The 144,179-nt window shown below is 39.1% G+C and overlaps 1 protein-coding gene across 1 annotated transcript; it reads right to left on the reverse strand.

Moving 5' to 3' along the window:
* Positions 1–543: 543 nt before the first annotated feature.
* ARHGAP28 (Rho GTPase activating protein 28) lies at positions 544–73,740 on the reverse strand. Its single transcript, XM_066329297.1, has 15 exons — positions 73,567–73,740; positions 32,269–32,468; positions 27,524–27,741; positions 21,938–22,025; positions 19,895–20,052; positions 15,800–15,965; positions 15,596–15,687; positions 14,154–14,231; positions 10,784–10,946; positions 9,553–9,635; positions 6,444–6,641; positions 5,594–5,737; positions 3,307–3,461; positions 2,560–2,624; positions 544–728 (listed from the first exon to the last, which is right to left on the reverse strand). Exons 1-15 carry the CDS (start codon positions 73,689–73,691, stop codon positions 637–639), a joined length of 2,025 nt encoding a protein of 674 aa, XP_066185394.1. The 5' UTR covers positions 73,692–73,740; the 3' UTR covers positions 544–636.
* Positions 73,741–144,179: the final 70,439 nt, after the last annotated feature.

A 144,179-nucleotide genomic window follows, 5' to 3' on the forward strand; every position in this document is an offset into this window, starting at 1 on the left:
GGGATCCAGACAGCGGAAGACTAGTGGTGAGATATACAGTGGAACATACACTGAGCAGTACAGCTGTCTGTAGTTCCTCCTCCTGCCTCCCTCCCCCAGTATTGGGTACTCATGAGCAGTGACTGAGAGACACAAGTATTGCAGTAACACACTGTATGGGTTTACTTTCAGGAGAAAGGTTTGGTTTTCACACAGCTGTCTTGGCACTGCTGCATGCTGAGCTCCCACCTTCCATGCCTGACAGACACCTTCCCTTCTCCAACGTCTCTGTCATGCTTCTGTGTTACGCTGTGGTCAGTAGTGTTTCGTTCATCTGATGCCACGGCATTATTTCCAAAAATTGTTCTATCACCAGGTCAGGAAATGAGCACCGTACCTTGGTCTGCCCTCCTCACCTCCTGGGCCAACTGGCACAAGTGTAATCCTTATAAAAGCATAACTGATGTGGTATTTTTCCAATGCTTTGGAAGCTGGAATACCAAAAGTACTATGTGCTGACCATCAGCTGGACAGTACAGTAGGAAAGAATGATGTCCTGTAGCTACCATTTCGTTTTGTCTCTGCAAGAGGTGCTTAAAATGACAGGCATCACTCTCATCCATTTAGGTTTTGTCCAGTATACTGCTGCCTTCTGCTTCAGCTGGCTTTTGGTTTTATCACCCATTCTGCCTGAGGATTTGCACGGTAGACGTCTAGCATGAATGCATCTGGATCCAAACAGTGCTGACCTGAAAGAAAATTGTCAGCCATGAATCATAGGATGTTCTGAGCACACAGAGACAGAACTGTGTTAAAATGTCCTTGAACATTCATCTGACTTGCAGACAGCAAGCCTAGTTTGGTGTCTCCATCCAGCTAACAACATCCCTGGATGCAGAGAGGGTCTTTGGTAAATCTGCCAGTGATTTTACTCTGTGACAGTCATGAATGCACTGTCACTTCCAGGCAGGAAGTCCTGCATTACACTGAGTGATGGACAAGACATTTAGTCAAGTGGTGAGTAAAATCTGTTTAGAAGCATCAACAACTGTTAGTGTAAAATGGTACAGTACGGGGGGGTGGGGGGGGGGGAGAGGTTTATTTCTTTGGATTTACGGAGCTGGGATTACAACTCTCTGACTTCTACACTATTTTTAAATGCTGAAAAGGTAGCTCTGTAAACATTGTGTTACCACACGGTAGGATCTTGTGAAGAAATGCAGGGACTCTAACAAGTTTTTTGGGAGTTGCCAATTTGCTGGTTAAAAAAAAATTCTCTGCACTCCGGCTTTTTCATTAGCCGGTGATTAGGAATTTGTGGCTGCCTTTGCCAGAATGAGGATTTCGTGCCTTTTAGTTGAGTAATAAGGCAATAAATTCTAGAGTTAAGTTGATTTGTTGGACTATGTTGCATTTACATGGGGTAATGAAGTCATTTCACTGGTGAGGTTACTTTGCTGTGACACAAGATTATGGTAAAATTTTTGTACTGTTACTTATAAGGTCACAGGGGTCCTAATGATTTTATTTAAGTGAAAGCAATATAAATGAATTAATGCATAATCAGTGGACTAAGGTACCCTGAAGGATCTAGGACTATAAAAATGATTTTAAATGAAGGTGCAAATTAAATGTTCCAATTTTTTGGAAGACCATGGTAGGAATACTTGGGATTGTTTCACAAGGCCTTTAGGATTTTTTTTTTTTTTCTGTTTTGGCATCAGCTGGTCATCCAGTTTGGACAGGCAAAACAAATCACTTACGTAATTTAGTTTTGTGTTATCATCAGTAATAAAGACTGATTCCTGATTGCTGCTGAAGTATGTGTGTGATGTTTTGTAATAACTTTAGAAAATCTAGAAGAAATAAGTAATAATCTAATCAGATAATTCACAACTGACTCCAAACAGCATCCAGAATTTTGGTATGAACAGACAAAGGAGAGAGCTGGGATTGTGTAATATTCAATTAAAATATGTTTTTTGACCTTAGGCCAGAAACTTGTAGGGCAAGCTACTGTTGCTGTTATTGTAAGAAATGTCACTGCATGAAACAGAAGAAGACAAAAGCCCTATTGCAAGGAATTTGCAATCTAAATAAAGCACACAGATGTGAGTATAGAACACCCATACATGCAGGGGCTGAATTCAGAGTTCTGTGGGTTTTTAGTGGTGGGAGGTTAACACTCACATACAGTAAGAAAGAAAGAGGTCTTGGAAAAAGGCTTGATAGCAAGGTAGAATGTGCTTGCAAGAGGAAGGCTAAGGATCCTAGCCAAGGAAAAATGCTCAGTTACAAGAGCGAGAGAGGTAATCAAAAGGTCAGATGAATTTGGCAAAACTGTAAGAAGTGCTGCTGAGATCCAGCCGCTGGCTTCATTCTCTCCTGTGGGGTGCCCCTCCTGACACTCTGGAGTCGGAATAAATAATGACATTGATTCTAACAGATTTTGGGTCAGGCTCCTTTCCTCCAAATGGACTGAAGGGTAGGAGAGACCCAGCTGTGTCAAAACAGTGTGTGCCCTGAGGTGTTTTAGGAGGTTAAGGACATTCAGAATTAATTTTTAAAATTGAGACCTACCTATATTTCCTCCAATTTCATGTAAACTTTGGATTTGGCCTCTCACGTTCTGTGATGATCCACGGCTACGATGGAAAAAAACCTTTCAGTTTGACTTTCTCTTATAAACACTGCCTTATCACCCATCATCTGTGGTAAGCTAAAATTTGATATCTTTTCCCTTGTGAACGGACTTATGGAAACCAACAACTTCTACCAAATGGACCAATGCAGAATAATGAATCTGCTACAGAGACAGGTTACTGCATCAGTCAACCTTCTATTATTAAATATTTAAATTTAAATATTTAAAACCCATTTATTTTATATTATTTTTTTCAAAGAACAGAATTATATGGTAACATGGGAAGACTTTGCAGAAAAGATTTTCAGACACAATTTACCATTTCCCATAACTGTTAATAATTATTATCTTACAGAAATAGAAACATTCTAGACTTATGGATAGACATAAAACAATCCCTTTGTTCTCTATGTGGCAAGTCTATAAAAACATGTTTAATGTACATCTTTAGTAGTGGTGTAAGGGAGGGCAGATTGATTCTGTATAAGAGCCAATTATTAAGTAAAATAAAAAGAGTAAGATAAGTGGTTAAAATTTCGTGGACCAACATAACCATACATTAGCAATTTTAGATTAGAAAAAGAATTCTTGTAACACAATGAATTTTCGAAGAGGGAACAATCTATTCATTTATAGTTCTGACATTGTTGTTCAGGAAAAACAAAGTGTTCTGCTTTACCCACCTGTTTTCACAGTGGAATCGAGCCAGGATGTCTTTGGCTTTTGTTTGGCTGTTGAGCTGAATTGCCATAGAGACTTTTGAATGCAGTGGAGCATAAACTCTTATCACCCCTTCGGGTATGTCAGACTGCAAGTATGGAGGAAAAGTGACAGCTCCCTAAAATCAATATTCAATAGAGTAAGTCTAAGGCAAATGTTGCTCTAGCTCAACTTGGAAGCAGTTCTGCAACCTCATTTGAGGTTGCTTGCACAACTCACTGTCCTGTACTCACTTGGCTATTCAAAAGACATTTACACTCATACAAATGCAAATTTGTAGACACAAATCAGATAGAATACAAAGACACAAACTCTTTGGTAAGTAGCACATAAATGCACACAGGGTAAAGCCCTTGGATTCTAACTTTAACTTATTTCTGTTAACATTGGTCAGTAAACCAACTGCTTATTTAAAAACATAAAAATTATTAAGAATATCTGTTCTTCCTTCTAAAGATGAAATTCTCCTGAGGCATAAAGATCTAGTTCTCTGTTTCTGCTTCCTGTATCTTCAACTAGACTGAAGTGTGTGTACAGTAAAACATCAAGTACCATATGGTTTCTGTTAATTTGAAATTTGACCTTGTGTAGAGTTCAAATGATCATCTATGAAGTTTATGCACTCTTCCATGATTAATGGTGGATAAATCAATTAGCAAGGTTTGCATTCCAGTTCTAATCCAGTTAATACCATGCTGACCAGAACACAATAGTCTCTCCAGTCTCTGTCTCTGTGTAATTTAGAACATCTGAGACCTGGGGATTGTGTTAAGTGCTCTCAACATTAAACTCAGTTATCCAAACAGAGTTTGCCTCCAATTTACCCTTCATATTTCAGCTCCTTGCCATGGCTACCCTCATTTTTATTGGATGTAAAGCAATTACTCCGATCAATGGACTTGTCTTCCCAAAGGTGCAATGACTTCAATAATTGACTCTCCTCAGAGAAGAGTCTGTCTGTGTTCATTCCAGGCTGATTTTAACTTTGCAGAACAGTAGTCTGCACTGCCATCTCTGTCTCCATCTGCAGCACCAATGTACGGCCTACCCCACCTAAAATCCTTCAGTCACTGCTGGCAAATTCTTGAGAAAGGTGAATTAGAATGGATTCACCATTCATACATAACATTTATCTTTCTACCTTTTTCCCTATACATTACCTTCTGTATGTCTTCTCCTGTCTGTACTAGGTGGCTCATTCTCTATTTCTCATAACCTTGTGACATCATTCCTTCCTAATTTGTCTTGTCTTTTGTTCTTCAAGACTATTCTTCAACAACTATAGAGTCCTTTATTGTTTCCTTGATTGCTTCCCTTACACTTCACCAGTTTTTATTCTTTTACACATTAATGGAAGACTTAAATACTTCCTCTCCAGGTTATTAAAGGTAGTTACTACATGGAAGTATATATAAGTTGACATAGGGACTGTGTATGTTGTGCATAGAGACATGACATGTCTTGCTGCCCAAACTGTATGTTGTACCTGAAACATAAGATAATTTTAGTTGCCTGTCAAAGCAGCATAACCCCAAGTAAATTCCTAATCTCTGTTTCTAGGCAGTAGATAAAAGTTTGTGGCTTTAAGACCTTCCAAAACCAGGTTTTTCTATCAGATTTTCTTAAGTCCAAACTGCTTCTGGAGCCCTGAAATCCTCAAAAGTATCCACCTCTCTCCTCCAACTATGCAGGGAATAATAACACTACCTACTTCATAGGACGCTAAACATTTAGACTCAGTTTAGTTGTCTATGTGTCCTGGTCCTCGTCCAGAGACCTACCCTAGGGACACTCTGGTAGGCAAACTGAATTTTCTCTCTGCTAACAAAGTTAGTGCAAAGCTCTAAGACTAAAGATTGCAAGGAGAATATCAAATGGCCTGTACCATGACATGGATAAATGCAATTAATCCTAATGAGCACCATCTTACTACTCAGCCACGGATCCATGGATTCATTGAGTATCTACAAATCACTGCTGTCTGGGACAGTCCACATACAACCATTTCTTATGAAACAGCTTGGCAGCTTTGGCTGCTGGAAATCATTCTGCCTTCCTTACCTTTTCTCAATCAATTCCCAAAACTTTGTCTTATCAGAGTATTGGACTGGGAAGCACACCTTTCAAGATAACTCTCAGATCAGCTTATTTTGTATGGCAAAATTTCCTCCCCACACTCAGAATATTTCATGAGATAAAGGAGGGAGGGTGTTTAAAGCTGCCCTTGAAACCTGTATCTTTTTATCACACCTCTGGTCTTTCAGGTCTCTCCCGTTCCATGGTCTTTCTCCTCAGAAGTTTTCTCACTCCTTTGTCAAACATCAGCTGTCTCTTGCTGTTGTTCATTGCTGCCTCATTCATTTTTCTCACTTGGGAAATCAGGAAGGATGGGACCTAGAGGAAGGAAACCAGATCTGAGAATATACAGTAATTTTTCCCCAAGGTGTTGGGTTTTCAGAAGGGCACCACATTTTAGGCAGCAGAAACTCTGTTTATTCCTAGAAGATATATGTAATCAGTAGCTCCCTCTAACAACCTACAGTTATTCCTTTGGTGAAAGCATAGATCATCCTTCGCGCCATATGAAACTTTAAAGTTATGTTTGCATTTGCAGGAACTTTATCAAGAGATAAGTCTTTGCAATCCCCATTATACCCTCCCTCTGTTATAAGCAAACAAGCTGAGACTATCAATATCTTTAGGCTAACCTTCAGAAGACCAAAAAGGGACATGCTTTTGTCCAATTTTATAGTGAGCTAGACGTCAAACAGACATCTAATCACATTCAAGTTTAGATGTATCACCTACACATCCAGAGTAAATCATACTTCTATGCATCACTCCGTACAAACATGGTTTGGGAGATGTACTTCCAGAAGGCAATTGATGCTAAAATAGAAGTCTTAGATAAGTAAGGTAGCTCTCAATCCAGAAATATATATCAGGGTGCCTCATTCTAGATATGGAAGACTCCAGTCAGTTTCCAAAGAAACTGTTTCTCCTTGGAAGGTCAGTTTATCGTGATTTCTGCACATCTCCTGGGTGCAGCAAAACACTGCACTGTAAAGGAACCATAAAGGGGGGAACCAGCAGTACTCACTGTCCACAGGATGTCCTGGTACCGGATTAAAAGCCTCACAATGTGCGCGGTGGTGGCGGCTGCTTGCATCTCTTGTTGGTTCGCACGTTTCCCTTTGTAGATGAAGAGGTTTGGTGCAACAATCATGGACACGTTCCACAAATTCATCTTGTTTTTCCCTTCATTAGCAACCACCTTCTTCAGGAACTGAAGAAAGGCCTGGGAAAAAGCAAAATTTGTTTAATCTCAGGAAATAATTTACTTCTGAAATGCAGCAGTTTCAAACGCACATGCCCAGCTTCCATATTTGCACTTGGAGGTGAAATATAGTGGGTTTTTCATTGTATTTGGATTACTCTGATATTTGTTGTTACAACAACCTGTGTCAACCACAGAGGAATAGTTAATGTTATCAAAAATACACATTAATAAATTATCTATCACTTAGAGCATAATCCCAAATTTATAAGGCAAATACAGTTGACACTAAGGCTCTGAATCCTATAGCAGAAGTAAGATGTATTGCAAAGGAATAGTTACTTTCTTCATAGATTACCAAGGGTCCATTTTGATGTTTCTGGCCAATGCTTTTTATATCCCAGTCACTTGGGGTGATTAGTCTCTCTTCAAATCTGCACCAGCCCCACATGTAATACAACCCAAAATTTCTGCCAGCAACACCCAAACTTTTATTCTGGGATAACAAAAGCATGAAGAGCTAAGTGGATGTTCAATGATGTAACTTCTGCATATGCTTGGCAGAGTCAAAGGAAAATAATTTTCCCTTTTGAGAAGAATTTTGCTTGAATGATTAAAAAGCATAGACTGCAGCTATGGTTACAATTGGGGTCTACCAATGAATCCTTCTGCAACATTGCTCTGGTTTCAGCTGGGATAGAGTTAATTTTATTTCTTGTATCTGGTACAGGGCTGTGTTTTGGGTTTAGGATAAGAATAATGTTGATAACATACTGATGTTTTAGTTGTTGCTAAGCACTGTTTACACTTGGTCAAGTGTAATCTTTAGCTTCTCATGATGCCCTGCCAGCAAGGGGGCTGGGGCTGCACAAGGACTTGGGAGGGGACATGACCTAGAGTGCTGACTCCCAAGGGATAGTCCACACTGAGCATTGTGCTCAGTATCTAAACTGTGGGGAAAACTGGTGTTGGCCCACTGCTCAACAACTGGCTGGGCATCAGTCAGTGAGTGGTGAAAAACTGCATTGTGCATCACTTGTTTCGTGTGTTCTAATTAATTAATAATTATTATTTTCGCATTCATTTCTGTTCTATTAAACTGTTATTGTCTCAACCCATTAATTTTACTTTTCGTTTCAAATTTTCTTCCCCATCCTACTGGGAGAGAGAAGGAGTAAAGGAATGGCTGTATGGTGGTGTGCTGGCTTTAGATGGGACAGAGTTAATTTTCTTCACGCTGACTGCTATGGGATTATGTCTGGGACTTGTGCTGAACACAGTGTTTATAATACAGATTTTGTTTTGTTATGGCTGAGCAGGACTTGCTTAGAGCCAGGGCTTTTTCTGCTTTTCATACTGCCACACTGCTGAGGTGCATGAGAAATCGGGAGAAAACAGTCAGGACAGGTGGCCAAAGGGATATTCCAGACAATGTTACATCATGCTCAGTGTAAAAAGGTGGAAGGAAGATGAAGGAAGGGGGTGGCTTTTTGAGTGATGGCATTTGTCTTCCCAATTAGCTGTTACATGTGATGAAGTCCTACTCCCCTGGTGATGGCTGAACATCTGCCTGCCCACGAGAAGTTCTTTTTTTTGCTCTGCTTTCATGAACACCTTTTATTTTTCCTATTAAATTACATTTATCTCAACTCATGAATTTTCCAGCTTTTACCCTTCTTATTCTCTCCCTGATCCCACTGACTGGGGGAACAAGTGAGAAGCTGCACGGGCTTGTTTGCTGGCTAGGGTTAGACCATGACAGGTATTAGCTGCCTCTTGGTTAAACCACAAAAACCACACCATTAAAACCACTGTCTTTGTACTCTGACATAGCAATTAAAACATTTTTAGAAATGCAAGAATTAAAAAGTAGAAACTGTATTAGAGAAGTTTCTAAAATCTCATTATAGACAAGAGAGTGGAGCTGTGGATAGAGTTTTGTCATTATTTCTATTTTTGTAGACAAGCCTAAGTAATATTATTAATAATATTAATATATTATTATTAATAAAGTAATAATTAAGACGTGTTTTACATATGTAGCTCTATACCCAAATGACCTTTGGTAACAGAAACAACCCCCATTCTTTACAGAGCACTAGTAAACCTCCAGGTGCTATGAAGACAGTTGTCATTCTTGTCCCTTGTTACTGTATACATAAACAGAGGTAGAGAAGGCACCTGAACTCCTAACATTGTATCTAAACTGTCCAGTGAAAGGCTTTCAGAGGTGGGAGACCTACATGGTCTGATGAGCAGGGGACCTGAGGAAATGTCTGGAAGCTCCCAGGAAGCTTGTTTGCTCCGGTTCCCTTGATGCAGAAACAGGCCCAAAGATGCACCAGTGTCTCTTAGAGTCAGGATACAGCTACAGTCAGATCTGGGAGCTCCCAAGCATCTAAAATGCTTGTAGCCACTGTGCTTGTATCAGGAAATAGTACATGGGGGTGGGCATGGGTTTGTAAGGCAAGTCAGCTGAGGGTGAGCTCCTGACATCTGTTCTACAGATGCGTGTTTTCACTTTGGTCTACATCCTACAATCTGGTCCAGTGCCCTGGAAGCCCTTCCAGTACCAGGAGTGCACTAGGCAATCTCCTAGAGGGCAGCTTCTCTTTTAAATTCATCCTGGAGAATTTCAGTTACACAGAAAAATCCAGAAACTGGACCTCCTTTGTCCAGACTGAGGAATATGCCTCTTTGAAACAAGTGCTCCACAATAATGACGCCTGAGATCTGCAGCTGGATAACCCCAGAAACTATTTCTTAATTGCCTGTAAAAGAAATGACAGCCAGGAAATTTGAACATCTTTTCAAGGAAATAATCAAAACCACACAAGAATACTTTCCTGGTGTAGCATCTGAAAAAAATGAGTTTCTCATTTAAAAGTCAAAAGCACTACAGATGGCAGGTGATAGCAAATGAAGAACTTACCTTGGCTGTGTCTCTGTTGGCTTCAGGCATCAGCATGATCAACAGATGCAAAGCTTGTAGTTGTAGCTTGATCTTGGAGATTTCTAAGGACATGAATAATTAATGCTTTTGAAATCCCAACTGCAATTGGTTTGTTCTAAAAACCTTGTGTGTCAGCAGTTCTAGAAATACCAACTTGTGCCCGGTTGAGACTAGATGCTTAGGTGATGATTAACCATACACTTTCCCCCAAATATAAAATCACCTTAAAGAGTGGGATTTTCTCTCATCACCTAGGATCTCTGTCACATGGGGACACAAGGCACTATAAAAATTCTATCTACGCAGTAACAATCCAGTATTCTTTAGTATTAGCTAGCTTCTCATAGATATTTGTGTTTGTTGTAGGGAATAAAGTCACTTTATTCTGCACAGACATCTCCTGTTCAGCCTTCTCCAAACTCCTGAGCCGTTGTAACTGGATGCAGCCTGAGACCCACAAGGAGCACACTCAGGTATGTGAAGTTATGGGAAGATGTCACCTCCTTCTGCCCTTTAAGCTACTCATGGAGACACTGAAAGCATGACTGCAACCTTATGTAAAGACCCTCAGTTTTCTGCACCAATTTGCTCATAAATTCACCATTCTGAGACTTACAGTCTGTCCTAGCTCAAGTGACTTTATAATGAAGTCAAGTATGGCAAGGTACAACTGCATTCTTCCTGGAAGAGAAATGTACAAAATGTACTAAGATTGAGAGTATGTACACTCAAAACAAAGCCCAGCTGCCTGAACCTTCTTGTGCTCACACATATCTCTGTACCAATGGTCTGACCTCAACATAAATAAAATAGGTCAAGTAAGTCCAGTAGATAAAGGACAGTGATTTGAGTTTACCTTGCAGAAATTTTCATTTGTGAAACCTACAGTTAATGTGAATCAGAGTCTATATATGAAAGTCATTATTCAGTCATCGTTTACTCATAGGTTTCAAATTTTACATTGAACAGTTGCTTTGTTCACACAACAAGCCTGAGCTATTAGCTGAATGCAGACACTTTTCTCATTTGAAAACAGAATCTTGAAGAAAATTCAAATATTTAGGCAAAGCACTGAGTCTGTTTTTCTCTCTACTTCAGAGGCAGAAAAAAATCACATGACTTTTCTCTATATACTTCAGAGAGAGAAAAAATATGTCTACTCTTGCATTTTCTCATATTATCAGTCCATACAAACTCCATTTCTACATACTTTCTACTAGCGTGATGAATGCAGGCAGATATTCTACTGTGAAGAGTGGGCTCGGGAGCTCTCTAATAAACATTTTCAGCAGTCCCGCTGCATCGTTATTTCGTACTTGGTCCCAGTCAAAAGCATCTTCATAAAATTTTGCCTCAAGTTCTTGACGGAGATTCTGAAAGGTAAAAGAAACATTTGGCCTTCAGTCATTGCTGCTGATCCAGCAGTTTATGATCACTTCAGAAATTATAAGCATCAGGTGGGATTGTACAGCATTTGAGCTAAAGCAGCCCTAAACCAGTGACAGCCAAGTGGAGTTCAGAGCAGGTTAACAAGAAAAGTTCCTGCAGATGTTTGGCAACTCAGGCTAAATTAGTTTGCTATAGCTAGATTTCTGCCAGTGAAGAATCTGAACCATCTTAAAAAGCTAGGCAATTTTGTGCAATGTCTTAAAACTAGAAGCAGAAAGCTCTGTTAGCACAGCTGTTCTTTTTGTTTAAAACACTCTCCAGAGTAAGCCACAAAGGAGTGGTGTTTCCTCCTCACTGCCAGTGAACTTGCTAAATAGACTGAATCCATGGGCCTTGAGCAAATGGCTTAAAATTCAGGTCCTCCCATTTTTGAAACGAAGTTTTATGTTAGGATAATTATAGCTTGATTTGATCAAATTGTAGAAAAATAAAGATACAAAACCATTACTGTTAGAAAAACTTTAATGCATAAAGCCCTCTCCAAACCTCTAAAAACACAGGAGAGGTCTAAGACAGAATTGATGATATCATTTTGGGCTCCCCATTTAATCCCCTTGTTCTCCAATGGCAGCATCCTACTCCATAACAGAGGTTAGTTTAGTTCTGGAGGGTCATTAGCCAGTGTTCAAAACACGTATGTGAAAGGAAAATACTCAGCAAGGTTCCTAGTAGGAACAGGATTTGGCTTCAAACCCAGATCACTGTTTAAAAAATGCAAGCTCCTCAAAAAATTGTTGAGTTAAAAATATTGAAGGACAGTATTTTAATATAAGGATATCTATAAATAATGCAGATTTCACAATTATTACTGGCAAAACACTGTCCTATCCATAGGAAGTCTGTTGCTGCTTTTTATGAGACCATTTATGACAAAATACATCTGCAGAAAATATTCGGTTTCAGATCATGATTTTTTCAGATGTACTTTAATATTATGCAAGAAGTTCAGTCCATTCAGGCAAAGCTTTTAAAAATGAATTCTGTTTGCCATGTCTCACATGAATGGAAGGAAATTACATATCAAGTACAGTCACACATAATGAAGTAGAATGGCTGCACAGACGGAAGTAGAAAGTCGTTCAGGATTTGGCATAAAATGTTACAGTCTCATTTTTACTAGCACATTTCACTGCTTTTAATCTGGGCTATCTCAGCTTCCTCTGTATTCATATCCTTTGCACATAATCAATACAAACACCTAGATTGAATTCTCTCCTGTAACTGACTGGAAATGTGGAACAGAAATCCTCACCTCGTCAAAAGTACAAGAGGACAGAATTCTACTCCATATTTTTTTGCTGAGAACTGGGGAAAAGCCACAAAAATAGAAAGAAAGGTTTTGGAAACACAAATACTTTTTATATATACACATATATATATACACTTATATATCTATATATCTATATTTAGATATATATATTTATCTCCACACAGGTAAGCATTTTATACACTCAATTCCCTCTCTCCCCTGCCTCATATACATGTATCTATGTATGCATCTAATACTTTTAAAATATGTGTTGCATTTTTTTTTAACATGATTGATCCTTCACTAGACTACCATGCAGTTTTGGTTCACTGGAGCTTTTGTTACAGAGGAAAACTTGTATTGATTTTTTTTATTCTTTGTTTTATAGAAGAGTAACCTTTAATCACTTCCATATGCCTTTTCTTTCTCCAAACAAGACTGAAATAAAGTTTGAATGCCCTCAAGTCTCAATGTCATAATAATGCATGAAGGCTTTTGAAGGATGAAATCTGGATCTGCTTTGAAAAAATCTCTCTCTTTCTCATTGGTTTGTTGGCCAGACTCAAATGAAACCAAAACTCAAATAATTTAAAATTTTCATATGGGCAGTTTAACTTAACATCTAGTATAGAGGAGCTGCATATGAAGTTGTATCTCACAGCAGCTCCCAGAATACAGCTGGGAAAAAGAAGTGGGCAAGACACAGTACAGTGTTTCCAAAGAATATGAAAATAATTGAATTAAAGCACAGCCCTGCTGTGTAATATCCACGGGAAGGCTGGAAAAAATTGAGATTGAGTGAAATAACATTCAAACATTTGTACGAAAAAATGAGGAAGCTGAAAAGTACAGTAGTACAAGTTAGGAGCTCCCTTTTGCAAGATGTAGCACTTTACAAGACTGGGTACTTTCATCAATGCACAGAGTCAAAGGAGCTGGGATGCTGCTGCCTGTCTTTGATGTGTTTCATGTAATGCTGCCTTTTCTTCTTCAGCCATTTTCTGTGATCCTCAGCCCACCCAATTGTTTAGCAATTCCCAACATTTGTGTGGCTGCCGCAATGCTGAGACTTCCTGCTTCAGAGTACAAAACTAGCTTCCTTGAGGATGAAAAAGTGGGAGTGGAATGCACTGTAAGGTGTTGGTTAAACCAGATCAAAAAAAGTCTAAGAAAAAGAAAAGAAAAATATGGGAAAGAGATGGACCCTACTAAGCCCAGGAAAAAAACCCAACCAACCAAAAAACTGCCTTGTTTTTCTAATTTGCCTCCTCCAGCTCCTGGAATGAAGTTGGTCTGGAGAAACAATTGCCAATATTACTGGCCCACAGTGCTAGGTTATTGGGTGCCAACTATACTGTGTTCATAGCCCACAAATAGCCTGTGAAAATCCAGTACTTCAGGCTGCCAGCAGTGAACAGAGGCCAAATTTCTCTCCCTTGGAACATGAAATTACAAGATCACAGATGAAAAATGAAAAATAAAATGACACAGAGGTTAAAATTACATAGAATAAGATCTTTATCTGATGTTCACTCAGCTTAGGAACTCTGCATTTCTGAAATAAGTTAAAACAGAGATAAGATCATAGCAATTTTGGATGACAGAGACATTCATTGAAAGGATGTCTCAAAGTTTTGTGGAGAAAAATCACATTGAACATCAAAACTGTGCTTTATATAGAATGCTAACTAATGCAAAGTAATAGACCAAATGGTCTGTGATTTATTGGTTCCCAGGAACTAATCTGACCTTTCACTGGCAAGGGTAGGAGTGCGGAGCTACACAGATCAGTATTCACATGCAGTTTGAATTTGTGTGCATGCTGCATTATTTTATATAGAGTCTGTGGTACAGAAGACGGAAAACTGGCTTGGGTGTATACCTTCACTCTGGAGGCAGATCCAGGAACCCGTAGAATTCCTTCCGTTTCCAAACCTGTTTCCTCAAGCTTGAGCAGCAGCTGACAGGAGGGACGGGGAAAAAATAATTAAAAAAAAAAATCCATGAAAATATTCAGAAGTGCTTAAAAATAATCCTGACTTTCTTTTCAAATTAGGTTGAATCCTTTAAACTAATCTGAAGGACATACACATACATTTCTATGGAATCAGCTAATGAAATCCAACCAGATCATATCTGCCTAATTTGTCTCCACAGTTCTGATCCTGAAGTAAGAAGTATGCAGAGTATAGGAAATTGCTAATGCAACAGGCCCCTCTGTCCTTGAGAGTTGGCACTGCTATAGGACAATTAACACATAAATGTATTAATGAAAAACTTAAACACAATGCTGTTTTGAAGGAAAAATAACCTCTGAGAATGTTTAAGTGTGCCCCAAGGAGCACAATGGAAAGGTCTGTAGATAACATAGATTTTTTGGAACTGAGAACTCAGATTAGAAAATGATCCCAGGATATTTTATTTTGAAATTTCTGTGAATACAGGACTAAACTTTCCACTCCAACTGGTCATTAAAAAGAAAAAAAAAAAAAGAAAAAAGAAAAAAGAAAAAAGAAAAAAGCCAAGGTTTGATTTTACATAATTTTGAATACTGAGGAAAAAAAAAATTCCCAGCATTTAATCATATAGCTCTGGATTTTCACCATCAGATCTGCTTCCTGCTCTAACCCTGATTCTTCTAATTTCCAATGTTATCTTGACAGGGCAGCAGTGGAGCTAATTGCAAAGTCATGTAAATACTCAAGTTGTGTCAGTCTTTCCTCTGACATGCCCAAACACTTCTCCTTTTGTCACTATTTACAGGAAAACCTGCTTCCATTTCAGGCCTATGTAACTCTGTGCAATTGCACACGTATTTGTGCCTCTGTACCTGCCTCCAAGACATCCACAGGGCATCCCTCCATGGCCAAATGTCTCATTTAAATACACTTGTCTTGTCATACAAACCTCAATGAAATGATATCACTTCCATTCTGGAAACAGTAGCTAATAACTATAGTTTGAATTAATGTGAAATTACAACTCCTGAGACAACTCATCTCTGCCACTTCTGCACACACATAATTTTGCTTGTTTCTCTATTTAATGAAAAAGGAGAAACAGAAAGACATTTTTTCCCCAAAGTTTCCTGCGTGGTATTGCATAATTACAAAAATCAAAATGCGTTCCATCTGCAGATAAAAAACCAAAAAAGGAGATTTTCTCTCCTTGGCACAAAGTTTTCAAACCACAGAATTCAGTCTGTAGACACCTGCCAGTCTCTAATGCCTGTCAGAAACTTCTCTTATCTGATGACTCTTAGAGTGTCAATGTAAATGGTGGAAAAGCAAATCCTAGTGACCAAGCAGGTCAAGAGATACTCACTTTTTGGAAAATAAGAGGTACTTTTATTCCAGGAACCTTCTTCTGATCATTCTCCAGCAATACAGTGAGAGGGACTCCGAAAAGACCATTCTCTTAAAAACAATAACAATAAATGTGAAAAGGAGGAAACACGGCCCCGTAACCATCTCCTTTCAAAGCTGATGGACATGGAGGTGACTGCAAAGGGGATGCCACACACGGTACCTCGTCCCCGCACCCTCTCCATGCGGTTCCTCTTCAGCTCCACGCCCAGCGCATCGTAGAAGGCCGTGAGCTCGATCAGGGAGAGGTAGCGGATCTTCTTCATGTCTTCGGGAGAGAGGTCCCCCACCTCCGTCAGTCCAAAGCGGCTCTTCCGGACAATGAACTTCTGCAGCAGAGATGGAGGGTCACATCCTTATTTGCTCAAAAGTTACAGGGAGTGAATTTTTGTTTTAAACGAGATGCGTGTATGTGATTGGAGGTCGTGTTCAGGTAGATGGATAACAATAAAGAGATGAACTGTTGTGGGCTTGATATTTCTGAGTCTGAGAGATTTTAGCCTGCTAGCAGCTGCTAACTTTTTCGCAAGGAAAATTTTTGCTATAAAGTTTCTTCTCAAAACAATCTTGGCAAACAACTATCCTTTCTCAAAACAGTCTTTCTCCAGGTGGTGTTCTGCTGTTTCTCTAGTCAACCAATGGGATCAGAGAGGTGTCATTCTTATTCACCAATCATGTTAAGTTTGTACTGGAACACCTTATAAAAGGTAGTGAGAATTAGAAAATAAAGCCTTCTTTTTCTATGCTCTTTGCCTTCTAAAATATTTGGAGTCTTTCTTTCATGTCCTACAGCAACAAACTGTAGCCCTATAGATTGGTCTGGTATGGTGACATAGCTTGCATCACCTGAACACAAAACTGAGCTTCTTGCTCACCATGCTCGCTTGCAGTTTGACTGGGAAATGGTGCTGGAGCACCTCAGTGCCTGTACTCCACCTGGGACAAATAAGTTACATGCTTCTTTAAAAGTTTTGCCCAGTTTCAGCAGGATGTAGTATTTTGCTCTGCTTCTGCCTTCCCCAAAACATCTCTGAGTGCTGTTGAAGTGGCTGACACAGTTCATAATGGGTGTGGTTCTGTAGCAATTGTGTGTGTGTGTGTGTGTGTAATGAATCCATGCCTGCTTTGCATAATGCTATTAATTTATGAGGTTTTACAGGGGAGTTCAAACTAAAGATCTGAGGAAAAGCCCAGAAGCAAAATTACTTAGTCCAGAAACCAACCTGCCAACTTAGTGCTGTTTTTCATTACTCAAGAAAGCTTAGAAACAGGACTCCCAGCAACTAACAGATAGTTAATTCAAGTAGACTTGAACTAAACAATACTGAATAATTCGGGGGCATGTGAAGATGGATACATATTTCAGAAACTTCAGTGTCGTGGACCAGAGCCAGGAATGTTGCATCATGACAGATGAATTTGTACAAATGTCAAAAAGAACAAACACCCATCAGTTTCTGACATAATTGTTAGCCATAATAACAAAGTAACAGTAAAAAACATGCTTTTCAAAGAACTGAGGATCTTTGGTATTGTATGTTTTTTTAAATTTATTGTAATTTAAACCAGAAATTGTTATTCAGAGGCATAAGTAAATACTATTACAAATCATCTCCTTCCTTTAGGGAACTGAGTGGAAACCCAGCCTCTGGAAATGTTTTGCTTCTGGAGATTTCAGCTCAGTCCTTCATTTTTTTAAAAAATTTGGACTCAAAAGGTTTAACCCATCTTTAAATTAAGCCAGTAAGAAAACTGAGTAAGAAAAAGATAAACAAACAAAAGGTAAACAAACAAAAAAAACCCTAAATCAAATCAAAACAAAAATTAAGCTTACATCAGATTTCAAAAGCAAGAGGATACAAAGGACACCTAGATCATGTAGTTGAGGACTTCATAAACTAGATTGCATATGGTCTTTCAATAGGGGTTAAAAATAATTAAGGGAGAAAAATGTAGGGAATGGAACAACTTTTTTACATGCTGTTTGTGGCATTTTTAGCTCAGAATATTCCCTCCTTAGAATGCAGCAATTCCACTATTATCCTTGTTCCGAGACTTAATGTAACAAAAGCCATATGGAGATAGCCTTCTGAAGATATAAAAGACTAAAGAATATCTACACTTTTTGGTTCCAGTGATGCAAAAAGTGCAAAAGTAGTCAGAATGCAATAAACCACCTTGGAAAAAAGGAAAAAAAAACCCAGACTGTATGCATATATTTTCTGTGAGGAAAGTGAAAAAAAATTCTAAGCACTGCAAAACTGGTTAAAAAGGGTACTAAGAAGATTTTCCACAGTGGCTATTTGACTCCTATGGTCACTATGATGTGATGCTGTGGTTAATACAAATTTCGGGGCTGGCTGTTTTTCTCTGTCTTCTGTCACAATTTTCCAGTGGTTTTTCTTAGAGTGGCGTAATATGTTGGTTTGAAGGAGTCTGTGCTATCCTGAAATTAGATTACTAATGTTTTGGCTAAGGATCTTGTCTGATATTTTGTGATGTTGTTTCTACATGGAACTGTGCAGTGTACTCAGACTAGTAGTTCTGTAATATCTTCAACTAAGTCACATGGACCATGGTTCCACACTGGAGAAATCACATGTACTTTGGGGAAATCCCTATGCTCCTGGGGATGTCAAGTTGACTCTTGTAGGAGTCAGGGGACTCCCTGCAGCAGGAGACATGCTATTTTATGATATATAATATCTCTCTGTGCAGCTCTGTACACACCATCAGTGAAGTTGGTTATGTTGCCAGACTTGCCCTGGAAAAGTGTGATGTTGCACTGCCTTCAGTGTAGCCCCATTGTCCCACCATGGGGAGGAGGGACTGTCCTGAATGTAGGTGATTGATTGCTCAGTGTAACAGAGCGAGAGATGATTTTTCTGCTGAGGCCCATTCCAGTCTGAGTCATTATGGGAAAAACCCAAATATGATGAGTGGAGGCAGATGAAGAAAGGGAAAAGCCAACATCAACAGCTATGATTGCTGACTTTATTCAGAAACACTCTGCAATGACTTGGCATGTTTCTTGTGTGGTCTTCTGAGCTCACAGAATTATGTCCTGCATGCAGAGCAGTTCAACTCCAGCACAATACTGGCATTTTCTAAAGCTAATCAATAATGAATGCACAGGTCCATGATACTGAATACAGCATCTTCTCTTCCCTCTTTGTCATCAGTTTCCCTGCTCTGTCAACTGGGAATTGTCTGTGCTGTTCTACAGAACAATTTGTGAGTGAATGTTTTGTAGTACAGGCCAAAATCACGATGAGTGCTTTACTCTCCACAGGACACCAAGTTATCCCCAGAAAACAAACCCTCAAACAACCAAAGACACAAAAAAAGCACAGTGATTTCACACAAGATATGTTATCTACTTGATATCTTATCATTCAACATAAAAATCTTACTTCTGCATCTCAGCTTCTTCTTCCTTGGTGGAATCTGAGATTAATAACTCACTAATTCTCAGATAATTCAATGTCTGTGTGGATTGTAACAATTTCAGATTAGTCTCGGACCCCAGGACATCGTGACACTCAGGCATTTTTTCCAAACACTTTACAACTATTTCATACATGTCACTAAAGAGGTGGTATTGGAAGCGCTAAATTAATGCTCCATTTTTCAGTGATGGAAGTTGTGAGGGCTGATGTAATTAGAAAATTGACTTCCATGACTTCATGAAATAATTCCAAATAATGGCACAACTGCTCAGTGCATGTCTGGTTGGATGATATGACAAATTTTCTTGAACAATTCATGTAGTATCTCCTTTAGTGTGAATACACCCAGTACTGACTGGACACAGCCAGTACTGCTGCAGGACTAAGGTTTGCTTTCCTCCTTTCAGCTGCAGAGCAATTTTAAATCCATATGTTAACAAAGGCAGATAATCTGTGGAGGAAAAAGTAGGAAAGCAGACCAGTAATGAAAATGATTGTTATTTTTAATGCCAATATGCAGTTTTTATTTCTGTGTGAAAAAACTGAGGATGATGTAATATTTTTGGAGTGAGTTACACATACTCGTCTGGGTGCACATGTAATTTAATGGGTACAAGCAAAAACCTGGCTTGGATATCCATATTAACTTTTGGAAACAATCACAGGCAGTAGGCAGGCACACTGAGAAGCCTCCACAAAGCACAGACTACAAAGGCCAGATCATGTAACTCCAGTGTGCTGGGGATTTAAAGCAGGAAATCTCTCTGTTAAGGAAAACAATCAAGGAAATATATGGAGAAGAAACTTACTGGCAAAGCCGAGTCTTCCTTTTTGAACCTCTGGTTTTTCGGCCACTCTTGGGTTTTTGGAAGGACTGTAATGGATTCTGAGAAAGAGACATCATAGGAGAGCTCTTCTGTTATGGATGGGCTGCCTTTATCTATTCCACAGTCTAGACAGCTCTTAGCTGAAAATAAGGGAAATTATATATGAATGATGAATTGCATTTAGTACAGAGACATTAAAAAATCAAATAAAAAAGACAAAATTCTTGAGAAAGTAATAAAGGAAGTGCTTCAAAGAGGAATTTCAGTGCAAACCACAGCATGTTCCTGTTTTGTCTTGAGGAAATAACCCCTTAGAAATAAAATCCCTATTTTCATTTTAGATGATTTAATTTGCTGTTTTCTGTGAGAAAGACAGTCAAGCTGGAACTTCCTGTTTATCAGGAATTACCAAGATTTTTACTCCATCCTTGTCTTCCCAGGCCGGCAAACTGTGGTGGCACTTGTGCAATGAACAATTAAAAATAAAAGATCTTGACAGAAAAATGCTTTTGACACAGTTTCTCAGGTTACTGATGAGTTATTTACAATCACAAGACATGTACATATATTTTATGTGGTCACATACATGTATTTCTCATTGTTGACAGTTTAGGTGTATAGCACGTAACAAGGCAAAATGTGCAGTATTCCAATTTGAAAAACACTGTATCTACTAGAACTTCTAGTAGATACTGTGAAATTACTTATTGCTTTTCTCTAAAATTATTTCACCTCCTTAAATTACTGGATGTCAGAGGAAAATTTTTATAATCAGTACAGTCAAGTCCAGAAATTTGCTATTGTCATGGAGGCCAAAGTGTGATAACATAAATGAGTTTCAGGGTTGCCAGCTTTCCTGATGGATCTCTAGTATCTTAGGTCAATTTTTAGTTTTCCTGTAAGGTTCAGCTCCAAAACCCAGTTGGGATGGAATCATAAATTTAATAGAAAGTGAAGCAAAATTTCAGCCCTCAGGACTGCAGAGAAGAATTTACTAACATGACAAAGTGTATTCAAAAGCCATGGCAATCAGAAAGTTAATTTAAAAACAGTACACATCTTACAAACTTGTGCATGACACGTTCTCCAAATCATTGCGTTTACAGTCACAGGGACTTTTTTGCCACACCACTTATTTTACAAGTCTGATATGAAAAAAGTTAAGTGGCTTCTGGTTTCTGAACTGTGACTTTGGTTGTTGCCTAGTGTCCAAGCCATTTAAGATGTTTTTCGCCTCTTTCCACCCTTGGACCTGGGATCACAGACTGCCCACGGTACCTCTGGGCATTTGCTCCCCATCTGTTTCAGCAAAACTTGCAGAGCAGAAGTATCAGCAGAGCAGGTTTTGTCATCAAGGAAAATGTCTCTTGCACTGTATCCAGAGGTTAAACATCCAAGGGACTCATTTAGAAATTTGGGTATTAATATCCCTTTAGTTAAGCCCTGAACAGTGGTGATGGGAAGAGCTTTCAAACTAAGAGGTTGACATTGGCATGGAAAGTTGCTGACAATTATCCAGACACTGAGTAGAGGAGAGCTATTACTTTCATTAGCACTGCCAATCACTGTCAGGGCAAAGCATTTAAGGGATAACACCATTCATAGATCAGAATAACAGGGCAGAACTAGGAAAATTAGAAATTTCTAACACTACAATTTCTGCAGTACTGGAGAAGAAATGTGGAGGAAATATGCCTCTTTGATTTGCAATGAGAGAATACACTCATTTTGGAGAAATTCTGCCTAATATTGCTTACAGATAATTTTTACATTCCCAGCCTTGCAATGATCAGCATTTTTCAGATGCTGGTGCCTCAAAGGCAGCAGTCTGTGTTTGTACAATGTTGGTCTTTAATGGGAAACTTTGGTTCCAGCATGACAATAAGCTGTCAATGGTTTTTAAGAAATATATGCAGCACTGCCCCAACAAGAAAGAGGGGACTAACCCCTGAACCACAGAAGGGTCTTTCTGTCTGTCATTTTACTAAGAGGAAGTGAACACTGGTTACATATTGTCATACTCACAGCTAACTGATTTCCAAACAGGCTTCTGCCCAGGAAGCTGGATGCCATTAGAAGATACTGGTGACACTGGAACTGTCTCAAATGTGGGCTGATAGGCAAGGAAAAATGATCAGACTGCAGTGAAGGCAAAAGTCTACGGACAGAAACTGCTACAGGTAAAGCAAAGATGTACCATTCTCAGCTTACATAACTCTCCTGACAAGATTAAACAACCTGTTGTGATTCTTCAGAGTATATTTTTCATAGCCAAGCCTGAGAATCAATCTTCCCCAAACTGCACAGATTTAGACCATGTGGAGGTCAGTAATATTGCAGCTTGCTGTACTTAATGAGTCCTGTCCGATAAAATGACTGAAATTAGCTAAGTAAATTGCTGTACAGAATTAGACTAACCAAAAGGTCCTCTGCAAATTGTAATTCATCCTGGCTTTAATAATTTTGACCACAAATCTTTCTAAAGACTCTCTGGCACGTGTTGAGTACCTTCGATTCCCAGAGACCTGTCAGAAATCAGTCTGCCTGCTACCTCTTGTGATTTGGGCACCAGAAAGTTATTAAAAGATGGATGTCCTCCCATAGGTTATACAATAATATTTTTTTCCATAATCAAATTTATTTATTTCCACTCCAGAAGTCTTTCTGCACTTTCACAGAAGTGGCAGACCAAGGGGTGACTTTCAAGCAGTGTCCCCTCTTAGCAGTGGAGTTTTGGCCTTGTCCTTAGCAATTCTGTGACTCATAAAGCCAAATCTTAGTGTGTTCCACCAGCACTAGCAGCTCAACTATTTGCTCTTGAGTAAAAAAAAAAAAAAACAAAACAAAGGAAAACAAGGTCAGGAATTTAAAATGTGCTCTGAAGGTTACTCAGTGAACATAACTACAATGTTCCAAACTTGTTTTGTATCTTTTCTGCTGTCATTTGCACCCTTGTGGGAGCCCCTGAAGCCCCCAACCTTTCTCAAACTTGCTGTCTCACACGCCCTGAGCCTGATGGAACAGACCCAGTTTTCCAGCTGAACCTGCAGCTGCAGGCCCCCATGAGCCCTTAATACCACCTCTTTTAATTGCTCTTTAAATTGCTAAGTTGGCTGTTCATCAACAAGTAGCAATGCCTCAGGGCAGAAATTCTGTTTTCCCCAGTCAATGTATGGGAGAAGCTCTCAGGCTGTTAAAAAATGCCAGATATTTAAAAGACAGGCAGCTCTTCCAATTGGAAACCTGAAATAACACTGCAGTTGTTTTATTCAATCTTACCCCCTGAGCTATTCGGGTAACAAAGTCAAATGTAACATGAACAAAATCTCTCCTGAGAGAGTCCATTCGATGGCTTGTGAACTTGATAGCAAACAGGATCTGAGTCACATGGACTTCCTTTGCCAGAAGACCGTAAGGACCATTGAGTTTTTAAAAAACAGAACTGGATACTTCCATGATAAAATCCCACAACATTTACACAAAAAGCTTCAGGACATAAAAAAGCACTATAAATTTCAGGTGAGAGTATAGAAGTGGAGAGGATGGAGAAACTTGCCTTAGCAATTTGGGAAAATTAACCATAAAAGTAGTTATGCCTCTGCTTAACATCCAGATGGAGAAAATAATGGTAAATATTAGGAACTGGCTCATCTACTTTCAGTGCTCAAAATGTCTAACCCTGTGAACAATATTCAGAATAGATTTACAGTCAGTCAAGTTTATTAAGAAAAAAAACCCTTTCCAGCCTTGTTACATGGGTGAAATGAGTCGTGAAGCACCTGCAGCAACCTGGTTCTGATAAGCAGGGCAGAGCTGGCAGACACAAATATGGAAGATGGAGTGGACTGCACATCTCTGCCTGGCACCCAGCAGGGCTGGCAGCAGGTGGCCCTAGCCTGGGGAATTGAATAATATGAACTGTGCCCAATAACTGGGGTACCTGAAAATGTCATATTCTCGTCATATTCTCAGTCCCATTTCCCTGTCTCCACAGTGAGAGTACATAATGAAACCAAATCTATGTCTCTTTTGTGAAAATGCCTTCCTTCCCCTCCCCACCCTCTTTACTATTTCAATGTTAGGAAGACTGGGAATAAAACCTTTTTAAATGCACGAATTTAAAGATTCAAATTATTTCTGTAGTGTAAAAAAAAATTAAAGAACTTCGGAAGACCTTTTCTCACTGAATGTGAAAGACCGAGAGTCAAATTGTGTCCTTAAATAAACTGGGACAGCTTTATTCATTTGCCTGGGGCTCCAGCAAAGGTGAGGCTTCCCATATCCTGATTTCTGACTGAAAGCGAGTCATTAGACACACTAAAAATGAGCCCATTGTTTACTGCAACAACATACACAGGAATTTCCAATGGGAAGATGAAATCAGAAGAGCATGGAGAGGATGGAGATGAGGTAGATAGACAGTTCTTTAGTAGCTTCCCTCATTGTAGAAGATGTAAAACCAAATCACTGGAGTGCCAAAGAGACCAAATTTTATTTTTAGCCCTGCAGCTAAAGGAAATAAAGGCAAAGGAGGAGGACAACCTTATTGCTCTGGCCAGGATACAATTGCCCATAGTTTGAATATAATCACATTTCGAAGCACTGCCATTACCTTTTCATGCAAATAGCTCTGGGTTAGTAAGTGATTCTTCTTTAACTAGGATATGATTTTGTCACGCATTGCCAAAGTAAAATGCTTGCAAAAACTCTTCAAGAGTTTTAGTTAATTGCAATGTACTGAGTTGGGCTGTTAATGAGCACAGTGCTTCATTTCCTCACTCCAATAACAGAATCAATGTATGTGTGTCCCCCATTTGTATTCTGCTGTTGATTTTTCTAAGCTCTGAGCACTAGCAGAGCCAATAGCTTCTGATAGAAGCAGCAGGGTACCAGCAATAAGGAATATAAGGCCACTGTGATTAATAAACCATCCGATTTCAAACTCAGTAGTGTGGCTGTCAGTCGAGTCTGCTGGCTGTAGACTTGTCTGAAGCAGAGCAAAAGCGAAAGCACCTCAGCTGGGACAGGCTGCTCTACTGCTAAGGCATGGCTCTTGTAAGGGTGATGTAACCACAGGGACAGCATTTTTCCCCTGGGGATCACAGCACCTTTCCAGGACAGGCAACAGAAAAAAACCACAAAAAAACCCAAAGCTGCCAAACAAGAAGAGGAATAGCTGCACAGTCCATTTATGTCTGTTGAGGGGACACTCTTGCCATGAGGGCAGGATGGCTGGAAAAGCACCCTTTGTTCTGTGCTGACCCATGCAGAGCCAGGCTGCTGGCAGTAGTAGCAAAACATCTAGCAGGCAGGTTTTTGTCACAACAGAGAGAAAAAAACTAGGGCAAATCTATCTCTTTCTTCCCCCACTCCAGATGACAAGTAATTTATGCCTCTTTAGAGGTCCCTTAAATCTCATCTCAGGTGACTCTAGTGAGCTAATCACCTTTTCCCTCATCATTAGCCAAGGAAGAGAGTAATCCATCCTGTGACCCATCCCTCTAGGCTCTTGTGATCCTTAGGTTGTTTGGAACACGGTGTAAATTCATTCTCCTAATGGGGAGGATTATAGAGTTATGTGAAACAATTAGAGCTGGTTTGCTATTTGCAGCATGTTTCGTTTACTTCTTCCCTTCCCAACTAACAGGCAGGGTGGGAAAGCAAAGCTGTATGTAATTTAAGTCTCCTCACCAGCCTCTCTCCCCTAGCTGTGCTGAAAAGATTTGCCTCTCCCCATCTCCCACCAGTCTTTTCTTTTGGCTGTGTTGTTTTTAATGTGCTTCTCTTCCCTAAACTGATTAATCCCATAGATTCACTGGCAGCTGTAGGGCCATGCCCAAAGAGGTAACAAAGCTCCAGGGACTGCTGAGACCCCCTTAAAAAGACTACTTGGGAAACCCTTAGGTCAGGGACACAAGCCCTCCTGAAGTGTGTTTATCCCGAAGGGCTGATAATTAGGACATGGTTTCTAAATCCCGTAACAAGCAGAAGAGACAGGAGCACTGGCGAATAGCAAAATTAGAGCGCCGGGATCTCGCAGGCTTTTAGAAATACAATGTTTCAGTCAGTTGGAGGGAGGTGATGGTGTGCTCGCTCCACCCTTGTGTTTGGGCATCTGGGTTTAACATCTAGGTCAGCACCTGCAGAACTGCATATTTTTGTGGGAAAAAGAATTAGAAGACTTAATTACTTATTTGATCTTATCTTTTAGACTTTCACAATGCAGGACGAGTAAGCAAACTGAATTTTGGAGGAGGTAAAACACTGATTTAAAGGGCAATTGCTCTGAATAACCAAATTCCTTTTTCAAGTGAGAAACCTTATCAAGTAAGAAGGGGAAAATAAGCAGGTCAGAAATCAATCAATAATATGCCCATCTGAGAGGAAATGTACAACACATATTTGGCTGACTGAAATATATTAGGAAACTTAAGCTTTTGTAAAAAAAAAATTAAACACCTTATGGTTTACAGATACTTGAATCAGGAGAAGTGAGCTAATCTAATTAGAAGTACCACCAGCTTTTTAATGTTCATGCAAATGTGCCTGCTATCTCTCATGAAAGAAAATCTGTGCACAGGAAGCTACTGGGGGCTCCTGGATGTATTTGCTGGGTATGTGAAAGAGGTGCAAAAGAATCCAGATGTTTAATTTGGAAACAAATAGGTTAACTAGCTGGACATTATATCTTTGTAATTTAAATATAACTATGGAGCTGCTATTTTGCTCCCAATTTTTTTTTTTAAATAATCCAAGATATCAAGCCTTGAGGAGATGGTAGAACAAACAGGACAGGACAAAGCAATGCCATAATGAAAAATAGTTTCTTGGAGTTACATAATGGCAGCAATTTTAATATTAATTTTAAAGTTGAGCTTGTGATCTTATTGGTGACTCCCATTTAAGATATCATGAGTGATAAACATAAAATCATGCGTGTTGCTTTGAGCAGTGGACTAAACTCACATAGCTGACTGCTCTCACCAGAATCAAAACGTGTACTGACAGCAACTGGTGCATTCAGAGCTCTCCTCCGGGAAAAGTGGATGAAACCTCCAGAGGTACTGCTGATTTCTGAAGCCATGAAGCAAATGAACAGTTAATAGGTTTTCATTTGCAATGTAAGTGAAATGTAACTGCCAGTGTACAAGTTACAATCACGCTGGCAGGTGTTTAATTGCTCATGTGTATTTGAACCCCAGTTGCTTCATTAGAGAAGTTTTACTTCACCACTGAGACTGTCGAGTAAATAACAAGTGTCCCCAGAAGCCATCAGAAATTTGAATAGCTGCCAAGAGTAACTCACCAATTTCCAAAAAATAAAGGAGTAAATAAGTGTTAGTGTTGACATGAGGCTGCAGGAGGAAGGCAGGCAACAGATACAACTTTACAGGTTAGGTACAAAACTATGTACCATTGTATTTTGTTTTGTCCTTTCCTCTCAAATGTACTGTATTCGGCATTGAAAAGCCTGGCCTTAAGGTCAGAAACTGCTAACGGCTGTCTGTTGTGCATTGTCAGCAAGAAAAAGTTCCTGTTTGGCAGAAACTTGGTGAGCTACTTGCAAATTGCATAAAAATTAACATGAAAGGCATGCACGAGGATACTTACAGAAGAGTCACTGGTGCCAAAGATATCTCGCACATCCCGGACTGTGTGCTTGTTCTTCTTCCTCAGGGTCTGAGTGTAGGTGTTGTACCTCTTCTGTACAGCAGCAGCTTGAGTTCTGGTCAGAGTGGACAGCAGGGCTTGGCCATCCTCCTCTTCGGCTCCTGAGATCAATGTGGACAAACCTACGTCTTGCAGCCATTCAGCCTCCAGTTCCCCTTCTGCGGAGGAAGAGAGAGTGTCAATAAGCCTGGCAAGGAAGGGAGAGGGGGTGAAGGAAAGGAGTTGGCATGATGGATTGCTACCACAGCCTTTGCCTTGAGAATATTATAATTCCAGCCTTTCTTAGGCCATAAGTGCAAGTTAAGTTAGTTGTGTAAACATATTGTCCATTTTCAGTTTGTCAGTGTCTGCACAAGAGAGGCTTATGAGAACAGATGAGGCAGTTCATCAGCATAAGCATGTGAAGAAGGCAGCAGAGTAACCAGCCTGACAAAGCAAGGTCCCTAAAAATTAACCCCTAACTCAAAAGCATACATCCCCTCAGTTACCATTTATACCATGCTCACCATTTGCAGCATGGTGTACTGGAGAAAGCCATATGGAAATAAAATCTATATTCCAATTCAAATAAACAGAAATACTGGAGGTGTGTATACAACAGAATCATGTATTTGCACACTAATGATACGATTTCAGATTCCAGAGGGTTGGCTGGCAGTCATGTAGTGAAGAAGCCACGCTGTGAGAAGGGTGATGTCCACCTTGTCCAATTGCTTGTTTTGAACAAGATGATTAAGAACCAGAGCTGCTCACTAAAGAGCAAAGGTCAGGAAGGGGCAGGTGTCGAAGAGGTCACATAGGGAAGGAAGATGATGAAATAGCCATCCTTGCATGCTTTAAGTATCACCCTAACTTCTAATTATTAAAGACTCACTAGCACTGTACACCCCAGCATTTCTTGGTATCTCAATTAGAGACTGATACTTTCTTTAATCTGTTCAATACCTGCTTCCCAACTGGTTCAATACTGCAATTGATTCCATAGTGAGGTTATGCATTGTGGGAAGAATTGTTTTCTATCCTGGCTTTATTGGACATGGTGGAAGCTTCTGGCATCTTTTCACAGAGCCACACGTACAGTCCCCTCACTACCAAAATCTGTCCATGTGAAGACAATACAGGTTTTCAGCTTGCTACCTGTTACCTGAAATTAATATGCCCTGTCATTATCTGACTGTGAGAAGGTCCCAATCTACCTTCTCTGAATCATTCAGTAATTTTAAATTTTGCCTCACTGCTTTTTGATTTGTCCTCTTTTAAAAAGAAACAGTCATGTTTTTCAAAATCTCTCTTCACATAGGAGATTTTGAGGTCCCTCATTTCAGTTTTGTGAGCAATCCTAGCTCAGCAGTAAGCTGCTTGACACAAGACAGTAATTTCATTCCAGCCCTGACTGAAGAAGAGGTACTACAAATAAACATGTCAAACAGGAAATGGATTAATTTGCAGCATGTTCTATAAAACAACTCGTCAATGCACTTATTGTTCTTGTCCCAGCGCCAATCTTAATGGCAGGTTGGTATTTCCACTCTCCCTTTATTGCCTCTTCTTGACATCAGAATGCAGGCTGATTGATGGACACCAGTTTGCTGCACTTTGGCAGTTAAGACACACAAAAGAGAAAATTACAGGACTGGGCTGCAGGGACAAGCAAAAGCATCTTATGCATGTGCCATCACTGACTTCACTGTTAGCTGCCCTGCCTCTTTACAAAGCACTACAAAAATAGCTGCTTCTGAACCCCCTGCTCTGTGTTAGCCAGCGGTGTGGCCAGCACTGTATCCCATGAAATAGCTTGTATCTGTTCTTATCGTTTCTGTATCCAGAGACAGGATGACAGACTGTTCCTTTTCCTTCTCTGTAAGCTTTGAACCAGTGGTTCTTCTGCCATTTTCACTCTTCTTTCTAAGAAGGTGTCTCCTCTTTCTCGTGTGCTGTTGTTGGAGCCACATCTCTCCATGTTTCAGCTTTTAAGTTATATTACCTCTGGCTTTTGTCCTGACATATTCTTTCCAAGAACTGACCTTGTAATCAAACTTGCCATGAAAAACAGCAGGGCTGACGTGAAATTCTGCCTGCTTACTAGTCACCCTGTGACTTGTTTTCTCTGGCTTTTCCCTCTTCCTGTTCCAACCACACACAAACAACAGAGTAAGACATAACAGCAATCAGAGGAGTAAAACTATTAAAGAGAAGAAATTTATGCATTAAAAAATGCTCAAAATTTTATGACACATTGGCATTAAATTAAGGTTAACCTGCCATTCCCCTATTGTTTCAGAAAGCATTATTTTTATAGTGTTAGCTACTTATACAGCAGGGTCATGATACTGTGTTTGATTCTGCTCCACCTGAAGAGAGATAATTGAACAGGTAATTCTCTTTTTCTCATAGAGTTTGCTAGGAAAGAGATATGCCTTGCTTTGAATTTCAGATATAACCTGAAATAGCCCACAGATACAGCCTTAAATAACTCACAGCATTCAAACCTTGTAACAAAAGTTGTAAAGCAATTCTGCACAGCATGGACATCTTAAATATACCACGACTTTCTCCTCCCCTACATTTCCATCCCTTGTGTCACTTGTCATGATCTTCTGTTCTTTTTTGACTATATTTGCTAACATCAACAGAATAAGTGTGCTGTTGTCTGCCCTTTGCACATGATGTCTGGCAAATCACACTGAGGTTTTGACAGTCATGGCTGCCTGGCTTCTATCACCCTTTGGCCTCCTTCTTAAGGATCTTCATCTCCTCCTCTCAAAGACATTTCAAAAGGGTCACGAATATTTGCTTTTATTTTGCCCTGAGGGTTTCCACATTGATTTTCAGTGTTTTGATCGTTGGCAAGGAGTATTATCCTATTAGGACCTTAATAGAACTCACTATTATTTCCAAGATTTATAATCCCAGACTGAATATATTCCTGATGTTAATAACTAGGACAGACACTGCCTGATTATGTGTGGGTGCATGCAATACATATATATGTTTAAGACAACAGTGAGAAGGTAAATGAAGTGTGGAGATGTATTGCATTTTGACTTGCAGTCTCATTTTTAATTCAGGGCAGAGGGGAAAAAATCAATGTGATGTAATGAGGTGTACTCAAACAAAGGGTAACACGGGACTGTGGCAGAGTCTGGGCTGTTGAGATTCACTTCAGCAGTGATGAAACTGATGGAAAAGTTTTTGGAAAATAAGCTCCTGTATTGCCTTCTCCTGCTAAGTTATCCAGCTTGGAAGCTCACAGATTTGTGTCATTTGCCCAACTGTGCAGACAAGTCAGGGACATCTGTTAGTCCATGCTGATAATTGCATGGAGGAGGCACTGAGAGGCTCACAATCTATTTATGGAGTCTCCAAGCTAAAGAGTATGATCAGACAGGAATTTTCCCAATCAGGAACAGAGGAATGCAGGTTGGATATAAGCTGACTGACCTTAGTCCTCAGCAGACCGAAATCTATGGTGAAATGGTATTCTACCTTTGCTTCCAGGAAAGCTCAGCTGGAAACTAGTGAATGGGAGGTGTTTCCCATGGAAACAGTACATGGCTGGAGCTAGATACCTCTGCATGGGTTACTTACCATGACTAGTTGTGCATTTGATTGCTTAATAAAGTAACAATTTCCACCATTCTTCCTGGTAGGAGAATTAATGACATCTCATTGCACGTCAAGGTAGGAAAAATACATCATCACTCATGTTAATAATTGTATGGCAAGAACACACCATCATTTCAAAATCTATCCCTACATCAGTAGTTACCAGGCCAGTGGCCAGGAGCCACAGAAGGGTTGCAGCAGTTATCAGCAGGTCACAACCTCAGAAGAAGTTCGTTTTCATTGTATAGTAACACCTGGCATTTTGTGTTACACAATACAATGCATTTGTGACTGGGGTCCTAACTGGAAAAAAAAAAAAAAGAGAGAACCACTGTTCTAGATGTTATCAAATCATCTAACACAAAGCTGCATTGCAGTAAGCTAGCACATACTGCATGTTTTTCCAAATACAATACCTAATAAGACATGGGGAAACATTAAGGTAACAGAATGAGTCAGTACTACCTTCAGGATACGTTGTATAAGTGATGAATGAATTTGTTCAAGCGGGAAGTCTGAATGATGTAGGCATCCCTACATTAAGTCTTACCTCCAAACTCTCCTTGAATGATATCTTAATTGGGCAACCTCGGAGAAACAGGCAGATATCAAATTCCTGATAGCAGAAAATGACTTTTAACCAGAAACTGCTTCAAGACTTTAATAATTTCTGAATCATATCCTACAAAAAGCCATAAAGTTTAAAATTACAACATACTAAAATAAAATTTTGCTACTTTAAATATTTTGGTTTAGTCTATTTAATGCTGGAAATTTAGTTTTCATTGAGTGCCTTTCTTTTCTGAATTACACTGTATCTGTCCTCTCAAAGCACAAACAAAATCAATGCAACGAAACTTACTTCAGAAGTTAATTACTGGCTCCAGTGCATAAACCAGACAATTATTGTTTCTTGCTAGTGATTGACTGTGATGTTCAGAAGAGGAGCTACAATGATCACAGACCCAGACTAGTATTTCTGTTCAGACTGAGTGACACGAGGAAGGAGAGCAGGGCATGATTCTTGGGACAGGAGGCAAAGCCAGGGTATGAGGAATAAGTGGAGTTCATGTGCTCACCATCAGCAGGTTTGAACTCCAAGAGCATTGCTTCTTCAGATCCATCTTCTCTGCTCTCCTTGATGCTCTCTACTTCACACCAGAAGTCCTCCATGGAAGTGCTGTCCACGGAGGCCTGCGAGTTGGAGCGACTGAAGGCAGGAGGTACTGACTCGTTGGAAAGCATCCTGCTAATTCTCCGACAACGAGAGAGAGACTTTCTGAAAAGACAAAGTGATACAAATACAATCATTTTCCTATCATGCTGACTTGTGCCATGCAAATGGAGCAAACGGTGTTTGTCCTGTGACTGTACCAGGAAGTAAGGAACAGGATTTCAGAAGCCAAGTACACAGTTCTGGTAATTGTCATGGTCACTGTTGCTCACAAAAATTATGGCTGGACATGTATTTTGCATCTAATAATTTATCTCTTTAATGTCCTTCAGTATTTCCCATTCTAGAGGGAGCTCAGGAAATGCAATCTCTATTTCTGATACTGGTATCCATCCGAAGAGACACTGGAAAATTATTTTCACTTCTTTTTTCTTCAGAAGAAGGCAAAAAGAAGTGAAAATAGTTTCTCTTTCTATCTCTTCCTGTTTTGCTTATTGGCTGAAATACTGCAGTGAAAACTTCTCTGGGGAAAAATAATGAGACTTGGGAACCCTGAAATATTTTACAAACTCATCTTCACTCTGAAAAATAGTTAAAAATTTGAAAAAATTTTAATTTGGAAGAATAATTTTTTTTATTTGAGAACCCTTTTAAAAAGATTTGGGGTTTTGTCTTAAGTTAAAATGATTTTTAAACAAAATTTGAGTTTGAATTAAAATAGTATATTCTAGGTTAAACAGAGGTTTGGTCATGGGTTCAAAAAATTATGATTCACCAAAAATCAAGTTTCAAGTTCAAATTCAATACAGGGCTTGAATTTAAACAAAGTTTGTTCCTTACTCTTTTGTTCTTGTCTTTTCCTCACTGTAAGTACTTGCAGCTGAAGAAGAGTTACACAAATTCATTCAGAATATCACATAACACCCATCATGAAAATTGTCTGACTTTTCTCTTTTGCATTATTATGGCTGCAATACTGTAAACAGTTTTTGTATGTATAATTGCTGTAGGTACAATAATCAGTATTAACAACCATAACAATATTTGTACAAAGGAGTTGGGAGGTAACACAATTTTGGCACAGAGCTAGACCATGGGAATTAATGGAAAATTCTGACATAAGGTCTTCTGACCTTCACTTATCTGAATTAATTCAAATGCAGTTTCCCTTTCTCTTCCTTTTCTGTATGGCATGATCCTGCCAACACGCCTTTGTTTAAAACCACAGGCATCACTTTTACTCCACTAAAAAAAAGGTATTTCCTTTTCAGTGTTTCCCTCCTTATCAAAGTTTTCCGAATGGATGTATAAACAATGTATTATTTCATAAAGCTGACTGAGCATGCTTCTCCCTCACTGCACTGCTGCTTCTGCTTCATCCTTCCCTGCCAGTGAAGGGTTGGATGCTTCCCTGGGGCTTGCAGAGCCTCCTCACGTTATCTGGGCAGGTCCTTCTGGGCTAGGTCTGAGCCCCAGGCTGGGCAGCTGTGATGGAAACAACAGAGCACAACAAATCCAGCTTTGGACACGATCACGCTTTATAAAAGGCAAAGCTCAGGCCTTTGCCTCTTTTTGAAAACTCATAGGTGTAATATGGATGATTCATCTGCCAAATCAGCCCCTGTGCTCTTGGAAGCAATGCTGGGCAGCAAAGCTTTCTGATGGGTGACAACATTGCAGCAGGAGAGAACACGCTGTAGGGTGGTGGAGACACGTTCTCTGGGAAGAGAAGTGCTGTCTTCAGACTTTCTCTCCATTTCTCCCCTCATAAACAGTTTGTTTGCTTTAAAACACAGCTGAAACTGCTACAGTTTTAATTAGAACAAGCCACAGTCACCAAATGTGAGAGGAATTTGTGACACAAGTGTGGATAAAATGCTTTTGTTGTGGCTCTCTCTGGGGAGATGTGCGTTTCAGTTGGCTTTTGTTCCCAAAGCCTCAAATGACTGGGATACCTGATAAATTATAATCACAGGAATTATGCATCTGGCCATGTTGGCCACTGGGGTTTTTGTATGGATTTCCCTTTCTTTTATGGATTCACCTATGTCTCTTCCTCTCATTAGCAAGTAAGAAAAATGCAAGGATCACTGGACTTGAGTATGATTAGTTAATACTCTACCAAGCATCCTCAAGCAGAGGTTTTAACCAGCAGAAGCAGAACCCCTGAGAAGAAGCCAGAAAACCCTATCTCCTCAGCTGGGAGCTAGGTGGGATGGGGCAAACAGCACCCAACAACTGCTTGTTGCTGTGAAAACCTGAGCTCTGTGGATTAAAAAGTGATAGTGAACACAAATGAGGAAAAAGGAAAAACTACCTGGTACTCTAATGGTGTTTGGGGCCCCCGTCCACTGGACATTGTCCAAGCAGAGATGCTAAGGGCTGGTGTCTGTCCTCCTGCCACAACTTGTCCCTCACCAGCCTTCTCTTCAGCTTGGGCCTGAGACCCTGACACTGCTGCTGAGAAATTCATGTCCCTGCTTAATATAAACCTTCATGGAAAGCAAGTCCTTACACATGTTACATGGCACAGCCCAGGGCTTCAGAGGCAGCAATTGCAGGAAGGAATGCTCTCACCATTCTGAAATCAAACATGAACTGGGACAAGAAGAGGGCATCCCTGTTAACATCACTGGCTCCCATCATTTAGTCATGGTCAGGGAATTTAAACATTTCCTGCCCTCTCAGTGTGAATCTTGACCATGACCTTTGTGCTTTTTAGGCGCCCAACCACACTGATCCTTGGGCTTCGACTCCATCAGCACTTCAGCTGGCTCAGATCAAGGCTTTTTATTTCACCATATTAGGAAAAAAGAGCCTTGGTGGGTTGCTGCTTTTCTCCCCACAGTGAGTGTGCTTATTTTGTAATATTAGCATACCAAAAAGATAAATGCAAAATAGACCACGTAGAACAGCAACAACTGCTGTGGCAACCAGCTTTGCCAAATACGTCTGCGTAATTAATGTGCATTTACAACAATATTACAAGTACAGAGCTTATTTGGAAAATCAGCTGAACAAAGTCTCCTGAGAAATTCATATTTGAGGCTTCTTATCTCAACATGGATTAAATCAAGCTGTGAAAAATTCCTGTAACAAGAAAGGTTAGGCAGAGGTGCCTTACCCTTATTGGTAAACATCTGAAGCTTGCTTCCATGTGGTCTGGTACAAACCTTCTCCAATTATTTTGAGTCTGCCTATTAAAAGCTCATGTGTTTGAAAGACTTCCAGCTCCTGTTTTGACCCATATACCTGTGACTTATGTCCTGGAGGAAGTGGTCTTGCCTTTATGTGATAATGGCAGTTGGCTCCCATTTCCTCCAGCCAAAGCTGCTCAAAACAGTTTCAGGGGAAAAAAATCCTACTGAGGAAGCAAAGCATATTCTTCACTGCTTTTAATTAATTCTTGAAGGACATTGTAAGAGCACTGACTCAGCAATCTGCCTGCCTGTCTCAGAAAGAGCTAAAGAAGCCCAGGTTGCTTGTTACCTAGGAACTCTTGCAACAGAAAACCTCTGTTCCTGACATCTTTTTCACCTTTAAGCGGTCTCTGTTTTTGGCCTTTTTTTCTCAGTGTCTGAAGAGAAGTTTAGAACAATAAAAAGTTTTCACTAAGCTGATTCTGTTGTTCCTAGAGAAAAGTGGTAAACTAGTCCTGTTAAGTAAGCAGTGATCACAAAGTTCATGCTAAGTTTCTTTTGTTCCCTCACACACATGGGTAGTAGTTCCCTCACACACATGGGTATTAGTTCCCTCACACACTAATCTGAAATGCTGATTAAATTAAACACAGGAGGGATCTCAGATCCTGGCTTCCTCAATGGAAAAAGTTGGGACAGGAGTATGAACCTAAAAGCATTGAGCAAAAATTATAGCAACTCCACTGGATGAGCTGAAATATTTTTCAGGATGGAATAAAACAAAAAAAGAAAAGCTACATAAAATACTGAGAAAGGAAAGAAAAAGAAAAGGAAAGTATGTAAGAACTAATGTTATCAAAGAACTTGTCTGTTACTGAATATTTACAGAAAAAAGAGTTAAAGAGTGCCAGGAAGGAGAAATATGATATCATTTAGAAAGCTTTCTGCAGAAAGATTATTGCAGGGAAGGAGGGTATTTCCACGGGGCACTGGAAAGCTGATTCAACTGTGTGGGACTCTGGTTTTGGCCTGGTGTTTGTTGATAATGCTGATTAAATGCAGCAGCTAAACATGCCTCCTGACCCTGTATTTTACCTTCCACATGTACTGCAATAGTGTGCTGTTCAGGATCTGATACCACCTATCAATTTCAGGATAGCAGAGCCAGATCCAATAAGCTATTCTTACCCTAACCTCAAAGTAAAGATTTGTAAAACCACACAAAGAGCTGGCTCAGTGACACTTAATGATTGCTTGCAGGTTCAGTAATGATAAAGCTGGGCTTGTATTTTGAGTTTAATTAAGTAAATGGTGGTAAAGAATCCATAAAACAAACGGGAGCAATAAAACCATTGTGTAGTTAAAAACAGCATTTGATTGTTGTTTACACAGAGGGAAAGGTAATCTTATTTTTGTGGGCTGTTATCCTTCATGTAATTTGGTGGGTCCTGAACCTGCTTCACCACAATTAGTCACATTTATGAGAATGGGAAAGGTGATGGAAGCAAATTGTCCTGGTCATTGTAGGATGAAGATCCACCTTTTCACACTGCAATCATTCTACCAGTATAACCACTTGTTCAGCTTTTCCCCAATGTAAAAAAGTGGATGGTAGCTTGCATTGACAGGGAAACATTTATTCCTCTTTATTTAGAATTGTTCTGAATTGTTAGTAGTCATGTACCACTATATCTCTTTCTTCTAAATAACATGTATACAAATTCCAGGCAAAGGAAGAGACCAGTAATGGGAAATCATACTTTTGTGCACAGTTCACTCTTGACCCAAATCCCTCGTCTTCTGGTTCCTTCCTGGTGACCTTGTTCCCGCACTGTTTGTGGCATGCTTATTTCCTTGTCCCCATGCTTCATGGCTTCTGATCACAGAGAAGGGTATATATCAGACAATATCCCACCAACTCCATCTACACACTTCTGTTTCTGATTATCTTGCAGATGTTAGGAAAGTTGTAGGCAGTGGTAAGCTAAAGCTTCCTTGTGCTCTCTCTAGCATCTGGTATAGCAAATATTTAAACTATCATGCTCACTCTTGCTGTCATGCTGCCTCACTTTGTAAAAGATTATTTGAGTGAGAGGCAGAGGAGGGTTTTATTTCATTATTAATTTTCTCATCCTGTGGCCCAGCAGAACTGCAAAAACATGTGGATCTCATTGCTCTTTGTTAACAAAGATGGGTTTGAAAATAAGCTATCACCTTACTTGTATTGGTTAGATTTCAAAGCACAAGAATTCTCTGTTTTGCCTGTCTTTGTATTCTACAAAAGATTCTTTAAAATATACTTCTGTCAACTTTAATTTTACTCCAGATTCTGCACCTGGAGTGGGCCAACTCTGGATATATGCACAGACTGAGGAACAAAATACTGGAGAGTAGCACCAAAAAAAGGGTCCTGGGGATCCTAATTATGGCAAGTTGAATCTGAGTCAGCATTGCTCTGTCAGCCAGGAGGGGCAGCTGTGTCCTGGGGGCACCAGGCACAGACATCACCAGCTGGGCAAGGGAGAGGATTGTCCCACTCTGCTCTGCATTGGAGCAGCCTCACCTCCACTGCTGGAGGCAGTTTTGGGACCCACAATATGAGAAAGATATAAAGGTTATCAGGGATCATAGATGGTGAACAGTCTACTGGGAAAGCTGTAGGAGAAGTGACCGAGATCATTTGGCTCTTTCAGCCTGGAAAAGAGGAGACTGAAGGGAGACTCCACAGCAGTCCACAGCTTCATCATGAGGGGAAGAGGAGGGATGGGCACCGATCTCTTCTTTCTGGTGACCAGCAATGGAACATGAGGGAAGCTGTGTTAAGTAAAGTTTGAGTTATATACTAGGTAAAGATTTCTTCACCCAGAGGGTTGTTGGGCACTGGAACAGGCTCCCCAGGGAAGCGGTCCCAGCACGAGCCCAATAGAGTTCAGGAAGAGTTTGGACAATGTTCTCAGGCACATGGTGTGACCCTTGGGGCTGTCATGCCCTCATGTAGGGCCAGGAGCTGGACTTTGATGATCCTTGTGGTCTCTTCCAACTCAGGATGTTCTATGCTTCCATGATTTTTTGGACAAGAGGGGTTGTCTAATGAATCTTAAGATTTAAAAGACTTAAAAGAGAAAAGATTTGTAATATTTACAGGAATTAAAAGTTTTGTTTATTTAATTATATATTGTGTGCAATTCATCAAGGCAGTAAGAGAAGTTAGAATAATTGAGTCGTGGAATTTGCATGCCAGTGTTACCTGCCAACATTTAAAAATGCGTTTCACCTTGGGTTCCTCAGCTGTCTCTTGCGTAATATCTCTGTAAGTGGCAGGAAGTTCCCTGCTGTAACAAAGGCCACATTGTGGCCACTCTTCAGCCAAGCATGGAGATTGCAGAAGAATCTCCCTCTGTTTGTGGGTTTCAGTGCGAGGGCCCTCACAATCAAACCCTTTGAGCTAGGGGAGTTCAGGGAATATACTCTCTAGGTATTGCCTGCTGGCAACAGCGACCTTTGGGGACATAACCCAGACCTCTCCTCCACACTGGCAATCACATCACTTCAGCACTGGCACTATGCAACAGAGACAGTGCACTACATGGCTGCAGTGTGTCTGCCAAAATCTGAAAGGGACTCTATTTCATCTTCTTTCTCCTAACAAAGCTATTGCTGAAGGGCAGAAGGGGTTCCCAAATGATTAACACTAACAAGAACATGTTCTGTTAACCATTTTTTTCAAATTAATTGGAAGGAATTCTTTTCATATACATTAAGAGGAAGCAGTATAAGCCAGTTATCAATGCTGATGACTTAAGAACATGAACAGATCATGCCAGAATATGTTACATATAATTTTCAGTGGGTATGGACAAGATAAAAAACACCTGGACATGACCTACAGGAGGCAAAAGCTGGTTCAAACATCTTAAACATTTCCAACACTTATTTATTGTTAGAGGTGACAAATTCTTTTGTTGTGTTGATGCTCGCCTAAAACCTATTTCTTTTACAAGAAAAACAAATCCACATATCCAGAAGGTAGGAAAAAACGTTTTTCAGGAGGAAACGCAGGCCTGTGGGCCATGTACTGTGGGCTTAGAAAATCCTGTGCTTCCAGAAAACGTTTGCTCTATTGTGCCATTACAGTACAAATGACTTGTGTCTGAACCCACTGGATGTCACACTTTATCAGTTATAGCTGATGAAAGGCTCCAGGAGCACCAGGCTCACTGCACATGCATTTATCCCCTTCTGTTGAGTAGATGCCTCCATAAATTCCCTCCGGCACTCACCCAGAGAGATCTCAGTTAGCTGAACACCCCGAAATCCAAGGCAAACCCTTCAGATTCCACCTGGACTGAACCTGAAAGTACATTGTGTGGCAGCTCTGGTTTTACTACTGTAACATTACCAGTCCCTGGCATTAATTGCTCAGTGAAAGCACACAAATAGCATGAGGCACAAGTGTTTTGTTCTGCAGTTTAGGGCAAGCAGCGTCTTAACTAAAGTGGCAAGCAAAGATGGTGAAGAGTCACATGAAAGAAAAGGAGAGAAGGAGGCACAGATATACTAGATTCTGTCTAAACACTGGCACTGCACAAAATGTGATGCTGTTCACTGCTGTTCACTCAATCCCTCCTTCAGAGAGCTATCTGTAGCAGTGAGGAAGACCTAACAAAAGGCAGTGGAAAAGCTGTCATGCTCTTTTGCTTCCTACTGCTCTGGTAGTGTCACTTCTAAGGTAACCAACAGCCCTGTAAACATTCCCTGGGCACAGCATGGTCTCACGTCAGTTAGAGTACATCAGTACTGTGCATCCTTGTGCATGCAACTACAAATACCAAGGAGTTAGAAGGAGGAGGAAAGTAATGTGAAGGCTGATCCAGAGTATTTTCTCACAATAAAATAAGCCTCTGCCAGAAACTCACATTTAGCCAGATTCATAATTTATAACACAGTAGGATACAGTTAAAACTGCAGGAAATGCAGAGGTTCAAGAACTCCAATAGGGCTCAAATCATTCACCAGGCAAAGAAGCAAACTGAGTAAAATCCATGTGAGATGTAAACTTGATAATGTTACAAGAGTTTTGGCTCTAGAACCACAAATTAAGAGTTTTTAAAGAAAAATAAATAGTAAAATACTCAGCAGACACAATGAAGCATGGAAACATAAGGAGTCAAATTTTATACAGTTTTCAATACATCTTATAACATTGCTTGCATTTATGATGAAAATGTGAAAGAACATACATTTTTTATTTCTATATCATTTTGGAGGAGCTATCCTTTCAAGCAGCATGATTATTATCATTAAGAAACTATCAGCATTTATATGGCTTTCTGAATCCCTTCAAAAGACAAAGTCAATTATTTTGGTTAAGGTAACACCATAAGGAACTGGATTGTACTGTCTACTGGAAGGTATCTAATGAGACTGCATACATTGCAAATGTAAGCACTTTAAGTCCTGATATAAGCAATGAAGGGAGGGAGATACATCTAGAGAGTGAACATGTAAACTAAACAGGAGCTTATAAGTCATGCAATGCGTGTTTGAAGTTTTCTTTGTGCTTAGTTTTAAGTGAAGTCCAGCTGTTACTTTCTTCCTTCCTATAATTAATGAACGCTTTTAAGTAAATGTCACCACTCCACCCATTACACTTTTTTCAAAGGCTTCAGGACCTAAGCAAACAAGCATTACTTGAGTTCTTGGTTTTTCCTTTCAATGTTTTTAAAATATATTGAAGGCCATGGCTGAGGTACAAAATACGAATAAGTAAACTCCAATGTACACATTTACATTTTTGTCATGTATGGTATTTATGACAAAATGTTTTGAATGTTGGACTTAATAGTATTAGGGACTGGACCGAAGTAATGTAAAGCAACACACTGAACTTTTAAAGCAAAGCAAAACACTGCCTTTGAAGTTATTTTATTGAAAAAATGCATATTCACTGAAGATACTCTTGAATCTTTTGACAGAGTGATGAACAACTTCACATTGTCATGAAAATCTTGGATCAGATTCTCAAAATTGCAATAAACTGTTACAATCCCACTGGCTTAATTTATCAATTATGTTTAAATTCAGAACATCCTTCTTTATGGTACTGCTAATGTTGACGTTATTACAAATCGCAAAATCTTCATGAGCAAATGTACACAATTTAAATTTTTCTCGGCAGTTCTGAGTTGGCTGTCTGGCAATTCTGGACTCTCAGCTTGTTTTTTCTGTATTGTACTTTGTGCTATACTGAATCAGTCAGAAGGAATGAAAAATTTGCTGGAAATTTCTACAGCCAAATAAAAAGCAAGATGTGAGCTTATTCCTATTTTTTGCCACTCAAGTACATTGGTAAAGAGTATTTGAGTTACTTTGGAAAGTGTTCCACACTTGCTGAATAGTCTGATTTTTTGTAGATTAGGAATGGGCAATGAATAAAGTAATGTAGATAGATCTTGGGGGAACATCTCAGAGCACTGGATTTCTATTTTTACCTGAAGAAAAATGGTTATACATCAGCTGGAAACTGATGGAAATTATATCAGCATAGAAACTCTTGCCAATGTCTTGAACAGTCTGCGACTTTATTGTTGATGACCTGAGGCAACGTGAGGCCTCATCTCTAATTCTCTTCCCCTTGCTGTCCTTCTGTCTGCAGATGTCCGTGAACCCTACTTTTTTCCGTTTCCTTTCCATTTTCCAAGTGCTGCTGGGCTGGGTGAGAGGCTCTGTAGGCCTCCAGCAAGCAGGGAAGTTGAGAAGGGCACTCTGTGCAGGGGGAAGGTGACACCAAAGCCAAAACACACAGGGCATGGGATGGGCATCTGCAGCTGGTGGATGTACTCCTATGTTTCTCCAACAGCATTTGACTGTCATATTTCCCTATCAGCAGAAGTCACACACCAGCCTCTCCTTCCAATCAGTTCCAAATATTTGTAAAAAGTTCAGTCAAAGCAACAAGGTCACTTTACATTCTACAAAAATTAATGACTAAAAAATCCCAAACAGCCAGGCAATATTAACAGAAGTAAATCCTCTTGGCTCTGTTGAACCAATAGATTTTTTTCTAATGTGGTGCACATTTCACCTTCAAGCTTTAAGAAGAAAACTGTATCAGAATAGGCTTTTGACTTACATTTTTTGGGTAACACTGAAGGCTGTATTTCTTGCTAATTCACTAATCTTCTTTTGCTTAAAATTTTAGGCTGTTTAAAATTAAATTTAGGCACTTTAAAATTAAAATTAAATTTCGGTATATTATTTGATAATCTCTCCTATTCAGGACATCAGTAATTATACATACATAACTATGTAAACATAAAGCTGATTTTTATTCAAAAGCTGGTAGAAGACTCCTATTGGAGATTGGTCTAGAGAGTTTTCATTTAAAATGTAGGTACGAAACTGTGCTGGCAAGAACCTCTGGAGTTGCCAGATGCATCTTGTAGCATTGCCAGTACTATGAAAGGTCATGGTGAGGTGATGGCAAATGACATCATAAGAAATGGCAGAAAAAAGCTGAAAATGAGCAGAGGCTAAAATTGCATGGAGACAAACACAACAGATAGGGAACACCAAATAGGTCCTCACAGGCCTCTAAAGAGCAGAAATTCCCAATTTAAGAGGAAACAACGGACCACAAAACCAAATTTAGTTTGTTATATTCTCAGGTCTTCAACAGAGGAATGAAAATCAACAGGAAAAAACCCAATGCATTTTCCTATACTCTGGCTATACAGTTCCAATCAGTGTAGTATAAAAGGTTTTCTGTGATCTTAAAGTGATTTGTAGGCTTATGGTAAAGAAATAGAAAGAACATCTTAGAGCTGTCAAGGAAACACCCTAGTTCTAAAGTGGCAGTTTTCTAATCGTCCAAACATTTGTTCTACATGCCTGTGAAAAACATGACCTTTCTGCGTAAGCAGTCAAATGAATCAGTGGTGCTTCCAAACCACTAGGACTCCAGTGAGAGCGGGAAATGTTAGGCTAAGACACACTTCTTTACAATACCTATAAAAAAGGCAAATACCAGAAAAAGAAAAATCACCTTTTAAATGGGAAAACTAATACATGATGCACAGCAGCCTTCTAGTTTCCTTCAACTACCATTTTGTTCTCCTGTTTATACGATTTTTGAGGTTTGTCTCAAATATTTCAGCCATGAGGACTCTAAGGAAAGCTATAGCATGCCAGGTATTTCAAAGCTAGGTTTTCAAATATACTGCAGCTCCTGAAGCTCTTAGAGCTACAGAGGCTATTAATATTTACAAAATATGGTGCCTCTGTCTTTAGTACCTCAGTGGTGCGAGTAATTCTGAATCCAACAAGCAGCCCTGTTGAAGTCAGCCAAATGACTCCTCTGTGTAGGGTTTGACTTTCTTAACTTTTTTTAGTACTGGTGCTGAAGGTGTAAGATGTAGCTCTTGGAAATCTCTCAGGAAAAAAAGGTTTTGTTCAGAGGAAGACGTCAAGACATAGAAGCAGGCTTGAAGCATCTTAACATAGGCACAAAATGCCCATTCACATTCTGCTGGGAAGCAGAAACCTTAGATGGCCTAGAACTGCACTAGAAATTTCCTCAGCACCTTTTGTAGACATCACATATTTCAAGAAGGGATTACTCTTGGTTATTTTGACATTTTCTGTTTTGTACTGGCTTTTTGTAAGCTCTTTGGGGTTTGCTCAAGCTTGTGCTGGGACAATGGAAAGAGGACTTTAGAGAATTGCCTCTTCATGCTGTGCTGAGTTCTCCCCTGCCAGTCACAGCCCAGAGTCTGTACCCAGATAACAATCATCGTGCAGTAGATAACAGCAGAATTTGCTAATTATCAAAACACCTCAACCACTCCCTGTAACACTTCATTAATTATATAGGCAAGAGCTAATTCATCATATCACAACTCCAAAGACATCAATTAAAAATTATGGAGGCAGGTGAAATGAGATCTCCAAAATAACACAGATGTTTTGTTACAGAAGAGGGTTAAAAATACACGCACTAGTTCATGACTTCAAGCTCTGGTATACTGTGAGCAAAAGGGACTGCCTCTCTAAGTCCTACAGAGCTTGGCTGAAGCTTCTATCTGAGCTTTGCAATCCTGTACATATTCTTGGCTAGATAACCACTAAAAAAATAATTAATATTGCTATGCAAACACAGTAAATCATGTCTGGAAGATCACATACTCATGTCAAAGGAGTACGACTAAGTTGTTGCTGTGCCCTCTGTCCTTGTGGGTTCATGCTCCTCTTCCCACACCTGCCTAGATAAGAGAGCCATGATCCATGATAGGAGGTGAAGATTCATCGGGCATTTATCCATCTTTTAATGACTGTGTTAGATCTTTCACTGTGCAGGCACTTTATGAATGTTGTGAAACTGTAATGCTATCCTTCCCATAAGGAACCAAATTACTTATCCATGCTTTTGATATAATGCATCTTGGCTGAACCACTGCAGCTCCTTCTCTCTCTGGATCATTTCCAGTCACGGGCTATATTTACATCAGTTACAATTGATTCAAAATGCTTCCACAGGATCTTGAACAGGCTAACACATCTTTGCGAGTTTAATCCAAACCAGATGACATATGGCTTTCCATTAAAACAGGGAATAATTGTGCTTGTAGTACCTCTAGTTCTTTAGTTTGAGTCAGTAGCCCAGGTTGATATTCAGCCTCTCTTTGGACCAGAACATTTTTTGGACTTTCAGGTGACTACAAATTATGCTTCCAAAAAGAGACTAAGGCAGGCAGTAACCTAACTCCTATTTTCAGGAAAGACTGAAGGATTCCAGAGCACAAACCCTATGGACTTACAGGAAAATAAATGCTCCTGCTCTCAAAGTCAGTTTTGACTTAGACCTTTTAAGTCACAGAACAACTTTTGAAAATTTGCCTTCAACTCAACTGTATATTATTAAGCTCTTTGTCTTTGGAGTTTTTTTTTTTTTTCTGTGGGCATTAATGTTGCCCAGTTTTCTGGGACTTTGAGCACCTAAATTCAAGCCTTATCTTTTCAATTTAGTTTTGATTAACATAGCTTTTATTTATTCTTTTACTTGGCAGGCGTTTCTGCAAGACTGCCATAAAGTCAGCTGGTTTGTATTGTATTCTACTGTTAATCTCCTTTTCCTTTATAACATACATTCACGGTATCCTAAGGGGAAGATTACTATACATTTATATGAATTTGTACTCACATATGAATAAATGTATGAATAAACAATAAAAATGGCAACAAAGGGAGGGAACATTTTAGTAATCTCCTAAAAGCAATTCTGAAAAAGTGTAGATAACACATAAAATGGAATGTTTTATACAACACAAAGCAGGGCATTAACATTAATCAGTTGCTTAATGAAAGCATAATTCAAAATAAGAAATGGAACAGATTTTCTTCAAAGAAGAAAATCATTTGGGTGGGAGAAAGATCTGTCAAATTAGGAGACTGCTGTGTCATTACGATAACTTACACACTGCTCACCACCTAAGGGTTTCCAAAATAATGCATTTGAAGAGACTTTCTAGTAAGAAGTAATTAAAAGAGTTGAAAGAAAATGCAGTATTGCTTAGAGTTGCTAGGTTAAGTTTCATCAGAATTTGATCATGATCTTAAAACCTCAACAGTGGAGAATTTGTAGCTATCTAGAAACATCTAGATTTCAGTGCTTCACAACGACTTTCTGAATTAGGAATCACTTTACAATTTTCCTGTAAACCCCTGCCTTAAACAATCCTAACATCTAAGAATGAGCTGCCTTTCTGTGGCATATACACGATCATCTTCCCTGGGAACAAACAGTAGAAAACCCAGTGATGGCAAATCCTTCAGATTTCTTCCACTCATATGAAAAATGGGTCACAAAATCAGAAAAAGAAGCTTGGACAATCATTTATATTAGTAAACTTTATCTCCCGTCCTGACAGAACACTGCTGGGACTTGTAATAACACTCTATTTACTGCAGAAACTCTATTGGTGCTAGAAGTATAATTCTTCAGTAGAAATTTATCAATAATCCTGCTGATTTGACTAACTTTTCCAAAAAAATCAATCAAGAATATAGGGAGCAAAAGTCAAATCTCCAGAGATATTAGCTGCCTGGATTCCTTTTCAGTGAGACTTCATATTTGACAAGGGAAGAAGAAAATAGTTGCTCTTTCATCCTGATCAAAGTCAATTAAGATCAATTATGTACTCATCATCTTGACCATGGTCATCATTTTGTGCTGCTGTACAGCATCTGATGCCATTTTAGACTTCCCTTTGACCTCCAGTATAGGCTTCATGCAGCCCCTATGGAGGGAATAACAAAGTAAGAAATTTTTTGCAAAAATTTCCCCAAGGCAAGGAGTACTATTTCTGCTGATGGTCATGACCCCAGCTCATGACATTTTGCCTCAGGGGGACTTGGGAACCAGAAAGGTTGCGCTGGCCATTTCAGTATGCGAGAGAACTGCCACAGAGCAAGAACAGCTAAAAGAAACTCCTCAGGCACTCCTGATGTTTACTCTGGAGGTGCAGAGCTGTAAGCAACATGCTGGCCAGCCAGTAGGAGAGAAATCTCCTGGAATCCTTGTGCAACAGGAGTGAGTGTTTTGTGAGTGTTGGGCAGGCAGTCTATTGTTTCCATTTATTTAGACTACATAAACAAGCTTCCAGCTTCCTTAAAACTACGTGGACAAGTCCTAGTTGCCAAGTCCCCTGAATTTCTCCATTTTTCATTATTAGGTAAACAGTTGTAGCTGCTCTTCCCCACCAGTCTCCTGCCACGCTGGATTTTTACCTGGTTCTCAGTCAGAAGCACTTTCAAGCTGAAAGTAGCCATTAGAAAGAGACTGCACTATCTGCAAATCCTCATCTGCCAAGTGTAGAGGACCAAGCCCGATTCGAGCACAATTTGGAAAATGAGGATTAGGATAACGTATTTGTGAATGTAGAAGCCCTTTAGCTCCTTTACCAGTGTAATCTCTATGAATGCATCACTTAGACTGTCAGACCTGGATTTCCTCCCACGGAACAAGCAAGTTTCTTATTTCCTTACAGGTAGGTTTGCACAGAACTCTTCGTATACAAGTCTGGCCATGACACTGAGCCGAAACCCACGCAATTGCCATTAACTTCTATATGACATCAGAAGGCAAAAGCTGAAAAAGGCAAATTTCTGACCTCAAATCAAATGAGAGAAAAACCAGGAAAAATTGTGAACAATCCAATTGGAAGTGAAGGTTCTTCTCTCTCTGGCATATTATTATTTATTACAGAAAAAAATAAAATATTATAACAGAGTATAACTTTCTGGATGCACACCCCTTATTCATAAAACCTTGAAAGGGCTAATATTAATAGATTTTTGAGGCATATTTTCATACAACTTGAGTCAATCAAACCATGCTCATGCCCCTTCTGAAGTTGCTTACACTTGCACTGTGTCCAGTTGTTTTTCTACAGTGGAGCATTTTTTTTTTTTGTTCCCCCCTTTCCTGCCTGGTAAAGCTGGAAAATTCCACTAGTGATAATTCTGACAGCTCACTCCCCCTCCTGTTGCTCCTTGTTTAAGAAGGCAAGAGGGAGGGAACATGGTCTGAAAGGCTGAGAAATTACTGATTTAGTAAATTCTACAAAGTCTTACCTCAGAGCAGAATAGAGCCTTGGTGTTATCCTTAAAGGAGCAGAGCAGAGTCTTTCTTAAACCCAACTTCTTCATGCTCCTAGTGACAGTGAGTCTCTCCTCAGCCTATAATCACCAAGCTGCATATTCTGGGAGCTCTCTGACAGCCTGTGACAGGATATTATTGCCTCTAGTCACACAAGGGCTGCGAGAACAAAGAGTGGTGGAGCTTCTGGCCCTTCTGGGAAACGGACTGACACTGCTCCATCACTATTTAAAGAGCAGATGCCTTCAGGATAAATCCTCTTAGTATGTTTTCCTGTTTGTGTCAGAACTTAAACCTTTTATCCGTTTCCTAAGAGGAGAAATAAAAAAGTAATCAGCACTAAGCTGCTCTGTAATTCAGGAGAGTCCCTGTGGGGTGGCTCAGAAAAAGACAGAGCCAGCCTATGTGTTTTCTTCTAAAGGGAAATGAGACACTGTCATTAGCATAATGCAGAAGCTCATAAATGGCCAGATGCAAATTAATAAGGAGCTCTTTCTGCATGGAGATGGCTGCTCCAACCAGAGGAGAAGCATAGTGTGCAAAAAGCCAGAGAGGAAGAAGAAGGGAGCCAGAATACAGCTGTTAAGAAATCAAATATTTATGGGGAAGCCTTTCTTGCCTTTCTTAGAGTGGATGATCAGTGGGGGGCCTAGATGAATACTGAAAAATGCATTCACCAGGCTTACATGAATAGTGGCCCAGAAATGGCTTGTGGCCACAAGATCCATAAAGGCTTGAGATTCAGGGATGGTTTTAAGCTACAGCTGGGAGAAGAGCACTCTGCAAAATGCTCTCTGCCACAGGGAGTTAATGCTGCCAAAGGAGCCCTAAGAAATAACTCTTGAGCATGGAAAATATATGAGTCGGTCAAACTTTACTCCCTCCACCAAACCTTTGTTTATGCACTGAAATGCTTTAATGGGTCTGTCAAATTTACAGCATTCCTGTCATCATTCCTCCAGCTTGAAATACAGGAAGAAAAGTTAACTTTCTGGTTATAAGTTTTTTTATATCCTGACTTCCTCCAAAAACATGGCTAAAACCCTACAGCAGAATAAAGGAAAAAGAAAGCCTGTTATTTAATCAGAGAAAGAAAAAAAAAAAAAAAAAGACTGAAACAAAGGAGAGAGAGAAGGGAAAGGACTTCCTGAATCAGACACAGATTTCCTAAGGGGCAGAAAAGAGCAAAACCAGAAGTGATTTGGTTCTACAGATCATCTTGAAGTTAAATCTGCCTTGTGTTTTAAACTGGACTTAACGTCACCTTTCTTTCTTCTGGGAAACTTTTATGATTGCATAAATCCTTAAAAGTTTTGAAAATCTCTAGTCATTTACCATTGTAGGTATGTTTAGGGACTATTAGGTCATGATTTAAAGGACAAACTGCAAGGAAGAGGGAACATGGCTCAGGAATTTGGTAGTGGACTGTGGGGCTGTTCATGCTGTAAATCCAGCTGATGGTGGTGGTGACCAGAAACTGCTTGGAAGCTCCTACTGCTTTGCCTGGAAGTATAAAACTATGCTGGTTCATATCATTGCAACCAAATACCTCTACAGCATTACATTCTTTAGGCATTCTAGGCTGAATAGTCATGAGACTGCCCTCTCTGCTTCCTTCAAGGATATCACCTCCCTATTCTCCGTGAAGTGATGTACTGTCCCCACTATTACTCTCCTTGTGTCATATAAATATAGTTTTAGGATTGCTTTTTCCCAAGGTTGGTCTCTGATGGAATTTATACAGTCAGTGACCTAGGTTTTCCTAGAAAATAAGGTGATGTTTGGTTGCATTTTGCAAATATGAAATTTTCGGCCCCTGTTCCTTGTAACTAGCTGCTCGTGGGGTAAAGAAAAATGTTTTTGGGAAGGGACACGAGGAAATGAAGGTCAGCTTACATGCAGCAATTTACAAGGAGTGTGTCTTCCCTCCGGCTGCTGTTGGCAATTAAAACACTCCCCATGCTTCAAGAAGCGCTGCATCCTCTCATTTCACGTTATGTGTTGAACCACAGGATGTGTGAGTTAGGATGCTGCTTGCCACAGCCAGCAGAAAGTCACCTCCAAAGAGCAATTCAGCTCACCCATAGCTGAGAGGTCTCTTTTGCTGTCCATAAAGGGAGAAAACAGTGAGGGACTCACCAGAGAGCTAATAAAATGCTGCAAATGGATAAATGCTCACTGGGCATTAGGCACATTTAAAATTAAGGGAAGTATGACCCTCTAGCTACAGTGTCCTACTTAACATATTTTACCTCCAAAAATACAGTATTTTCTTTAGCTAAGTTTTAAACAAACATTTAGGTTTAAAGTATTGCCATGGAAGTGTGTAAATATGTCTAAACATAATTTTTTTTGCCTCATTCTTTCAGGACCAGCATAGTGGTGAGCCCTAATCATATCTGTCCTATGAGAAACAAGAGTGGTGAATTCATACACAAAGGTGTCCCTCCGAGGATATGTTTGCCCTAGCACCTTTATTAATATTTTGGGTTTCTGTCTTGTGGTTTGTAGAAAAATAGTACTGAACCAATTCCATATATGGGACATAATGATGGAGTATTTCAGCAGATATACTGAATGATATAAGCAGATATACATCTGATAAACACTGACACATGGTTTCATGCCATCCTTTTTCTAAATTTAAATGCTATACCAGTCATAAACAATTAGCTATGTAAATAACTGATTTTTTTTCAGGGCTTTGGCCAAATAAGTAATTGAACAAAGTCTTCACTTAAAATAAATCTGAAACAAAGCCATTTTCTTTTCCTGTAGAACTTCAGAAGAAGAATAAACAGTTTGATCTCACAGATTTGTTTTACTTTTCTGTTGAAAATTAAATCCACATAAATTAGAAAGAAAGCAGTTCATTTAGAAGATGTTGCAATGAAATGTTTGAGCTTTTTCTGATTTTTGCCAATTTTTTTCCTTGGCTCAAAATATGGTCTCGTAGATTATTCTAATCAACCCAAACTCTTTTTTCCCTTGAAAATGAAATGTTCCTTCTATTTTAGTTCCACTTCTGAATACAGTCTCCTGTTTTAACAGGTTACGGCTGCTGGGGAATAGCTTTAAGGACTTTTCTAACTGGTGTCATATGGCAGGCATGAAAATAAAACTGCAAGGAAGGAACTGAAATAATTATCATTGGATTAATTATTCCACAGAAATTCAACTGGCATGATTATAACTGTGTGGAGGTTTCTTCTGAAACATGACTGCTCTTTCCAGAGTCTCTATATATTGATCTATTCCAGCTGTAGTGAGTAAAAACCAGAGGCTCTTCTCTAAGCTAGACTTTCCATTAACACTGGGATACATTAAGCACACATGCTCCAAATCTGGCTTGGTTTTTATGGTATAAAAATGGCAATATGTTAAAATTTAATAACTGATGTATTTGAAAGTAACTATGTAGATCGAAAGAAAATAGTATTTCATGGCCAAGCAGTCGAGACTTGACATCAACTTCTCAGGTGCCATGGAAGATTAAACCTTCTCTTAGGAGATCTCTGAAGATCTGCTTCTTCTGTCTGGGATTTGGCAGAGGATCTGTGAAATGTCCTACCTACATTCATGATCGATTAAGATTTAATTGTAGTCTTACCTCTGCTTAGGAGACCATTAATTTACAGAACAGGGATTTTTCAAAAGAGAATATTTAACCTCAAGACCATTCAGACAATAAAACCTGTCAGGCAAGAGGAGAGGGTTTACAGAGCATGGTAAAGCATTTCAAAATGTACAGCATTGATTGACGAAAACCGTGGAACAGAGAAATCCTTGGGAGTAATGGTAGGAGGGGTTTAGTTTGGCAATGCCCCATGTCTCCTCATCAGAGGCCTGTGGGCCGCCAAGCTGGGTTCCACAAACACATTGAGGCGGCTTTCTTTATCTGCAGGAGTCCTCAGTGCAGGCTGTGAAGGTCACCTTGACAAACGAACTTGCCTGGTGGAAAACCCTCCTCCTCTAGGAAATTAGCAGGAAGGGACTGAGCTTGTTTTGCAGGGCCCACTGCAATAGCCGTATATACACTGGAAACAGCGTCTGGAGCGATGTGAGGGGGGAGCTGAGCTCTGTGCTGAATTCGCAAACACAGCTTTTCTCAGGTGGATGCTTGATCTTTGGACAAGCACTATTTCCTCCCTTAGTTTTCAGTCAAATTGTCAAAGGTGACCTCTGACAATATTCTCCTATTAGGTCCTCCGAGAGAAGCCTGTATTGCTTCTTGCACTAAACAGTACAATAGACAAGTTGTTATTTATCCTAATCCCAAAGATGTAGAGAACAGTTCCCTAAGGAAGTCACTTGATGTCCCTTAGAGCCATATTTCTTTGAAAGCTAAACCATGAAGGCCAAAAATAAAAAACTGACAGTCTGGAAGAAGACTTACTAACAGAGGAGGACATGAATAACAAACCCTAGAACAAACACAGCCAAGAAGAAGAAGAAGAAGAAGAAGAAGACGAAGAAGAAGAAGAAGAAGGAGAAGAAGAAGAAGAAAATAATTGCTTGCATTGCTGAAGCATTGTTATACAAGCTATAGTACTGATGATATTGCTGAAGCCGTTTTCACCTGGAAAGAAGGACCTGAGCTGATTGTCTGTAATGCTACGTTTTCTGTATTCCTCAGAACCAACTTCTGGCAACAGCCTGACAATAGAATCACAGAACCATAGAATGTTACAATACTTCGTGTTGGAAGAGACTTTTAAGATTGTTAAGTTCCAACCTCCAACCATATTCCAACTCTTCACCATGAGTCCAACCATCGTTACACCCTGAACCAACTGTTGCCTCAAAGAGTTTTTTCTAGGTATAGCTTGGATTACTCCTCAAAAGAAGTGAAATTCTGACCCTTAAAAGCAATCTTTTTTGCTGATCCTTCCCCATTTTGCTTTTTCTCATCCCAAACCATTTTTCAAACTTGTTTTTCTTTTACTCCTTCTGCTTGATGTTGCGCCATGTCTTTGACGCACAGGGAAATGTCAGGGGTAGGGCTCCTGCTGTCTAAAATGATTGCCAGCCTCTACTCCAAAACAAGAATTTTCATAACATATGATGTGGGCTGAGGGTTTAAAGATTATTATAAAGAGTATAGAAAACCCAGGATGCATGACATCAAGGGCTAAAGGACTACTGCAGCTTGAGCAAAAACAGAGGAACATTGTTTAAACCCAAACAAAGCCAAGCAATGGGTAAAAGCCCTGGCTTACTGATTGCCAAATGTAAGACATTTATTCTCCTTCCTCCCTTAGATGTTAACCAAGTACTTCTGAACTAACTACAGCTAAACCACTGTAATGTATCAAGATACTTTTATATTAACAGATGTTCTTCACGAATGTAACTTCAAAAGTAACTGCCAGATTCATATTTGGCCAGTAATTTTATTTTAAGAACTGGGGTGAGTTTCTGATTACTAATTTGCTTCTCCTTAAAGGTGCAGATTTAATTTGGACAAAATACCTTACTAGTTTCACTTATCAGGTAATGTTAATTTACATGGCAGTATTACTTGACTGGGACTGTAAATCATGAAATGTGTTCCAGTAAAAAGACTTAAAAAATTCCCTAACTAAATAGGCATCACATCTGAAAATTCTGTTGCACACAAATATACAAAGGAAAAAAGAAGTTTTTTACTTGCTGTACACAATTATGACTCTGAATATGCTCAATCCATTACAAATTGCCATTCCTTTAAACACACCATTACAAATTGCCATTCCTTTAAACACACGTAAACACACTTAAGTCAAAGAAACACACGTAAGTCAAAGACATATCTAATTAAAATGTATAAATATTGTGTAAGATTTTACTAATTATTTGACATGAAAGCAGAACTGGGCCTCTCAGTCAGGCAGAATTTGAGATGCCTGTTTTGTACAATGCAGTGAAATAGAGAATAGGAAAAACCCCAACTTTTATCACCAAGTTTAAAAGAAAGAATATGTTACCCATTCTATCGCAGACATTTCAACATAAAAGCCCCCCAAAAATATGTGCCATTTGAAAATATCAGCATGAGATTAAAAAAAAAAAAAAAAAAAGGTGGATATAGTACTATTTACCATTGCTATAGGGCATGAGCTGTAGCTGAGGCCACAGATATCTTTTCCTGGCTTCAACCCAGAGACCTAGAGCCCACCATGATCAACACTTGGCACACCCAGTGCAGCCAAACTCATGCCAGTGCCACCTAAGGAACCAAGACCATAATTAGTACTGCTGAAAGGGGTGGTCTTCCTTTAATTGTGCAAGTCTGAATGGCTGAAGGTACTGGAGACACAGGCTGGCAAATGCACTGGGTAATGGGCATGCTCCTTGTAAAATGCACATGCCTTCAAAAGCCTGGATGGGGTTCCTGCATGCTTTCAAGATCAAGGCTTTTCTCAGCATTGAGAAATCTCTAGCTTCAACAGAACTCTCCTGCAAACAAGATATACCTGCACCTATGGTTTTCACAAACAGAGATAGAAGAGCACTTCAGGGTCAGCCTGAACCTGCCATTCACAGCTTGTTCCCCGTCACACTTGTACAAACCCAGGTAGGAAGTCTGAGGAGGACACCAGCCACATGACAAAGTCACAGGTTTCATGGAGTCCTGCAAGATGGTTATCTGAAAGTTATTTCCTCTTGCAACATTCTGTTGCAGCAAAGCTCTTCAGCTCCCTGTTCATTTAACAGCTGGTACTCATCCCAGCACCAGTGGTTTCACTGGCAGAGCTTTCTTGGCATCAGCAAGACAGAAGAAAATTGTTGATTAAAACTGGATGAAAGTTACAGTTCTGGATCAGAGAGACAGAAAATTCAAGTTATTTGATAAAAGATGGTGTTTCAAAAAGGCTTTTGTGGCAACACTGCCAAGACTGGAGTAACAGTCTCCTTTGCCAGCTGATGCAATTGCAGGCAGTGCTCTTCAGATGGTCCAATGGACAAGTGTTTCACAAGGCCTCATAAGAGCTGAGAAGGCAATTTATGTCTTATAGGACATGAGCTGGTAACAGTGGTGGGTTATGGCTGATGGGGAAAAGCATGTGTTGTAAAGGGGAGGCAGTGAAATCTGACAATGTCACCCATTCAGGATACACGCATGCACTAAATGACAAAGATGCCTCTTACTCTCTGCCCCAACAACATGTGGTTGTGGGTTTGGATGCAACAGACCTACCAGGAATTCCCATGAGAATCAATTCCTTGATAGAGCAGCAGCTACTGCTGTGTCCACTATTCTGGACAAAATTCCAGCATACACTCAGCTCTGTTTACAGTGATCATGAAATTGCAGTCGGCTGCTTATGCCACCTGTGCTTATGCCAGCTGTGTCTGTTTCCATGTGCTGTGGAAATGTCCCTGTGTACTATTATTATTATTATTGTTATTGTTATTATTATTATTCTTCACTGGAGATGTGAGTCAGAAACAAAAACCTCCGGCTTGCTGTCCTTTGTACCAGCTACCCTGCAAATTACTGTTTACCATCAATAACCCGCAGCCCACCTGAGCCCATGCACAGTGCTGTGCTCCCTAACAATGCTCTCATTGCAGCTCAGGCAGAAAGCGTCATTTTATAACCCCAAGATAGCAACATTTCAGTGATGGAATTGCTTCTTTCTCACTAGATACACTCAGAAAGTTAGGAGTGTAAGAAAAGCGTAGCAATAAAAACAAAAGGCCAGAAATTTTCCAATTACATGGCCAGAGATACTCAATTACATGGCAATTTTAAAGCTGCTGTCTTGGGTCCTATGAGGCATAGTGCTCTGGTCCAGTGAAGAATGATTTCTACTCTCAGAGGGTATGATAAATGTGGATTCAATCCAATCAGTGATCTAGGACTATACTTTTGGCTTTTTCAGGCCCTGGGCTAATCTTATAACTGAGGAAAAGAGGTATGTATTTCCTTTATTTTTGTTTCTCTTTCTGGCTGTCTGTTTAGAGAATATACCAGCTATCTGAAGACAGATGGATGTTTGCAATGCTGGTAAAACCTTGTTGTAGTGGAAGCGGAGAGTGAGCATGGGGCAGGTGAGCAGAAGTGGCGCTCCTAGAGAGTGAGTTTTTCCACATGGGTAAAATGCTGGGTGCACTTCAGCACCACAGCTGATGCACTGCAGGTGACAAACACACACCCCACAAATACACACATGCATGGGTGCACGAATGGGTGCGGAGCACAGGCGAGCCCACACCACAGTGAGTGTGTACACCTCAAGGATTTTCAAAGTGTTAGGGATCAGCTGATAAAGGAATTACACAGCCTGACCCTAAAACTAAAACCTTGAGCAGATTTGCCATGACAGCCAAAAGTGTCTCTGCTTGCTTCATCATTGCTTTTTCACCATGGTCTTCTGACTAGTTACAAATCCGGCGGTAAGATTCAAAAATTTACTTAGTAATTGTAATTTACAGCAGCTCTTCACAAAGATTCACTATTATTGGAAAGAGATGGAAGTCGAGTGCACGGAGGTTGCAGATCATGTTGACAGCCACGTTTGGAGCTATCGACTTGAAATATTTAATGTAGTGTGTGCTGTCAGACACACCACGAATTCTGGTTTACTAGGGATTTCTCTGATTTGATTTGACAGCTTATTGCCCCTTTGGACTATATGCCAAGTATGCCCGAGAATTTATTATACACTCTCCTTTCTGCTCTGTGGCTGAAGTTTTTCACATGCTGAGCAAAAGGAGTTTTGAGTAACTCTAGGTAGGACCTCAGCTCAACTGAAAACATTGTCCCCTGGAGTCTCCTCAGGGGCCAGCAGTCTATTCTGGAGTTTCCACTCTGGGCAACCAGTGGTCTAATCCTGCTTGGAACTGCCTGTTCAGAAAAAAAAAATAGGGGTTTTGGAGTGGAGAAGGAAAAATCTCATTTAGAAGTGCCGGGACTCAGAACTGGGAAGAGTTTTTTTACAAACCAGAAAAATTAAGCTAGGTCTGATTCCTTTGAGGTGCTCAGCACACTGGCCATGATCCAGTAAAGCACTTAAACATTAAGTGTGCTCTGGAGAGAGCTGTAGGGAACAGCACTGAGCACTAAGTACCCGGCAGGATCAAGCTCCAAATAGGGACCAGACATAAACCAGATGGAATTATGTCAGCTTTGGCATATTAATAAGTTATTAAGTTTGCATTTTAATTTCTCTCTCCCTTTTGCTCCTTTTTTGCTTTGCCTTTTCTATAAAACAATCCATGTGTACTAGCAGAGCAGGGCAATGCACTGAAACCGTCCCTTATCACCTTTTCACAAGTATGGAGTTAAAGTAAGAGCTGGAAAATTAGCTGCTTGTTTTTAACTTAAATCAGCAGTGCTTGGAAAAGGACCATCAGGAGCTGGGAGCTGCTGAAGGAAGGAAAATGCTGACTGTCCTCTAATGAGCTCTCCAAACGTGTTTAGTGTGCTATTGCACTAGAGAGTATCACTGCCTGCATCAGAGGCTATTTTAATGCCTTGGGGTTTTTTGGGGATGGTGGCAGGTAAGATGGCTGAGCAGAAACAATGGAAAGCAGCTTTCTGCCTGTTTATAAACTGGGTTCAAACTGAACTGAAGCGAGAATGCTGCCAGGCAGTGTTCAGCATTCATGCATCCACTGAGGTCACCTGCCAGGAGGCAGCAGGAAAAAAATCAAATTCTAGTTGGTGCTTTTTTTTTTTTTTTTTTTTAAACAAGCTCATGGCTTTCCCCCTTTTCCTTTTCAGCATCGTTACAGCTATCTCCAGAACTTCCTCAGACTTGTGATTTGTGCAGAGGCCAGTTTTCACATGGATGTTTTTGAAATTGAGCACTGCCTGACTGTAAGCTGTCCTAGCTGGAGCCACACTGCTGCAGGGAGGACATGGGCTCCAGCCAGGGTGGGACACGCGCCTCTTTCTCTGCACTGCTGGCACTGCTGACTCTCAAGACAGAGCAGTCTGGGCTCGGGTCCGAGCCTCAGAGCTTGGATTAGGGCACGCCAGCTGGCTGCCAGGCAGGTTAGGGGTATTTTTGCACAGGCTGCAAGTCATCACTTTGTTGGAGCTGTGCATGTGTGTGGGTTGTGCAGTTAGACCTAAGAGGAAATTTCTGTGATCATTTCAGCATTCAGGCAACTGGAAAAGGAGCTGATGGAGGCGCCAGACCTTTGCTTTCATGACTGCATTAATCTTCTCCTGGCCTTGGACAGAAATTGTAGATGAACTTAACATGTGTTCTCAGAGCTTTCATTCTCAAAGTCATTTGTGCTGCAGATCCTGAACTGATGAATGACAATGCCAGTGAATTGGCCAATATAAATTAAACTTCACTGGGTAATAATTTCAGTGATGATTCCTGCTGCTGTGTTGTTATGTAAGAAGTTGACAGTTGGCTACCGTGACCTGGAACTTCTGAGAAACATAGATTTTCTTATCTCAAAAGTTGGTGGTGGGGGCTGAGGAAGCAGTAATGCCCCTTTACTTTACATCCATCATCCAAGAAAATTCTTTTCCTAGGTGTACTTATGGAGTTCTTTTGGTTCAGGGAAAGGAGTTTCAGATTAATATAATTATAAGAGTTAAGACAAATAATGTTATTGCTACTGCTAGAAACGTTCCTAATTAGGAACTGAGCTATATTAACTGTCATATGAAAGTTTAGTCCATAGCAAATGTGGCATAACTCAGAGTAATTCTGTCATGAAAGAAATAAAAGCCTAGTTAAGTCACTTTTTATTAGACATACACTAAGAGCAAGTCCCTAAATGGTTATAAAAGCTCACAGTGTAAGTGGCAGCTTGTCTTGTCATCACAACTTGGTTGTGATTCTGAGTCCTAATAGACTAGGAAAGAATGAAAGTCGTTTGGGGATAGCCGACTACCAGACAGCACCTATGAGTTTGGTGGGAATTTGACAATAACTTTGATCAAACAAAGAAAAAACTGAAACTAAGCTGTTTTGCTTTTGTGAACTGCCTAGCCCTCTAGAGTGTCCTCCAGAAAATGCTCCCATAGATGCAGCTGTCACAGCTACAGGAGGTACACAAGTCTGTGGGTGGGTTTTTCTTTGATTCTCCTACACTTTCTGTCCATAGATTTGCCATAGAGCTGCAGTTCTGAAAACTGACTGGGAAAGTTTCCTGGCTTCCCTGTAACATTTTGAGGCAATGATATGAGCTGGGAAAAATGGTTGAGAGCACCCCCTGGCACATCCTGCTGTCAAGCTTACAAGTCAGCTGAGTTTGTCTTTCATGAGCAACTGGACAATGCAATTAATTGCCCCAGCTGTCCATCCGTGAAAAAAACACAGCCCAACAATTCTGTATAGAACATTTCTATATGAAACAGAATATGACCAATAATGTGCAAATCAAGCCCAGCAAACCCTTCAGAAAACACAGGGCAAGTACTACTACTCAGAGTAAGTTTATGATAAAGTTTGTGTCCAATGAAAATCAGATAACCACAGCAACTCAGAGGAGCCACTGAGCTGCTCTCATTATTTACCTTGTCAATGGGATTAAACCAGCCCATCCATCAAAAAATGTTCAAAGTACTTATAAATACTGTAAATAATAAATTATTTCTAAATACTTAAAAATACCGTAAATAATAAAATTTTCTATGGTACAGTCAGTACATGTGTCTAGGTCAAGGCTTTCCACTCATGATATTATCTGATTTCTTTTTTCATGCAAAACAAATTAATTTCATTTTTGTTAGGCAAACATTGGATAGTAGCATGAGGTCAATCACAGCTAACCAAGAAGTTACTCTCTTATCATAATTTCCAGGGAAGCAGGACTTTCCTATTTACATATTGTATAGGATAGCAATCAAAACTCAAATACAGTGTAGTAAATCATTTGACAGTTGGCATTTCAAGGGTTGCATCAAAGAAATGTACAGACCTGACCTTTCAAAAAACTTCTGCCATCACATCTGCTATGAATGTGTGTTTTCGTATGCTTTCTTTGCGAAAACGCCCAGTAACGTGTGTGTCTCAGTTACTGAGTAATAATTTCTACAATCCCTACTCAATACTCTAGTCACAAACATTCTTTTCCACATAATCCAATCACAGAACTTTTCAACAGCTTTAATTCCAACAAGTGCATGATTAAATCAGTAATTTAAGTAAAGCACCACATCAAAACAAAACACTGAATTCAAGAATAAGCCTCATCTAAAGAATTTTGATGATCTTTCATCTACTTTCATCATGATTTTAATCTATCCTTCACTTTACTACTTAATAATGGAAAAGTGTATTTACTCAGCAAGATCTCTTCCAATGCTGTCAAATATTGCCCATTTTCAAAGAATGACTAGCCAAGATTTTGTCAACAACAAGGCAAATGCAAAAAAGTCCCTCAACTACCTAGCAAGAGGCACTTGTGGGATAGGCATTAAAGTAGATCTTAGGTGTGTTTTCCTTTTTACGTATGCACTTCTCATTTTGTTAAGTAATTGCCACTTTACCCTTCTGAGTTTTCTTCTAAGTTCCCTTAGATTCTATTAATGATTGGAAGTTCTCTTGCTTAAGATTCTGATATGTGTATTATTTTCTTTTATCTTTACATAAGTGATACATTCTAAATATACAGACAGGATGACACAAATCTCCACCAATGTTATCTTGGGCACCCAAAAATTATACATCTATGTATTTCTAATAATTTCAATTGATGTCTATAATAAGAACCGATTCAACCATTTCTAGAAGATACAACATCACCTGCAAAAACCAGAATACCTTCCCCGTTCTTAAAATCTACAGGACTCATTCCAAAACTACAAAATACTAACTCTGCAAAACTCAAAAGTAATACCAAAAGCACACAGAATATCACAGGTATAGGAAAAAAAATCCCACAATTAATACTTACAGAATTTCTTAAAATCTATCTGTTTCTTTCAAACTGCTGGCCAGAGGACAGCTGTGCATGAGGCAGAGACACAAACAGTACATCCTTTGTTACCTGCTCCCAAGATATTTCAAGTCCACTAAAAAGCAAACTTCTCTTATGAAATGAAAAAATAAGATGGAGGAATAACACATACATGATTTTGCATCAGCTCTTTTGCTTTCTGCACAGCAATTCCCATGAAGATTGCAACGTAGAAATTTTTCTTTCTGTTAGTATTGCTCACTTTGAGTTTTTATAGCTGCTTGGAGATCTGCATCATTGTATTTGATTTCAGCTAATCAAGCATACAAATGAGCAGGAATGCAGACACACAGCACTGTAAAAAACACAGAAGGAAGTTTTTTCTAACAAAATCCCTTTACTAGGCAGTGGTTCCAGTGATGCAATCGGAATAGGAAGGAAAGTCTGTCTAGCTTCATTGTTTTGTTTGGATTTTGGGGTCCAGTGCTAACTTGTGATAATATTTCCATTTGTAAGTATATTTCTCTGAGTGCAATCCAAAAGAGTGACTGTGATGAATCTAAAAGGAAAAATATCCCATTGAACTTACTAAGTTTTTCCATTATGGGTCACCATTACAGAATTGCCCCACTCAATTATCTTTCCTGTGTAGCTCAGTAGTTTTTGGCTAAGTTTATTGTTTTTCATCAAAGTCCAGTAAATGCACAAAGTGGATGCAATAGAAATGTAATTGCAGAGAAATTCAATAACTGATTCATCCCTGTGGGGAATTTAGGCGCTTCTAAGTAAGAGAATGGAGTGAACAGGATAAAATGACAATAAACAAGAACTGCAACATGTATTGAAGCTACAGAGTCAGTCACAGAATGCTGACACAGGACATCTAGATCTTCGGAGGCAAGCCCAAAGCCTACTGTCACTAGGAGGAGTTCTAGGTCTGACCCACAGTGTGGTAAGAGTCAATTACATTTCTAATCCAATGATTCAACTCTGTCTAGTCTCCACAGTTCAACAGTTAAAACAAACTTGTACTCTTCTCCAGAGTGACTTATCTGATCAGCCCATCACAGCACCTAACTCTAAACAGGATTTTCCAGGTGTCATGAACAGAACACTGTGCTGTCTTTCTGGCTTTAGATATCATGGTTTAAGAGCGAGAAAGGGGAGAAATGTCCCCTCTGCTCAAGCAAACAGCAGTTTTCCTTATGTCTCCTAAACATAAAATGCACAACAGCAGTCTTGCAAAGTGAGCAAATACTTTTCATCAAATATGAAATTGATATTGAAGACTTAGAGATTTCCTCCCCTTCTGTAAGAGTATGTCACTCCTCTCACTGTATATAAGGATGTCATGTTCACTGTTTATCCCTGAGATCTACTCATTGCTCTCAAGTCAACTTCAGGAGATGGTAATTTTGATCGGCTGTAACCACATTATAGGGCTTTACTCATTTTATAGGGAGTTAAAAACTGGTATTAAGTTTTTAACTAAATACAGATCATAGAAAAGTACAGAAAAATAAATACTGAGCTTATTATCTCCAGCTATACCAGCTGCTTAAGCATACTGACGTCAGTGAATGTTTTAAGACCCTGTGAAGATGGAAAAAGCCATAAATATGTGTTTTCTCTAAAGATACCAGAAAAAAAATCTTCCCACTGTCTATGATTTTCCTGGGTTTTTTTTTCTGGTGCCTAGTGCAAACTGATGTGCTAATTTCAAAGATTAATCCCATACTATGTTCAAATTTTTTTGACGTCTTCAAAGATCACCTATCAAATGCTATCATTATGTCCAGTGAATTAATGGGATATGGCTATTTGTGGGCTTTAGGGTAGCCCTGCAGGTGTGTGTCATGTCAGAATTTGGGTCATTCCTATTGTGACACAGCCTGAGGTCCCCTTGGTTTGTATGAAATATAAAATCTGTCACAGTGATGGAAACTCATCACCAATAGTCTCAAAGGAGGTAACTTAATCTAGCCATCCACTCCACTGATATAATTAGGAATGCACTTTGTCAGCCTTTGAGGGTTTAACTACAGCTGGCTGGGTTCAAGGCAGTCTCAGAAACCAATCTGTTCTTAGTAACACCATCTCCTTCACAAAATTACAGACATACTTTCAGCAGATATACCCAGCTGACTGCTGAATGATGTTTTTCCACCCACTTTTGTAGTGGTCAATGTCTTTTTCAGTGTAACTGATGCACTGGATCAATGCCATGAAATTATTCAGAAACCAAAGGATGAACTGACAGCTCAAGAATAAAGGTTATAAACCTTATTTACAGTGTTTGAATGTGGCTCAATGCAGTTTCTGAACATCATCATATTTCTGATCTAGCTGACAAAATTTAATTAGAAAGATGATTCTAATGGATATTCAGATGCTGACTGGCCTTAGTCTTGTTTAAGAAATAAAAGATTTTTTAAGCTCTATTCTCTCAGACGACCAGAACTCTGCTCTTCAGATGGATTATCTAAGTTAAAGGGAAAAAATCTAACAGAATAAAAATGTAAATTCCTTAAATTTATTCATCAGAACTAGTGCTGGATCCCTGCTGTACCCTTGATTGTTCTGACGGAGTCTACAGGGATTCAGATGATGAATACTTTCATATTGTTGTCAACAAGCTTTTCTAAGTGAGTATCACAAGCAGCACTTCTTTTTCATGTGCTTTTCCTTTGTAGGAATCTGATTTGCACAAAAGAACAAGATATTCTGCTATGGTTCAAGTAAGTTGGGTAAAGCTTCCCTTCCAGGTTGTAGCATATTTGAGAAAAATGTGGTGTAACTTTATACCTGTTTATGTACCTTAATCTGAAAACACCCAGCCTAACCGATTAATCAGCAGAGTGGCCTGGTCAGAAAAACACATACTTTTTTTTTTTTTTTTTTTTTTTCCTCCTTATCAGTCCTGAAGCATTAGCTTAAACACTTTGAATTCCAGCCTTTAAGTTTCCTACAGTCGTGTCAGTGGGCTGGACATGGGCTCCCCAGGACCAGACGCCTGCAGCTGAGGTAGGGTGTGACCACAGCTGTTTTTTGGCTTGGGCCAAATTCTGTGCTAACGTGGCCCTACAGCTCCTGGACACAGGCAGAGGGAGGTCAGGTTTGCTTGCAGCCACCCCACGAAAATGTGTTCTGAATTCCTGTGTGCAGTCATTACGTGGTAATCTTGAAATCCACTAAAGCCACGGGTTTATTATCTCGCTGTTAAACCATATGGTGTCCGACTGAATCTCTTTGGTTTTTACGGTTTTTTTTCATTGTATTATTTGGTTCTTTTTTCCCTGTAATGCAGATTTTCAGCAGAATAAAGACATCACATCTGGGCCTAAATATTGCCAGTACACAAATACCAGTGTCCTGTGTCTGGAAGCGAAAAAAATACTGTGAAACAAAAAAGCAATTCATGCCTTTCTTACTTCAGAAAGTTCCATGTAAGAAGGAGAAGGTCACCTCTGAAAATTACAATCTAACTGTATCTTTTAGAATTTTTGATTGCACTAGATGTTAGTTATAGATATCCTTGTTATCCACATGAATATCATACCCCATGTTTGAATCTGGAAAGAGAAAATGAGCCTCCAAGGACATCCTATGACAATAAACTCCATGTACAAATGGGTGATTACTTAAAACTAGTGATTCATTGTTGCATGACATCTAAGGCAATTAACTACAGATTTACTTCAGTGTTCAGTGTAGACTGAAACAAGCTGTTTTGGCTTGCATGATCTTACTGCATTGCTGAGTGTGGCACAGTTAACTTCAGGCCAGGGCTAGCTAAACCTCGTAAAACAAATTTAATAGTCAACAAAAGCATAAGAGATGGAGTCCATTAAGGATGAAATGCATTTTGACAAAATAGCTGCAGAAGCAATGTCTCCTCCAAAAATATGTGGTATGCTTCCTAAATACAGAACATGGAGGTCCCGTATGATGAAGAAGCTTTTCAAAAATTGACATAGGTTCTCTTTGTTTATTATTAATTGCTACTCATTGTCAGAGGCAACAGATGATTTGAACAAATATGCTTGAAGAAAATCCCAGTTAATATTTGACTTGTGGGACAAATAATTCCACTGTTTGCCATATACTCTGTGAATTGTCAATGACATATGGATAATCATAAACTTCATGCTCCATCTATGGGCTTGCCATATTCTACACACAGAGGTAAATTAGAATAAATGAGTACTTCCAGAAAATTTACATTACCAGTAATGTAAAATTCTCATGGATTAATTGATTTTGCTAATTGAAAGAAAGAAGGAAGGAAGAAAGCAAGCAAACAAGGCAGCATCAAAGGATTGCAGCAGATCACACAGTCTTACAGTGAAATGCATCCTCTGAGTGCAAGATGTAAGAAGGACCTCATATGAGGCAGACACTGTTGTTTCAGCATGTGACAAAAGATTCCCATGTACTTAAAAAACCTTTCCATTGCTTGAGAGGCTGTCCTGCCTTCCTTCTTCCCACCCTCTCCAAAAGTGAGCATTTGCAATTTAAAATCCTACTGCAGCTTGAGTACAAAGGCTTTCCTTGTCTCTGTTCATCAGGATAAATTCACTGTTTCTGTTCACTTCCTTGCATGTGCATGACATGGGCACCATCTGGCTCAGAAATGGCCAAGGACAGCCGAGCCTGAAAAACATCTTCAGAGAATGCCCTAAGCCTTCATGCTCCATGTTTCACCTGTATTTACTGCAAAGATTTTATAATCATCTCTGATACATCCGGACAAATATTTAGAATTCAAGCTTTCAAAATATTTGAGTAACAGAGAGAAGTATTGCAAAAAAGAAAACAGGCCTAGTCACTCTTATGTTTTAATTATCTAGGACTTCATACAGATGCCCTATTCTGCAAGAATACTATTAAAGAAGTTAGCCTGACTTAAGGCAGGAGATAACATAATCAGATCATGCCTTGTAAGCAACATTATTGACAAAAGGATGTGAGTTCTGATGACTTGATTCCATTTCCACAAAGTTCAGAGGTAAAACCTCTATTACTACCCCTAAGTGTCCATTAACTCAGTCCATATGTATAAACAAGACTCATATCCCACTTGATGTTTCACTGCATGATTTATTATTGATGTTTTATTAAATTAGAATGAAAGAAAGGGCTAATTCATGTTAGCTTGAATGATACAACTACCCAGTTCTTCCTCTTATACTAAGGTTAACCTTAAAAAGGATCTGTCATTCTTACTTCTAAATTTCCTCTTGACCACTAGGTATGATGATATTTTGTTCCGAGTTTTATTCAGAGAAAGACAAACTGATGGTGAGGAGGCTCTCCACTGCCATACCCATGTTTTGCATTGATTAATATAGTCTGGCTATCTGCAGACTATGAAGAGGTGTAGTCAGCAAAGAATCTACAATTCCATGAGTCAAATTCAGGCCTTTTTACATTTACTATGCCCTTCCCAAGTCTGACCATTTGAAAGCTAGGGGCTTTTTATTAGCTCTAGTAAAATACGAAGAAATATGAAGCTCTAGAGTTTCTTCCACCTCTGGTAGCAAACTGTGACAGTAACCTGATGGCTGATGTTCTGAGGTTTCATGCAGAGGTGCTCAAGACACAGTTCTCTGGCTTATCTCTTGCTTTACTTGTCTTTCATCTGGTAAATGATGTCAACACAGCTGGATTCTACATCTTCTGATGCTTGTTCTCCATATATACTTGTTGTCCTCTGTCTCTCTCTGGTAGGGCTCTTCTACCCTCCACAAAAAGCCTTCTGGTCATTCTCTTGCTCACTATCTGCTCAGAGGACCTTCTGCACCAGGAGATTTTAAAAAAAGCTTGTGTAGTCCTCAGGTGGAAATTCATTAACAGCGACATTCAGTAGGAGAGATTTCTGTCTCTCCTTTGCCTTCTGCCTAAGCATCCAACATATGTCCATTCTAAACTGGATGATTTTACACATCTGAAAAACCCACAGACTTCCAGTGGCTGAAATTTACACATAATATCCTAAATAAGAAAACATAACTGCCTTTAAACAAAGAAGCTGATAAAAGGCTCCCTGCTCTAGTGTTTATCCCTCAGAGACTCTGACAGTGTCTGGAAAGTTAAGATATGGCAGGGGAAAAAATGAATTACAGAAATGAGGGATCCCTCACAGATCATCAATCTTCTCCTTGCATTAATTACAAGGGATGCCAACTAAAGCACTTCTGCTGATCTCTGCTGAAATAGTCCTTCAGGGTAATAGCGCACTTTTTCAAACAACCTGTCTTTGAAACCATTTCATGTTTTGACTTCAAAATCACTACTTAAATGCCATTCCAAACCCCATGTGTTTGGTGGGACTTGAGGCCCAGCGGTAAATTACCCCACTAGAAAACAACATTTATGAGTTATTTATTTTCTGACTCCAGATCCTTTTATTTGCACAGAAGGATGCGAATCAGGTAATACACCTAGGAATGTGGTCTTTCTCCTGTCCTCCTTTGCTCCTCTCTTCTTCCCACCCCCTTGCATTCTTTTTTTGTCTCCCTGTTGAGTCCCTAGCACTCAGACAGGATTTGGAAGACCAGGGTGGTGTGAGTTGATTTCCACTGAGAGACAAAGCAGGGGGCAGGAAAAGGGGGCCCAAAATGCCAGGTAGGATGCTTCGCTTCAGTCAACACCTTGCGATGGGACTCTGGCACTATGCTCTGAGTAGTACCTCTCCTGTGTTCTTTAAATGCACCCACCATGGTGGTACCTGAAAGCTGCAAAGAGCATGATCCTGCCCCTCTAGCAGATGTGCTGCCAGCTGGGCTGGCTCTGCCATGCTGCCTGGCCAGCTGGAGCTAAGCATCGCAGTGGGCCAAATGGCTGCTCTCCTGTGGTTAGCTGAAATCCAGGATGTTAGCTTGACTGTTTGCTGTGGATACCCCACACTATTTCAGGATGTGATTCTGTATCTGTACAGCACTAACCAGGTGCTTTTGGGATCCTGTTCTAGCTAAGTACTTTTACTAGTACTCCATAGTCATGTCTTGCAGTTGCCACCTCTGCACATTCTCCACATATTGCACGCAATTATTGTGATCTCCTGTGAAAAACTAACACTAAGGTTGTGGACTCCCGGCAGTTTGTTACACCAGTGACGTCAGGCTGCCAGATGCAATCTGAACGTGTCTGTGTAGGGCATGCAGGGCTCTCAGGACCTACTCTTTTTTTTTTTTTTTTGCAGGCAGCTCCAACCCTCATGTAATCAGAGGTAAGTGACTTAGTTAAAAATGAATGGGGCAGCTGGCTAAATGCTCAACCAAACAAAATGATCAAAGGGACAGTGCCAGATGTTTTTCATTAGCTCTACATATGGAGGTACCAGGGAGAGCAGCAGGAGCACCAAACTAAAAAGAAACCGGAGAAGCCAACTCCAGTTTCAACCATAACACAAGGAGCTGGCTATAAATACTACATTCCTCAGTGTGGCTCCCAGAGGACGTGCTGTAAGTATTTCTAAAACCTACAGGAAAAGCGTGTCTACTATTGTCTGACTTATTTATATGCATCCTCCTGGTAAATATTTCATCAAGAATTATCATTCTTAGCATCTATAAAAATATACTTTAAAAATAATATTTTAGAAAGCTTCTGTAAGTTGTAACAAGGGTCATTTTTTACACAAAATTTATTCTTTGCCCAGCTGGTGCCAATGATTTTTTTTCCTACGCTACTGATTTGTGGGATTTTCTTTACCACTTTTAGTACATTTTAAAATTTTAAATTCATAGCTTTTTAGTCCAAATTAATGCAAAAGGCCCAAGTCATGTCAAGATTTAGTATCGAAAAGGAGCCAGATTTTCATTTTTGTCTTCTGGGGAAGTTTATGATAGAGTGAGATAAACATCCAAAATAGTTAAGGTTGTTTATCCTGCATCACCAAGAAAATATTCTTGACATCACTTGTATACAACTGACCAGGGGAGCTGCTCAATCAGCACTGACAGAAATCTAACCCAGATCACCTGGCCTCGGGGCATAGAGGCCTTACTTCAGTGTGATAAAATCTGCTTCTGTTGGGATAAAACCTGAACTGTTCACATAGCTCCTCCTGTCACAAGACAGATTTTGGTGCATAAAGACTCCTCCTGCAGTTGTATTCCTTCCAGGGTATTATTTCAGGACACTTTACCTCACCTTGACACTTATCTGGAGCATCCTGGGGCTTGCAAGGAGGAATGAATCCTGCCAAACAATCTGGTGTCATGCTTGTCCAGTGTATTGACATGACTATCAGCTCCAAATCTGCAAGCCTTAGACCTGGAGAGCAGGGATCCTGGAAGTTGCCAGCAGGTAACTCAATCCACACAGTATTTTTCAACCAATACAGAAAATATTCCTGTTCTTTTTTGACTCTTCAGTTTAGTGATGTCTGCCTGAAAGTCACCCCACTTAGGAGAGAGTAGGAGGAGTGAATGCTGAACGCAAAGAGATTGGGAAGGCATTTCTCTGAAACAACTGAGGTACCAGACTTTAAGTTGCCAAGGGAAGAAGGTAAGAAAGGCTCTTGGCTGTGTTGATCAATAGTGCTGAGATTCACTTTGTCCTTTACCTACATAGCAAGCTCCTAGGGTTGGTAGTATATATGCTGCTCTTTGCATGATTACCGATTGAAAAGGTTACTCCAGGGATAAAAAGCTTGATGTGCACTTTAAAAGCTGCTCTCGCCCCATTCAGCAGGAACAAACCCTATGAACATGCTTTTTCTTTCCCCTAATTCTTATTTCATGCACACATAAGTGACAGCCACTCATTGCAGTGAAAATGTTTTGATTTGCAGTGCAGGATGTGTCCTTTGCTGGTAGATGTGCTGGTAGCAGAGGAACACACTAATTATCATACTGGAGTCAAGGAAAGCCGGAGCATGACTCACTTAGGAATGCTTTTTCTTCCCCTAATTGCATAATTACCTTAGAGAGCTCACTGCCCATTTGGCATAGAGGTCATGCCTGTTTCCTTTGAGCACAGGAATAACTCCTCCTAGCTACTCCTAACAGGATAAAAAGGAGATGTGAGAAAGACATATGGCCATGGCCCCACTTTTCCTCTATATAATCCAGGAGCAGTATTTGTGCACAACTACAAAGTCCTTCATTCTCTGGAATGAGGAAGCCAAAGTTGACCATTACGTAACATAAATCAGCACTTTTACCTTTGCACTGGGACAGGATCTGTATTGACAGTGATAGTGTGACAGTCTGGGTTCTTTGGTGCTGGTACTTGTGACATCTGTTTTCTAATAAACAGGATTACAAAAGAGTGATGAGGTTGCCACAAGAACAGGAATCCTTCCCACTATACTCATATGTGTTAGAGCTAGCCTGACTGCCAAACAAACAAAATAGAGATCTGCCCAACACCTCATTCTCACAAGCAATAAATAAATAAATAAGATACGAGTACTGTAAATGCCTATAAAATGCACATAAAAGCAGATGGCAAGCTAAGGAAAGAGACTTTAATATCCCACGAGAAAAATGGAAAATGAACTTGCTAGTTACATTAGCAGAATTAAAGCAAGGTTTGTCTGGACATTTCTCCTGGAGCTCTAAGAAACTCAACACTGCAGTTTTCAGCGCTCACCCCAGCCCATATAGAACTGGCTAAATAAGTCTGCAAGATGCAAGAAACAGGAAAATATAGAATTGAACTATATGGGTAACTGAACAAAGATATTTAAGTATCACTGTCTTTAGTCCCCCTGGTGAACTCTCGTTCTGGAGAATGGGTGGAAACTGTGGTCCCTTTCCTTAACCACTTTATTGATGTTACCCAACACTACATTTAGAAGCTGGAATTCTCCTTTGCAAATTTGTGATAGCATCTCTATGCAGTCAAACTTTCATCCCACAGTCCTCTTCATTACTTTCATGAATTCTCTCTCCACCCTTCACTGCACACTGATGCAACCTCCTCCATTCAACAGCTATTATTCCCTAACTTATGATGGGCTAGGAATGGAAATGCTTGCAGCTGCTGTACTTGCTGCTGACCCTGATGCTGGCAAAGTGTTTTAGAAATGCACACAGGATGCCAGCCTGGTTGGCTCTGTGAGAGTTGTGGGTGAATATGAATCCAAGTGGTCTGATGCATCTGTCAGTGTAACCTTTGGCGTACATGGGCTCCTCAGCTGTGTGTCTGGACTGTCAAGAGTGTTTAAGATTACTCATTTATTTAGGGGCTCATGTTGGTTACTTAAATCTTTCCTTCTTTTTTTATCTTTTAAATGGTGGGGAGTGGTGCAGTTAAATGCTGGCTGAGGTTGCATTAGGTTCCACTTTTTGTGAGAGAACTCTGATTAGAAAGTTTCGAAAGTGAAAGTTTTTGCAAGAGAAAACAGCTGGAAGACACCTCTAAGCCCAACTCTGGTGAGTGGAGCTATTCTAATATAAAGAGTGCTTCACTCTAGAGCAAGAAAATACTATGAGGAGAGGAAAATTAAGGACCTTGAACCCTAAGCTGAGAGAGAACTGGTCAGCACTTAACCAAATCAAAGGCTAATTAATATCCAAGACAGATTCTATTCTCATGGATAAACATCTTGAGTAGAGACTGCATTAGAGCTACATGTAACTTCAGCAGCTGACTTGAGAGGAAAGTCACGTTCTGGGTCCCAACTGTTTTTGTTATCGAACAAGAAAAGGGTGACACCTCTGTTCTTTTCCTTCCTTTTTGAATCATTTTCCTGAAGAGTTAAGGATGTCATAGTGTGGGTAGCTGCCCTAGGGATCAAGGAACACCAGACAGACTCTATAATAAAACCTCTCGCATTAGGATGGCGGCAGAGAAAATGCAGTCCAGGAAAGAGTTCTTAGAAGATGAAGTAGGGATTAAACCAGAGCCTATTTTACCATTTGCTAAAACACTCAGTGCATTTGCCTTCGTGGGTTTTGCATTCCACAGGACTTCATGCTGGGTTAATAAAATCCCTCTCTTGAACAGGCTTTGGAAACTCAGACAGCCACTGACTGCCCATATGGCAGAATTTGGCTATTGGTATTAGACAGCTGTGGGCAGCTGAGGACAAGAAAGAGGAGACAGCACCAAAATCTTATGGATAGGTAGACACAGAGAGAGACACTTGGCTTTGTCTCATGGCAGGAGCTTCCAAAATATGTTCCTCGTCAAAATGACAGGATCCGCTTTAGTTTTTTTTTTTCTTTCAGGAACTGTAACTGGCACTTCTGCTTTTTGCAAGTGATACGCATGTGATTTATGTGTGTGATTTAAACCCTCATACTCTCTCAGCTTAAGTTTCAAGTGCATTTTAAAACAATTAGCACACCTACAAGAAAAACAGCAAAACACCACATTTCTGTTGCTCACAAACTTACAGTGAGATTGAGTTTAGTGCTCTTCCTAAGGGAAGAGCACAGGGGAAAAAAACCTCCATGCTTCCCTGTAACCCAATGCCAAACCACTGCTCCCTGTTTTTGAGTAGCAAATGCCATTCTTACTGCGTCTAAAAGCCCAGGCTCTGTTTCTTTTCTCAACATGTAATTGTGTATTTTGGTACTGCTCTCCAGCAGCAGTTTACCAGAACAAAGGAGCTATCTTTATGAGACAGCCAGGGAAACACACAAAGAACAGGAAGATGCAGCTAATCTAAATAATGACATTGAAAACCAAATAGCTATTTGGCTATAAATAAACAATATGAAGCAAATATCATTATTTTTATTAGGAGAAGACACAGACTTAATTTGTGGGGATAATGTCATCTGCTGTTTCCTTCGACTTTAGTTCTTATTTTTTCAGTCAAGCCATAATACAAGATTTCCTACTTTCTTCAACTTTTTACACTATGAACTTTTGTATCGCTTCTTTTGGAGAAAATTGCAAAACTCAGATATGTATGTTTAGGAGAAAGATCAGATTTTCTAAAACAGTAAACCCGCTCAAACTGCTTAGTTTTGAACTGTGCGAACACACGCATTCTTACAAGGCAGGAAGGTAAACATACACACGACTGCATTAATTAAAGACAATACTTAGTTTCCTGCAACAGAAAGGAATTCTCGTATTTAGACTAAGTCTTTACCGATGCAATTTCCTACTGTGTGTATGTGGCTGTGCAAAGCAAAGCAGCTACCTCAGTTACGCAGAGAAAGGCACAAGGATTGGGTCCGACCTGGTGAGTGAACGGAGAAGGAATTAAACAATCCTCTAAACCAAAGCCAGGATCAACTTTCTGAGCGCCAAGCTCAGCCAGTCCCGCCACCTCACTTTTTGGCTATACAGTCCTAAACGACCTGAGCAGAAGCCTGATTCACGTGCCTTTTTTTCACAGGGATTGTCTTGTCGAGTATCCTGGGCAGGAAACTGGTCCGATCTGTCGACTTACAAGATTTAAAACACTCGCTGGAGTTTCCCCCCTCCCAGCCCGCAGCCCTGGGCTTGATCACTTCCCCGGCGGGGACGAGGAACGTGCGAGAGGAAAGCGCTCCCAAGTGTCGGAGCTCTCCTGCTCACACACGGCCAAGAGCGGCCACACATCGGGGCTCGGCCCCGCTCCCCACCCCAGCTTTACCTGCTGCCGGGCGAATGGCCGGGGGGCACATCCTGTACAAAGCTCTGCTCCATGCCCGGGATCCTGGCCGGGCTGTGCGGATGGTAGGCTGTCAGCACCACGCTGCCCGAGTCCTTCATCTCCATGGTCAGAGGCACATGTCGGCGCCGCTGCTGGCGGCAGAAGCGACCCGGCGGGAGGGCGAGGGGCCCTGTCACAAGCGGCAGCCCATGGCCCGGCCACAGCCGCCGGCTGTCAGCAGAGCTGTGGCACCGAGACACGGCCACCCTCCCCGTCAGCCCAGCGGAATTAGCATAGATTCAAAAAACACCGCCCACAAAACAACCCACGGGGAAGTTACTACGTTCCTACGAAACGAGAAACCTGAGATAATCCTGCACGGAACACTTCCTCCCCGAACGCTTCTTCCCCGAATAGTTCTTTACTTCCTTTTTTTTTGTTTGTTTCCTTTTAACAGCAAATTGCTACTACTCCTCCTGCTCCTGAGTTAGTCTTGTCTAAGTGAAGCACTCTGCTGGTTTGATCGCCACTCCAACACAACACATGGTTTGGTGGAGCAGAGTCTCTATCTTTCTGGATGCAGAAACCGAGCGGGCTCTGCTCCGTTTAAATCACCGAGCAGCGGGAGCTGTGATTTCCTGCACGCCGGGTCATTTCTACGGCAAGGAACTGCACTTGCTGTCCCCTGAAAACAGATTAAGCTTTCATTTTGCCTGATATGGCTGTGTAGATAATTAGAAACACGCTGGAAATGAGTGGATTATTTTTTCAACAATGTGTGTTCATCTGGAGCAATCCTGTAAATAAATAGACACCAAGACGCTTGATATTTTTTCATGATTTAACTTGATCTCTGTATGTTAATTAAGTGCTTTTCACTCAAAAGGACACAATCAAGAAGAATAATCAGAATTCCAGAGTCCAAATCTGGAATAATACTCAGAGAAAACAACTCTGTAGGACAAAGTGAGAATATTTGCATATGCCTTTATTTTCCTCTCCCGCTTCTTCAGTGTTTGGGTTTTTTTTTTTAAAAAGAAAAGTTTCTGATAAATGCCAGTTGCTGAAAACTACTGTCCTGCCTATGAAATCATGTGAAGGATGTCCCGAATTTTCCTCATTGGCCCACAGGTCTCTGAGCACCTTGTGAATCCAGGTGTGAAAGACCAGCCTCTGTGCACCTTTGTCACAGCTGCCAGCTGCATCCTGAGCGCAGGCTCTCCACAAAATGCTTGTTGGTCTCCTCTCTTGCATCTCCCTTGAGTGAGGGCGCTCTATCCAGCGCAGCTATACAGTGCTATATCACACTGTCAGTCTCCCTAGCTAGTGAAGTAGCTCAGGTTTTGCATCACAAAATGATCTTCTCACCTCCACCTTCCCCCTGAACTGGGTGTCCTGCCTGGAGGGACGCAGTGGTTTCAGTCAAACATGTTGCTGCGACTCATGTAGGCAGTGCCCAAGTTAATTTTAAATTAGCCAGCATAGGGCACTGATAAAGGTACACTTGGCAGCACTTCTTGCCAGACTCACCCAGGAAGCATAAATATTTGAATGTACAGAGCCTGTAAGGCTGCTCTTGCTTTGCTGTTAAGATATCCTGGGTTAAATATTTTAAGGCCAGGTTGCCCAGGATAAAATCAGGCTGCTTACATGGCAGTATGGAGGCCTTCTGGCAGCCTCTGTGCAGCCATGTACAGGTGATAGAAGTGAAGGAGAAGGCTCTGAGCTATCTCTGGAAGCACCACTTACTGCCACAGCACTGGGACCATGTGCCATGGTGCCATCAGTGATGGCTGGGGTGAATGCAATGACCAGTGTTCTGTGATTACTGATGACTGGTATTTAGTCCTATCCTGGTTTGACATTTTCCTTCCTGGACAAGAAGGTGAGAAATATAATTCTCTGATGAGAGGGAGTAAATTCTTAATAGAAATTCGTATTTGGCAAATACATATCTTGAATATTAATCAGACAATATGTATATATCAAACAGGATCTGAGAGAAAAAAATTGATAAATGTATGTTATAAAATATTTGCTGACGCCCTTTAAGGATGTTCTTCACAATTTACTTCAAGAAGTTAAACACCTGAAAAAACATATAGTGGAAGGAACCAAACACTATCAAAAAAGGAGTGGGTGTCCTTTAGATCAGGGTGCTGACAAAATATTGGCTTAACTCCAGGAAAGCCTTTTTTCCTCTCCTTTCTATCATAACACTAGACTTTTTGCAGTACCATCAGCCAAAAAGTGATGATTGTGTGCTTCAAGCTATGTGTAGATAAAGCCCACAGTAAAAATGTAATATGTTTTTAGTATTATTTTTTTTCTCTCTTTCCATAATAAAAGCTCTCAAACAGCAAAATTACTTAGAAAGTATACAGATACCATCTCAATAGAAAAATACATATAAATAAAGGAGGCCCACACTTATTAAATGGGATTTTCTCTCTAAGAAAAATAAACGTAGAAGATTTTATTTGGAGATTTATAAAGTGCTGGTGCACAAACTGGAGGCTTGTATGGGAATGGCAGACTCTTTGGCACAAGTACAAATAGATATTTTGAAAACTGATCAGCCAAAAGACATATATCAAACCAAGAGCTAAAAATGTTTATATGGCTAATGGCTCTTGGGGTTAGACATCTGCATATTATTGAAACCCCAAAAATATGCTGAATCAACTAGAGATAGACATCAACCTTTAAACAGAGTTTTAGCTGGGCTGGAGATAAAGACATAAGAAAAGTGCACGAGAAAACATGAGCTGGATTCAATTCTATCTGTGCAATTCTGTTCCCAGTGGAGAAGTTTTTTTCCTGATTTACAAAGAAGCAAGGAAAGTTTTTAGTCCAACATGTTTGTGTTTCTGCAAGATTCTCTTGAATACTAGACTCTGAAGTACTCAGGACTGTGATCGTTCTAGTTATTTTTTCAGATAGTTAATAGCTTCCTAGACATTTCAAATACTATGGAAATGCCATTTTAATGAGAAAAAAAAATATTGTGAGGGTGGTTTTGGTGGCAAGCAGTAAAGTGGAGGTGCAGCAAGAGAAGAGTCTGTGGCCCGTGATCCCACGAACAGCTGTGTTGAGTTTCATACTTGAGGGGCTTGTGCTTGTAAATTTTATGTTGTACTTCTAGTAAGGGGAATGCTTTGCACTTTCACACATTTGGCAAAATTATTAATAAAAAATAATTTTATAAGGATTAATTGGTCTGAACTTAGAGAACTAGGAGTGGGAAATCTTTACCGACCTGTTACTTCAGAAATGTTAGTGGCTATTTATTTGTATGATCAAGACTCGTCTGTCAAAGAATATCTGTGAGAGCCATATACCAGAAATATAAACACACAGAAAGTCACTAGTTCAAGTTTACTGAAATGAAAAAGAAACTGTTGTTGTTATTAATATCAATTTTGTATTTACATTGAATTAATTAATAACCATTTTGGGGGCAAAATGACAGGCAACCTTTGCATAGCACATTTAATGTCTGTTGCTTGTCTATAATGTTTTCAAATAGATTTTAAGCAGCCTTTTCTGGTCAGGGGGTGTTGTTACTTAAAGGAATGGGATTTGTCAGCTAGGGGTTCTTGTCCTGACATGGTGGGAGTAATCACCATTATATTTTAAGAGTAGACCCATAGAGCCCTGGAAAGTGGAAGATTCCTCTTTGAACTACAAATCACACAAAAATATCTGGGTATTGAATTTCATTACTTGTTTCCAGCTTAAGTTACCCAGGGCAAAGTTAGAATAAAAATTAGCAAAACTCTGAAGTTAATTTTGGACCAATTTAATTTCAACTTGGGTTAGACAAAGTTTTCTAAGGAAGTTGTGTAAAGCCCAGCATTTTTCACCGATTAAATCAAGGGAAAATGAGTGGGTAATACATAGAAAAATGTCATCCTAGCACTGTGTCTAAATTTCCACATCCCTCTTGCAATAAATTTTGTATCTGTCTGTGTGAAAGTAACCAAAACCAGAACCCCTGGGTTTTGTTGTTGTTTTTGTTTTTTGGGGTGGGGGGAGAGTATATCTTACTTGTCTCTAATTTTTCATATGGATGGAAAGATGTTTGAGAGGTGGGGAGCAGAAAGCCTCATCATACCCAAGAGTTGATGTCAGCAAAAAGCACCTGGACAGTCTGAGAACAAGCAGTGACACAATATTGCATAAAAGCCAAGGGCAGTGGTGTGTGTGTCTTCTATTGCTCAGTACAAATTCACATGAAATAACTGTCTGAGAGGAGGCTGACTTTTTGTCAGGAGAATTTTTGGTGTGTCTTGAGATATATTTCTGTTCAGATAATTTTATATGTCATGAAAGGTAGTTTTTAATCTTGGTTTTGCCTCTGAACCTTATATTCTGGCGCTGCTGAAAGGATTAGAGTCCTTCTTTCTACTGTAAAGGAGAGGTGTTTGTGTGCCTTGTTGTGGGCAGCTAGAAATGTAAGGGCATGGGTGAGACCCACTGCTTTTACAATACTGAAAGTGTCATAAATCAAAAAAATAAAAAATTGGAGAAAAATATCTGTTATTCTGCTTTGTCTCTTCAAACTGAGAACAGAAATAACAGAGGAAACTGTTGCTTGTCTTTTTAAAGCAGGTTAATTAACAAGGCTATTTAAGCAAAGAGAATAGAAATCAGGTATTGTGGCAACTAGTGGTTTTGCAAAGGTTTGTAATTAAAGTATGAAACAAAACATTCATCTTTGCTAAATATAGCCTCACATTTTTCAGTTACAGACTCAATTTAAATATATATCACGTTTTGGTGAATTTTAATGCTCTTTAAAATTGATTTACTATGGATTCTTTTATTCTAAAAAAGATACTAAAGTATAGAAAAATTCTTTAAGCAACTTTGTGTAGTTTCTTGCTTAACACTGATGTTCATTTATTTTCTAGGAGCTCGAAAGTTTTTTCTCCTTAGTCCAGATGAAACTACCCATATATTACTCCCATATTAATTATGTTCAGAAAAGGAAACTTCCCTAATCTGTCTGCCACAATAGGGCTTTCTGGAAGTTTACTTTGAGAAAAATCTCATATCCTTTCATTCATCCATGAGGCTTATGCTCCTTCATGACATGTTGATCTAACCACTTCATCCTGGACAGCTGACATCCACAGCTGAATGCTGTGGTCTGCTTTTTTTTTTTTTTTTTTTTTTTGTTCTGAGGCAGTAAGTTAAAATTACATGAAGGAGTGGTAATGTGGTTAAGTTAAGAAAAGTAGCCCTGGGAGAGGCTGGTTGCTTCTTTGAAATGTTCCTCTAAGCACAAGCTGAAAATGGGAATTGGTTTCTGCAGCATGGAAGGGGGGAAATGGTGGCGGATAGACAGCAATGAGCATTTTCATGTGGCTATGTCCTGATACTCTGAAAGAGCAGAATTGGGTTAGGTATTTGAATTTGGTACAGGGAAACTGAGTCCTCATATTCAGATTATATTTATTTATGAATGTGTGTAGATTACACATCATACAAATAGGTTAGTAATGAAAAATGAAATAGCAAAATAGGTTTTCGTATAAAAAACCAACCAGACAGAACCTTAAAAAGTACTGTTTTCCAGGGGCCAGTCAAACTCCTAAGAGGCTGTGTGTATACCTATGTTTATGTATTCGTTTAGGATATGTGTATATATTCACATTAAACCTCCCCACCCTCCACCTTTAACCACTGTTTTAAGAAAGGTATTCCTTTTTTTTTTTTTTTTTTTTTTTTAAGGCTACAAACAACAAAGGCAATTTCTGAATTTAGTAATGATTTGTGAATCTACCTTTGGCCTTACAGTAGCACTTTGTTAGTATATCCAGACACAAGAAAAAAGACTGTTGCCCCTTTTTTTTTACAGTCATAAATGACTTCACATTCAGAATTTTTGTACGGTTTTTAACCCTGAAACTACAACACTTTCTAGGGAAGTCTTCATGTAAAATACAGTGGGTATTTCCCCATAACCCTGCCAATGATTTTTCCTTTTTGCCATTTCATAGCTGAGCCTGTTTCCCAGCCAGTAGCAGTAGACCACAGCTCTGCTGGTGTCTTTGAAAGCTGCACTGAGCTATATATTCACCAGAGGACTGCTCTGTTAATTAAACTGTTCTTTGAGCTATGTTCTGATTAAACTGTTCTGAGGGATATGTGTGAAACTTGATGAAGCAAGGTAGAAAGGTGTTAACAGGAGCCACTAATGTTCATAGGCACATAGCCAGACATGGCAACATCAGCTATCTTGTTTTGATTGCATTCTACTCCTTTTTAAAATCAAGAGCTGTGTTTTAGGAAACTACAGAGTCTAATAGCACTCTTAACTAGATTTTCCACATCTGCATCCAAAGGGTGGAACCTCAATTTCTCCTTCCAATCTAGAGAAGAGAGGTGTATTTCAAAATAGCATAGCTTACATCTTCATCCTGCTTTCTCATTCTGTGGCTTGATGACTTGAATTCCTGAAGTTACTAAATTTACTATTGCCTTTGCTATGCAAAAGTGAAGAAAGTACTTTCCTTGTCTGGTAATTTCTTCGTAGTACTGCCATATCATGACAGAAATAGTTATTAAGGTTGTCAGAGGAAATCTTATACTTGTATTGGTCATGCAGACATGATATCTCAAAACTTCCCTGCAATTCCTGTGTTAGGTAAGTTATTGCAAAATGAAGTGGGTTAGATTCAAAAGGGATTTTTGATAGAGAGAATTTTTGCTTTTTTGATAGAGACATTTTTATAAGATAGTGCATTCAAATTTAGATCTGCTGCAAAAATAAATTGATGTATGTTGATTTACAGCAGCTCTGAAGATTTTCAGTAAGAGGAAGCACAAATAAACCCAATTAAAATCTCTATAAGTAAATTTAATGCTATGATTTACTTGAAAGTTTATTACAAATTTAAACCCTAATTGTATTACTTATGAACAGTAGGAAGAGAATGTTTTCAAATTTTAAATAAAACAGACTAAATATATCTAAATAAATTTAATATGCAGCAGAAAAAGCATTGGATGGCACCATTATTAATATAATTATATTTTCATTTTGAAATCATATTATCAAAGGTATGCATTCACTTTATAGCATTATTAACTTAAAGATACCTGTGGGAAAGACATGTTTCATAAACCCCTCTGTTTTAGGACTAGAGACATTGAAACATCAGCTGGCACAAAGAAGACTGACCTGGTGGAGCTGGGAGCTTTTCACAAGAACTCAGGGGAAAAAAGAGAGTGTATCATGTTTGGAAAAATGGACAGGAAATGTTTAAGGATGTAATTAGGTCATGCAGAAAGAAAATTAGAGGCAAAATCTCAATTAGAACTGAATCTGACTACTTATATAAAGGATAATAAAAAGTGTATTTATAAATACAAAAAATAATAATAAAAAAAGAAAGTGCAGTGAAAATCTCTATTCTTTATTGGATGTGGGGGGAATATTTTTACCAAATATGAGGAGAAGACTGAGGTAGTTAGTGCCTTTTTTGCCTCACTGTTCTACAGCAAGACTGGTTATTCTCAGGGCAGCTGACCTCCTGAGCTGGTAGACAGGGATAGGGAGCAGAATGGACCCCCTGAAATCCTGGAGGAGGTACTTAGTGACCTACTGTGCCACTTACATGTTCACAAGTCTATGGGAGCAGTTGGGATTCATCCTAGGGTGGTGGAACAGCTTGCTAAACTTCTTTCCATCATTTCTCATCAGCCCTGGCTAAATCAGAAAGTCCTGGATGACTGAAAGTTGGCCAGTAAGACATCCATCCACAAGAAGGGCTGGAAGGAGCTTTCAAACTTCCAAAGAAACTTCCCAACCTCAAGTGTGGCCCAGATGGAACATTATTATGACTAAAGTCCAGACTCTTGTAACCCTATAAACAGCATTGTAAAGTAGTAGAGTGAACCTCACCAACAAACTTGGTTGTGCTTTACTTTTATATTAAACTTGTTTTTATGGATAACTTTTCCAATGATTCTTTAAGTGCTCTTAAAACACACATTCATGACACAGCTATCTGAAAGTAGGTTGTTGACAAGTGGGGATCAGCTCTTTCTCCCAGGCAGCAAGGGAAAGGACACAGGGGAATAGCCTTAAGTTCTGCCAGGTGAGGTTTAGGTTGGACATTAGGAAGAAATTCTTCACTGAAAGGGTGGCTAGACTTTGGAATGGGCTGCCCAGGGAGGTGGTGGGATCACCACCCACAGGGGTGTTTAAGAAAAGACTGCACTCAGTGCATTGGTACAGTTGACAGGCTGGTGTTTGGTCATAGGTTGGACTTGATGATCTCATAATCTTTTCCAACCTAATTGAGTCTGTGATTCTGTGATGCTGTAAGTGCCTTTTGCAGGAAAGTACTGGGTGCCAGATGTAACCATAGAGGGAACTGCCTGACTCACAGTCCTGTGCCCTAATCACATGTGAGGTTGTGGCTTAATTAATCAACAGTTTGGGAAGTACTTTTGTAAAGGAATGAGTGAAAAGATAACACATTTAATCAACCACAGAAACAGAACCACAACAGGAGACAGGGAGAGGGTACCATGTGAGCTACAGAAACGGCACATCTTCCCTGGAAGTGGTTAGAGATTTATTCTTTGCAGGGGGTGTGTGCCAATTTTGGTGGGCTGTCTAGGGAGACTAGAGGGCTTTCGACCTAATGGTTATTAAATCATATGGATTAGCCCTAAGTGGAAACACATACATGAGCACGACTTTGCTAAATGTATCAACAGTCATGTTTCAAAGTTACTTTTATGTCATGGTGTTGAACACTGTGAACTTAAATATGTTTTAGAAGCACTAGAAATAAATTTTTTCACTGCTGCAAGGAGGTTTTGCATCACCGCAGTGAGCTAAATGAGTTTTCATAATCGGGGGGGTGGGGGTAACAGAAGGGAATTTTGCAACACCAAGGATCCAGGAATTACTGGCTCAGGAGATTGCAAAGAACGTTTTAGATTTTTTTGCTTAACAAGGTCAGGCATGAGCTTTTCCCTCTGTGATACAGGCACAAGGAATTTTGTTTCATAGTTGAAAGTTTTATCAGAGTTTAAGAACATGGAAATATCCCATTAAATTTTGTCATTGTGCATTGTTCATGGAAAAATAAGGATTCCCAGGGTTATTGTGCCAATTTTGTTAGTGTAAATTGCTAGCCTTCTCAACACAACAGAAAAAGAATTGCAGTTATTCCAAAGGCATTTCTGCTAGAGGAAAAAATATAACATGTAGCCATTATTTATTTGTTTCATTTGTTATTTTTTTATTCACACATTTTTATCTGTAGCCTCAATGGGCTACAATCCATGGTATGCAACCCTATCAAAACAAAACAAGTCCCACCAGGGATGAAATAGATACATTTTCTCCAGATTAATTTAATAGACGAATGTTTCACACAATAAGGGAGCCAAGACTGCAGATGACTTGTTTTTGGTTTGGAACCTCAGGGAACAGATGGGAAAGTGGCAGCATTAATGTACCTTAGTGGATCCACAGGACCGCATTTATTATTTGGCTTCAGTTCAGATTTTTTTTTTTTTTTTCCCAGTGGCTGTGCTCTGCTGAATCACTTCAGAATCTTTTCAGAATTTTTTTCCCTTCATTTTTCTACTGCACTTTCCCCCACTTTTGATACTATTTTTGTTATCATGATTACAGGTTTCAGACTCAAAAAGCGTGGGCACTCTCTAGCTCTTTTTCCAAAGTGACTACCATATGGGGACATGCTGAAGGGAATAGACAGAAAAGTGCCCTCTTGGCCTCTGCTTCCGAACTGGGGATTTTGGGGAGCACAAGAAGAGCCTGCAGGGCTCAGCTCATGTGCTCTTTTAACCAGCCTCTCTATTGCTGCTCTTGGAGGCAGACGACTGAACCAGATGGACCACAGACTGACCTTCTGACCTCACAGGGAGTTTCTTGTGGTCCTGAGTTCATAGAATGAGTTTTTATTTACTCTTATTTACTTGTTATTTAAAGCACTCTTACTATTTACTCTTGTCTGTTGTCAGTCCACATGATGCACTGTAAGGCTTGGCTTATTTAAAACACAGCATCAAAAATGTCTGGGCTGCTACTGAGGGTGCTGCCTTTTCGTATATGTTTTCTGCATGTTATTTGCAGTGTAGCTTTCTTCTATTTCTTGCAAACAGCAGTTTTGTTATTTCTCTTCAGTTGTTTTGCTCTCTTACATTTCATTCTTTCCTACCTTCTACTGAACTGGAAAACAAAACAAAAAATCAGGTTAAACTTTGAAAGAAAGAAAGAAACCTTTAATTTAATAAATATAGTTCAGCATGAATCAAATAAGGACAAAGAAGCACATAAAAAAATACAGGTACTGGTAAATTTGGAGTGTTTTGTCCTCCTCAAAGTCTTATCATTTGATGAATGAGACACTACAGGTCTTTTAATACACAAAGCCACATTTCTTGTATAATCATGCTAAGCATCTCAGAAAAGATATAATGATGAAGATATGTGGATGAATCTGAATTACAGCAATACAGAGTTTTATTTAGTCATCTGAGTCTTTACTCAGCAACCAAACTGGCATGTCAAATCTGGCATTTGCTTGCATAAAAGAGATAAAAAAAATGCTGAATAAACCTCATTTTCCTGGGAAATTACTGGTATTGCAACAAACAAAAAGTCTTTCACATGCAGAATGCAAGGCCACGCGTTTTCCTGGGTGATCCATTGTGCCCAAAGTGTGTCTCACTCTTTCTCAAAACAAGAGCTATAAATAGGCAGGCACTTTGTGCCATTTTAATGCTGAGTATTACACATTCCAGCAACTTCAGTTTTTCAGCTGGTTATTTTTATTTTCCTTTGTTGTTACTGAGCAAGTGAGCCCAGCCTACTGAAATGCCACCCACTCCTTTAAAGAAAAATCTGGGAATAACCTGAAAGGTCAGGAAAGGGCTCTACCTAGAAATATGCTTGAAACCAGGAAGAAAGAAGGGGGAAAACTAAATGAGAAAGCAGATCTGAATACAGTGAGTATTTTGTTTGAAAACAGCAATGAACTTTTGTCTGAAAACCTCTGACTTTACTGGTGTTATTACAAATCCAAGTCCCTAGCGAGGAACATCAGGAGGCTTTTGTAGTAAGTCAGAAGGCTGCCTGAAAAAATGTTAATTCTTTTTTTATTTTTAATTTTTATTTTAATATGGCCCCCATTGTTTCTATACCCTGGGATCTGGCATGCAGCAAGCCAGTAATTTCCTCTGAACACTATTAGAAAACACCAGGAATGATATGGAACAATAATGTTCCTTAAAAAGAGTTTCAGTTCATGGGAGAATTACTGCAATATGAAGACTCGTTTATAGCACATTACAGTGACTTCCTCACCCTATTATCTTTAGCAATGCAGCCCTGAAAGTTGCAATCACCATCCTGCTAATGAAACATTCACAGATTTGCATTTGTGTCAGCAATGGCTTGCTGGATGCCCTCTGTGATAGTAGATCTTGGTGCAATGCAAAGCCTTTAGTGTTCACCTGACTGCTGAAACCTGTGCTGGACCTGAGCTCTGGTGTCCACCTGGGCTTTATGTTGCCATTTAGGTAGCCATTTGGGCTTTGCAGCCTGGAATCTGTCTGCTTGGGCATCCCACATCCCTTGATGTCACTCCATGACAAGGGGTTGTTCCTGTTTTAGGGAAAACCACTGGCAGAGCCAGCAGCTTAATCTTAGGCACTCTGTTAATGTCCGATGTATAGAAACAGAAAGCCAGAAAAGCTGCATCATGCTGGTGCAGTTGTGAATGCAACCATGAAACTGTGTTTTTGGAGGGTGCACATGATGCACTGGGAGTGCACATGATGTTTTTATGGTTTATTTACCAGCTGTTTTGTCCAACCTGGTCTGCGAGAGTATTCTAGAGGATAAACACTCAGCAAAGCTGACCTTCAGCTAACTATAAATAGAATAGATTTACTGACACTCTTCTGAGGATTTAAAAGTTTAGTCATGAATTATAGAAAATGCCTGTTCCTGGGATACACTGTCTATGTGGGATCATAACTATTCCATAAACTGCCAGACTGTGATCCTTGTGGTCTCATATTGATGTCACTGCAGTTTTATTCTGGGCTAAACTTCTCTGACCAAAATAGAAGTGCTCCTTATTTATGCCACTGCAAACAATGTTAGCACAAATGGTTGATCAAAGCAACTGCTCCAGCTTGTAATGGCTGGGTTAGGATGAGTGCTAGGGGTTGTGACTCTGAGGTTCTGCACTGCTCAGGAAAAGGCTCATTTGAACAAAACTCTGTTATCTCAAACTTCTGCTGCAGTTTTGGTCCTTTGTTAGACCACTGTCCTGGCCCTGTGACCATCTGCCACCTCTCCAGTGATTCTTTGAGCCCCACAGACAAGGTTGCAGGTTGGTTCTGTGATTTCAGTTCTTAATTTTCTCTCTATGCATTGTTTTGGTTCTTAATTTTCTCTCTGTGGTGAATTTTGTTCAGGACAACTCTCTTCATGCAAATAGGAAAAGGCCAGTTTGGGGACCCCCAAAGAACATCAAAGTGGTAGTGAGTAATACAGCAAGCAGTACCGGACACTGAACATGTAGAATTAAACAAAGGAAAAGGCTTGAACATGACAGCATTTCCTGTGCTGCAGTTTGCACTCTTAGTCACGGGTGTCTGTGGGAGCCAATTTTTCCTTCATATGCTGATGAAAATGGGTATTTGTGCTTGCAGCAGCTAGGAGAGCAACCATCCAAATGTGGTCTGCTCTGTGACACACACAGGGCTCTCTCTGCAGTGGCAGCAACCCTTGGTGCTGCAGATCCTTTGATAATTTGCCCTTTAGTAATTAACCTAACTCCTATTCCCATTGTTTGTCTGAGAACTGTGCCCTCATTTAGACTGCAAAAATTATTGCAGCCTATGTGCTGAAAATAAGTTGAAAATTATATTCTTTATCTTAAGGATAAAGAATATAATTTAAAAACTACTATCATGATTCGGAATAGCTACCAAGGTCGTCTTCCTTTGCAATTACTGCACCAGTCAAGGGAGATCGTCTCCGTCAAACCACTCAATAAAATGACTTTATGACAGAGAAACCTACTCACTTGACTTTGAAGAGAGGATCAAAGGGATTTCTTACTGCAAATGGCATGCTGGTTCTATTGGAATACAGTGTAATTATGATACATATGTGCAATTTTAAGTTGCAAGTAATCCCCTAAAGGGCTTTATAGTGCTCTGCTTCACTGTGCAACAAAGGTGCAAAAGAGGGAGGCACAGTCCCCAAAATTGGTGCATAGTCCCCAGCTTTGGCTCTCTGATTGCTGTGAATGATGAATCTTGTGTTACTGTTTTCTAGACCAGTACTACTAATATACTTTTTGGGAAAGGGTTAGAGTAGTAACAGTTATTATATTTATGAAATAAGTATGCTCTTTCACCTGGACTGTACAACTAGAAAACAGAGAAGGAGCAGCATAAGAAATGTTCAGCACAAGGACAGGAAAAGCCTGTCCAACTCAAATGCCCGGTATTTTCTTTCTGCCCTTGTTTATCTGAAACTCACTTCCCTTCTTTTTTTTTCTCTCCGCTCCTCTAACTCATTCTAGACTTGTCTTTAATTTCCAGCACATTTTCCACTAGCACTACATAAAGTCTTGGCATAAAGTAGTTGTGATGGCAACATTTCCCACTTTCTTCTAAGTTTTGAACTTGGGGAAACTAATCTCTTTGCCTGTAGTTTTAAAGGCCAGTGCAGACAGTGAGCACACAGCTTTAGTCTGATAGCTGTGTATGCTTTACAACTTTGCTGAGTTTTAAAATTCTTGTGCCAATTTAGATTAGCCTGAAAACTGCTCTCATAAACTTTTAGATAACTACAGTTGCTGTGGCCATGCTTTTTGACTAGTTTGGCATGGACGTGTCGCATCAGTCTTTCTTTTCTCGTTTCATCATTGTCAGGACAAGGGAATATTGGAGGAAATCTGTTGTTTCCCCTAGTGCATTAGTTTTTAATCAACCTGAAAACATCTCTCATATTGCATGAGGCAGATAAATTTGTGGTAGTTGTGAGGGACAAAGTGGATACACTGCTTCAGAAACTGTGCCCATTGATTTATGAAAGTCCCATTCAAACTACACATGCCTCAAAGATTTCAGAATGTTTAAAGCTTACACCTCTTATACTGCCATATGTAATAATCTCTTTTCTTCCTTAAAAATAGCTATACATCATTCTCTTTTGTTCTTGGAGAGACAATTTTTATTCCATTCTGGCTCTTAGTCTTTGTTCTGCACCTTTTATCCAGTAATCTTTGATGTGGAGTGATGCTAAGTATCCTCTGAAAACCTAATTAAATTAGAATTCTCTTTATCTATCATGGCAGTAAAATCTTCAAAGAATTCTAACAAGTTAGTTAAGGTTGAATTCTTTTGCTTCAATATAGTCCGAGTATTCTGAGATATTATCCCCCTAACAGAGAGCTCTTTTAAAAAGCTGACAATAAATTCTTAAAAAAGTCTTCAAAAGTTGCTGGATCCCCATTTCATCCTATCTCTCCCATGTAACATTTTTAATGCTTGATCTTAAATTATGTATCTTAGTTGTTTTATACAAGTATCCAAATGTAGGGTAGTGAACTTTGTATAAAATATAAAGTAAGATGTATGTTCAAAGGTTCTCATTCTCTTTGTCCTCTTATCTACTAATGCCCATGAACGCTGCTTTGATTAAATGAAATTATACCAACCAATTGCATTATATACCTAACAGGATATATTCTTTCCTCTTTGAGTTTGGAGAATGATTGCCAGTGAGAACACTATGTTTTGTATTTCCTCTACAAGGAATGGAAACATAATAAAGACTTAATAATTCTATATACAATAATAATTGTATTTAACCCCATATTAACTTTTCAATTTTCAAAATTCCAGTCAATATGTAAAAAAATTATAAAATTAAAAAAAAAAATGGAACAAGAGCATTTGAATTCATATAAAGTCTTAGCATTGAAAGCTATCCTATCACTTATGATAGATAAGTTTTAATGTAATTTAAAAAATAATTTCCAGGGTTTGGTTTTGGGTTTTTTTTTCCTTAATGTTCTGGAAGTCCCAGCTTGCCAACTCCTGTCCCTCTTGCATAACCATAAGCACACTTCGAGCTTACACTGGAATAATTTAATTTTTCTTAGTAATTTCACTGGTGCTTGCAAAGTACCTACTCAACACTTGTCTTTCCTGAGCTGAAGGGCTGCCTGGGCTTATTCCATTTCTGTTGCTGCCAGGTGCCTCCCACAGTGTAGTGAGTGACCTTTCAGTTCCTTCCACGCACAGAGAAAGGCTCTGGGCCTCCATTGGCTCCGAGTTAAAAAGATGCTTTTGCAGCCCTTCAAATCATGGCTAATGAACCCAACTTAAACAGCAGTGCCCAAGGAGAAGGAAGCCCTCATTAGGATACCCATTGGAGGGCTTGAAGCAGCCCTGTTCCCTCCTCTGCTGTGTGCAGGGTTTGCAGTGGCCTCTGACTGGTGGTGTCAGTGGTATAAGCATTTCTGTTTAAACAGAGGGACTTCAGTGGTACTCTTGTTTACTTTAAGGGTACTTTCTAGGTATTTGCATGAACTAAATAAAAGTTATGAAAAATCGGGAGTATATTGAACTGGAACCCCACTTTTCTTCTGTTTTCTCTAGGTGGGATATCTTTTTTGGCAGGTTTACAAGCATGTGTCAGACAACTAAAACATTTTGCTACAGTCATGGGTTGATAGAATGAGCGATTGTCATTTAAGAGGCCCTTTGTTCTGACTCCTCATATGTTTCCTCGTGTGCTTACAGTCTGAGATTCATTTCTCTACAAAATTGAATTCATATGTTCTGGAGAAAAAATACCCCATCCCCTCATTCTTGAACTATGAGGTCTTTTTCTTTCCCCCCATGACTGACTTTCATAGTCCTGTAACCGATTCTCATAGTCTGAAATGATAATTTTATAACAGCATTGAGCACAGAAGAAGTGAAGCTCAGCCCCAGGAAGCAGGTAACTGCCTGGGCTACCTGTGGAGAGCTGTGCTGAGACACCTGTGTCAACTTTGAAAGAGGTGCCTTGGGCCCAGAAAGCATCCCTGTTGCTGCTTCACAGAGGGGACTCCCTGCTCTCATCCCTCTTGACACAGACCTCAGACACAGACATTAATTAATAGCAGCCTGCTGAGGCAGTGAAATGCTATACCTATAAGAATTGCCTGCAGTCACAAGCTGAAACAGTGCCAGGAGCTCAGCCCAGCCTGGAGTTCCAGTCTAGTGCCTTTTACCACTTCCTTTTCTCACATGACTCTTTACGGTACTGACCTTTGGAAGAAAACAACAACCCCCAACTAGATATTTATATATGCTCATATTTGAGCACAGGATTCCTGCTTTTGAAACATCTTTAAAATGTCTGCAGTCTAAAGGTCTCAGCAAAGCCCAGCCTATCCAAGGGAAAGCACATACTGAAATTGAAATTTGAATTCTCCTAACGTTTATATCGAGATACAACCAGCCTGGTAAATCCTGTTTCACCGCATTATTTCCCTTTGGCACAGAAGAAAGGAATCTAGGGACAGTTGCTGTGTGGCTTCTAGGAAAAATGAAGAAGCAAAGTGTTAAGGTAACAACAATGGTTTAGCTCTTGCAGGGATTTCAGGGGCATTGTATAGATTGCTCTCTAATGTAGACTTCAAGCTAACCATCCTTGAGAGGAGAGCATTTCCAAAGCTGAATAGTGGTCTCAGCTGCCGCAGTTTCAGATAAGCATATGGTGAACAAAGTATCTATTTACTTGGTGCAAGTAAAATCTCTATCACTTACTTGGTTGTCTGCTTCCCACAAGTTTATAATAAAATGTTGCATGTGTGGACTTTATTTGCTTAAAATTGGAAATTTTAACTCACTTTTACTAAAGGCAGAGCCCCTCTGGATATCAAAGTGTGTGAAGTGATTCAGCCAGACTCTGCCATCAGGGCAGGTGGCCAGCTCTCTGTGGAGGGCCTGCTGTCCTCCTTTGCCCAGCAAATGCTGCCTGAACCCAGTCCTGGATCACCAGCCTCCGCCACCAAATACACGATTTTGGCTTGGAGAGGGCACACTGCAGACGCAGTGAATGAAGGAACAAATGCAGCATAGCAGTCCCTCAGTTTTTTGGTAACCTTGGGATCATCAGAAGTCACTGTAATTCAAAACAGCCCTTGTGTCCTCCTAGAAAGTGAAACTGCTGTAAAAACAGAGTGACACGTAAGTGCTCAAATTAAAAATAAGAAAGGATAAGAATGACCCATCTCTTTAGGTTTTTAGAGCTAATTAATCTACAAGTATAATTTCAACACATCAATAGCATGTGGTGCCCTTTTACAGTGGTATCCAACATAAATTAAATGGGAAAAAGTCAACTAAATCTGAAATTAGGGGGCCGTTTGAGTTACTTGCCTCCAAAAAGCTTTCTAAGGGAATTCCTTATATCAGTTAGCATACAACGTGAACTCATGCAGGAATATATGTAAAATACAAATATTGTGCCTTGAGGTTCCTGCATTCTAATGAATGGTGTGGTAATCTGGAAAGAAAAAGAGGTTTTTCTTATATTTTAAAGAAATCCAAATGCACTGATGACCTTTGTGTTCATACACAGACAGCAAAGTCAAAACACAGCTGTGAGGTCTAATTTTAGGAGCCACTAACCTTGATCATGCTTTTAGTAATCCTCCTATTTGCAAATTCAAAGATTTGTGCAGGGTGTAACCTTGAGGGTTTTAACCAGTCCTTGAAACCAATATTCACAATGTATCATCTGATTTTAGAAACAATATTATCAGAATGCACTGGTAGATAGTGGCTTGACCGTAGGATGCCCTGGAAGCTGAAATGCCATTTTAAATATAAACAACTCAGAGGGTTCCACAAGAATGTTTCAGCTCAAAGAGATGTGTGAGGAGTCTAATATCACATTCCTGTGTCAATCATAATATAGACAATGAACAGAAATGAAAGTCCTTCACTCTTTAAATCTTCCACCAAACTGCCTCTCATAACAACTCTGAAGAGGAACTTTGTTGGGGTTTTCTGGTAAATGAATGGGGAATTACTGAAAAGTCCTGTAATGAACCTTATTCTTCAATCATCTTTCTTTTTTTTTCAGCATTCCAGGTTGAATCTTAGCAAACTAAAGGTTTTCTAAATTGTGGAGCCCTGCTGGTTGTTTTTTTTTTTTTTTTTTTGCTAGCCCTTCAAAGCTGAAGAATTTGCAACATCTAAATGTATTATTAATTTGAAAACTTCTTACATGACAGCTGACTTTCAGTAAGTAGAAGTAAGTAAACAATTACTATTCATGTAATTTTATTCAGTTAGAGAAAGTTGTGATTTGCAAAAGGAAGGAAGTAAAAAAAGACTTTGCATCTGTTAAAACATAAAGACTAAGGGAGATTTTAGTACTGCCCTGAAGTGAGAGAGTGGCTTAAAGGCAGCACTAGAATGATGCCCTGCACGGCTGACCTGACAGTGCCAGCAGGACAATCCCAGTGTACACCATTTCTGCAGAAGGGAGTAGAACTAAGCTGAGCCTGCATAAGTTTAAACTGTGCCAATCATATACAGTATTCTCTGTTTTGTCAAGAATCCATTGCCTGAGCATTATCGGCATATTTTAGATTTGCTTGCACAGATGAATGATATTCCCAGATAGCATTAAAGGAAAGTTCCAGAACAAAATCTACTCCCTATCATTTTTCTGCCTTATGACCACAGCTCTGTACCGTCCCTCCCACATAACTACTCAGTAGTATTTCAAAATCAGAATGATTCCCTACATTCCTGGTTAGCACATTCAGAGGTTAAACATAAACCAGAAACCAACACTGATTATCATTAAGCATTTCTGTGCCAAATACCTTGCTGAAGTAAAATGATAAAAGTTCAGCACGTAATTCTTGACAGGTGTGGCTGATATTTTTTTTATGCTTCTATTAATATTCTTGGTTTACTATGGTCTCACAATTACTTCTATTTGTCTATATAATTCCACTTTGTTTAGTCTTGTGAGCTATTATTTCTGATCCAGTACAGTATCACACACCAAAAACAGGCTGCAGGAGTTCATAGCTCATTATTATTTATTGTAATAAGTGTGGGGCTTGGCAAAGTGCTATGAGAAATCTAACTCTAAAAGGCAACTGTGGGAAATGGGCACCTATTTGCTCACAGTTTTTTCACACTTAACCTGAGTGTGCCCAGGATCTATGGGATGGACTGTAGTTTGATTTCTACATCCTGCCTAGTCTTGTATTTATTACCACATACTGTTCCCCTCCAACTGTCAAAGATTCTTTCACTGATCATATTATTCAGTATGTAGGAATGCTTTTTCCTTGCTACTCTCTTCCAGGGGTTTCAGGCAATCTAGAAATGGATGGAAAGAAATGAGCACTTCAGAGGCCCCGGTCTGTGCATCTGGAATGCAAGGCCATGGAATGAAGAGGCTTTCAATTGGTGCATTACTGATACAGTATTTTAAACCGTGCCATTATCAAAAAACACTTGTTGCTGAAAGGGAAAATTCAGAAGGTTTTCTGAACTTGGTTGAAAATGTTATCAGAAAGACAGAAACCTAAAAAAATATTACCTGAAATCTCTGGGAGTATTTGAGACAGCATGGAATGATATATGGTGGATCTTATGTGTTATATCTTGCTGTTTCTGGTCTTCTCCACACTCTGATGCATTCAGAGATATTACAGGCTTGATGATGGGATGGTGTATCAGTCTCTAGACCACTTACAGATTTGATTACACTTCCCCAAAACTCAGAAGTGACATACATTACTAGGATCTATCCAAATCTCATTCCTTCTTGCATGAAATTTGATCAAAACAAAAATAGTGTCAGCACATAAAGTACTTTGCGATGCAATTGAACTTATTTTTTCTTGTCTGATAAGTACAGTGTTACCATAGATTCATAACCCACCACCTTATCCTACCACTTTAAATCCAGCAAGGATTGGCAGATAAACTTCCACAAAAGGCTGCCAGACATGGGCAGAACAAGTAATGGAAAAAAAGAAATTTCTCTTTTTTCTCCCTTCAAAAGGAAGAATTCAGATAATTGGGATTGCCTTTGTTTACTGACACTGGAATAGATTTTTGTACAGGCCACTTAAAATAGTAAGAGGGTAAACATTAAAAAATGCAAGAAATTTTGAAGTAAATAAAGTCATGGAATCCACTTGAGTATTTGAAATAACTTTAAAAATTTGACTAGAATCCCTAAAATGTGATTGTCTCCATAAGGGGATCCTTCAGGTCTTGTTTAAAGATAAAAATACTGTGATAAAAATTTGACTTGCTTAGCCTTTTCTGGATTAGGTCAAAAAGACTACAAAGGTGTCAAAGACTGGCAAACAAAAGTGTTTTCATAGATATATTTCCTTTAAAACACCTTCAAAACCTCTGATTTTCAAGGTCCTTATAAAAATAGCCAGGAAAAAAATTTAAACTGTGCCTAGGTAGTTATTTTATAAGCAAGAAGAAATGGAATCATGGCATTACAGGGATTTTTCATCTCACCTTTCTGACCAAAATAATTCTTGTTTAAGAACTGTGCTGAAGCATTAAAAAGCAAAGATGATTTCTCCTCCCTAAAGGCTCTCTTTTTTTATTACCCTTCCAGCTTGAGAGTCTCCCTTTATCTCCCCATGAAATCAAAAATATTATCAAAATTAGAAATACTTCTTCTTCAGAGATTTTGTGTTGTTCTTCTTGATGTCATTTTCAAGCATCCCAATGAAAGCAGAATTTCCTTGCCATAGAGAAATCCCCCAAAACACCACTGAAAAGTCTGTAACTGAAATAGGGACTTCCTTTTAAGGATTTTGGGATTTTTGCTAACTTCTCCTCTAAGTCAACCAAAACAGTTCCCTCTGCTCCTAGGAGGTATTTCAGCATTACTTGTTTCTTTCATCAACTATTTTTCCCTTAGAAGTGGGAACATTCTTGTCTACTTTGCTCTTTCCCACATGTGTTTCACTGTGAGTGTCTTAAATTCCCATCAATCTTACCAGATTTCATCATAGAGTTTGAGTAGGTTAGAATTTGTTTCCCGGAGAAATAATAAAAAACCCCAACTTTGTAGTCTGAAGTTCTTAGTTTATGCACCCCTGCTACACATCTCAAGAAATTGTGAGAATAGTAGGACTAATTTTGGAAGATTTTATGACTACATTTAAAGAACAAACTGATGGGAAATACATTTGGCCATGGGCCAAAGCCTTTTGCCTGGTTCAGGAATGTATTTTGTCCTTGTCTACTTGTTCATTGCTTGCTGCAGTGTGAAAAATTAATCTTTAAGCCTTTGGACTATACAAATCACTGTTTATGGACTGGCAATGTTTATTATTCTTCCCACCAAAATTCCTATTCAGAAATACGTTTTGACCTCTATTTAATGAAGTATAAATTTATTTACCTAACTATTTAAATCCTATTCTCATTTAGCCAGAGTAACTGAGTTCATGCATCATGCAGTATGACAAATCAGCTGCACGATGCATGAAGAAGATGCTGAAGAATTTCATAAAGTAAAAGTGCTTTAGTTTAGAAAGTTGTTGAGTTTCAAATGCAGCTTCTGGGACACAAAAGGAGTGGCAGATGTGGCTCTAATACTGATTTTGTCTGAAAGGAGCAGCTATTAGGCAGTCATTAGACACCAGTCTCTTCCTGTGATACGGACTTGGGTTTTCCCCAAAAACACCTGTCTGGCTACTGCTGGCTGCGGGCTGAAATACCTGTGCCAAATACAAGCATCTGTTCATGAGTAGTTGCTAATCCTCTGTCACATAGAGAGGATATGAGATGTGAATGGAAGAAATTAATCTTGTAACAGAAAATTCCTACATTGCTTGTCGAGCGTGGAGAATGTTCTTAAACTTTTCTTATTACTACTTAGAAAAAGAAATTTAATTTATTGCTAAAAAGTTCTAATTATTTTTCTTCAAATAAAACTTGATGCTGGTTACATTTTTTGGATGGAATTAATGATTCCTTTATTTAATGTTTTTTTCTTGTTCTAATGACCTTATTAAGACCATGCAATTTAACCTAGTTAAATCTAGTTCTAATTTAATCTAGTTCAGATCACAAGAGCAGAAATCCATCTGTTCACCTACTTTACATGTGAAACATTATATAACCTAGTTTTGCATGAAATATTAAGCTTAATATACTTTTCAACATCCTTGGGCTAACAATAAAGTGGAGCTTCTAATAAAACCAGAAAATAATTGATTTGAACATGATGAATACTGAAGTTTGATATGCTATGTTTTATAGAGGACAGAAGTAGACATGTATGGTTTAAGGACATCATGAAAGGGTAATGTTTTCCATTTGTAATAGTAACAAATGGTCAATTTCTGCTATCCTGCTGCTTATAACAATGTGGGCAGATGGCTCTCAGTGTAGGAGAGATCAATCAAACAATGTCAAATTCAACAAAAGTTGTAATACGAATAACCTATAAAATGAGGCCAGTTAAATATAGTGCTTATAATGAAAACGTAAATTGATGTAAAAATATTACTGTTCTGTACTAAGAGATCTGGTATTTAACATGATCCATATTTTGAACTTAGCTTACCTATCTTTTAAAAAAATAGAAATGACAAGCCTTTGCAGCTTTTATTCTTTCCTACTGTAATTAATCTTATTTTGTGATTGTCAGACCATTCTGAAATAATTGAATCAGGGACCAGAAGTTATGTACATTGCTCCAGGACCAGAAGTTATGTACATTGCTAACTTGCATAAAATGATCTTTGTTGGTTTTAAGAGTAGTTTTCTGAATGGCTCTTCATCAAATATAGCTTTTTATCGAATTGTGGTGAATGAAGTAACAGAATGATGAGCTTTTCCAAATGTGATGAAAGGACCAAAGGCGATAGCACAACCAAATTTGCTAGATGAGAAACCCTTGTCACTGAGAAGGAAAAATTCAAATGTAAAACATTTCAATTCTTTAACCCATATTGCTATTTTAAGTATTGGCATCTCTGGAGTGGACAAGGTCATTTCAGAAAGGGAATAGCAGCTGCTAATTTGAGAGTTAGAAAGACAACCAAAGGTATTTATGGTAGTTGTAATACTATGGAGAATGACCTCCACAAAATCTCAAGAATCTGCAGGGAAGCACTCCAGTAAAACTACTCTAATTATTAACAAAGCTTCAATTACACCCCACACCACATGCCAACAGTTGTCTGTGGTTACTATACTAAAGATCCTTGGCCATCCTACATGGATGCAGCATAATTCTCATTCTCTGCACCCCAGTTGTCTGAACTTATTTATTGTTAATATTCCTATGATACCACGATAAGTATCTCAAACATAAAAGCTTTTTTGTGAAATGTGAACGAGGATATGTCTGTTTTATCAGATCAGAAATGTAGTGAGCTGTCCAGGAAAACAGAGGCAAGTATAGTATTTTGGTGAACTTAATGGGAGGACTTTCAACTGCAGGTTGATTTCATTATTTTAACCTGCACTTGCTTCTCTGACATCTATTGTCACCCAAATGCCTCAATATCCATATACAGAAGTCGCTTCTGAAAAAATATCTTGCCTTGTTCTAAGGCTGGATATTATAATAATATAACACATTAGGGTATATATCTATGTACTAAATGTAACACATTTAATATATAACATATATATGTGTATAATATAACACATTTATATATAAATGTATAAATATATATCACATTTTAGTTTGTGGTTACAATATGTTGAAAATCAGACAGATTCTATAGAAACCCGAGTGGCCAGTGAGTCTGTCAAGGCTACTGAAGGTGCTAACATTGTTCACAGAAGCCAAAAGATAAACCATGGATTTCAGTAAGGTTTCACAAGAAGAAAGCCTCATGCAGACATGGAAAACTTTGGGCAATAGGAGAGTGGAAGCAAATTACTTTCATGAAGGGAGAGGTCCAGATGACAGCATATGTCTTCTTGAATATAGTTGCTGTACTCCTGGGAGGTTCCCTTAAAGAAAGGCAAGATACTTTTTACTTTCAGGATAGTGGTTAGTTTTAGATGAAAAAGTAAAAAAGAGTGCTAGAGATTTGTAAGTGCAATGTGCATGAAGCAGAAATACTCAAAGTTACATGAAGGTCCTGAAAAGGATGGGTGAAGGGTCTTTTTGGGAAGCCTGTGCTGGAATCTGTGTCAGGTGATTGTCTCAAGGGCCTGTTTGTCGGAGATGGTTGGCAAGGTTCCACGACTGAAGAACAAGAAGGCACACAAAAAAAGGAAAAGCCTGATGCTCAGTGGTTTAATATGGAGATTTCACTGAATGAATTTTGATAAGAAATGAACCTGGGCCAACTCTAGCGTTAATTCATTACATTAATTGGATGACGTGATGTCTGCCTACATTCACTTCTGTGTTCTGTTCATGTACACTTTGCACTTCTATAGATTTTTCAAATGCTGCAAAGCCTTTTTCTAGCAAAAGGGAATGACCTCTCTATAACCTGTAAAGTAAGCATTTTATCCCTATTTTATGGGAATCTGGTGCACTGACTGATTAGTTGACTGACCTGGTTAGACACCCAACAGAGCTGTGATGGAACTGAATACAGAACATTGATCTTTTCCTATGGCTTATTACCCTATGCCTTCTTATGGCAGAAAGTCAAACTTGCTTTCCCATCAGTTCATGTCCTTTATACATATACCTTAGCCTCAGAAATCTGCCTCAATACCTTCAGATCCATCCTTTTGCATCTTTTCTGAGAAGTGTCAGAATTTCTCAGCAATTCTAGCTGCCCTCTTTGCTCCATCGCGGTCTGTGAGGTATGTGCCGTAGCTTGGCCAGCAGCTTATGCACCATCTGGCACATCAACAGGCAAAACATGAAGGATAACGAGTTAACTTTTGCACAGAAAGACTGCTAACTGGGTTTCTCTTCTCTAGTCCTGTAACAGTTTTTGTGAAACTTGTATGAATCTAGCTGTCTTTAAAATTTTCATTCTTCCATCACACCTCTTTATATTGCCTAATTAGGTTTAATTGATTTGGGGAGGGATGTGGGCTTGACATAGAAGACATGATTGCAATACACTTTGCCTTTAAAGAAATTAGTTAAAATCAAACCTAATCTAAGTCAAATATAAACTCCATATTGAAGAATAAATTGCATTGAAAAAGTAGAAATAAACTTCTATGGGATTGTTCCTTGAACAACTTGCTACTGGACTTCTTTCACGTTCCTTTGAAAGTTCTTGTAATCGTGAATATCTGAGGTGAGGAATGAGACTTCAAAGTTAAGGCATAACTCCTTGGGTCTTGTTTTTCCAGTCAGAGGGGAAACTGCAGGGAGGAAATATTCTGTATGGCAACTGATCTATGGAGCTGAGCTAGATCATTCAGTCTTTCACCCCTAATTGTTTTATGGATCCATTACACATAAGGACTTGTCCTAACCAATATTTGGCAAAGGAAAAGGCCACTGCTTGACAAATGCCCTTTTGGTTCCTGTTCTCTCTGGGCTTCCTGATCCCCCTTTGTTTCCTGGTCTGTCATTAGCCTTCTCTTTGGCTGAGTTACAGGTGGGTAGTGTTATTACACCAGGAGTGCTTGGCTTGAGTAACTACATTTCTGTCAGTATTTATCATAACAAACACTTTTTCCCTTTCAGTGGATTCCTAATTAGAGTTTGAAAGCTATTTCAAGGCTGTCTTAATATATCAAGGCCCCAGTTCTTCTTTCAAATACATAAAAGTCCAGGGCAGCCAATAAACTAAGTCTAGATTTAGGCCAGTGAGATAAAGGTCTAACCTACATTTCTACTGAGGAATATGTTTTTCACCTATTTGGGGGAAATAAATAACTTGATGCATTTGTTATGTTAATAGGTTGATGAGAGAACAACAGTTTCCTTGATGAAGGTGATTTTTGTTATGCCTAATTCCCATGGAGAATGTGTGGTTGAGATGAACACCTGCTGGTGAGAAGGCTGCAGGCAGTGTCACTGGATGTAGGGTCCAATTTAGCTGTCTGTGGCCAGCATGGGTTAAATAACCTTTGAAGAGCTACAGCAAGGAAAAACAGTGAGGACAGGCTCACTCTACAGATGGTGACAGGATTGTCCAGAGGCACAAGGTATTTTAGGGCCTCTATTGCCCCTTGTGCAGATAATGTCAAGTACAGAAGATTGATAAGGACATTTCTCACAGGAATGTGATGCCTCCTATCTCAGGAACAGAGAGCTAAACTGAAGATCTATTCACACTTGAACAAGCACGCTGGAGTGAGCATGCTAGCACACAGGGAATTGCTTTAGCAGAACATAATGCCAAAAAATTACCAACAAGACTTCCAGCAGCCTACTTCAAAGAGAATCTGGCATACAGATAATGTAGGTGAGGGAGTATTTTTTTTTCACTAGGAGACACTTCATATTTACAGATTCACCCTGGATGGATCTGCTGAGGGTTAGAGATGTTCACATAATGTGCTATGAACAGCATAAATTAAGAGCTTAGTCCTTTCAGTCTGACTAGGTGACACAGGCTTGTCCAGCACTATCATGCTCATTCTTAAAGTAGTCTCAGCTGGTTTTCTTTAACAAAATTGATTCAGAACACTCATAAGGGATTTTGATTCTTTTCGGTTAAAAATGAAGGTTTCATACTCTATCATGCAAACAATCATAAGAACTTTGCCTGGCTAAGTATTATAGGGAAATAAATTCTGAAGATGACATTTCCTTTTCCTTAGATCAGTGTGAATGGAATTCTTAATTCCCAACACTTTGCTATTTTTCTGTTGCTTAATTTAATCCTTCAGTTGTGATTCCCGATTTGGATTGAATGTGACAATTTATTTTCGTTACAGGACATCTGAAGTTCATAGTAGTTTTGTCACTGAATTCAACATGCAAATGTGGAATTAGGGCAGTAGAGCAGGAAGGAAATGTCCTACAGTTTACTGCCAAACCAAGGCATAGCTTTGTTAAGTCCAATATAAATGCTTAGCTCTTTTTGATTTTTTTCCCTGGGTCTGTTGTCTGACCAAGGAGATCAGATTTAGCCCAATACTGTGTTTGTTCTAACTTTTGATAGCTAGAAAGATCATAACAGAGGAATCACTTGTTGATAGAGGATGAGAAGGTAGAAAAACAACTTATGTCTTTACAGACTTGGCTCTTTTTTTTTTTTTTTTTTTTTTTTTTTTTTTTTTTTTTTTATAAACCTATGAAATAAGCTGTTACTTCACACAGAGTAGGTATCTTAATTTCCAGAACCCCAGAACTAATTAGTGTGTGTATGTGTCACTCTGGTTTGCACCTCTCTTTACCACCTTAGCGCTGTTGTAAAAAAGCATACTGTTATGTGGAATGTGTTTCTGTCTGTATCAATTTGATTTGAATATGGCATTAGCAAACCCAGGCACACAAAAAACACAGAATGTTGTGATCCCAAACCACTGGAGTGTTTTCCAGGACTGTATCCTGATTAAGTGATTCATGACCTCATTTACAGGAACCAATTGATCCCAGAGTACAATATGCTGAACAGCACATTCCTTAAAGGAATTTGCTGATGTATTAACAAATGGTGATCCTAAGCTGTCCTGCTTTAAATTTGATCAAGCACTTGATATCCTAGCAACATTTAAAAGGGAGGCTGAGTCCTGAGAAGAAAATGAGTGTAATCATTTGTGGAACAGCAGTGGCATTTTTACGAAGAAAGCCATCTGATGTGGCAGGGTGCTTTTAAGACTTTTCTTGCGGACAGATGTTCAACTGAAAAAGCTCTGATTTTTCTCCAAACTTGCAGGAGAAGGCATAGGCACTTTGGGAAGTAGATTTGTTCACAAAATCACTTCTGTTTGATGTATCCTTCACACAAGGATAACAAACAAGATAATCAAGCCAATGATCACAGCTGTTAAAAAACAACTGTGTCAGGAAGAAAAGCATGTGCTAGGAATTTCCCACAGAGATGCTTTGAATAGTAGAGTTACATTGCTGTCCATCATGTAGATGCCTTTTCACTCTCATCAAAATTCTACACACAAGATAAAGCTAGTTCCTGTAAAACTGATATGTAAAAAACAGTTTAGATTTGTAGACTGTTTAAGGAAAACTGTATAAAATTCAGCACCTTTCCCTCACAGAAGTGGTAAGAAAGGTAGCTTTAATAAGAATTTAAAAGCTACAAGCTTTCTACAAAAAAGTAGAGATTCTTAACTAACAAAGTGCTAGTCTGATATCTGAGACTAAAATGTATAGATGTGCATTAATTTTAAACTTCCAGGAGGAAAAATTTCTAGAGATCACAACTTGAGGATGGATTTCCAAGAGCTCTTTGCCCATAGGACTCAGTTGAATACTCAGTTTCTCTGATAAACTGGTGTTGATTGCAAAAAATTTCAGCTAAGGTTAATTCTTCATTACATTACAAACCAGAAACTTTCTATTTTCTTTTCCTGCTTTTCTGTGTTTACATTTTCAGTCATTTTGGAAATTGGTTGTCAATGTTCCCCTCCACAGAATTATACAATGGATTTTAGCATGTAGTTTTTGAAATGCATTGAATTACAGGTGGAGCCTCAACTATTTCCTCCCAACTTGAGTGCAAACAGAAAGCTTCTTGAATTTCAGAAAGTGATGGCCATATGAAAAGCACTGATATTCTAATGGTAATAAAATTTTCCAAGAAATGTCCAATTTCTGGTAATAAAATGATTGTTGTCAATAACAAATTCTAACTAATCTGGTTCCTCAGTGTTTCTGATAAGTTTCTATCCTGGATTTAGATTTTCTTACTATTCAGAATTTGTTGGACGTAATAAACTTTAAGTCTTATTTGAAGTTTCAAGCAGTTATATTTCCTAGTACATTATCTAAGGGTGTGGGGAAAAATATCTTTCTGATTTTCATAGGTCAAATCTTTATATTCTTTTAATTAGTTTAGTCAAGCTGATTTGATACTTTTAAAGTCACTGCATTCATTTAGGTAATTACAGTGCACATAAATTAATAGTTTAATCAGGTAAATATTTCATCTCTTCAGTGAGGAAATTACTGATCCTCTTCCACTAAAACAATGTTGGATGTATTTCAAAATACTTTTTCATGAGCTTTGGTGAAGCTAGATTCAGCCAAATGGAGCTAAATAGAGCTAAAGGAAGAAGAATTCCACAGTTGCAAGTTGCCCAGTTTTCTGCTCCAGAGCTAAAAAGAATGTAATTCTTGACACTAAACATTCTGTAGATTGCAGCTGTTTCTGGCCACCCAACATATTTAATTCATGTTTCCTTGCAGCCATTTGGTGGGATTTGATTTAAATTTTATCTTTAACATAAGCACATTTGGGAGTGTCTCTGAGGTTCTATGATACCCTGCCTGAATATTTGGATGCAGATTTTGGGCAGGGTGAGACCCTACTCCTTTCCAACCTAGGGAGGATGGAATCACATACAGGGTCCATATGGCCATGGAAGCAGGATTGCATGTATTTTCTGTGCAGCATGCCTACTTGTGCAGTATAAACACAATTTCTGGGACTTCAGTCCTTGAAACAAATACGCCTTCAGTTATAAGACCACTTATATTTAGAATAGGGCTTTTAAAAATTGTTTAAAAATACAGATAACAATCAAATAGAAACATAAATAAAGGGTCTGTGTGATATTTATAGCATTAAACAATAAATCACTTGGGATAGCTACTTTCTTTGAAGCAAAGGAATATTCTGTGAGAAAAACCATGCTAACAGAAATGCACACACTTTGTTAAATATTGGAGCTGAAGCTCCACAGACACTCAGACCAGTGCTGAATATGGGTGTATATTAAAAATATGATCTGTCTCAGATAAAAGTAGACGTTATAAAGTCCTGAAACATATACTATATAATGTTTCTAATGAAACACAACATTATTAATGATGTATTAGGTAGCTATGCAACTCTTCCAATAGAGAACATATTTACAATGGGGTGAAAAATGGCAATCTTTTTGCCAAAGTTGTTCCCTATTTTCTCCTTTGCAAAAGGAAAAAAGAGTGTCAGGTTTGTTTACAAAGTGTGATTGCACTCAGTGGAGTCCTGTTAAAAGGAAGCTTGTTTAACTTTAACTCAAGCCCGTGGAATCAGCAGAAATAGGAAACCATCATTTGAAAACAAAATCTCTGCAATGCTACCTGTGTTCTCCAGGAAGGACATATTAGGATTTATGCTATCTTATTTTGGCACTCTAAACCAACATATCTGTTTTAAGTTAGTTGTCCATGTTGTCCATTTCTCCAAGTCAGAGATAAGAAAAGTACACCTAAAAGGGCAAGTTTTCCCACCTGAAACAAAGATTTCTACATTGACAAATTTTTCTTTGGATGAGTTGGGAAAGGAGCCACAATATCACCCTGCATTTTTCAGATGGGCAAAAGATAAAATTTTCCAGACATTCATTCTTACAATTAATGCTGAAGAAACAGTGCAGTGGTAATTCAGAGTCTAACACAAATTATTACTTGCAGAATTGTGTGATTTAAAATGAATGCAAAAGTGCAATGCAATGGGATTCTGAGAAAATTATCTTTTTATTATGAAGAAAATAGAGAAACTGAAAACCAAATTTATAACATGTTCCAGGTGTAAAAGCATTAAAATTACATGTAACTACTCAAATATACATTTTTAGTAGTATTACTTTCTAAACAGGACATGCAGTTACATTCCTACTCTTGAGCTGTTAACCTTCTATTCTGGTAAGACAATTAAAACTGAATTTACTGTAAGTGCCAAAACCCCATGTTTGTTATGCAAAGATTTTATGTTAAATATTTTGTTGTTTTCTAAATTCTAAAATGCAATTTGTTCCAGTGATCCTTTTCCAACAACAAAAAAATTCCATTCATCAGAATAAAGGCAAAATGTGATAAAAGGTGAAAGCAAAGAACTTTATGAATAAGACAGAAGAATATGCATCTTGAGTTAGTTGCTGATTGCATTTGCAAAGACAAAATGTGTCTGAGTGATTCACACAGATTATAATAATACTTATCAGTTTAAAAATTATCTCAGATTTCCTGTGGCAGTATGTAACTTCCAGAGAGAGAATTCTCTTCAGTAAATCTAAGCACAGTGTGAGATTTGCATTGAAAAAGCCACAGAATATGAAAAAAATCTTGTTTATTTCATATATTATTCAAGTATTTTGCATTTTTAAACAGTTCACTTTGTATCATTATTATTATTAGACCTAAAATACACTAAAAAGCAATCACGCAGAACTCGAAGTTTGCACAAAATGAAGTTAGCAGACAATGAATTTATAACAAAGAAGGTACAATCAAGTTATAACAAAGAAGGTACAACATGCATTAGGAACTGTAAAGACAGACAGAAGCATTGAAACAGATTTTCAATGAGAGAGAAAAGCAAGAAGCTAAAAATCAGTCTAACAAATCAGTCTACCATAGTCTTATCTTTTAGAGACATATTTTGAGCAACGAGAGCTTAAGTGGAGATAAAAGTACAAGCAATAGGTGATATATCTGAGAATTCTTAGACAATTGCTGATGGAAGCAGAAAAGGTAAAGCTGCAGTTCTGCAAGGCACAGATAAGGCAATAAGAGAACACAGTCCCTGCCAGGAAAATCACTGCAGGCACCAGCACTGCCATGACCCTTAGGCACAGAATTAGTCAGGAGACCAAAATCACCAGTATTGCCAAGTCTGTGTAAACATGGTGGGAACTAAATTCTCATCAAATGAATTAGTGTGATAAGAAATGCATTGGCACATCTTTAATCAGACAAGTGAGTTTAGGTAAACATCTATAAAATTAACTATCTTTGATACAAATAAATGATGTATTTCCAGAAATCTGAGCTTAGAATCTACTGACTGATCCAATTTAAGTTTTTGAACAGTTCATAAAAGTGACAGGGCACCACCACTGACAAATCTGATCACTAAGTGCCTGCCTCCTGATTCCCAAGGGCTTATTGAACATCATGTGGGCCACATGTAGAAGTATTTTGCCACATTTAGTACAGCACAGACAGACTTAAGAAAGCATTGTTTGATTTGTTAATTGTCTGACATTGGCCAGACAGATTTTCCAGTAGGACACAGAATAGTTCCTATGTTAAAAAAAATAACAATAGCAATAGTAGGAGATCTAAAAGGAATTTTGATCACCTAGTTCATCCCTTTGCTGTGGTATTTAACCTAAGTCTTCTCTCTTATAGAAGCAAGACAAAGCACAGATTCCTAAGTCTTGTAGAGAATAATATGGTTTCTAGGTCCTGGTTTGGTCTTTCCCACTCCTGTTTTCCTTTCAAGAATATAACACAGCTTATCTCTGTTCAGCTTGTGTTCCATGTGAGACACAGGGCATTTTTTACCTTGAACTCCTTTCTATATCTCTCTTTGTGTAACTAAGCATACCTATTACAATGTAATTTCCTTATTCAAAAATGTAATAATAACACTTTGAACTCATATTTTGTTTTCTAACTTGCTTGGATCCCATACAGGCTTAATTTTAAAAACATCTTTCTCTACTGTCCAGACTATTAATTTAAATATTAATTTAATTTTGATACAAATCCATGACAAATTACAGCATCTTTTTGATTGCTATGGTATTTATCTTAATTTGTATGCGATTATCCTTTTTTGTGTATTAATCATAAGGTCTCAAAAAAAAGAACGTTATTCACAGAAAGGACTGGGACAGTTTTAGAACTTTAAGAATAACCTCCTTTCACTATAAAAATAAATCCACATCCATCTGGACTGTGTAAGGAGTCATTAAAATTAAAAGAGGGACACCCAGAGGATGAAAATAAGGAGTGGACCTTGCTGAACTGTCAAACAAAACCAAATGTGTTCCAAGTACTGGTAAAATTCTAGGTGATTTTTGGTGGACTTTTTTTTTTGTTGTTGTTCTTATTGGGGACTTTTTTTTCTAATGTACACTAACTTGGTGCCATTTTACAGTTCAACGGTTTTTATATAACTTCCTTCTATATTTTATGAAAGCCTCAATGTGAATATTTGTGTAGATGAGCTTTGCTGGTGTAAGAAATCTTAGAAATATTAAAAAAAAAAATCTCTAAAGAGTGCAGCAATAGCATGCTATGAATTAGGAAAAAAATGTGGAAGGATTCCTAGTGAATGCATATGCCAACTTCTTCCTCAAGGAGTCACTTGCTCTTTGAACAGGCTCCTCCGTAAATTTCCCAGTCCCGAATTCAGAATAAGAAACCTCTAATCCAAACTAGACACAGAATGTATGACAACAGGGTCCTGAGGTTGTCAGCATTGCCCTCAGGAAACTAAAAAGACCTTCTTAAAAATCAACAAACCTTGTTCTTTGTGCTTGTTAACCTGGCCTTGCCAAGCTGAATGAGGCTCTGAGCAACTTGGTCTAGTGGAAGGTGTTAGTGTCCATGACAGAGGGTTGGAATGAGATGATCTTTAAGGTCCTTTTCAACCCAAACCATTCTGTGATTCTCTGATTTTATGATTAGGCAGAATGCTAACAGAGTGTGGAAAAACAAATACCATATATTTGTATATAATCCTAATAAAGATTTAACAAAAAAATTGATTTGTAAAGCTGATGCAGCTTATGTTCCTTCTGGTTTTGCAAGGAAATGTGCCTTTAAGCTTCTGGTTAAAGCATCCCTTTTAGTAATTGCTGCTGATACAGATCTGCAACACAAATCGAAATATTTAATCTCATGAAGTTATATTGCCAGATAGATAGATGAGAACCCTGTTACAGTCTTATCTCTGCAAGTAAGTAATGACAGTATAAGGCTTTATTTGTAATAAGTCCAGAATAAACTTTTCCATATAACCATGTATAGTGTGTAATGCTTTGTGCAATTACAGACTTGAGAAGTAAAAGAAATTGTATTTAATGTTCACACATAGAGGAATCCAGCCTGGTGTTTAGTTATCCTAGGAAAAATTCTAGCACATACTATGCAATGTAAGAAAAACATTCAGGATTTATTTCTGGGAACAACATTCTTGTCAATATGAGGAAATAACATGTCTTTAGATAGAGTTTCTGAATGATTTCAGAGAGCAATGGCATCAAGTCTCCTGCTCTGTCCTTTATTAGAAGCCAAGAATATATATTGGAAAAAAAAAAAAAAAAAAAAGAAAAGTGTTTTCCTAAGCTGGCTCTATTCATTAATTGGAATGAAATAGCTTTGAAAATTTTCGTTCTACCATTTTTCATAGATTACAAGTATAGATATGTCTATTATTGAAATTTTCTAGCTATTTTCAAGGAACGTACCAATAATCATTTATTGATAACTTACTTTTTTCTGACTCATATCACTCAGACTGGATTTTATTTTCAACACAACAATATACTTAAAGCTTCCAAATCTCTCTAAAACTCAGATATAACCACTTAGATGATGCACTACATCTGGACCATGGAGACATTTTTCACCTTAAACCAAAAGAAGGGTAAAGAGGCACTGATACTATTTATGCCCTGAAATTTGGCAAAGCTGTTCTGGATGTGATGTGATGATGTCCTGTGGATCCTAATTTGACATTCCATGCAGACAAGATAGTAAGTGTGGGCCAAAACCATCAGCTAACAAAATTTCAAAGTTCTCATATGAAGTGCTATCATGCTGAAAAAGGTTAAGGACATGGTTATTCCTGTCTGAAGTCAGAGTGGATGTTGAACAGCTGAATTATCTCCTGGTTTCCTGTATGAGTGGGGGGAAAGTCAAGTCCTAGTGCTCCATGTTGGGGAAAAAACCAGAAAACTGTGCTTTGATAAGCGAGATTGCACAGTTAACAAAACTGAAAGACAGCCACGTAATTCACAAACGCGGGAGGGAGTAATTATTTACATTCTCAATATTTTCTCAACAGGCTGATCCTACTTAATCCCTTCCAGTGTTATTCTTGGTTTAGAATAGAGGACAGAGTTATTTAGGAAGAATAAGAATGCCATCAGTAGAGTTAGTAGCAGCAATACAAGGATAGACCTTTTTTCCCCTAAGTCATCTGTTAATCTAACATTCATCCTCCAAGAAAAAAGTTATAAACAATATTAAAATGAATAATTACTATGAAAGTGTTGTCAGTTCGATAAGTCAACAATATTCTTCAATATAGGAAGGAAAAACTGCTTAAAAATAAAAAACTGCAAATGCTCCATTGTCTAAAACTTTGGCGTTAGAAACAGTATTTATTGCTATGATGCTTACATAATATTTATTCACTGTAAAGTTTCTAGAACTAATGATTTTTCATGCATTCTAAGGGTTTTGCAGAAGGCTGACTTTGAAATCTATAAATTATTTCTATTTTTAGTAGTCAAATATATCTTGCTTGATATAAGGGAACCTAGGCTTCAGAGGTCTGCAAAAGAGATTAACCAAAAGGAGCACATTAAGAGGTCTACTGAAGGTTTTTCAGATGTCTGCAAATATAATTTTCTCAGATGAATAATATTGAAATACATAAATCTGTCAGTCTAGCTGTCTTCAACAGACATGTCTGCAGACAAATCACCATAACTAGCACAACAGAGTATCTCTATACCTGCTCATGTCCTTTGGCATTGAGCCTGTCACTTCTCTTCACATTAGTGTCCCGTTCAGATAGTAGCTGATGCAGATATGATCATATTCTAAAAATTAGTGTTGCAGGTTTGTGCTTTGGCTGCTATTCAACAACTTATACTTAATAAGGCAAAAAAGCCAACTTCCTTGTTTTCCTTAGACAGTCACTGAAGTTGCCTGCAGCAGAAGTTCTTTGTGTAAATCCACTGGTATCTGCTTTGGAGCAGAAAAATAATGGGACAAAACTAAGCCTCTTTACATCTTTATACAAACACCATGGACTGTACAGTAGTGGATCATACAAATGCAACTTTGGAAAATCATTTGTAAGTGTCTTTTCCTTGCTTTCAGCAAAACCATTATCCAATCCCATTACTGTAAACTGTCTTCTAGTGATGAAATAAATATAATGATCCAGTTCACTTTACTGTCTATCCAAATGAATTCCTTTAATTAGAAAGGCATTAGCATTCTTAATTCTAATATAGTTGGTAGTTTTAATCTGCAACTTTCTGGTAGGTCCCCACACTTACTGATTTTGCATTTTATGGTTCAACTCTTCAGGCTGGAGTTTTCACTGCAAATAATTGCACACCATTCATTGGACATAGAATGAAGGAGTTTTGAACTTTTATTATATTGCGATGGCTTTGGGTTCCCTTTGGAATCTGCATGGTTATTTTATGAAGATCCTTAATACTTAACAAGCGCTACAGGAAATTTCAGTTAAATGAAGTTATGCTGGTGAAGGATAACAGAAGGGCAAAACAAAGCTGTTTTAGCAGCTTGTGTTTTATGAGAAACAGAGGTGAGGGAGAAACCACCCACGCGTTCCAGGGTGACAGAAGCAGTAAGAGAGCCTATTCCCTTTGAGCTTTCCAGTGCTATGATGATCAACAGAGCTAATAAAATGCAGCACTTCGTGGGCTTTTGGCAGCATGAGCCTTCAGAGGGACATAAAATTATTGCCAAAAAAGAATCTTAAAGTCTTGGCTTTAAAACAAATATCCTGCCTGCTTTCTCTAGCAGCAGTAAATTGTTCCTGAAGTTGTTTGTGTAATCTGCCTATCTCCCTTTATCTGGATTAGATAAAGGAAATGAGGTTATTGTATCAATGATCAAAACAGTGTATTAATGGCCTCCTTCTGGATTAGGCCAAAGATACTGTCTTCATTTGATTTACTGAAGTTGAGAGAAAGCCTGTGGTGTTTGTGGATCCTGGGTAAGTATGCTGGGTACAAATGTGTGATACAGAGTCAGCAGCAACGTGCAGCCTGCTGCAAATAACAAATGGTAATATTCAGTGTGAGTTGGTAAGGTTAGTCAGTCCAGCACAGCAGCCAAAATCTTTGTCAAGATTGTCTCTCTCTGAATGTATTCCTACCCACTGAGAAAGACACTCTCACACACACTATTTCTATAAATTTATGAGAACCCCCAATGCAAAATCTTTACTTTTTCTTTCTTTCCCTCCCAGGGAACTGCGCTATTCATTACCTGGACTTAATCTACTCCCTGCAGACTGAGCAGGCAACTGTCTTTGCCAAAACAAATGTTTGCACAGGGCTTCTCTAAACTGTGGCATTCAGCTATTGTTAGGCATGCACAGAGTTTATTTGGGTTAAAAATCCCACATTTTGGAGAGTGGAAATATATAAAAAATAAAATTCCTTGCACTTATAGTACTTTAAATAAAATGCTTGTGTTTACCAATTGACTAGTCCAGTAGACATAAAAAAGGCGTCTTAATAGCAAATGTCATGGTATTGTTAAGTTTCAGAACAGAGATCAATGAATCTTCACAGGTCTCTGTACACCTCGATATCTGACTGTTTGTAAGGGGCAAATCTAGTAGAATGGCTACAGAAACCCTGTGAGAAATTCCTTTTCTTTTTCACTTCTCCACAGGGAACCCTCTGCCTGGCACCCCTCCTGATGTATCTGCCAGGTCCTGGGGTCTGATCACAGAATCACAGCATACAGTGAGTTGGAAGGGACCTTAGAGCAGCTCTGTTCTGCTGCAGGTCTTTGCTGCTCCCTTTTATTGCTGGAGCTTGATCCAGGTAACACTTATGCAGAAGAAAGGGATTTGGGCCACAAAGTATATCCAGCTCTACCCCTGGCCCATGCAGAGGTAGGCACAAGGGTGTTAAGAATAACACAATAGGATCCAAGCCTGAAATGTTGTTTAAAATCATAGTTAGAGAATTGCAAGAAGGCTGCTTCTGAAATGAGGGCTTAAAAGAAACTAGAAACAAAACATTTTATTCATCAGCCAAACAGATCCTAGTTATGAATTCTTTCAAGTTATTTCCTCTTGGCCAGCCTAGTTCAGCTGGAGGGCTGATGCAGACTGGAGGCACCACAACAACAGCAGCTCACTCCAAGCTGAATGCTGCAGGAAAGCAAAAACACAGGATAGTTATTCTGCATACTTAAAGCCAAGGTAATTAAACTGTGAGGTGGAATTGTAACAGCTCAAGTCAGATTTCCTGGATAAAAATGAAAAATACCCCACCAAAAACTGACCTAGAGTTGCATTTCCTCTGTAAATTTGTTTTAAAATGTCAGATAAGCATAAAATTTGGCTGTGTAAAGGAAGGAACAATAAATACAAATAAGTATGTAAGTTAAAACTTTATAATGGCAAATTGGTCAGAGAGGAGTTAGATTGATACAAATGTTGGGTAATAGCATGAACTTTCCATGTTTTAAAGTAATGCACTGCCAATTTTCCTCTGCAAGTTCTTTCTGGTAGGAAACCACTAGAGAGGTAACAAAAAAACCCTATAGAGAGGTAACAAAAAAACTGTGCATGACCTGTGCAACCTATATAGATTCAGGTGACCTCCATGAAATAAGACTCTTAAGTTTTAATCAGAAAGATGAAGTGTGGAGAAAAGGGTGAGGAATTTCTTAAACCAAAAACTGGAAAGCAATTACAGCAAGCCCATCTTGAGACTAAGGTTTCTCAGTACAAGTGAAACTGGGATAGTTATGCTCGTGATGGCCAGGACAGGAAGAGAGTGATCAAAGGAGAAAGAGAAGGGAGAGAGAAAGCAATGCCAGTGCAAAGCTGGCATCCTTCAGAGTGGAACTTTTTCTTATAACAATTAAAAAGTAGACTGGCCATGAATGTATACCAGTTTATCCAGGGCTGAAGAAGTTTGTGGATTGGAAAGGTAATCATCTCTCTGCATCTTTTCCATTCTCCTTTTCTTCTAGCATTAAGGATATCAGATAATCATAGAATATCTGAGGTGGGAATGCACTTCTGAAGGCCGTTTGGTGCAACCTCTCCTGCTCAAGCACAGCCACCCAGAGCCAGTTGCTCAGAGGGGTTTTGAATATCTCTAGGGACGGAGACTCCACAACCTCTCTGAGACACCTGTGACAGTGCTCAGTCACTCTCACTGTAAAGATGTGTTTCCTGATTTTCTCCTGTGTTTCAGGTTGTGCCCGTTGCCTCTGGCTCTGTCACTGGACACCACTGAGGAGTTTGGTTCTGTTCTCTTTGCACACTCTCCTGAGGTGTTTGTACACATCAATAAAATCTCCTTGAGCATTCTCCTACACAGGTTGAAGGATCCCTGCTCTCTCAGCCTTTCCTCACACATGAGATGCTGGAGATCCTAATTATCTTTGTGGCCCTTTGCTGGACTTTGTCCATGTGTGTCACACACTGAGGAGCCTAGACATGGACACAGCACTCTAGGGAGGGACCTCACTGAGCAAAGCAGTGCTGACCAAAGGGAAAGGATCACCTCCCCCAAACAACCTGTCTAATGCAGGATGGCCTTCTTTCCAGCAAGGACACATTTCTGGCTCATGGTCAGCTGGGTGTCCAACTCCAAGGCCTTTTGTGCAAAGCTGCTTCTCAACAGGATGGCCCCCAGCATCTCCTGCTGCCTCAGGCTGTTCTCTCCCAGGTGAAGGACTTGGCACTTTCCCTTGTTGAACCTCATGAGGTTATATCCTGGGGCAGAAAAGAATGTGATCTATTATTTTACCTATGATTGGAAACTTTACTTTTCTAAAAGCTTAGGAAAATGTTATTCCATTAAAATATACAAATACATAAAAAGTACACTATATTTTATGGGGAATTTTTTGTAACTCTTAGATATCAAAAAGGTGTTCAAATTTATTTTGTTTATTTCTATTTTTTTCTACTGTGGTTTGTCTTTTTAGGATAAATGCAAACAAGACGTGTAGTTCTGGTATGGATGAATATTGCTCAACAGCTTGGTAAATATTTACCTTTACTGAAGCCACACTAGCTTTTCCCAGGCAGACTGTATTTCTCAAGGTATCTACTAATTCTACATTTAGTTTGTACTTGTAGTAATTTCCACAGTAAAGAAAAGGCAGATTTAGAGGTTTTTTGATCCCAAAGGAGTTTTAAAAATATATCACATCTGTGATACCACAGATGCTACACTCCAGTCCTCAAGTACCATGGGAACCTTAAAACAGAAGTTACATGATGCTGTTAGTAATTGAGCTGTTTCATCCTTGAGATGTCTTAGAGCTCTCGGGGGCACATGATCTAGGTCTAGTGATGTTTTAGTGTTTGTTTCATTGCTTTGTTCCATGTTTCTTCTGCAACCACTTCAGTTTCAGATAGGCCCTTTGCTGAACCCACTGCAAGAAGTTTAAAGAAGGGGAATTTCTCTTATTTCCACAGTTAATGTCAAGGCAAATAATTTGTGTAGTAGCTCCTGATGATGAGCTGCCTCTATCTAAAGTCTGTGGTTTCTTCTGATGTGTGTGAAGGATCCAGTACTAGTTTTCATTTTGTCTTAGTATTAGCTTCAAATTCTGGTTTAGTCTGCACTGGTTTTCTTTTCATTTGATAGTCTGAATTTTTTATTAACACCTTTGTTACATTAATTAGAACATGAATGATTTCATACATGGTTTGAAAGATGTTTTCTTGTTTCTTGCAAATACCTTTCCTTCCCATTCTATCTTGTTTTCGTCCTTATTTAAGCCTTTTCTACTGGAATACAATATGCAAATCACCTGTAAGAATTTAACTTTCTTAGCTCCTTCTTTCAACCTCCCTTTTCACAGGCTCATTGGTTTTACATTGCTCTATTTCTTCATGACTCACGAAGAAGTGCATGAACTGGAAGAACTGTTTTGCTTGTGGAACCATTCTCTTTGGTAGTTGGGTGTATAAGGCCACAGACTGTGTTCCTTTAGCACCAATTCCCATATGTTAAAACCATGTGATTCAACAGAAATGGACTGGATGACTTCTTGAGTGGTATTTGTATCAGTTGTGATGGAGAATGATGGTCTAGATATGATCTCCAGATCAGGAAGTAACTACCTAATTGCTGAAAACTGAGATGGAGTACCAGAGGAAATATTATCTTTTATGCATTCTCCATCTCATATATATACCTCCCTAAGCATACCAATCACTGTCTAAGACAGGATATTGAGGCAAATGACTTTTTTGGTCTAACTCCATATGCTCATTTTTATAAAAAGTAAATCTGTTAAGAAGCAAATGCTTCATGGAGTGAGGTAAATTTCCCCAGAATTTGATTTCAGGGGAAAACAGCAGGAAAAGTTGTGACATTATATTCCCTTCTAGGGAACCTGGTTACTTGATTACTTTTCTGAAGTGCCTGTACACAAATGCTCACAGCATGGGGAATAAACAAGAACTGAAAACTAATGTGCTATCACGGGGCCGTGATCTCATTGCAGTTACAGAGACAGGATGGGACAGTTCACATGACTGGAATATTGTCATGGATGGCTATGTACTTTTAGGAAGGACATGTCAGAGAGGTGATGTGGTGGAGTAGCTGTTTATGTGAAATAATAACTGGGATATAGCAAGATCTACCTGGAGACAGACACGTGATATGAGGGTTTATGGATTAAGGGACACACTAATATGAGTGACACTTGTGGGTGTCTATTACAGGCCACCTGTAGTGACCATGAAATGGTGGAACTCAGGATCCTGCCCAGGGGAAGCAAATCGGTAAGCAGGACTAGAACCCTAAACTTCCAGAGAACTACCTTTGTCCTCTTCAAGGACCTGCTAAGAGGAATCCCATAGGTTATGGCTCTAGAAGAGAAGGGTGGCCAAGAGACATGAGCAATATTTAAGAACTACTTTCTCTAAGGTCAAGACCAGTGTATGTTCATGATAAAGTAAGCAAGCAAAAGGAGCAGGAGACCTGCATGGATGTGCGGAGAGCTCCTATTATACCTCAAAGGCAGGAAAGACATCTATGAGATGTGGAAAAAGAGACAGGCCAGGAGGGCTGTGGGAACATTGTCAAAATATGCAGGGATGCAATGAGGAAGGCCAAGATCCACCTGGAACTGAGACTGATGAAGTATCTCAAGAATAAAAAGAAGGGCTTCTACAAGTATGTCAGAAGCAAAAGGAAGATTAGGGATAATGTTGAGGTGCTGCTGAATCAGATGGGTGTCCTGGTAATGAAAGACACAGAGAAGGTGGAATTACTGTACACCTTCTTTGCCTCAGTCTTTACTTCTAAGGATGGCTCTCAGCATTCCCAGACCTCAGAGGTTAGAGAAGAAGGCTGGAGAAAGGAAGCCTTCCCCTTGGTCGTAGAGGATTGGGTTAGACTAAGTCAACTAAGCAGACCTAACACTGATAAATCTGTGGGCTCTGATGGAACGTACCCATGGGTGCTGGTAGAGCTGGCAGATGTTGTTGCTCTGCTGCTCTCTGTCACCTTTGAAAAATCAGAGAGAACAGGGGAGGAGTCTGAGGACTAGAGGAAGGACAATGTTTCTCCCATCTTCAAGAAGGGCTAGAAGGAGGACAAGGGAAGCTACCGGCACCAGTCAGCCTCAACTCCAGTCCTGGAAAGCTGATGGAACAGGTCATTCTGAAAATCATTACCAAGGATTTAGAAGAAGGCAATTAGGTGTAGTCAGCATGGATTAACTAAGGGGAAGTGATGCTTGGCCAATCTGATAGCCTTCTATGGTGACATGACAGGATGGGACAATGGAGGACTTCAGCAGGGCTTTTGACACTGTCTCCCAGAACATTCTCATAGGTAAGCCCAGGAAATGAATGGACAAGGTTAAGTGGATCAAGATCTAATGGCAGAGGTCAGAGGGTCGAGATCAGAGCTCAGAGGGTTCTGATCTGTGATGCAGAAACCTGTTGGAGGTCTGTAGTCAGTGGCATTCCCCAGGGATCAATACTGGTACCAGTCTTATTCAGCTTGTTTATCAATGACCTGGACAAAGGGATTGAATGTGCCCTCAGCAAGGTTGCTGATATACCTCCCTGGTATATCAGCAAATTGGTATACCTCCCCAAACTGGGAGGAGTGGCTGATACACCTGAAGGCTGTGTTGCCTTTCAGTGGGACCTTGATAGGCTGGAGAGTTGGGCAGAGAGAAACATAATAAGGTTCAACAATGGCAAGTGCAGGGTCCTGTGTCTGGGGAAGAATAACCCCAAGTACTAGCATAGGCGGAGGGCTGTTCAACCTGAAGTTTCACATGTTCTAGAAGTGTTTTCCATCCAATCTCTTCCTTTCAGAAATATGTCACCGTGGTCAGCATCAATCCTTTCAGAGCATCACAGATCATGCAATCTTGAAAAACTTTCACAAACTTAAACTTTCAAAGCCTTGAAAATACAAACAGTCTCAAGAATACACAAAATATAAAGTCCTTTCTGCCATATAAGAAGAAAATTGGTTATATTGAAACAAAAGGCTACTGTCTATTTTTCTCTTGCAGTTTCTACTCTAAAAAGCATAAGGGGAAAACCAAATGAAGAAATGCCAATTTAAAGTAAGTTACAACCAGGATGCAACTTGAAATGCTTTTGTCTTCTATTCCAGACTGCCCAGTCACACTTCACTGAGCTTGATCACAGCTTGATTTCACCTTTGTGTCTAAATTATGGTTTTTCCCTTGAAGGAGCCCAGTTAGCTTGCCCAGCTTTCATCCTGTTAATAATGGATTTGGAAGTTTTTTCTTTGTTTGGAAAGATATTTGATTATAAATCTCAGCTGACTTTGAGGCTATTTGATGGTCATCAGTTTGAAGGAACACACACAGTTTGTTGTGATTGTGAGATGTTTCTGAAGGTCTCCCCATACACCCTGCTAGGCCACCAGGCATTCCTGTGAATTTGGGATGTCCTGTTTATTTGGCCTATAGTGGAATGTAAAAATTCCCTATTACATAGTAAATTTTAACAATTATCTATGACATGTTTATCAATGTTTATTCCTAACTGCTTCAGAAGATTTCTTGTTCTCCTTGCTGTTTCATTAGCCACAATGTTGTACTGACTTTTATAAATGTATGTAAATAACATAGTTTCATTAAACAATTTTGTATTTTTCAACATATATATGTATATCCTCATGAAGAGGAGCAGAAATTTGATTATTCTTAAACAGCACTATCTGACTTGGAACAGGTTAGCATAACTGAGAGGAAAACTGTGTTTAAATTAAAATGCAACCCTTTAAAATTAAACTTTGAAATCAATGAAATTTACTATGTCCTGTGAACACTTACATTGCAGGAAAGGCTTGTTACTGAAAGGGCTCTCATCTTAAGAAACAAGTAATTACTCATGTTATTGCTTGGCCTGTATTGGGGCACTTGAGCATATCTCTGGCAGGAAACTCACTGTGCAGACTTAGTTTGTATGGGGCTTTCCCCACAAGAGGAAGGATAATGTAGCTTATTTTAAAACCAGCCTAGTAATGACTAGTAATTTTTTTTTTTTACTAGTAATTACTGGTAAAACTAGTAATGAGTTGGGTCCAGGTATCCAAATGCATGTTTCAGAATCCACAGTGCTGAATTAGTTTCCCTCCCCTCTTATTTAAAAGGAGAGCTTTATTTCAAAGAAATCAATTCACTTAGGTAAAAATTGCCAGAAATGCTGGATTTCCCCTTGCTTTTTGTCAGGGTGTGAATTTTGTCTTTATAGCTTTCCCCATTTTCTGTGAAGCCCCAAGCTCTACCAGTCTGGCTATAAAGCTGTTACCCAGCTGTCAGCTTGTACAGTGATACTTTTAATAGCTCCAATATCTCAGGCTAAGTCTGTTCAGGCTTCCAGGAAAGATGTGTTCTGCCTTGGATGTGCTCAAGTGCACATCAGTTACTCCTTGCTGGCTATCAACATATCTATTCACTTGATGGTTTCCCTTCTAGTCATGAAAGAAAAAAGTGCAACAGTTGGAGCATCACTTCCATATATTGACTCCTAAGCCTTGCCTCTCGCCTAATTCTTAATCCTTATACATTTTGTCCTTTTCTCTACTGTTTCCTCTTATTCTGCCTCCTTCCTCTGCCCTTGTTCAAGTGTATACATTGCAGCACAGGAGGCCATGCTGCTACCTCCATAGCATTGGTCCCAAAGAAACAAAGGTTCTTCTCTTGTCTCCCTCAGTTTCGGAATTCAAATTAGTGCTTCCAAGACTTTCCCTCTCATAGTAAGGAATGAATCATAGCTTAAAAAAAAAAAAACCCAAGCCCCAAAAAAGACCCTTTTTCTCACATAACTGCATTAACAAATGATTTTAAAAAAGATAATTTATTTAAAAAAAAAGCATAGCGGAATACTCATGTAAAAGCGGAAACACAGCTGCAATGTATCAATAGTGTTTTTTATGATGAAAGGAAAAAATCTTTTTGGAAAAAATACATAAAAATATTGTTAAATTTGGACTATTTTTAGAAAGAAAAATCTGTTACAATATAATGGCCATTTACAATTGGGGGACTCTTTAAATGTTCTTTGCCTCTAGTTTTTCATTTCTTCTTCTACATTAGGACAAGTTGATTTATGTCCCCAAAATCTAATAATTTCTAATTGTTATTATTTTAAAGTGTACATAACCCTTGAGGGACACTGACAAAATGTGTATATGGGTCCAATTTAATATCAAATTTCAAATGTAGAATATGAGTCAGCCAGCTCATTAAGTACATAGTTTGCTTGAAGTCAGGGATAACTTCATTGACCTTAACAATCCTATTAGCAGGTTTACCTTGATTTTAAACCCACCAAGGTCTCATTAAAATAAATGACACTGACTATAAAGACTTTTAACTCACAGCCCAGGCAGATATTACATGATTAATCTTTAGTGGGTCAAGACCACAATGTTCTGAAAACTTTATCACTTATGTGCAATAAGATATACAATTAACTATAACTATAAGTTCTCATGTGTGGACCTACTTTAAAAAAACCCCATATTTCTGCTTTGGAATAGTATTGAAATAATCTATGTAGCTTGTACAAAGAATAGGTTTTCTTTTCTCAGGCTGCACAAAATCTTCCCTTCATCAGACACAGACTGACCAGGATTCCCCTCTCCTACATACTTTCTTGGAGATTAATATGTCTTTTATAGTTGCAGCAGCTATGAAAGAAAAATAGTATAATGATTTTAGAGGAAATGTACATTTGTTTCAGAACTTCCAGAACATATATTTCATACCTTGCAGTGTGAATGCTTTCACAGCTTTGAAATCTACAGCCCTTTAATGACTCTTTCTAGTCGCTTATTGCAGTCATAAATTTTGTGGCATTGGATGGAACATTTCTAGGTGGGTTGTCGAATAGGAACTCAATAGTTTAATGTGCTGTGCTCTTTACATAATGCACTGTGCTAACACAATCAGATAGAATTTCCCAATTAAATGTGGTACAAGCTGTATAATGCAGGCATTAGTAAATCTGTGTTACTGATGCAGGAGCAAGGCACGCTAAATTATAGATGATGATCGCCGGAAATTGAAACATAACACTTTCAAGTTTAACAATCAAGTAACAGTCAATTAAATGTAGGCTTAATTTCTCTTTTAAACTCACAGAATGTATGCAGGTAAGTAGGGTAGTATTTTTTAGCATACTATTTGCTTTTTACTCTGATACTTCCTAACTGAGCTTAGTCATTGACAAGGTTTTTAACCATGGACAGGATTAATTTTGTGCAGTACCTCTGAGGAGGAGGAACCTGGAACAGTGTGAGTATGGCCAAGGCCCAAATATTATTCAATGGCATTTCATGTCGTTGCCAGGGCATTCCTTTCTGGTGGAGCAAGCCTGGCAGATGGAGTGATGGGGTAGTGGGTAGTGCTGGTCCCAGCCAGAGGGAGCAAGGGTGGCATGGCTGTGGGTGGGTTGAGCCCCACACTCTGTCTTTTGTATGCTTTCCTTGTTGCTGTTTCCCGTAAATGGTTCTTATCTCAACTGATCGTCTTTACCTTTTGTGCCTCCAGTTCTCCTCTCTGGCCACCCATGGGCAGAAGAGAGGGGGAGGGAAAGCAAGCAAGAGGCACTGTGGTTTTGGAGTCCTGGTGGAGAGGGCACTAAATACCATTCCTAAACCACAACAGTCAGGTAAACCCCCAATAAAGCTCCTATTACAGAAGCTGTGGAGGAAATGCAGTCTACAGCTCAGGAGGCTACAGGCAAGAGGGAACCATTAGCTGCTCTGTGTGGCAGACAAATATTTGAAAAGTAAGGGTTTACTGAAGAAGTTTTAATTCAGAATAATTTTTATCCACAGATGGATAAACATTATATTTATGTAAATATAAATGCTATCAATGGCAAGTATTAACTGAATTTTTTAACTTGATCTATTAACCAAAATAATTGCTAATATAACAAAGTATTTGGAATGTTCTAAGATGACTTTCAAAGACTCTGTTGAGTTTTAGATCAGGTCTTCAAAAAAGTGAAATGACTGACTCTTCCATGCATGACATTTTTATGCTATCCTATTGGAAAAGATATTGACAGGTTGCAATGGTAGGCTCTTTCAGTAATCTTTGTATTATTTATGTATATGTGTATGTATGTATCTTTAAAAATTCAAGATGCCTATAATTAATTATTAAATATTAAGATGCATTATTTTAGACTATAATGATGTGGTGAAGATACGCTAGTAGCTGAGATGTCACCTGGTCACTGTTACTAAATGTCCATTCCTGTCTAACAATTTATGTGTGCAGTTGACAATATTTTATTTTCTCTACTGAAACACATGAATTTCTTAAAGCAGACCTCTGAACTATTGCACTGTTGCTTTTTAAATGTCTACATAAGGATAAAATTGCTGTTATTCAGCACTTAAGTACACAGACAGAATAAGCTTTAAAGAATAGCTACTGTTCTTAGCATGCTAACAATGTTGTACTATTTATTGTATGGACTAATCTGCAATTTTTAAACATCAGCACAGAAGAGGTGAAAATACAAGACAGCTGTCCTTCACAAAGCACTTTTTTTTCCACCGCAAACGTGTGTAATTATACTTAATGAAGGAATGTGAAATAAAGAGTAATTAAGAAATAATATTGTGAAATAAAATGCTGCATAGCAATTCATGGCATATTAAACATATCCATAATTAAATATTTCAGTTTAATGTGATAAGTCATATGAAAGAAAATTAATTATAACACAGTCATTGGCCATGTATTGTTAAAAACTAACATTCTGAAAGATCATGAAAATGATTATTGCTAATCTATTTGTAAATGCAAACGTGACGTGTCCCTAGGTTTCTTTTCACACAAGGATCCTCTATATTCTGTTGAAAAAGTAGGTGTGGAGGCTAAATGCTAAGTGGGTGTTTTGCCTCTATGATGCCAGTAGTAGGTGATAATCCCTACTTTTGTTAGCTGAAGGTACAGATGAAGATAGATGAATATACTGTCTTTATTCTGTACCAGCCACGATGCCACAAATCTTCTTGTGTTTCCATCAGTCTCACTGCTTTGTTTGGTCAGAAATTTGTTTTTAAGTTAACATTACTTAATTGCTCATCTCCTGCTCAGTGACAGAGTCTCAAGAGTTTATTATGCAGAGAGGTAATGAACAAAGAGAGGAGCTACTTGAATCAGGACTTCTGCTAGATCTTGAGTGTTTCAAAAGAGGTTAAATGCACCTTCTCAATGCAGACTCTGCCTCTGAAATCTTGAGAGTGCTGCTGGCTGGAAGCTGCAAGTGCCCAGACCTTGCTGTGTGTGCCTTGCCTTTCTACTTTTTCCTAACTGTGCACTCTAGGGGGCTCTTTACTCTCATTCAGCTCAGTATTTCTTCAGATTTTATGTATTTGCATAGTTATATTAAAGCAGATTAAACTCATGACAAGGGAGCAAGATTTCTGAAACCAAGAGCATGGCTACACAACAGGAATTGACGTCAAATAAGTTTTCCCCAGGCAGCTTTGTCAGGGCTTTCTATGCTTAGACCACATGTGAGAATCATGGAAGCATGCACATTTCTATCCAGACAGCTAAGGATAGATTCCCTTCATGTGAGAAAATGGAATGACAAAAATATTAGATTCTACCAGGGGAAGTTTCTTGATCAAGTTATCATCAGAAAGCCTTGTAGGATCCTGCATTTTTTTTTTTTTTCTAAAAAGTCTCATGAGGCAAATGGCCAACTTAAGTCTGTCGTGGAAGGAAATCCTGGATAAGGTGGAGCTGGAACAACACAAAAGATCCAGCTGTTTTTGCAGTCTAGTGTTTCCAAGGAGGTGACAACTGCTGAAGCCACTTTTTAATGTAGTAACACAAAATAGTCTCCATAATCACGGTAAGCTCTAGAAGTCTTTGGCACAATCTTCTGACTGGAAATTGTTGGCAAATAACATTGAGCAATGGTAAGATGATGAAGGGGCAATATTAAGGTGGTCTTGATAAATCATGTAACTTGATTGTTTCAGTCCTTCACTCACCAAAGTAAAAAAACACAGCCTTTATTTGTAGAAACTGAATTTTGAAATGAAAAACTTGAAAAATAATTGCAGAATAATTCTACAAATAATTTAATAGCTTTTGTAATAGTAGAAATCTTACTGTGTTCACGGCAAAACAGTTACACTGCAAAGACCACTGCAGAACAGATTGTGAAATGAAAGCTAAAACTAGCATTTATAGCCTATAAAACTTACAGCATTTGTATTGTTCCCTTATAATTGCATGAAATTTATGCATATTGGTTTGCTAGGAAATACTGGGACAGTATTCTACATACCCTTTTACATGATAATATTTCTACCAAGCTTATTTACTCATTACCAAAATATGGCCCACCTTGCAACTCATGACTACTAATATGCAGGTACAAGTCATTTCATGTAAAATAGTTTCTGCAGCTCTGTAGCTCAGAAGTGTTTTGGTCTCTGCATTTAACAGCAAGCTCTTCGATGACACATGAAGTTGCTCTCTTAGGGAGAATGGTCGATACGTAAGGTTTAATTTCTTTTCAACACAGTTCAGTAACATCCCAACTCTCGTTTCCAAGGCCCAGACACAACATGAGACATGCTCTCTCTTAGGGTGAAACTGCAGATTTCCTTCCTGGTTTAATTTCGGAAGTTACACGCAGCAACCTTGGCCTCCTGAGTGCTGCTGAACCCACTGTACCTAATTTGTAACTTGAGCAATGCTTTACATATTTTAGTGTTATATTGAAAAACAAAAATCATTATTCTTAATAAAACAGACACGGTTCAAGGAAAAGAACATTTAAGAAATGGCAGTCAGATACTTGCATCACAGCCTATTAATTCTACCAAGTATAATCTTTAGCAGAAGTTAGTGGTTTTGATTTAGATTCAACAAAGATTTTGCAGAGAGGGTTACGCAGATTTCAGACTGGGAGTGAGGAAAGCAACACAGTTCTGGAACAGCTTCCACAAGACACCTAACGAGACCTGCATCCTGACCCTTTTAAAAAAGAATTTGCCTTTTGTTTTTCTATCTTCTCTGAACTTCCAAAAGTAGAATACAGAGGCACTCCATTCTGTTGAGGAGTCCTTGGAACTGTTTAAAAATATTGTATATATCCCTGTGTTCTGCGTAGGCTGCAGAAATAATTCTGAATGCCTCACTACCTTCCAGGAGAATGTCCTAATAGGAGCTATGTCATGTATTATCAGAGCTCAAACAAAATCTATGTCTGTCAAAAGTCATTGCTTGCTTGTGGCTATGCTCCTCATTCTTCCATCACCTGTAAATTGTAGGTACACAGGCCCTTTAAATGTGACCTGTGAGAAATAATAGTGTTGCAGGGGTACTTTGGGTCCCAGAGAGGCAGAGGCTGAGGTTTATTCTCATCTGTGAGCAGCTGGCTAACTCAGCCTTTTTATTAGTGAATCAGTTCACTTTGGCCAAATAAAGTCTGACCTCTCACCTTCCTTCTTCTCTTGGCCTTGGCTGATGTGATATGTGCTCCCTCCTCAATGGCTGCAGGATCAGTGGGGCCAGCATTACTTCAGACTTTGTGACAAGCTCTTCTAATATTGGCACTGCTTGTACTGGAAACATCATGGGTTTTGCCAGGAGAGTTTGTTGGGACTTCCTTGAATGTACTAAGCTGAGTGAGAATTTAAGATTTTGATGGTCTAATTGGTGGACAAAAACCAGTGAGCCAAAGTAATATACTTGCAAGGATATTTTATGTGAGGACATAACCAACGTGAACCTTGTAGAATAAGCAGAAGAGCACCAAAAAAAGTGTCTATGGGTCAAATTCTTCGTCATTAATGCTGTAAAATTAAGATTAAGATTAGTGCTGTCAGATTTAGACCATCCAGGTCTAAACTCTTCTCCCTACAATCAACTCTTTCCTTGCTGCCAGCGCAGTTAATGGCCCACGTTTCACGCCTTAGACAAAAATTTAGTGCCTTCCCCACCTGCCTTCCTGCCAACCTGTGTTGCCCTCAGCCCCTCGGTACTGCAGCTGCTGTGATAGTTCTCTGTGTCCAAGGCCTCCAGCTCTCACTGGAGTCAAGGAGGGAAACAGAAAAGAATGAGAAACTCTCTGAATTTTGTTAAAGAAAGGTTAGGGTGTAATTTGTGTTGGGCAACACAAGCAAGTAGTTCTGCTTTTTTATCTCAGACTAATACGAATTTGTGCTGAAAAATGTCCTTTTGCTGCTCTTTACAGAAGAGCATGTGTGCATGGGCTTATGGTCTCAGAGGTGCGTGTTAGCAGACACTTAATGCTCACATATAAGTAGCTATATTTGGAAAACTTATGACCTTTAATATGGTACTTCTTTTTCTTCTTGCTTTTATTAAGGATCTTTCATGATGTTACAGTTAATTGAACTCAAGATTATTTCAGTCACCACTTTATTAATGAGAGAAATCACAAAAAGTAGGGCAGAGTTTTCACTGAGCAGCAAAGAATTTCCTGATTTAGCTTGCCATGCATTATTTTATGGCAAAACTGATTGACATCCTTCTGGTTACTATTTACTTAAATACTAGCTTTCTGTCAGAGACTAAACAAAGTATAATCCCTACAGAAACCTGAGCTGCTTATATTAAAATCAGATGGGATGTAAAATGGAGAGTTTCTGTTATTTTTGGCTCAGTAATATGCAGTTATGGTAATTTCCACCAGCATACTCAGTGCCTTGTGCTTTTGTGACAAAACAGAAGAGGCCTTTGCTTGGTCCTTTCTTTTCCATTAGTGACAGGATGACTTAAACATCTTAATGCAGCCTAGAGACTTTCTGTCTCAGAGATAGCTTTTCTTGCACTTGAGAGATGGAGGAAATGTGTGGAGGGTTTTTTTTAAGCCAAGTTCTTTATTATGCACAGGGGCGCATAGGTACGTGTACACAAAGGTTGTTATTTCTCCCCAGTGGCCAACATCTTCCTCAGTTTAATGGCTAATTCCAAGAAAGAGGTTGCTAAAACCTTGCTGGTAGCTGCAGGTTTAGCTAAGTTCAGCTGTTTCTTAATAGAGGCTCAGAAAGCACTGACAAGAGCAGCAGAGAGCCAGGCTACTCCTTTGTCCCCTACTTCATTAAATGGTCCTGTGAATGCCATGTAAGGTGAAAGAGAGATAAAATCTTTTACCAGAATCTCCAAAACTCTACTAAGAGCAACAAAGTTTTGAAAGTAAATAAAAAAGATAATAATTAATTATAGAAATAATTCAAGTAACTTTGTTGTTACATATATATGTGACTAGATCTCCTGAAAAAATGTTATAGGATGAAAGTTAAGGGGTTTTGTTTAAAATGTATTTCTATCTTTTACAAGCAGCTTGGCAGGGACAGTGAATGAGAAAGAAATACACTTGCTTTGCATGCTGGTGGAGAGGATGTTTGGTTTCTTCTACCCACACTACCAACATGTGAAGTAAGAAATGGTATACCATGTTTGCAGGAAGGAAACAATCTTGTAATTTCTATTTCAATTTAGCATAGACAGTGAGAGAAAAATAATTAGAACAGAATTAAACTTTTTTTTCTTCACCTGAAGGAAACAATATGACAAGGAGTTGTGTCATTTCTTTTCCAGACATGAGATTCTTATTAGATTTGTCAGAGCTATCTAAGTAATAATATTGTTTCAATGATCATGGGCTTTATTAAAGAGAAAACCTAAAGTTTGCCTGTAATACACATTTCCTGAATCGTAATTGCCAGTAGCTTGAATCATAACTATTCATATATCAGAACATTCATTCATTTGAACTGTTGGTATTTGCTAGCACCTACTAATGATTTCCAGCATAAATGTTGTAGAAAGATATTGTTCTTCCCTTTAAATAATTGACAATCAATTGAATATTTAATATTCAATTACAATTGAACATTATATTGAATAGAATTCACATTTATTAAGCAAATGACATCTACTTCAGTAGACTATAATTAGCTTATGACACATAATCGAGTAGTTTACAACATTAATGTGCCATTCCGATGAGGGAGTAGTAGGTTCTGTGCTTCCCAAACCAACTGATCACCCATGCCAAGATAGAAAATATAAGGTTCAAGATGGACTGCTTGGTGTGTCTTAATATTAACTTCCCTTAGGGACTTGAAATACTTTCAAGTTTATGAAAATTATGTGATGGGTTGACAAACTGGCAACTGGGCTTTGCAAGGTCCCAAACCCTCGCTCCCAAATAGGGTAATTACATCAGACAGGGTGAAACCTCTGCTGCATTGTCACTGTATGGTTTGCAGATAATACAAGTACTTCCTAAATGCTCTATGAATTTTAAAGAGCAGTGTCATTGCTGCATACTGTATCTTGGCTTTGTCTCTGTGTGGAGTTGAATGTAGACACACAGAAACTTTAAGTAAAAAATAGCTAAGTTAGTCCCATTTCCCATCGCCAAGCTCTGCTCTCTCAGAAAGCCTCCTTTTCACAGGGGATGTTTCTGATCATGACTCATCAGCTGGCTGAATAAAATCTAAACAGATAAGAGAAAAAAAATATTTTATACAACTTAATGGCTAGGAGAACCCGCTAATTCTGGTGCTTATTATTGCAAGGTTTGTGTAAGACCTCTGTTATTATGTTGATTCAGCTCAGAGGGATGTGATATTTTACTTTTATGACTTTGTATAATCCTTTGCCCTGAAGTTGAAAATGCATTGTCCCCTGACTCACAATAAGTGATGAATTACAAGGTAGTGCTGCCAATTTTCCAATACACACAAGATGAGAGATATAAACAATCATTTCCTCGTAACAGCAACATGAACTAAACTGGGTTCAACAAAACTGAAGGAAAACCTGCAAAACAGCAAAACTAATTTTTCCCACGGACTGTGATTCAGTACCTCCTTCAAGTCCAATATTTGAAATTTTGTGTATCAAACATGGAGTATTCATTTCAATAAGACCAAGTCTGAATAGCATTAATCTGTGAATGTGCACACTTATGTACCTATATACATGAACATATACGCATTAATTGTCAGTATTATTAATTTTCAACATAGTATGACAATTCAGAGCCATAATTTCTTAAGCCCTCATGTACCTCCTCACTGTGATTTCTTTTCTTAGTTGTAGGTTGAACATTCAACATCTTAAATGTTAAACCAGAAAGATCTCTTTCTTTTGCCCAAAGTTCAGTTTGTGTTAAAAATGCCAAGAAATCTTAGAAATATTTTCCTTTTCCTCAGAACCTGAATCATGCATTGTATTTCAAGTGCTGCTACAACAAAACTACCACATGTTTATTGCATGGCTTAGAGCTTTGTTTTAATTAGATTGGTAGTTAGTGGATTCAGGGTTGAAAAACCTCATGACTTCACAACTCTTGCCTTTGTGGTCTGTAGAAGGAAAAATTAAAATTGCCCTGTAAACTGAGACACATGAAGAAAAAGGATATTTTGTAGGTCAGTAGGGGATGAGGTAGAGATATGTAGAGATACAGCCACATGCAAAAATGCCTGCATGCTCAAACCTTGGGAAAATTCCACCCCACCTTTTTCTCTGCCTTCACTGTATATTTTTCTGGAGTAGCAAATGTCTTAATTTTCCACTATGTTTGACCCTGTAGTTTCTCTGCATATATGAAAGGGTGTAACCTTCCTTCATTATTACTGATAGGGACCACCATATTATCCACAGCTTCTTTTCCTTGCTTAACAGGAATTGAACTCTCCATGAAGAACACAGTTTCTGATGAGGAGAAGAGGAGAGAAAAGTGATTTTCAAGTCAGAGTGCAGGTAAGCTTTGAAAGAGAACTAAAAACCAAGACCAAAAATAGTAATGGAATAAGAACAAGCCATACTGCTGCAGGCAAATAGGAAGTGAAGATTTTTGACTGAGATTGCTATGGTTGCTCTGAAAAGAAGACTTCAAAAACAAACTGAAATAAGGTGTTAGAGTAGGAGTGTAGTAACTAATCAGGAGAAAGTGGTGACCAAAACATTGAAACTTATAGGATTTAGTGAAAAGGGCCTTTTCCTCCTTTTGGAGGAGGTGAAGTGGGAAGGTTTAGAAAAAAACCCCATAAAAGCAGGGAATCCAGTAACAGAAACCTAATAACAGAAAAGCAGATAAAGAAAAGAAGGGAAAGGAGATAATTATTTAAGCTACCTTTCCTTTTTAGCAAGCCAAGATGATAAAATCTGCCAAAACCCTTGCGAAATGCAATATTGATTCTAATCTGGGAATTTGGAAGGAATGAATTTGCTTCATACTTACAAAAAATAAGAAACATCATGCAGAGCAAAGATAAGTAGGCAATTTTGGAAAAGACTACCCAGGCAAAAAGCAACATGAGTGCCATATGTCTTGCATATGACATGCAGCAGAGATGTGGATGAACAGCAGGAAATTCATACTCCAGTGCATGGAGGAGGGTCTTATGGAAAATATCTTTTACTAGGTCACTATGCATGTGATTGTAAAATGTTGCATGCAAAAAAAAGGAGGAGGCAAGTTAATGCAGGTGCCAGTGACTTACTGAGGAAACACTAAAAGGAAGTTGGGATTTCAATGTTTGCCTTATGCACACACAAATTGTTACAGCACCAAAACTTGTCTGGATCACCTCATGTAGAGATTCCCATTATCAAGCTAATTTTTGTGAAGCAGCAATTTTTGGCTAGGATTTTCATGTTAGGGTGAAAAGAAGAGGGCAGAATAAGGAGCTGAAAGAAGTGACCTGAGAGATGAAAATAATAGGATATACAGGAAAAACACAGGATATTTGTGTTTCAAAGACATCCCCTTCAAGCAAAGTTGTTTCACTAACCTTGTTTGCAAGTTTTGTGTGGGCTCAAACTGAGACTTAAATGCTGTTATCCACAGGAGAGAGGCAATGTAGAAAATTCTCTACCATTCTGGATTCTGGATGTGCAAGACATGTAATGACAACATGAATAATGAAAGCACTGAGAGTAGCAACTATCACTATACCTTATAAGATCCAGTACTGGTGAGGTAAGCAGAATCAAAGTAGGGGCACAAGCAACTGTACGTGCAAATAGCTGTATCATTGAAGCTAAAGCAGGAGGCAGTATTGTGCACTGCTTTGTAGATGATCTTATATTTTGCCCAGAAAAAGGTATGTACAGGGTATAAGGCTCGTATTTAAGTCTGACACACATTTAAAAAACCCACATTTTTTCCAGTACATAGCATCTGTAAAATCTTCCAGGTAAAAATGATCAAGATAGCAATATCTTTTCATTCACATGCAGTTGCTTTTCTCATCTCAGTTAAGAAGCCAGAGAAAAGAGCCCTTCTTTATAGTCAGCAATGATATTTGAATTAATTATAACTACCTTTACATACTTTGTTTTTTTCATCTAAACTTCCACAGATACAAGGAAATTTTGCCTAAGAAGAAAAAGAACATATTTCTCAGAAGCTGTGGTCCATAACTGCTTCCACCCATGACTTCAACAGAGCACCAGCAACAAACAATGTTGTAATCAGCTGGAATCCTTCCTCAATTCCCTGCAAAAACACTACCATGTTTGTTTACATGTTCAGATGGTTTCTGTGTATGTCTTATTTTATCGGCAGTTCTGGAAAGGGCACATTCTCTAGTGATGACACTCTTGGATTCTGCCCCAAAAATGCATCAGACTGCACAGGATATGTTGATATCTGCTCTGTGACACGCAGACAGTAAATTAACTGCTATCAGACAGATGACTGACAGCTAAATTGAATGTTTGCATATAATTTCTTTAATTTGCTGTGTTTCTTGATGCCTATCTTTTCTGATACGGCTCCCCTCTCAGATGTGAGCAGATTAAGTCTGTCAGAACAATGGGGAAAATTATTATAGATAGCAGAGTTACGGCCCTCCATCAATGGCAGGCACTTTTCTAATTAATGACTTGTAGTGTGTATTACAAATATTCAAAACCCCTCATTTCATTGTTCTACAAGTGTGTTTTATCCTCTTAAAAAAAAAAAAAAAAAAAAAAAAAAGAGAGAGAGAGAGAGAGAGATTCACTGTTTTCTCAAATATGCCAGCAATTTCTCTGAGTCCTCAAGGAGCCTAAAAATTGTATGTAAAAGTATGATATTTTCATGAATGCACAGATTTTTTTATGACTTTTTAATTCAGTAAAATTGGATTTCTTTTACAAAATGAATTACAGTATGAACCTGAAGGTGAAAATTGTAAAAGCAGAGAGTATAATTTGGGAAAATTATCCTTTCAATCAAAACTAGTATGTAAGGAAATGCAATAGTCAGAAAAATGTCAAATTCAGTCACTGTGAATACTAGATGACACTTTCAGTACATGCCTCCCAGCTATTAGCTTACAGAAAAAAATCATATGCTTCTGTAATATGCACCAGTCTTTTATACAGAGTTCTGTCTAAGAATTTACAAATTTCACTGAAATTTCTTATTACTATGTCACCCGTCATGGAAAGCGATGCTAGCGCGGAATCCCATGACATGAATGCATATTAATATTAAAAAATCCCTGTCCTCCTTTCTCAGGAGACAGCCATGTTAGGTTTTATAGCCATCCTGGTGTCTGTCTACACAGCAAAAAGAAAATAGAACCCTTGTGATTTATTACTTCATCATAAATGTGATCTTTTGCAAAGTGCAAGTAAACAGAGATGTTATGGTAAATAATTACACAAAGGAGGCCTGTTAGTAGCAATTATTTCTGGATGAAAAGGAGTTTCTTGAATTACCATGTATGATGGTGATTTGTACTTGGTTTACAAAGGTTTTTATTCGAACGATAGGCAACAATAATTTGCTGTATAACATGAGAGTATGGTGAACACATTTGGACCTTATGTTTTTAGGTTGCCTGAAATATTTTTAAGAATCCCTTGTAACAATGAGAATGGACAGGAAAGCATTACACAAACCAGAAAGTAGCGTTTTTACAAAATGAATACTTAAGACGGCTTCATACTAGGTCTTTTAACATGGCACATTTTAGATCAAATGTATATAGACTTGCTATGTCCATGTTGTAATCTGCATCTTTTATTAAAACACTAATTTTTGTGTTTCTGCAGCCTCTGTGCCCTTCATGGCCAAGTATATATATATTTGCCTTATTGATAGGTGAGTTTTGGCTTTCTTTCTCCCCTGCTCTCCTCTCATTGACATTTGGACCTCCAATATGCATTTCTATTGACTTTTGTGGGGAGAAAAAAATTTCTCTTTCCTTGCATGTCTACTAAATTATGAATTATTCAACCACTCTACTTAAATATATTGTCCATATTTTTAATTCACAGTACATTAAATGCCTCAGTGACATCAATCTACTTTATTATACTGTCCTCAGATCTATCAATGAGCCCAATTTCGGCTACACAGACTTGCAACAACCTTGAGTATTCTATTTCTGTAAAGTAACACAAAAGAAGATGATTATAAAGTAAATTTTTGTAGAATATGATCAACAATCATACAGAGTAATAATTTAATAAAAAATTAGAAGAAAGATTTTTGCTTTGATGTAAAAATCCCTTGAGCCTAAATACTGATCATCATTAGCCTTGACAAATTCATTGGGCTATGTTAGATAACCTCATTAACCAATTCAAGCCACAGATGCTTTTTCAAGGTTAAAACTGGTAATCACTTTGGGTTGTAAGGCAGGTTGAGAAAAACGTTTTTTTATTTCCCTTAGATCAAAAGTGGAAGCTTTCTTGTGTTTCATAATGTTTTTGCTTTGTTCTTCTGGAAGTAAAAATCTAAAATTTGGCAAGAAGCATGGGAATTTAAAATTAATAATGTCTCTTCTTCTCAAAATATTTCTCTTGATTTTTTAGTCATGTACTTGATAACTCATACAAACAATAATAATTTCAGTGCCAAAGTACAAATAAGAGAAAACAGCCTGAAGTAGAGGTTTTTAAAAGATAGAGATAATACAGAAACTGAAATATGTGAGGGAGGAAGAAAGGATTGTTTTTTGTCATGTGAGGGCACATGGAGGACAATGATTAAATGCTGGAAGAGAGGAGCAGATGTCAGGCATTCACCAATATGCAACATGAGTCAACTTTTAAAAACCCACGATGCTTATGTTGCCCTAGGATAGCTCATCTCTCAAGCAAATGTGATAAGTATGAACAAATCAGCAATTATCTTCAAAATGTCTTCAGTGATGGATGGGACAGCTTTTTATGTCACTCATTTTACCACTTCTGTTGATTTTTTGAAATGAAAGAAAAATCATCTGAATGCAATCTCTCATATTTAAGTGGCACAATGAGATGAGAAAAGAATCTTATTCATGCAGATATCTTTGTGGCTTCTTTTCATATTCCTTGGTACATATTCATTACATAGATGTAATTGGCTGAATTGGGAAAGTATCTTCATGGATCCACTGCAAGTGTCTCCATGTAATATTGCTTTCTGCATTTGTACATTTACTCTCAAGTGTATTGGGGTAGAAGCTGAAGTCACGTCTGTGCCATGATGAATGTCCACGAGTTTATGGTTGCTTTGTACACCAGCCTGGAAGGGAACCTCACTTTCATACTGAGATAAAATAGTTTTTTGTGCAATGAGGTTGGTTTCCAGTGTGCTGGAGGTTGTCAACAAGCATTTATGTGCAAGATACATAGGAGTGGCTGTTGCTTTTTTATTCATCTATAATTAGTGTTTCTTCACTCTGGGTTACAAAAGGTAAAACGTTCACAGTCCTGTTTGGTTTTGGTAAGATAAACAGTTTTCTAAGATATGGGAGGACTTAATCCAAGCTTTAATTTAAGTGCTTTGTATGTTTAGCTGGAGAAGACTGAGTTCAGGACCAATATGAGACAATTTGAGTCAAAAATATCCATGTGTATGGCTAGGTGATATTAGGGAACACCACTGGTAATCTGTGCTGGTGAATATTTATGTCCCTTGGCATGGGGACCAGCATCAGCTATTCACAGCACAACTAAGGGATTTGTGTGGACCAGGGTATCAACCTCAAAACACAGTTTGAGTGTTAGCAGCCACTTTTGAAGTGTGAAAGAGTTTAAAATACATATGGGCTACAGATCTGATTAAACCTATACATAGATTGATACATGCTGCAGGACACCAGAGGAATGACTTGGCTGAAATATTGCTAAATGCCGTCTGAAAGGCCTACAATTGAGTTAATCTTTCTGGCTGTGAACAAAAAATTCACAGCAAATAAAATCACTTTCTAAAAAGAGTTGTGATGCATTGCTAACAGTCAACCTATGAAATTTGCCTCTTTTTGAGCACCTCCTCTACCTCCTCCCTCCAAGGCTTAATACTTCTGCAGTTAAAGAAAAGAGCATTTAGAGTAGTGCTTTTTTTTTGCCACATATTCATTGGCTTTTGTGTCAGACAAGGATCAAGCCTCATTCATGATCCAACAAGTAACATAGACCTGGAAATCCAGAAATAAAAACACATGTCATGTAACACTTGCTGATTACTGACAGGCTTCACAGTAGAGCTGTAAGGAGTCACCCTAAGACCTCACAAAATCTGACTTTTTCTCATGCCTCTCTCACCTCATTTGCACACTTGGGCAAGTTTTGCCACCAGGAGTCATCCGCCCTCAGTGCTGCATCCATCCAATTTATCCACTCATCCCATGTACTTGTAATCTGTAGTAATTTTAGCTTTTGTTGTTGGCAGAATCTATGAGCTGGGATAAGTCTATCTTTGTAACAGAGACTAGGTGTATATTTCTGTGGCAACATGCCAGGAACAGTTTTCTGGGAATAAAACCCTAAAAGTCAGCCCAGCCATTTTGGAAAAGGAGGTCAAGATCCCTTGGGAGAAAAAAACCAAACCAAACCAAACCAAAACAAAAAACAAACAAACAAAAAACCCCACAAAAACCAACCAAACAAAAACACCCCAAAAACAAACAAACAAACAAAAACCCCCAAAACAAGCAAACAAACAAAAAAAACCCAAAACCAAACCCACACATAAAACTATTGAAACTAATACGAATTCTAGGGTCTGATTTTGTAAAGACATTTAATGCATACCAACTTTTGCATAGTCTGTGTCCAGTTTTGGACTCGAATTTGGCAGTAAAGGTGAAAGCCTGCGTTTGGGTTTACCTGGCAAAGTTTTGGTTGGAAAGGGAGAGCTATAGGAATGGCTTCTGTTGGAATCTGCCAGAAGCTTCCACAGTGTTCAGCAGAGCTCCAAGACAGACCTGCAGCTGGCCAAGGCCAAGTCTGTCACCAACAGTGGTAGCATCTCTGGGATAACATACGTAAGAAGGAGGGGTAAAAAAAAACAAACCAAAAATGGAAATTGGAACTGGGAAGAGGAGTGAGAATAGGTAAGAAAAAACAGCCCTGCAGGCACTGAGATGGGAGACGGAGAGGGAGGCACCAGAGCACCAGAGCTGAGGTTCCCCAGCAGCCAGTGGTGCAGACCATGGTGAGGCAGCTGTGCCCCTGCAGCCCATGGAAGCTCCACAGGGGAGCAGAGATCCACCCACAGCCAGAGGACCCCAGGCTGGAGCAGGTGAGGCCTGGAGGAGGCTGTCACTACATGGGAAGCCCACACGGGAGGTGGGTCCTTGCAGGACCTCGTGAAGAGAGGAGCCTACACTGGAGCAGGTTTGCTGATGGGACTTGTGGCTCTGGGGGAGACCCACACCAGAGCTGTCTGTGCCTGAAGGACTACAGCCCATGGGAAGGGCTCACACTGTTGAAGCTGGTAGAGGACTGTCTCCCTTGGTAGGGACCCATGCTGAAATAGGGGAAGACTGATGAGTCTTCGCCCTAAGGGTGAAGGAGCAGCAGAGACAATGTGTGATGCACAACTGGAGGGGAGAAGGGGGGGAAAACAGAGAACAAAGTTGAATCTGGGCAGGAGGAGGCGGGGGAAGAAGTTAGAGTTTGTTTTCTCATTACCCTACCTGATTTGATTAGTAATAAACTAAATTAATTTCCCCAAGTAGAGTGTGTTTTGCCTGTGATGGTAGCTGGTGAAAGACTTCCTGTCCTTATCTTGATCCACTGTCCTTTCATTGCATTTTCTCTCCCTTGTCCAGCTGAGGAGGGAAGTGCTAGAGTGGCATTGGTGGGTGCTGGGCATCCAGCCAGGGTCAACCTGCCACAAAACCACAAAAGAAACCTAATGGTGCCAGAAACCTGGGGCCTTGAGCAGGGAAATGGGGGAAGAAATGCTTGCAAACAAAAAAGTGACCTGAAACTGAATCTCTCCTGTTACAGGAAGGTGCTCTGGTTTCCTTACAGTTTACAGGATACAGGTGTTTATCTGCTCTACCTTCAGCCTCCTACATCCCAAGTTTTCTTTAGAACCAAACTGGTAGGTGTGGTCTGAGAAAGATGAACCAGTTTGGGTCCTTCAGGTCTTTTCTTTTTTTAACTACCTTGCCCCTTAGCATTTCCAAAGTTTCAGTACATTCTTGGTTGTTCAGAAACAATCTGGGAAGTCTGCAGGGAAGAACACAGATTGCGATTTAAGAGCACAGCATCATAGGATCTTAAAATGGTTAAGGTTGGAAGGGGCCTAAAAGATCATCTAGATACAATGCCCCTGCCATGGGTAGGGAACCTCCTACTAGGTCAAGTTACTCAGAGCCCCATCCAGCCTGTCTTGAATGATTCCAGGGATGGGGTGACCACAACCTCTCTAAGCAACCTGTTCCAGTGCATCACCACCCTTACAGTAAAGAATGTCTTCTTTATTAATTCTTAATTTGAATTAATTCTTAATTCAACATTAACTCACCTTCCTTCAGCTTAAGGCCATTCCCTCTTGTCTTACCACTACATGCCCTTGTGGAAAACTCCTCCCCAGCCCTCCAGTGCTGGAAAGGAGGTCTTCTTGAAACTTTCTCTTCTGCAGACTGAACAGCCCTACTTCTCTCAGTCTGTATTCATAGGAGAGGTGTTCTTGCCCTGTGATCAACTTAGTGGCCCTCCTTTGAACTTGTTCTAGCAGGTTCTTGTCTTTCTAATTTTGGGAGCCCCAGAGCTTGATGCAGCACTCCAGGTGGGGTGTCACAAGGGCAGAGTAGAGAGGAAGAATCACCTCTCTTGACTTGCTGGTCACAACCCTTTTGATGCAGCTCAGCATACAATTGGCCTTCTAGGCTGGGAATCCATATTGCTAAATCATATTGAGGTTTTTGTCCACAAATATGCCAAGTCCTTTTCTCCAGGGCAAGTCTGAATCCATTCTCTACCCAGTCTATATATTGCTTGGGATTGCCCCAACCCAAGTACAAGACCTTGCACTTGGCCTTGTTGAATGTCATGAGATTCATGGAAGCCCACCTTCTCAAGCTTGTCAAGGTTCCTCTGGATGGCATCCCTTCCCTCTAGCATTTCAGCCACATTAGGTGCCTAATTAGGTGCCTCTCCATGGATGCTAATTTATTCAGCTTTATTCAGCTTGATCAACTTTCTATTATTTGCTTGCCCACAGTCAAATCATGTGGTCCAACAGATCCAACTTAGAATTTGAATGCTCAGATTATTAAACACATTGAAATTACTTTGGGGCTTCAGCAACTTCAATGCTATTTTGATCCCTAAATTACAGAAATGCTCATTATTGTGATGAAAATTGACTATCCCAGCCAAAATCAGGAACTCTGGCAGGGCTTTGTGGGATACAGACTTGGAGGTGCTGAGTAGGCATGTTTGCTCTTTGTGGTCCTAGTTCTTTGTAACATTCAATCTCAGAGGAATTTCATCTTCTTCCTGGCCAAGTCATGACTAAAACTAAGTCTGCATTGTCTAAATATCTTCAAGTTTGTATTATTAGAATAACTCAGGATCCTGCTTGCTCTCAAAAACCTGGTCACAGATCAGATAGATCATTTCTTCTGATAGCTGAAAAGGAGGGTCTTGGTGGAGAGGGAGAGGCCAGGAGCTTTGAATTCATGGTGGAAAGTGGAAGAGGTTTCCTTAGCAGGATCTTCCTGAAGGCACTGACTCCCAGCTCTTAGCATCATTTTCCATGACTGCAGCAGCCAACACAGACCTAATCACATTTCCTTTCCCCACAGTTTCCCCCTCTCCTGACAGCACTGAGTGGAGCAGAACACAAGTAAATTCCTCTGCTCTGGCCACAGCTCCTCTTCTTTCTCCTGTGCTGTGCACTGTTGTTCCTTGTCATCAACGTTTTCTCTGGCTGACCATTCAGACCCAGTCCTGTCTGGTGCACCCAGGGCTGGTGACAAAGCACATCCCAGCACATAGGGAAGGACAAGAGGAGGCATTGAGGCTTGACAGGACAGCATCATCATAACCACAGATGGTAGATTGAGTTGTGCCGTGTGCACCTGTGTGTGGATGTTTGGCATGCAACAGCATGATAGGCTACAGCAGGGATCACAAATTCAGAGAATATGGGGAATATTTGTGTCCAGTTAGTCATATATGCACCATCACCCCATAGGAAAGCCTGTCTTCACAGTGGGTGTCCTCTCAGAGTAGGAAGAAAAGTCAGCTGGAAGAAAAAGTCACCATTCCCTTTCCCATTTCCCTACTCCTTTTCATTGATCAAGTACTAAAAATGACACCAGGAATGGCGCAGGCAGCAGACACTGTGCTTCCACTTCTTCTTAAATAACAGACACAGAAAAGACTTCTTACTTCACACAACTCATACAGGAGGCAGCAGGAAGGCCTGATACATGCCCCCAGAATGATAGTTCAAAGTATGGGAAAGGTAGGGCCTAAATCCCCAGTACTGGCTTCTGTCTAGAGAGAGAGAGGAGTCTCCTCAAGCCCATGAAAAATAATTCTTCAGTAATTGAAGCAGATGGCGGTAAAAACCTGTGGTTGAGTAAGGCAAGCCAGAACAGGAGCTCTTGGAATTATTGATACCAAAACAACACAACTCCAACATCCTGCAGTTGCTGTAAAAGTTCATTGCACGCTGTGCTGGATTTTGGTGTAAACTGATAATCTCAGAGGTTTCACCCAAACTCTGCAGGTGGTAGCAGTGGTGGAATAGCATCAAATGAAAATTTTCTCTGACATCCATCTTTAAAACTTATCCATCTCATCAATGATGCAGTTTGACCATGCATGCCAATGTTAATATGTGAGATAGATAGATGTATAGATAGGTAATAGAATTATGGGATGGATAATACACACATTAAGGAAAGTGAAGAACAATGACTATGAGAGCTTTTAATATTAAAGCTGTCATTAGGATGAACTTTAATCGTGGTAAAGCTGAGTAAGTTTCTAAGTTTGGATGCTGAATCAATGCCATCTAGTGGTAGTAGGGTTGGGTTTTCAGTGGGGTTTTTTTGTTTGTTTTATTTGATTGTTTGGTTTGTTTGGGATTTTTGGTTGTTATTTATTTTTGGTTTTGTTTTATGGTCATGACAATCATAGCCAGTTTAACATCATCAAAATGTTCCACCTAATAAGTATCTTTCATAGCTTTGTGAAAATTGTCTAAATATTTCTTCAAGATGAGCAACTAAAAGCAACTGATGAGTAATGAACAAGATATGAGCGAATTCAGAAATATTTACATTTCCATTTGTTCAAATAACTGTGTCCATCACAGACTAAGACTCTTTTCTATTGAAGCCTGCATTGTCTAACAACTTATCAACACTCTCAACTTAAAGAAATCCTTGCTTCACTATAGCCTAAGGAGATGGGAACATCACACTGACCAATGCTCTCAACCTTATGTCAGTTTGTCTAAAAAAAGGCACCAATGCTCTCAACCTTATGTCAGTTTGTCTAAAAAAAGGCATTTCCTCTGATAATAGGCCTTACAATGAGCAGCATTTTCTTAGCTTTTAATTATGAAGATCATCAAGTTCCCAAGTGTTTGTCATCACACCTGGCTCCTTAGCAATAAATTCTTTTGTGTCAGCAGGCACTGACAAGAGCAAGACTTAACAAGCAGGATTCATTTCAAAGCTTAGTAGATAAACAGAGAAGTTCTGAGCCCCCCTGCAGTTGTATATTGTAAAAAGAGCTACTTTGGTGGTCTGTTGTTTACTTGCGGAGTCCTGGGAGAAGTAAAGTGTTAGAAACAAATGTAGTGTTTTGTCAATACCACTTACAGGTTGACGGTGGTAGTGAGTGTAAATTAGAGCACACACACAGTTGTGAGCATGGTACTTTATACTCATAAGACTAGTGTGCTAAAAGTGTATCTACTGATCATTTCTAAAACTATATTCCTTACTTTGGGAATTACAGTAGAGTAGACACATTCATAAATGTTTGGTATTCTCTTCAGTGGTATGCAGCTCTCAGGAAATAAATTGCTTCAGTTTGTTCCTAATGTCAGTGTTGATCATTTGTTCATCTAGCAACAGGAATAAAGGAGATGAGAGTTGTACTAAAATGTGAAAAGGTGGTGTGCTGGGTACCAAAATTCTGCAAAGACTGAGCACCTCAGACACAACTAAAGGAAACAAAAGTGAAGACTCTCTGGGCAGGACCTTAAAGCAGCTCTGGGGAAATTGTGGTGAGAGGACTCTTTACTCTGTGTTTATTATATTGGTTTTTGTTGTTTGTGTTTTCTTTTTTTTTTTTTTTTTTTTTTTTTTTTTTTTTTTTTTTTTTTTCCCACCTTTGCTATATTGTCCTATTTTTATGTTTGTCCTAATTCTTTTTCTTTTTCCCTTATGGGCTCCATGACACTAGTCAAATTTGCCCTTTTACAGAGAGGTGAATCCAGCCTTGTCCTGTAAATGGCACTGATAAATGAGATTGGGCTTTGAGATCTTGGTTGCTGCTTTAATTTTTTTCCCCTTGTGAGAAACTCCTCTGGGACTCCATGGAAGGAGTCCAATGACACTGAAACTACAGGTCCAAACAACTGCATAACTCTAATGCATTTCTACAAACACAAGTCAATGAATCAGAAGTCTAAGTAGGTAGTACATGAAAAATCTGTACATGTACATGATCAGCTGCAACTGATGCAGATATTGACAATGTTGAAAGAATTAAGACCTTTCGTGGTCTTTCCTTACAAGTAGAATAAAATAAGCAGTAAGTGAAAGAAAAAAGTTATTATTGATACATTGCTTGAATTTTATTTCCATCAAAGGCAACTAGAACTGCTGTTACCTTTCAACCAAGTTCATTTTTGATGGGATTTGATACCTGAACTCTATGAAGTATACAAAACCTCAGAAATTATCAAAAATATCTACATCACTGGGCCCGTAACATCTTCTTTGCATATCTTCTCTGTTGCATCAGCTGGGCCTTCAAAAACTTGTAAGCTACTATTATTGTTGAGCATTTTGCTTTTCTTAGGCATAAAGTCCTGGATATTCTGGCTGAAATGGATGCTTGGAAATTATTTCAGAGGAGTCTTTGAGCTCTGGGAGTGAGCCTTTTGAGGTGTGTTTGTGAGAATGTAGTATGACCACAGCAGCTGGTGGCAGTGTGAATGTACAGTAGTACTTGGTATTCATTTTCTCCTGGATTGTCGTTCAAGCATTTAATTATTTACAATGACAGCTTCTGCATTTAAAACCTAAAGAGCTCAATAAATTGAAAATACTTTTTCACTCTTTAAACTACATAGGTATTATGCCTGAAACTTACATAGAACCAAGACTTGAACTTGCCTGTTTAAACCCAAGAGCTCCCTTGATGAAAAGATATGGGTAAGCCAGCTAGAATGGCCCTGGCTGTGGTGGTTTAGCATCAATGTGAAGAGTTTTTTTTCCTAGGGAAGTTCTAGCATGGATTGTAATTGACAGCTTGGCTGACAAATGGGAGTGTTTCTATGCCTCTGGAAACACAGTCTTGAATCATAATTCCCAAGTGACTCATTCCTTTCCTTCTCCGGCTGGCAGGGAGGTAACATCACATTGTGAGTCAGGGTTCAGGCTGGGCCCCCTGGGAACAGGTCTGCCGGGCCTTGGGGGGGGGGCCCTGCCTGTGGGAGAGTGGGTGAGGCTGTCTGTGTCCCCTCTGTCCCCTCCCGGCTGTTCCGATGGGGAGAGGAGGAGGAGGACTGCAGATTTCAGATCGGTGTTGGCCCTGCGCCAGAAGCCTCCAGTCAGAAGGAGGAGAGACTTTTTAAGAACTTTTCTCTGGAGCTCCAGGGAGCTGATCCAAGTTTGAGTTGCTTTAGATCTGACCAGGGGTGGAGGAGGATTTCATCATTCCTGAGCAACTCCCTCTCCTCCTTCCTCCCCCCACCATCACCTGTGGCCTTGAAGTTCTGGGAGTCAGCTGGAGAGGAGGAAAAAAAACCTCTGGGCAAAGACTTTAACCTTTTTCCCTCCTCCATGGAAGACAGAGTGATTTGAAATGTAGAGAGACAGCATTGAGACAAAGTCAGTGAAAAAACTGAGAAAGCCTATTGGAAGATGGGATGGAAGAAGTGGACATTTCTGACCGGATTTCTCTAGATGTGAATTATGGGGAAATGGACTGTTTTTGTAATATTCTAATGCTGCTTGGGGGAATGCAAGTACTAGCCAAAGTGTTGTGTGCATTGATATACATGGGTTTTAATTGAGAATTTTGAATAGAATATGTCCCCAGCTCCTGGGAAAGAATAAGGAGGTTTCTATTTATTTTGAGATAGAGGCGATTTTAGAGATAGAAGAGAATCCCTGTTTTGTACTAGAAAAGCATTCTTAAAACGATACCCCAAACATGCAAAAAACCATAAACAGCTCGGGAAACTGTTATATGGGTGAGACTGCACAGAATCTGCAGAAATTCTGGGCAGTTGCAGATCTGTGGCCTTGAAAGCCACCAGACCTTTTCTTGTGGCGTGTTCTCCATAACTCTAGAGAGGCTCCTCTCCCAAGGTGATGTAGGATCGTGTTTAAATGGTGGCAACTGACTGAAAATCAAAAGTTTTTACTTTTAAGTTGTGCCTGTTTCGCCTTTTTCTCCCAAAATCCTATCTCCCAGTTGATAAACAAAATTTGGCAAATGTGAAACCATGACACTGGCCATTCTCTGCTGTCCCCTCTACATGGCAGTGACCTCTAGCACCCAACATTGGACAGACAAGATGGTCCCTTGCTTTACCTGCAGCAAGTATCACATGTCACAGATGGTCCACTAATGATCAAGAGAATGAAAAAGAGTCACTAGTGGAAATTTTTATCATGTTAATACAATTCACTAGTCTTGTCACTATCACATTTGCATTGCTACTAAGCTACAAGGGTTGAAACTGTGTCCTGGCTTGTGCTCACTTCAGACCACATTAAATTCTGAAATTATACTGAAATCAGGCTAGAATCAGACTAGAATCAGACTATCCAGCTGTAAATTGGACAATACTGTTTGTTCTCATCAGCTGTAACACAGACTGTTGTGAAGCCAGGCTTGGTCAAATGTTGCAATCAGCTCTGGCATTAATGGTCGCAAAACAGCCAGGGCTGCATGAGGCTATTCTGTATGACTTCATTTTTGTAGGTGTCAGCTGTATAAGAGTTAGTTAGTTCAAAAGTGAAAAAAACAAAACAAAACTTGCCTTTATGAAAGTCGCATGTAATAACAGAATGTTTTTGGGCTTTGAAAAAGGTTCCAAAAACCTCATGCTGGAATTTCAAACAATTCCAGCAGAGAGTGGGGGGTGGTGTGAGGAGCACTCCTGTCATTGGTGATGGTTATTATGATCTACTTGGTTAAATAGCATTGGCCTCTTTTGAATATGTTTGAAGATACATTTAATTATAAAATTCAATGAAATATCCTTCATGCTTTATTAAGAAGCAAGAGCTAGTAGTCACCATTATGAAACATTTTTTAGCGATGGAAGAAAATGAATGTCAAATAAAAGGATAATGAAATAACACTCTTTCCTCCTGTGAGAGAATATGGTATTGGAGTTTTACTTACGCAGAGCTTCTGAACTCTCCTGGTATGTCTTTGTACTGTGGAGAGCTCATGGCAATTCCTCAAAGAGTTACATCATAAGGATATTATAGGGCTGCAGCTGTGCCCTACTTACACAAAGGGTACCCAGAGGCATTTTCTTGTTCCTCTTCTAATTTCCTTGAGCTTAATACTGGTAGTTTCTGAAAAGTCTTAAGAAAAATGCCTACTTTCTGCATATTTAGATGATTCAACACCTTTGAGAATCTCAATGGAAGATGGTTTTGGTCAAACACATTCTTGTTGTATAGGTTAGTATCAATTGCAGTGACTAATGCACTGACGTCATCTTTCTACTAAAGAATCCACTTTTCCTGATGTAAAAACCTCAACTGCT

Source organism: Sylvia atricapilla, chromosome 1 (assembly GCF_009819655.1).
Source record: "Sylvia atricapilla isolate bSylAtr1 chromosome 1, bSylAtr1.pri, whole genome shotgun sequence".
NCBI classification, from domain to species: domain Eukaryota; kingdom Metazoa; phylum Chordata; class Aves; order Passeriformes; family Sylviidae; genus Sylvia; species Sylvia atricapilla.

Excerpts from the sequence above, each read along its gene's own strand:
- ARHGAP28 (XM_066329297.1), bottom strand. The coding sequence starts at position 73,691 with ATGGAGATGAAGGACTCGGGCAGCGTGGTGCTGACAGCCTACCATCCG. Across the intron at positions 20,053-21,937 it reads TGTTTGGAAATCAGTTAGCT|CTAAGAGCTGTCTAGACTGT; the intron begins GTGAGTATGACA and ends CCTTATTTTCAG. Across the intron at positions 9,636-10,783 it reads ATTCATCACGCTAGTAGAAA|AAATCTCCAAGATCAAGCTA; the intron begins GTATGTAGAAAT and ends TCATGTCCTTAG.